We start from the raw sequence: 114,582 nt of genomic DNA, 5'->3' as shown, positions 1-114,582 counted from the left end.
TCCAGGGCCTGCTGGGGCTCACCGGCCGATGTGTCAAGGGTGGCCGGGGGGGAGGAGGTGTGCTGGGGGCCCAGGATGGCCCTGAGCTCCCTGTAAAAGGGGCAAGTGGTGGGGGAGGCCCCAGATCGGCTGGCCATGTCCCAGGCCCAGGCGTAACCCTGCCGCAACTCCTTTATCTTACTCCTGACGTGGTCAGGCGTGCAGGCAGGGTGACCCCGGGCAGCCAGGCCCTCGGCCAGCCGAGCGAACGCATCCGCATTCCGCCTCTTGCTCCCCATTACCTGGAGCACCTCCTCCTCACCCCAGAGCCCCAGCAGGTCCCGGATCTCGGCCTCCGCCCAGGAGGGGCCCTGCTGCCTCTTCCCCCGCTGGCTGGCAGGCTGGGAGCCCTGGGTCCCCTTGGGGGGTGTGCCCTGTGGGCGCTTGGGGGGCTGGCTGGATGCCATGGGGTGCAGGGTGGTGGATTGGGGCTACTGAGGACGTGCAGGCTGTGCACATGGCTGTGCTGTTGCCTGCACAAGCTCTCAGCTTCCTGCACAGGAAATAAGGGGATGGGGAGCTTTAGGGGGCTGCTGCACGCCGCAATCATAGAGCTCAGGGGCTGGAGAGAGCATCTCTCAACCCCTCAGCTGATGGCCGCCATGGAGGATCCCACTATTTCGATGTTGCGGGGCGTGGATTGTCTACATGTGCCCTACTTCGACGTTCAATGTCGAAGTAGAGCGCTATTCCCATCTCCTGATGAGGATAGCGACTTCGACGTCTCGCTGCCTTACGTCGATTTCAACTTCAAAATAGCACTCGGCACATGTAGACGCGGCGGGTGCTATTTCGAAGTTGGCACGGCTACTTCGAAATAGCCAGCTAGTGTAGACGCGGCTATTGTGACAGTTTTGAGGTTTTTGGAGAATTTTCTTGCTCTTGAGGATACTAGCAGGGTTTAATAATTGAAAGGTGGAGCTGTCATTTGAGATCCCCTCAAGCATACTTGCTGCTGTCCTTTCAAGCCCCAGAAGGCCCTGTCCCATCCGGCCCTCCAGCTAGAAGGACATTCTTTTTCAGGAGCTCAGTGACACAAGTCCAGGTATTGGCCAGAGAATGCTGCTCAGAGAAGAGATGAAATGTTCTCCCCTACATAGGATATTGAGAATATGCTCCAGGCTCCTCCTCTTATTTGTCAGCATGATCTAAAGTCAATGGACCGGCAATCTGCCATCCAATTTATGTTAAAAGTATGGTCCTGCTTAAAGAGTGACTGTACAATGCTACACCGTGCTGCCTCTCTGCTCTTTGCCTTTCAAAGCTTTGTTTACAAGCAACAAGGGGTTTTGGGGTGTTTTATTTTCCTTTTCTTTTAATGTGCCAACATCACAGGCTCAATCTAGCATCCTGGAAGCAATGGGGTTCGTTCTTTCTCATGAGTCACAGCCATCTGAAAAAGTGGGGCTATATGCAGAGTTGTTGTAGCCACGTTGGTTCCAGGAGATTAGCAAGAGAAAGCGGCTAAGGTAATATCTTTAAGGGATCAACTGCTGCTGGTGAGGAACACCAGCTTTCGAGCCACGTGGAGCTCTTTTTCAGGTCTGGGAAACTAACACACTTTGACAATACTACCTCGCCAAGAAGGTTATAAAGTTAATGGAAGGTAAATAATTCTGGTGCAGATGCAGAAGAAGGAATGGACTATAGCCCTCTCACTCATGAGTGTCTGCTCTGCATGGCTCACAGGAACAAGAAGTAGTAAACGTTCACTTCAGTTACTAACATTTGCAAGTCTGTTTGAATACATGTTGGAAGTTGTGTAAGGAGGGGATCCTTTCCCACCGGTACTATTCAGAGTGGAACCCCACTTTAAAACAAGACCTTCCCTTCCAGCTCCTCAGATTAACAGAGCAGGTCAAAAATAGTTTTTAAATGCAAATACCCTGGCATGTTTCACCATGCTTACCAGAGTGCACACCAAAATGTCTTAAGAAGCTTTCATGATGGGACAAGCAAGCTGTCAGACCTCTGAATACACTCTTTCTTTTTAAAATAATTTTTTTTCCTCAGTATTCCTTGAAAATAGCAGTTAAAAGTACCAAGTGAATTAACGCAATATAATATCTAGGTGTTGTAACCAGGCAATCACTAGTAATGCCCAGGTTGACCTATTTTCGTGTATACATTTTTTGTGTTACCAGGGAACATTTTCTCTCTAGCACAGGGAATAGGAAGACTTACTTTTGTATTATCCCTTCTCTGCTTAAAGAAAACAAATGAATTAGAATATGATGCTTTGTATTATGGTAGGCAGACAGTCAAGTCCAGAAATTCCCAGGGTTTTTCTTACTTCCCTTTCTTGGAAGTACTAAAAGTAAATTATAAACAAATCAGGTTTATTTATAGCTATGGGGAAATCATCTAAAATTGCCACATATCCCAGAAAAGTGTAGCCATGCATGCTTAAAGGAATAAATTATTTGCCCATATACTTGGGGTTATTTTAAGTGAGCCACCCCTTTAAGCAAGCATGTATTTCATGCCACCATAGACATTTTAAAGACTTGGTATTGAACCCAAACTCTTTTAAGCATATTAGGAACAGGTTACCTTAACATCTTGTCAAACATTTGAATTATCAGATATGAAGAGAGCCAGAGAACATCATTGAGAAATACCAATCTTAACTTTACTAAGAGCAAAACAGGAAAGAAGAACCCAATACATCTACAAAGTTATCAATGGGATAGATAGTATAGACAGAATGGTAACACTCACCCACAGGACAATACACCAAATACTCAGTCTTAAGGATATGTACGTACATGCTCTTAGTTCTACAAATCACAATACAGTTCACCCATTACAGCCTTACAATTGCTGGACAGGAAGTCATGGCCTCATTCTTTGCCCATGTGTTGAGGCACCCTAAATGCATCCACCAGAATGAACAGTTCCACTTCTAGTTGCAGAGAGCAAAGTACGTGGGTCTAGCTTGCCCAACTCCTCCTAATGATTAGACCATCTATTCCTATATTTATATTCAACTTAGTCATTCTAAAAATAACTACAAGTGATTACATAAAGGCTTGCAGCATATGGTATATTCCAAGCAAGCTCATATTTGGGGGACATCCTGCTACCCAGGATGTTGCAAAACTATATGCCTGGTCAATGGTTTTATGGCTGCATCTGCTCTTTGCTTATCAGTAGAAATGTACCAGTTTACTCCTGGTGCACAAAGCATGATCATACTGGACTATGCTGAATATGCATAATTGTGCAAGTACGCTCCTTTCTTGAAGCCCCAAGCCTTGCCTGTATGCCTAGGCTGCATCAGGCTTGAAACAGGCCTGCGTCTTGCTCTGCTACAGAGCTCTACTTTGGTCAAGGCGCAGGGCTATTCAAAGCAGACATTACTATTTTGGTCAAGGCAAGGCTGTACACACTCCTCTGCACATCTAATAATAATAACCATTTTGTTATTTTGTTTTTAATGGCTGCCAGAAGAGAACACTGCATAGCATTTTGTTCATTCTTTGGGGTTTCATAATAAAATTTAGTCTCCTTTGGTGACAGAAGTAAGGGACGGGAGACGACTGACGACAATGCCTTGAGGATGTGTGACCATACACTCTCAAAGAAGGAGGCAGGAATTTACACAGGAAATAGAGAATGAACAGGTGTGGAGACAGAAAGGGCAAAGTAACTGTCCTCTTGGATTAGAACATTCTCCTTGTGTGCACATCAGTAGTTCCCTCCTAACAGAAAACTGATACTGGCAAATTGCCAGCATAAAACATTTTTTCACTTTAAACTAGATTTTCAGTAATCTAAGTCCTTGTCTTTAGTGAGATTTTCACTGGTTTAAGTAAGAGAATTAGCCCTCATGATTTCCTCATTTGAAGGGGTTTACCTAGAATTAGTTTTTGCTTTTGCAGAATCCTGCCTTTTAGCTCGTTAAACAATGCTTCATCCCTTTTGCTGAGGTGATATCATCACAATGTAAGCCTGTCAAACCTGTTGTCTGCCCTAAACCAGCCTTGCAGAAACTACATCCAGATGAACAAAAACAGCAAAGGAAATGCAAATTATACCTGTCCTTTTATTATGTCCTAACTTCAAAGCTAGTTGAGGTAATTCAAGTACTTCTATAATGAAGTCTAGTACAGCAGTGTAAAAAACAAATACGAAAGTGGAGCCCTGATGTGGCCTTGTACCTCTCCTCCCACTAGTATGTTTGCAGAATGAGTTTTGTCCCACCAGTTTCCCAGGACTTTCCTGTCACACTTTATGCTGGGAGGAGATTAGAATTTTCCATGCTGTAGTATCTGTTATTTAATTACTCTTACGTCCCTAGATTCTTATAATCTCTTGTAGCATTGGACCTTCCACCTATTCCATATGGCTGCAAATGGTCCCTTTGTTTAACTGTTGAGTAAATTGTTTGGCATGAGGTGCTGGTGTAAGTCTTGCATCTTCTTGTTAGAAAGTCACCAGATTCCTTTATCACACCCAGCCTCTTCAATGCCTGGACAATAGGAACTTCCAGATGTAAGACAGAGACGCTGTTCTAGCAAAGCATTTAAGTGTCTGAGTAGTACTGCCGCAGTCAGTGAGGTTAATGGAATCTCACACGTGTATGAAGTTAAGCTTAGATTTTGCTGGGGGAAAGTCTAAAGCTAAACTAGATCTCCCCATCTTCTAGCTTGTGTTGCAATTATTTAATGGAGAAATACTTGCACAATACGGGTCTGAACCTGGTTCATTTTATTCCTTTGGGAGCTTTAGGCAGTAAGGGTAGTCTCAGATTCTGCAAAAATGGTCTCCAGTTTTTCCACCTTAAAACTAGTCTACAGCTCCCATAGTTTTCATCATGGACTTCCCTGTCACCCCATATCACTTTCCAGTTCCTTGTGTATGAACCGCATAGTACATAAACCTAGGTGGAGCTGTCAACACTCACCCAGATGCTCTGCTAGTCATGTGGCTATGGGATGTCATCTTTCAGGTATGCATTTTTTTTGTAAAAGGCCTCTGCATTACTTATTTGTACTTTGTCATTCATCAAACAGCAAATGAGCATTATATGAGGTGTTGTTCTGTTCCGTTGCCATTACTCTGCATTTCTTCTCCTCTACAATGAATAAAATAAACAATTTATCGATAGAGAATTGACAGAAGACCTCAGTAAGGCCTTCGAGGTCTGTGTTCCTCCAAACACCTTACCTCACTGATTCCCACCACAGTTCTTCAACAGGAGATTTTCACTTAGTCATCTCTGCCAGCAGCCTGGACTGTACCTTTCCCTGGATGAAAGATTTCTTGACCATGGTATGAGGGTTTCTATGTCCACAAGCCTTCCCATCCTGCATGGAGAGCTTGGATTGCCCAATCCTTCCTACCTCAGCATTTTGGTCTGTAGCACCATCTCCTCCTACACTCAGACTGCTGTTCCTGAGCCCACCTCATGGACTTCCCATGAAGGTAATGAGAAATGAGAAAGTTGGGCAGCAAAGAGTATTTTTGCTTAAAGAGAACTCTGTTCCACTGTGTAAATGTTGGGCTGTGACCAAGGGTTGGGAGTTGTGGGGGGGGGAGCTTTTGCACTTTAGAACTGTTAGGCACCATTTTTGGCAACTCCCAACTTAAAGCACCTCATGGTTACTGTGAACCTCTAACCTTAGTTGCCTCGGTATCCCAATTGGAGAAGAAACCTCTGTTCATTTTCTCATGAGCACGATATTCCTCAACAACACAGAGAAAAAACTTGTGGAGCAAACATGGGTACTGAGGCAATCCAACGGAAAGCTGCCAACTTCTTCATCTTACCCAGAAGAGGGTATGGGACGCCTGGAGTATAAACAAAGTCTGGCAAATAGGACTTAGGAGTAGAAGACCAGAATGGATGCCGTTTTCTCCTGCAGCAAGTGGTCTGTAAGCTCTGTCTCTTTTATGATCAGTGTGCAAACAGCCAACTGTAGCATGCAGTCAAGGCAAACAGAGAAAGTCTTAATGAAAGCTATGGGCTTCTGAGACCTTAGATCTTATGGATCAAAAAAGGGGGCACATCTAAAATTATGGTTACCCAAAAAACAGACAAAAATTATTCTGTCTAGCAAGCCGAGTGGTTCTCTTCTGTGACAAGACCTACTGCAGGACATTAACAGGCCTTGTCCCTCATTCCAGAGCATTAGAACTTTTAAGCCTGGGTTTGCATGGTACAAGGATTTTGCCACCTCAAATCTGTTGGAACAGCTACTCTGCAGTCTCTTAGGTTATCCTCAGAACATCAGTTCCTGGCAACCATGAGGCTGTTTATACATTGCAACCAACCCTAAGAAAGAGACTTCCCTCTGCCCATCTCAGGGGCTGACATTGTACTTCAGTTCAAACCCAGTCCCCATGAAACTTAGAGGAGATATCTCCTGGGCACTTTCTGAAGATCTCCTGCCTCTAGCCCTGGATTGATGACTATTAATTAAGCTTTCCCAATATGTTAACAACATATGGAAAGGACACAAAATTTGATGTGTCCCAAAGAGCTTTCAATTGAAGAATAGTACTAGAGAATACACTAAGAAGCTCAGAGGGTCAAGGAACAAGTTCGAGTTAATATGTCTTTTCATTGAATAGAAGATGATGTTCTTGAGATAGAAGAGGGTGGTAAGCTAGGATGGAAAAGGAATTTGGTGTGTAGGGGTCAACATGGAAACAGAGGGAGAAGATGAACAGAGTGGTAGAGATTGAACTAGGGGTCGGTAAGCTCATTTCTACAGTCCCTGAGTCCATAAGGGTCACAACCCCACTTTGCACCTAAAGTTGATAAACTAGTTTATAATTACAATGATATTTTGTGTGGACATAAATTTCACCATATTCCAAGGGAACATGCAGGTAAAACTGGACCCAGACAAAGCTCAGTACCCCTATGCTCTCAAATTATAAAAGGTCTCCATCTGAGAACTGGAGAAACGTGGCAGTAGCAGACCGTGATGGTATTCAATCTGTTACCTCAGGGGGCTTTCACTAAAGCAATGAAACCACTTGTTCAACTCCTCGTGTTGTAGGGGGTGAGAATGCTCACTTAGTTAGGCAATAACTTGATTGCAACAGCATGTCCGAAACTGTGCAGTGGTAAATGCAAAAAACCCCCGAGACCAAACAACCAAACCCTCCCCTACTCCCTCAGATTCCTCTTCACCTAGTCCTGGGACGAGGATGCTAACTGAGCCAGGGGTCCTGGACACAGTGGATGAAACGAGAGCCCAGGGCAGTGGGCCTGCTGACGAAACTGGCAGCACAGCTACTGGAATGTTCAGCCAGAGCAGCCTGGAGAGGACAGCTAAGGTTATGGATGACTGTGACCAGGCATGTATTTGACAGGAAGAGTCTTTTGGATACAGGAGGCTAGAAAAAATGTGATTTTTAGCTGTTATTGCTCTTTCAAGGTCAGCCTGTGAGTCTCTTACCTACGTTTAAGTCACATGTGTGAACAAATGCTCACCTGTGGGAGTAACTGTTGAGAAGTTCATACCAGTTATCAGAAAATGGGCTGGATTATACAAGTGCTGTTTTCTGCATCAGAAACAGAAGTGTTTGCCAAATATCACTGCAGAGCTGAATTTTGCTGCAGCCAGTGAAAGCAGTGGATTTTTAAAGGTATCACTGAAGGCAGAAATTGTCCTAGAGAATCTAAATGATTGGCGATGAGACCTGAAGAGGGACAAACCAGTGATGAGTCTCAGAAATTAGGATTAGTATGTTAAACTAGCAAACACAAAAACATCTGATAATCTGAGTCCAGAGCTTATGAGCCACCACAATACAAAGCCCCCTGTGACCCTGTGGTACCATTTTTAGAATCACTTCTCAGAGTAGATCCACATTTATATGTTTGTAAAGACACTTGGCCCAAAGGCATTAAATAAATGTGATTAGCAACTAGTAACCCTAGATAATACTGCATGATGTGACATGCTCTTAGTAACCTGGGTCTCTTCCCTCCTGGGCCTCCTGCTTGTCCCACTGAAATCAATGAAAGAATCCCCATTGACTCCACGGGGAGCGAGAACAGCTCTCTTCTCAGTCCATACTTACCGGGTGACAGAGGAATGAGGCCATATTTTCAGCACTGGTGTGTGTTTTGTGTACATTATTGTGATATCAGAATACAGTAGAACCTCACAGCCATGAATGCTTCAGGAATTGAGGGGTTTTTTTTTTACAACTTTGAACAAAAGGTGTTTTTTACAACAGTTTACAATTGCCCATTGACTTAACACAACTTTGAGATTTTACAATGCAGAAGAAAAGTACTGCTTTTAATCATTTTGTTTCAATTAAACTAGTTTCTTTACCCTCTCAATTTTTTTCAGTTTCCTTTTTGCAGGGGTCTCTATTGCTGCCTGTTTACATATTTCTTGTTCCAAACAAGGTGTGTGGTTGATGGGTTAGCTTAGAACTGATGTTAAGCTGTGTTAAATAGTGTTAAATCAAGTGTTTGGTCCAAACCAAGATGTTTAGCAACAGAGGAAAATTCTACTGTAAGTGACTTACAAAATTCTACCCGATTAGCGTTGATCCTACTGGAAAAAATCTTTGGTGGCTTGCATTGACACCACTTCCCTATAAAAGAGGGAAGAAAGGACAGGGTGCCGGTTGAGCAGTCCAATGAACTCCTAGGAGTGGGTATTTCTGGGAAGAAGCTTTTGAGCTTCTTATTCCTATCTTATTGTTTTCTTTAATAATAAAGGCATGTTGTACTCTGGTCAATTGTCTTGTGGGAATGATACCTGCGCAGTGTTGTCTATAGAAAGAAGCTGTGATGGTTGGAAGAAATGTGTTCAGTGCAGACATTATCTTCAGAAAACTTAGTAGCTAGGCCTTAACAAGTGTCTATTGAGCATGTTGCAGGTTCTGAGTTTTGTTTTTGTGGGTGGGTACTCCTCTCCACCTCTCCCCAACATGTGAGTGGTGGGCAAGGTTTCAGGAAGGGGTTCAGCAGAGGTGGGGCCTTGGGAGGAAGAGGTCAAGTGCGGAGGGAGGGCATCGTTCAGTGGCCAGGACCTTGGGGAAAAGAGGCTGAGTAATGGGAGGGCCTCAGGGCAGAGCAGCAGGTTGAGCTTCAGGGGTCTGGGCACCAGGTTCCATGGTCTGGGTGCCAGGGCCCACAAAAGAAGAATCCATCCCCGGAGTGCTGGGTACACCCTATTTTTTGAGTGGGTGCTCGAGCCCTAGACCACCCATCGAGTCAGTGTCTATGAAGCATATGCAAACAGAGAGCATCCAGAGGCTTATCATTTGGCCTTCTGTCTCATTCCTGAAGACAGCGATAGCACTACCTCCCCCACCCACACTGTCCTGCACCTGCAGAAAAGTTCTTGAAACAATGTGTTGCAGGCACCACTCTTCTCCTGCAACTGTAGCCATTCAGAAATCACTGCAGCTGACAGAGCACCCTTCTACAGGCTCAGGATATTCCACACTCCAGTTACCTTCAACAGGGGTCTTTGCTGAGATATATGTGAACGCTGAGTAAGAGCCTCTCACAAGTGTCTGTGTGGCATGATTCTGAGGTCTATCACCTCCATGCTTTGGTCCCCTGTTTAGGATGAAGGCTATATCCACCTAGTGATGACTATCTTCTCAGCTTTGACAACATTGGACTACAGTATGTTATTAGCCACAAACTCACCCATTCTCATGTAGCTATGCCTTCCCCTCCGAGGGCCTGCCATGGAGCAAACTCAGCATATGGCACTTCCTGGTGGTTGGTCAGCAAATTAGCTGTATCTTCAACAGGGCACCTTTGCCAGGCACGTGTGTCATTGATTGCTGCTCCCTGCTCTATTCACTCCCGTCTCTGGACCCACTTCATCCCTTGGATTGCAGTATCCCTCCAGCAGTGCCCACTCTAGTCTAGTCTCGATCTCTGCAATCCTGTCCCTGTGCACCCTCCATTGCAGTCAACTGCAGCCTCCATCTCACCCCTCCTCTCAGGAGCAAGCCACAATTCATATACGTCACCCCTAGTGTGGCTAGGTGCAGTACAAGGGGGTTGGTGTAGGTGAGGGAAGAGAGGGGACTCAGAGAAGCGGGCAGGCCTGAGTCCCAGCCCAGGGAACCTCTGGCAGCAGCCTTGTCCTGCCCTCCTCCTCTTTCCTTCAACTGCATCTCAATCCCTTGGCCACTTCCCCATGACACCTTGCACTTTTCAGGGCTCTGCATCAGGACCAGCAGTCTGGCAGGAGTCAGGCTGGAACGTCTCCCTGCCTCCCCAGCACTGAGATCGTGGCTGGTACTGGGAGCTGATCCTGCACCTCCCCTGAGCAACTAGTTATACCCAAGGCTGTTCCAGCAAGCTGCCATTGGATTGGCTCCTCCAGGAACTCTTTCCTCATTGGCTGGGGTGTTGTATGGGCTCTCTCCAGTCTGCATTAACCCCTTCCCTGCAGGGCCCCATTTTTTTTCTATGTTTTGTGTATGGGTCTGCTCTGGTGAAGCACTCAGCACCTGCAGCTTCTCTTGAAACAGCTGGAGAGGTGTGTAAGAATACTCATCCCTTTTCAGCATCAGATCATATGAATTCTCCTACAGTCATTCTTTAGTACCTTAATTCTGATCCCTGTATAAATTCCAGCATTTACTGCAGGACTGGAATTCAGTCTGGGTGAATCAAAGATGATAATGTAATGAACTGGCTGGAGCATATGTGTCACACTGCTCTTTGCTGCATGGAATCTGCACTGACGATCTTCATGTCATTGGACGTCTATTACTAACACATGAACAAGCCAAAGTATCCAGGTTTTGTCCCTTCTGCTGCCGACAAGTTGGTATCAATGGTGGAAAGAATATTGAGAAACACAAAGTTCTAGAAGGCCAGAGATCTGTAACAATTTGTGCACTAATACAATCTAGTTACTAGCTGCTGTTTGTTTTACCACAATCTAAATAAAATAATTTTTAAATTTTAGTGGGCTCCATCTCAGGGTGGTGTGCTGTTGCTGTGTCACAAAAGCTCACGCAAGGCAGTGACAACTGATATTTTTTTTCATCATGGCTCTTTAGGTCTTGGAAAGACTTCTCTGGAACAGGTGGTATATGGGTATACATGCTTATAATCAGACTTTTGGAGCTCTGAATGTGACCTCAAACACTGCATATAGCAACACTGCATATAGCAATAAAAATGTGACATCTTATGTGATTGGGATCCTTATTTAAACTGTGAAATCTTTATTTCAGGCTACATTCTGCATGCCTGATCCATAATTTGTAGTGCTAAGTGGTCTCTTTGATGTCAGTCTGTTGTGAGGAAGTATTATTCAACATGAGTAAGTACTGAAGAATATGGCTTTTGGACTGTAAGCTCTACAGGATGTCTCTCTCTTGTATCTTGTACAACACCAAGCATCCAGTAACTCAGCATCTTGTTCTGGACAGTAAATATATCATTCCATAAATGTGTCATCATCATCATGCCATTACAGTTAATAGCAGGAAATCAGTAAGTTAGGTCAGGTGTTCATTTATTATTGTCACACGGAGAGGATATCTTTTGGAAGGCTATTTAGTCTCATGGGGTAGCCATGTTAGTCTGTAGCTTCACAAAAAACAAGCAGTTCTATAGACTTTAAAGACTAACAAATTTATTTATTTGGTAGTGAAGAAGTGGGTCTTACTCATGAAAGTTCATTACCTAATAAATGTGTTAGTCTTTAAGGTGTTACAGGACTGAATGTTTTTTGTGAAAGACATTTGTACATGATCGTGGCTTTATTTTGGTAAAGCTCTCATTGACTTGAATGTGAGGATCAGATTCCTCAGAAATACTTTTTCCTGACTTCTATGGGTCCTGTTCAGATTTCTCTAAATGCAAAGCTTGACCAGATTACATCAAATAATTCCTGAAATACTAGAGTCCAAATGGTAGAAATACTTAGTGAGGCAGCCAGAACTTTTGCATCTCTGAAATTATTATGAAGTACAATTTATATAGCACTATACATGTAAAATTTGCTTTATACAATGAATAATTAGAAATAATAGTTAGTCTTATCTCATGGTTTTTGTCTGTATGGCTGAACTGCCTTACAAATGTGGGTGAGCACTATAGAGCATGGGTGATTGAAGCATGGAGAAATAGAGACTTGCCTAACGGTACCCGCAACTTAGGATAAATCCCACTTTTCTTGACTAAAAGTCTTCAGACTCTTGGCGCTGGATAACATTACTCCAGAAAACAACTTCTCTCCTCCAGAAGATGTTGTAGTCTAATACCAGTGTAAACAAAAGATAGGGGAAAATTCAAGTCCAAGTAAAAAAAAAAACAATTCAGTAGCACTTTAAAGACTAACAAAATACTTTATTAGGTGGTGAGCTTTTGTGGATAGACCCACTTCTTCAGACCATAGCCATACCAGAACAGACTCTTGTAGTCTGTTCTGGTATGGCTATGGTCTGAAGAAGTGGGTCTATCCCAGGAAAGTTCACCACCTAACAAATTATTTAGTTAGTCTTCAAAGGGCTACTGGACTGCTTTTTTGTTTGGATAGAATATAGACTAACATGGCTATCTCTGTTACAAGTTCAAGTAGAATGAGTACTGAGGAGTAGTTCAACCAAGGGAGGCTGAGAAAGTTTTAAGGGGGAATTTGAAGCTAAAGTGCTTGAAGGAAAGCTACTTAAAAATGGGGATGAAGATAGTAGGTTGTTCCAGCCTAAAGAGCAGAATGAAGACATGATGCCAAGGATGAGAAAATAAGATAAAAATCTGTGAAAAGAGGAGTGGGGAAAACTTCTCTCTATCTCTGAGTGAGGCTATTGTATTTATGTGCCTTATATGAGGGCATAGCTCAGGGGTCAGCAATCCCCAGCAGAGGTGCCAAGAGTGGCATGCGAGGTGCATGCGAGTGGCATGCCCCTCCTCCCTCATGCAGCTGGGAGCTTGCTCAGAGCCATATCACCTGTGGATTCACAAAAGAACAGCTAATGCTACCAACCGCTACCTAAATGGTAAAGCTCCGTATCTTAATTTATTAGTGACTTGAAAAAGTATCACTGGCACTTGGACTGTACATAGAGGTCAAAAAGTCAAATTTCTGCACTCTGCCTGGGAAAGGTTGCTGGCCCCTGCCATAGCTGATGAGGAAGAGATAGTTATGTGGCCTGATATGGCCTTCATATTCATGTTTTAATATAAACAAGAGCCCATACCTGAAAGAAGAAAGGAGAACTACACAAACAGGTGATTAAACTGAGCAGCCAGTCAGCTTACATAAACTCGCATAGCTCGGCTTTGAATCATTGGGAATCCTTCCATTAGTTTTCATATGAATGGAATCTGGCCATTAATGAGGGTGTTTCCAGTAATAAGAATGCAGTCAAATCTCTGACACATTATTTCTCTTGACTGCATTCCAAGGAAGGGTTCTCAAACAAGTTCAAAGTACACGGGTGTGAGAGTTCAAGCTACTTTTATGTGTGGCTCAAAACTTTACATGTAAGAGATCTAAGTTTTCAAGTCTGCAGGTTGGAACATGGGGAAGGATCATACCACAAAATCACGATACCTTGGGTAAAATAGTAATTTCTTTCTAAATGAGATCGCTTTTATTCCAGAGACTAAAGACAGTTCCTCAGTGGAGCTACGACAGTTAATATCAGCTAAGGATCTGATTCCTGCAGAATTGTTCTGGAACTAGATTAGGAGAAGTGTTGGTTTCAAAAAAATAGTTTTTTCCCTCAAATAGCAGAAACAGCAACAAAGCAGCACAGATGCAAATAAATCCATTACAGAACAAACAAGAATCCCTAATATTTAGATAGCCCATTCATTGGCAGATCTCAAAGCACTTCACAAAGGAGGTTAGTATCCTTATCCCCATTTTAGAGATGGGAAATTGAAACACTGAAGTAATATATAAATCAACACATAGAGACCTGGCCTTTCCTTGCATATAACAACAACAAATAAATTAAAGACCTAGTTCTGCAGCTTTTGCTTGTGAATATTTCTATTATCTTCATTGGAACTACTTATGTGAATCAGATTGACACTTTTACCTCAGGACCTGAAAGATATGTAGTAATCACAAGTAACCAAGGAGCTTTTGTAACACCTATTATGAAGTGGAAACCAGGGGTCAGTTAATTTCACTGATAAAGATTTTTGAATGTGTAAAGTGCTATAAGCTAAGGCCCAGTATTGGTTGTCTTCTGGCAATCCTAACTGAAAGAAAAAACAAAACAGAAAAAAAAATTAAATTCAACATCTAAATCTACAGGGTAAAGCAGAAGTAGTAATAATAAATGATATTTCAATAAAAATATAAAACTGTAGATGGAGTAGCCATTTTTTCCCTCAATGTAATTACCATATGAACTGGAGACAAACCTCCAGATGTCTACTGATCATAGTTTTTGGTGTTTAAGAAATTATATTGATTTCTGAAATAATACCTTCCTGTTGGAGGGTGGGGCATGGCTGTTGGGCAAGGCAGTTGCTTTGGGACCTGTTGTTTCAGGGCTCCGCTGTCTGTATGCTGCCTTGGACCACACCCACAAGCCAGGCTTCACTGGGCTGGCTCTGTTTGGAAGATGTGAGCTCTGTTGCAGATATTGGTGCTGTGTGCCAAGCAGTTTGACTTGCCACCGGGCAAGTTCAGAGCCTGCGCTTGTTTTGTTGTGAGGCAAGTTCATTCTTAGGTGAACCGTTCCCTGGAGTTAGGGCTGACCTTTCTCATGATTAAATGAAAAGGTGGTAGGTAGCCATCTCGTACTTTTACACCAACAGTTAGCATACTGACCCAGGCTGTGGGTGATTCAAGTTCAACCCCACCATCTTTTCATTAATGGCTCATGTGTGGGTGGTGCTGTGCACAGGGGCATGCGCGGAGATGCTCCACCAATAGAAACAGACGCTGCCCCCACGGGTTGAGATTGTTTCGGCCCCCTGCCCCTTGGGGGTGGCTGTGAGTGTTCTGCTAATCAGTTGGGGGGTACCTGAATCTCTCCTAGGTGGGGCCTAAGTGCTCAGCTGACAGGGAAAGCTGAGGTGCTGGGAGGAGTTTGCAGGTTTGAACCCTGGGGTCTGGCCTCTGTTGGGCCAAGCGTGGGAAGGTTAATTGCCTCCTGTCCCTTCTGACCTCCATGTCTACACCCAGCACCTTCCCACTGCCATGGTGTTGTTCTGCCTGGGCTCCCCCACACACCCTGTGCCCACTGTGGGTGCAAGGGAGTAGACCTGCAGGGCTCTTGGCCCACTGGCGGCCAACCTAGGTGCATTTACTGTCCACCCTGCACTCCTTGGAAGACACAGACTGGTAGAACCCGCTTAAGTGAGGCTACCCACAAGGCACATGGAGGCTCCTGGCTGAGGCTGCACTGGACAGCTCTGGGCAGCGTCTCACCTCCAGGGGATCCCCAGCAGCTGCGTGGGAGGCCAGGCCACTCTAGATTGCCTGATTTTCTGAATGTTTATGAGGGACAATGCCCTCCCCTTCCCCCGGAGCCAAGCACCCCCAGGTCCCCACTCTAACCCAATCCCCCTCTCCTCCTCCAGAGCCAAGTGCGCCTGGCCCCTGCTCTTTCCTCATACCCTTCCACTCCCCCAGAGCCAGGCACCCCCAGCCCCTCACCCCAACTGTACGTTCCGGTGACTCACCGATGAAGTCACTGATGGAGCTGGGGACGAAGATGTTGTGCTGGGCCTCTGGGGCTATGCCACAGGCGCCCAGGCAGTATCGGGCCAAAGAAGTCATGTGGCTGCTGGCTAGCGCTACAGGAGCCACGCTGGGGAAACAACAGCAACAGGGGCTGACACCTCTGCTACCACCATGGGCTTGTCCCACAAGTGGTAGGATGCATGTGTGGAGGGGCAAGAAGGGGGCCCCCATGAGCAGCTCTCCCGTGCACTGTGCCTGGTGGCAGTGGCTGGCACACAGCTGGGTGGCACATAGCTGCCTGGCACAGGCTCCAAGTGAGCGCAGGGCCCAGGCTGCACCATGTCCGCTGCCTGCCCCCTGGCCCAGCACTGTTCCCTCCTCCCTGCCGGGACCCACTGTGCAGCCCCATGACCCAGAGCAGCCTTGCTGGCAGGGTCCTGGAGCAGGCAGCAGTGGGAGCATGGACTAGGGTGCCAGGAACTGCAACCTCAGCCTGAGGTGAGTCTCTCACTCGTCTCACCCTTGTTACAGCCCTGGGCATACCACAGAGGGCCAGTAGTCACTTTTGATGTTTATATTAATTATTTATTTGTAGGCTCTTATTTTCCATCTAGCTGTGCACATACCTCACATCTGTAAACATCTGCTGCTCATTTCCTCATTTTTCCTCCCCTTTTTCTTCCAACTAGTAGTACACCCGCTTATGGAGCCGTAGACTGTGAACTCTTTGGGGCAGAGTCCATCCTTTCCAGGGTTTCCAGAGCATGCAGCCCAATGGTGTCTGCGACTGTGTCTTAGAGCAGAGGTAAGCAAACTTTTTACACTGAGCCGCTCTTTTTGTCCCTGCAGTTAGCAGATTTGCCTCCCACCCTCAACCTGTCTCAGGTAATCCAAACTAATGGAAAATTTGGTTATGCTCATATGAAAAATAAAAATCCTTTCTTCATGGATCAGGAAATAAGTACATAGAATGTAAAACCATTATTAATCGGTATATAAATGTGAATACACATGCATAAAAACAGTCACCTAGTTCAACATTTGTAATGAGATGGATGAGCCTGAGACCCAGCAGCCAACGGTGCTGTGCCCCCTTACAAAATTTCACTAATCCCCCAGGGAGCCCACCCCCCACTTTGCGCACCCCTGCCTTCCGGCTGCCCTGTGGTCTCCTAATACAAAGACACGGCTGACGATGGAAAGTTGGATGTATCAGATGTCACCGTGGCTCTCACCTGCTGCGAGTTTGGACATAGGGCCCCAGGTTAACGCTTTAGCAAGCCCCCAGCAATCGCCACTTGAAAGCAGGGCTCTGTGCCACCAGCCCCGCCCCTTTCAGTAAGGGAGGGCTGCAGGCCCACTGCCGCGACCATCCCACAGCCCTGGCAGATTAACTGCGACTCCCCAGCTGCGTCTCGCAGGGTCGGGCAGCCAGCTCATGCCCGGGCAGCGCTCTCCCCTAGCGCGCGCCAGCAGCTGTCCGCCCGCTCTGCGCCCCTGCAGCCCGGACCCGAGCGGCGGTGCAGCCACTTCGGGCAGCAGCCCGCTGCGATCCGCTCGGCGTGGCCCTGGCAGAGCTCCCCGGGCCCTGCTGAGTGTCCCCTCCGGCAGCCTGCGGCGGCCCAGGGGCGCCCATCGGCCACCCCTCCCGCCCCCGGCACAGACACCTGCCGCTCCCCCCACCCCGCTGCCGCCACTCGGTCGGTGCCTCTGGCGGGCGGGCAGAAGAACCCACGTGACCAGCCCGGGAGGAGACCGGCGCAGCTGGCACCTCCTCCCCTGCGGAGGGAGGCGAGCGCCCGTGCGGGGCTACTTCGGGGCGAGCCAGGCAGGAAAGCGGCTCCCGCGGGCGGCAGCGGGGTTACAGCGGCCTCCGCTCTGCGGCAATCGTGGGGAGCGGGAGCCGGAGCGTTGGGACGCGTGTGCAGGGCTGCTGGAGCCCGCGGCGGCGGGGGACTCCTTCCCCTGCCTGGCTCCGCGCAGCCAGCCCGGGGCGGGGAGCAAGTCGGCGGGCGGGGCGGGCTGTGCAAGGGGGAGGGCGGCTGCTCCGCTCTCCTCTGCCGTGACCCCTCACCCGCTGCTCCTTTTGCTGGCCGGGAGCAGCGCGGCGGCAGGCCCCTCCCCCGGGCCATGCGGGGCTGGGCCACTGGCCGGCCGCTGCAGGGGCGCCCCGCACTGCCTTGAGCCCGGCAGCTGGTCCCCGCACCGCCGGCCATGGGGGGCAACCTGGGCTGCCACCGCTCCATCCCGCGGGACCCCTCGGACCTGTGCCACAGCCGCAAGTTCAGCGCGGCGTGCAACTTCAGCCACATCCTGGTCAACCAGGAGCGGCTCAACATCAACAGCGCCACGGAGGAGGAGCTCATGACCCTGCCCGGCATCAGCCGCCCGGTGGCCCAGAGCATCGTGGAGTACCGCGAGTACATCGGCGGCTTCAAGAAGGTGGAGGACCTGGCGCTGGTGAGCGGGGTCGGGGCCGCCCGGCTGGAGCAGGTCAAGTTCGAGATCTGCGTGAGCGGCAAGGGCGGCTCGGCCCAGCACTCGCCCAGCTCCCTGCGGCGGGACCCCGGCGCCGAGCTGCCGCCTGCCCCCGCCAGGCTCAACCTCAACACGGCCACACTGGCCCAGCTTCTGGGCGTGCGCGGCGTCACGGAGCCCATCGCCCAAGGCATCGTGCGCCACCGCCAGGAGCACGGCCCCTTCCGGAGCCCCGAGGAGCTGCTGAAGTTGGAGGGTGTCAGCGCCGCCCTGCTGGAGCAACTGCGGCCCCACATTTGCACCGCCAGGTCCCGGCCGCCCTCCGCCAACACCAACGGGGGGCTCCCCTGCACCGCCCGGCCGCACCCCAGCCCGACCTCCCTGAGCCTCCAGAGCGAGGACTTGGACTTCCCCCCCGGCGGCCCGCCCCAGCTCCTGGCCGCTCGCCCCCCGGTGGAGCTCTTCGGCGGGCTGAGAGACGGCAAGCCCGCGCTGAGGGTGGCCACCTGGAACCTGCAGAGCTGCTCGGTGGAGAAGGCCAACAACCCCGGCGTGCGGGAGGTGGTGTGCATGACGCTGCTGGAGCACGGGTGAGCTGCTCCCGGCCGGGCCTTGGGGGCCTGCCTTTTGAGCCTCCTGCGGCCATCACGAGGGTTTGGAGGGTTGTCCCCATTTTCCTTTGCTCGTCCTTAGCTACGGGGTGTGCTGGGGGGCCTTGGTGGTGCCACCATACATGCTTTGGACATAGCCTGTCAGAGCATCATTTGGGACTGTGCATGGTGGAAAGAGCAGGGGGTAAATTCTCATGGCAATCCAAGGCCAGGCCGCTGCAGTTCTTCAGAAAGCGGAGTATGACTGTATAACAGAGGAGGTATTTTAACCTCACTACCCAGGCCTACGTTCCACCTTCCCGCCCTTCAAACATGACCAAATGCATCAAGCACTCCTTTAGAAATGCTTGGGTGGCAGGGTGGCCATTGTAGGTTGCTTATGCTGCTGCTGACTTAGTACAGTGTGGCAAGCCATTCGTGATGACACTGTTCTGTGGTTTGCGGTAGTCATTTAGTCACGGGTGCAATTCAAGATATAAATGTTATGGATCACTGGCATGGTAACAGTGTTTGCAGTCTTCCACCTCTCTCTCTGCCTGGTGCTGAATGCCCAGTGACTGATAGCAGGGCACTCCCAGAGAAGAGTAGTACCTTTCCAGCTTGCTGTCTGACACAATCTGCCAACGTGTTCTGGTGAGCTTAAGGGCACAGTTCAAGACCTGTTTGTCTGGTCAAAGATTGGACTGACCTTTAATATCATGATATCATGAAATGGTTCTATTCTTAGTAAGAAGTTGTGCCCTATTTTGTAACTGACTTTCATTAATGTAATACATACACTTGGGTGGTGAGGATCTTTTACATTTCTCTGACAAATAGTTGCTTTCTATGTTCTCTGTTTTAAAATGATGCAATTTTCCATCATACCATTGCAAAAGAACTCTGAAAACAACTTTTCCTCCCCTCTCCATCCACTCTTAAAAGAGCTGATCTGATTCTATTGCCCAGTGTTGTGAAACCAAACTCTGTTCCCCCACAAGTTTTAATCAGATACAAATTGCTATGGATGACCCACAAACCTCTGAAAAGGGGATAGTTAGAGAGGTGAAAGTGCTGGTAAGCCACTATCTATTGCAGTATCAGTTGCAATATTTTATTTTCAAAATTGTACAGTTAAGTTGAATAATTAATGGTAATTGGGTGATTGCAGAGGTTAGGCTAGCTAGACATACATTACAGTTTATCACACTATGTTGTGGTTCTTATTTTGTTTTAAAAAAAAAAAAGCCATGACAATAGCCAGAAGAAGTAATACGCACATTGTATGACAAAGCTGTGCTGCAATTTTCCTCTATTGCAACGTATCATTTACGAGCCAAGTGTTTTGACACAGGAGACTTATTTCCTTGCACAGATGTCATGGTTTGAGAGCAAGAAAGCAAGAAATTATATAAACCTCTTGGTGTTCAGATGTCCTTCTGTCCATTTCCGCCTGACACTTCTTGGTCTGGGCTTAGTATTCCTTGATCACTCCGCTATTTCATATTTTCTGTGCTTTTCTTTGACCAAGGTCAGTCTCCTCTTATGAACTAAAGTGACTAGCAAATGTTTTTAGCCGTAGGAGAGTGTGATATTAATTTATTTGCTGGTTTTATTTATTTTTTTTAAAAGCCACCATTATGAGCTGAGTATGGCATTCCATCATTTTCAACTCCATTAGAGTTTTTTTTTCCCCCTCTACCTTCAGATTGGAAACAGCTAGGAATGGAGTGAAAAGGAAGGACTGTTGGAAAATCTCACTAAATAGGACAAAAGGAAGGCCAGAGAGAACACAAATAGCTGAGGAAACAAATGTTACCAAATAATTTTCACTAATCTCAGGATGGTTAAACAGCAGTACTGGAAGGAAAGTGAGTTGATTTACAGAGGACCCAGTCTTGTGAAGTACTGCATGCTCTCCGCTTCTGTGCCTGCAGGTGGCTCAGAGAACCAGTGGGGAATTCAGTGGAAGTCGTGAGTGCTTGGAAATTCTGAAAATCGGGTCACAAATTTTTAAAAACAGGCAGTTAAGTTGGATTTGCAGAAAGTACGTGTAATTTATGCATGCAGAATAGAAAATTACATATGTGTATATTTGGCTCACAAAAGTTACTTGTACAAACACCCTTGTACATATACTCACTTCATGAGTTTGATTTAGGTGCCCATCTATTGGAATCTGTTCCCCAGAGTGTTGATTGAGGCTATTTCTAATTAATTTTTAGTTTTCCATTTTGTTGTCCAGTTTAGGCATTTACATTGAACATGTGCTCAAAACCATGCACATGCATGGTTACCCTGGCCTATGGTCTGAGTGGTGTCTAATCAGGAGCATATAGGTGAATAATGAAAGACTACAGCCATGGTGCTCATCACGCTAGCCACATGTGGCTAGTTGGCTTGAACAATAAACATATTTTTCAGAATAATGTGGCTAGTTCATTATAGCCACTCTCATGACTACTGCTTCAGAACTGTTTGGACACCACAGTACTAGAGTGTATAGACTATAGACAAGCCTACATTTCCCTGGAGGCTGAAGTAAACCTGGGTTAACAAAAAGGAAAAAAAACAACCCCATCATCCTAGCAATAGGCTCATTCAGCACATGGGTGAGCAAGTGGAAAAGAATCTCCTCTCTCATACTAGTGCTATTGAAGTCAGTTTTACAGCAACATAACTCCACTGAGCTCAGAATCAGGCCCTACTGTAGGCTTTAATGGAAAGGTTTAAATTCCCATCTCCGGTAATGTATGTGTTGGAAAGTGATAAAAGTGCCTAGCACACTAATCCTTGCCCAGCTAGGTTAGCCTCGGATGATAATCAACTGTGGAAATTCAGTTCTTGCTTGCTCTGTCAAGAATGCAAGACAAGAGGGCTTATCAGCACTTGTTGAGTCCAGTGGCCTTAATCAGACCCGAAGGTGAATTCTTCAGTAGCTCAGTATGTACAGTGAGCAGATCACATTTGTCACTTACATTTCCAAGCACCGATTTCATCTGTTGTCTGGTGGATTTACAGTCTATTTAGCCCTATCACTTGGCTTGCAGGAGTGCATGCTGTGAATGACAAGTTACTAAGATATTTTGTGCATAGCTCTATTAGGATAAACCCTCTTGTACACATTTCCCTTGGCACAGTTTGTCTAAGGTGTTAAGAGTACTTTGTGCACTCACAGAACTACTAATGTTTATTGAGGGCCTGCTCTAGCAGTGCTTGGCACCTTGTGTAGTCTTTGTACAATCTTTGCAGTGCAAAGTTAGTATACAACACTGCTACATCAGGAGGACAGGTTGCAAAGCTGTTTCCTAAGGCTGCCTCTGGCTGTAGTGCTGGTTTTCTGATGGCCAGCTCACAGGGAGTGGCTTTGAGGCCACCAGATTGTTTTACACAAGCCATCACACAGTTCTGTTAACAGCTCATTTCAGTAACTGTCACCCCTGGCCAAATTACTGTCCATATCCACTTAGCGTATAAGCCATCCAAGTTGCCTTAACAGGCGATGACAGAAGTTAATATAAATAACGTTCTGGACCCGCATAGTGCATACATGAAGAATGGTAATACAGTGTAGGAGGAGGGAATACTGTGCCGTTTGTTCAGAGAGAGAGCAAGAAGGGGTCAAACTCCATACTAAATTAGAGTAATTTCCTTAAGAATGAGAAAAAAAAAACTGTCCAGCTCAGGACCAGAGGTGCTGAGGTTCTTTAAGGAGAGCAGCAAAAGGAATGAACTTCGATTGCTCTAGCATCAGCTGTGCTAAGTCCGTAGGCATGACCAGTAACCAGTAAATCAAGTTAAAACCTATTACTATGATACAAAAATAAAGAAGCACAGTAACTCTGTCCCCCCACAAAACTTCAAAAGGGATCCATTGTTAGCTTTGAATGCGGCATTTGAGAGGCAGATTATTTTATTCATGAATTAGATAGAATACAGTAATTTTAAAAGAGACTAACATGACTCGTGCTGGAGAACAAGTAGTGTAATTGGATTAAAGTATCAAATGTGGAGAAGTTAACATAACCTGCAACATTTCCGCAGACCTAGTTAACAAGTCTGGGATTTATTTAAAGCTGGTTAGTGTTGTTCTTCGTATCAGAATGCAGATCTCCATTCACTAGTCAGGCCCACCATTCTGGGGGCCTGCAAAGAGGGGGATTGCCCTGCGGTCTGGTAATGCAAATGGGCCCAGAGCTTTCGGCTGCTGCTGCTGCAGCACCCGCACTCCAGGCCCTCTAAATCACTGCTGGAGCACCATGCTGCGTGCTCCAGACAGCACTGAGGGTTTAGGGGGGTGATCAGCCACAGTCTGGATGGCATTGAGGGCTGGCTGCCCTGCCCCCTCTGCCTGAGGCACCACCCCACCCCACCGCACCGCACCTTGCTCTTAATGTAGATGTTGGGACTCTAGAGTAATGGTTCTCAATGTATGGTCCATATCTATGGGGTCTGCAAAATACTTAGATTGAAAACTGACTGAATAGAATTCAACTGTCTGTAGAGATGGTTGATTTCTTGCAGTGTCTGGCCCTCCATTTACAAATTTGTAGGGTTCTGCAAGTGAAAAAATGTTGAGAACCATTGGTCTAGAGCAGTTTGTATCCCCTCTGAAAGATTTAAAGTGTCAGAGTGATTTGCAGAAGTAATATAATAGTTGATGAACATGCTGATGGGAAGGGTAGGATAGTGTAACAGTTTTATGAAACATTGACCCAAATGTTAGCTGTAAGTCAGGAGAGGCTTTTTTTTTTTTCACTTGATGAGTGCTTTTCGTAGGGATTTCCTGTGTAAGTTTGGTGATTTACCCTCTTCACTCTGTAACTGGGAAATGTGCTAACAGCTGTTGGTGCTTACGCCATTGGTTGTTTTTTTCTTTTTAATGCACTTTATATGAAGTTCTGCTTGTGGGAGTGAATGGTAAGGATATTCTGTATGGTCCTGACAAGGGAAGCCAGGCAGAAGCTGCAGCAACACAGCTGTCTGTCCGCCCGGCTTCCCCCAGCTGGGGGAGCCAGGCGGCAGGCAGCTGCAGAGCAGCTTCAAGTTATGCTTACCTTGCATGAAGGCAAGTTAAGCACAACTCGAAGTCGTGCATTTCAAGGGTTTACTATATGTTGAAAAATGGAGCAAAGAAGTCCCAAAACTGAGGCTCAAATCCCATGGAGCAGAAGTCCAATTCAGGATAGAAGAATTGTATTTGGAGCTCAGATTACTGTGTTTGATCTGCTTTGATGCTTCACTCTAATTAATGTTTTGGAACTGTCACCTATTAGTCATAGATAATCAACATTAACTCAAGTAGTATAATCACAGAAATATGTACAACTACAGTATCTCTTCAATTAGACCATATGGGTTTCAGAAGCACCAAAGTTTGTCACATGTTTCTTGTTTTAGAAAACAATCCACTGACCTCCCAGACTCTCAATCTGTCTTTCTTGTGGAACAATTTGTAACATGGTTTTATTGTATGTGAAAAACTGGCGACACATTGGGTAGGTGGTGTTTTGTTCTCTCCATTACGTCCCCCATCCAACGGATGCACCTTGTCTAATGGGTATGGGAGGCAGTGTAAGTATATCAGAGGCAAATGTTTTATTCCTTTTCTTTGAATTGTTTTGCAGAGAGAGCTGGGAGAGATGGAAGGAAAAGCCTGACTGTTTGCATTCCCTTTCCACCTCCTTGGCCCCTGTAAGCTGGAAAGATGAGAGAGGAGAGCATGTAGCTGAAGGGTTTAAATATTTATTTTTCTTAATATCTTTATATATTTTCTGATAGTAGTAACAGGTACCAGCTGGTCAGCAAAGAGAGACCTTTCAAAGCTCATCAAACACCATGTGCTTGTGTTGATTATTTTTGCTTTGTTGCGAAAACAGCTGGTGACCCTGCCAATTACAAGGTGTGTCTTTAGCTTTCTGTTTTCCTTCCTTCATGCTGATAATATGCTGGAACACAGCCAAAAATAATTACACAGCAGTAAAAGAGCAGAAGAGAATCAGGGCCCAAATAATTTGACCAAACTAGTAGAATGTAGGATGTGAAAGAATAATCTGGGACCCCTTTTGAAATATTTTAGCAAGTTCTGCCTTCTGTAGCTTCACGACCAATTTAAGAAAGAAGAATATTGTTTTTACTTTCTCTTTTAATACAATTCATAAATGAGCTATTTTTCATGAACCGTATAAATATTTACATGTCAGTTAGCTTTGCAAGTTTGCTGTGGAAATTTAACACAGTAACTTACAGGTAAAAATGAACATTTTAACATGATGAGGGAAGATAAATACCATTTTACTCATCCCAGCAAGCAAAGTGGATGTAAATGCACACTGGATGCCATCTTAGTGGGAATGCTGCAGGAAGTCACTGGCCAGATCCTTGGACTATGTTTTCTTAGGTGCTGTGCTGACTGGCGCTAGCAGAGGCTGTAGAATTATAGGGAGAATATAGAGTGTAGTGCTGCAAAGTTCTGGGTGTTTCTGTGAGGGCCATCAACTCCCACTGTCCTCAACTCTGTCAAATCAATCAGCCTCTTGTAGGACTGTGCCCATGAAGAGTGGTTACAGTTAAGTAATTTAGGTCCTGATCATGCTCCCAAGACCCCTCTGTGGAGACTACCTTCTACTGGAAAATCGCTGACTTATTGATTGGAAGGGAAAATCCGTACTTGCCTCCATGAATTTTGGCTCACCCGTAGGCCACAGATGCTCCATAGATCCTTGCAGAGGGAAGGATACAAATCAGCAATAGGATGGGGGTGGTATCATGGAAGTGAGTATTATCCAACACTGCGGTCTTGCAGAAATTTCCTGGGGTGTCCTATGGGCAGCAATAAGCAAAAGAGACCCTGACCATGCACCGTGAGTCGTAATACCAGGGCCCCTGAAACAGAGGAGAAACTGGGGACTAGAACTGTCCTCTGCCAATGTGGCCTTAGCTTCCTCTGCATCCATAGGAATCTTTCAGGCTTGGGCCAGGTCCCACAGCTTTCTCCATTTGAGAGCAGGACAAACCCAGCACTATGGAATTACTGATATGGGAGTGAAGAACCTCACAGAAATTTCTTCTCCCAGGGACTCATTGCATTGGTTTTACTGCAGAAGAGAATGATTTGAGCTTCTTGTTTACTTTTATTCGCTGCTGTTTTCCCTTTAAGGCCTACAGTCTGTTATCAAGCCAAAACATCTTTGCCTCTGCAACAGCATTTAAGATGATAGGGCAACTAGAGAAATAGCGTTGGTGAGAGGTTGGTTTTTTTTTAACCTAGTGCATTATTGTTATAGTGGCACCTAAAATGACAAGAACTGAAAATGATTAGAGAGAGAAAAATGTCCTTATTTTTTCCAGTTTCTGAATTTTGTGCATCAGGCAAGCTAGGATATCTAGTCAGTTTCACTCTCTCCTCTTTAAGAATAGATGTATTTATGTAATTTGGTGGAATTCACTGGTTTTATAAATTGTATGTATCTTGGTAAACTAGAGGTGAGTGATTTCTGCAAAGCCTGGCAGATTCCAGCAGTGGACATGGAACAAATTTATATCTGACCTGCTGTAAAACTATACCCTCTGATCAGCAAATTGCTCCCTGATGTTTCACAAGGCATGTCTCTGGAATGTGAACAGACTCCAAGAGGCTATCATTTTTACCTCTCGTGAACATTGGGACACAAAACTATTTCAGAGCATATACCATGTCTGTATGTGCAGATTGTTTCCTGTAAGAAGACTCCCTGGTGCTCCTGGGCAGTTCTTGCAGCTTTTGATGATAACAGAATAGCAATAGGAATGATACATTGACACCTTTTAACAAGGGCGTTTAGAAGTCTTCCAAAAGTAAAAGCAGTCTTGTGCTCAGGAAGCAGAGGGAGAGCTTGCCATGAGGAAAGGCTAGGTACTAATGACTAGAGGGTTAAATATCTAGAGTTATATGAGCCTGTGTGTATGTATGTATGTATTTATATGGGTAAAAACATCAATGAGTTTGAGCAGAATATCCTCTTTCCATCTGAGTGCAAATCTGGTGTAAAGTTGCCATCTGCTCTTTTGTCCATTTAAAAGAGGAAATATAAGAGAATATGTTTACATATGTTGCTTCCCCTTATCGACTTATTTGCATTTAGAATCTGCTTCTTATATCTCTGTCATTTTGGACCATGTTCTCCAGTCCTCCTTTAGTCATAATTCCTGTTAGTCAGTGGGACTAGAGCTCTGTGTGAATAAGATATTCAAGATTTGGCCAGATGGTCAGGGTGAATTGGAAATATCCATGAGAAGAGTGAAATGTGTTTAGACCTGGTTTAATTGAATTGTTTTTATCCGAATGAGGTTTTCCGTTGTGATGTCTGTGTTAGCTTACACAGGGAGCCACAATACCCTTTGTACAGTATGCTGCAGTAGCTTCCCAAAATTAAAATAATCTGTAGCTTTTGAAACTATAAGATTAGTGTGTTATGGAAGTGACAAAGGTAGGACTTATAGTAGGTTCTTCATTTGAAGTTCTAAGTGTGTTGGAAACTAGCCAACTTCTGGAATGCAGGGTTGACCTATAGATCTCATCACATTTACTCACACGAGTAAAGTTAAACCCCGTGACTGTGTTTTCAGCATCAGAGCCATAATGTTACTCAAGTAACATTGCCTTTCTCCATCTTTGCCTCAGGCTTTGGAGATGAACGTTATGGAACACCACATAACATCTTGAAAACACGTTGGGCATGGTGTTAGCAGCAAGATGACTGTAAATACAACACATACTCATGGAAAGTATGATTTCTCATTCAAATCTGCTTTACTGTTTTGTTTCAGACTGTAGCAGATGCAATGTGTCTGAACTTGAAAGTTGTTTATTTTCTAAGTTTAAAGTACTTGCACAATCGACAGCAACAAAAAGTTGGTTTTTGAGGATCACATTTATATTCTTACAGCTGGGAGGTTTTGGGTTGTACATATTTGTTTGGTGTTTAATGTTCCAGTCAGGATCCAGTTTTGGACTGTTGTTCACGGTCCGTGGGATTCCAAACCTAGATCCTAGTCCAGCAGACACTTCTGCATGTGTTAAACTTTATGCACTAAGTAGTTCCACTGAAGGCAGGGGGATCCAGTAATAAGAAGAGCCCTGCCTGGAAAACATTTGGATCCTCAGTGAGCCTCCAAATACATGAACTGGTCAGAAAGTCTTACTTAGATTCTTAGGGGGAAAAAAAACCAAAGTTAATGATTGCCATTTGTGAATGTAATACTGAAAGCTATATGAATGGAATGCTATAGCTAACTAACAGTCCAAACGCTGCAATTTCTCAGCAATTTCGTGTGCAGTAATCTCAGAATTACCATCTGTGTTGACGTACTATTCTGGAAATTTTTGGTTTGTAAATTTCTTATATATATCTTTTTCCAGTTTAAAAGCCCTATGTTTTCATGGTCAAACTGTACAGGTTACCAGTCCTTACAATGTGTGTGACGATGACTCCATTACTGTGCGTTCTGACTTGTCTCTCTGTGGGGCTGTGAGTCTATTACTTGAGAAGAAATTCAATAAAATTTTCTTCCTGCTGTTTCCAAGGGATACCCTTCAAGGCAAAACTGCCTATGGGAGTAAGCAATGATTTAGGCCCATGAGGCTAGAGATGGGGAGAATGAATAGGGTAGAGATTGGAATGACAGATCTTCTGTTCCTTGTGCCCACATCTTGGCTGTCAGTCAGATAAAGTCATCCCACTCAGTTTCAAGCCCAGCTAGGCTATTTGTCCAACATTACTTTCTGTGAACAGTTTGTGGTTGGAGTTTCTTGGTGAAGGGAAGTAAGTAAAGAAGGTTAGTGCCAACTCTCAGCAGAATATTGACTTTGTTTTGTCTGAACAGCAAACAAAAAATCATCTGACAAAATGGATTTCCAATTGTAAAACATAATATGAAGTATAATCCAAGGAGTATACACATTAGTTTAATGGGCTAATGAATAGCCAGTTGACAGATGCGGGCTTTCCTGTATGATGTGGTAGGCTGTGGCATGTTTGTGCTTTTATACATCCCTGGCTTCTTTGACATCTAATTACAGATTTACACAAAAATAATACTGATCCCTCCTATGGTTACCAATGCACTTTCCCTCCCATACAAAAAACCTTGAGTCTAGTCAGTCCTCAGTTTAGCTGAATAGTGTTTTCATATTTTTATTGCAATGCTGCTGACTCTGAAGAGTTTGAGTTTATTTTCCCCTTTCCTTTTTGCTTGTCTATGCATCACATGCCTGTGGTTGCAGAACACACACACATTCTCTCTTTCTAACTTGTTGGATTTGTTCCAGCATTACCCACAGTAATTGCTGGTCAGTCACCTCTGTGACACTTGGCTCATGTGGGGTTTAGTGTAAATCTGCTGAACTTGAAGTGGCTTGTAGTGTTCTGTGCTGTAATTGCTGACTTAGAACAACTTGTCTGGTTTCCTTTATTTTAAAACAGACAGAGCCAAATGTATCCCTGTTGTAACACCACTGAATTTGTGTGTCTGTACCAGTATGAAAGATCAGCTGTACAATACAGGTTGAAACTCTCTAATCCAGTACCGTTGGTGCTGTATGAGAAAATTTGCTGGACCACAGGAGGTCAATATTGTCTAACAGCATTACCAACACTTCCACTGCTTACTGGGCTGTTAGAAGACATTTAGGGGTAAATTACAGCTGAATAACAGCACGGAATACTGAGAGCCAGGACTGATGGCTGGAAGCAAACTTTATGGGCTGATGGGAAACCTGGTCACACCCATGATAAGTGGTCATCTGACTAATTAAAATCATGCCAGAGCATGGATGTTGCCAGATGAGGTATCTGGATTAGAGAGGTTCAGCCGATACTGAGGCTTGCTGTTAATAAATTCAACCAAATGTATATCAGAACAGTCGGGTTATTGTACAAAATAATTATCCTTTATTTTCATCCTCTCGTTGAGTGAAATGAAAATGTAGAATGGAGTTTAAATTCATGCAAGGCCAAGAACCTTCACAGAACAGATGCACATCAATTGGCTTATTTCTCTTAGTATTTTGAACATAATTTTTCTATGGTAACATTCTTAAAGTTTTAACATAGGTGTGAAAATGTGCACTGTGGAAACAGTAAAATACTGAAATAGCAGCTAAATAACCTTTCAAATCATTTGAGATGATACACTTTTCTCTAGATATCTATATCATCAGGCTTACTCATCATTTTTAACTGTGACTGTAAGACAGTTTTGGCTAAATGCTTTTTTCTTGCTATTCTTTATGTGCACTGATCCCATATCTCTGCACATGCTTACATACCAGTATCATAATCAATCCAAACTGCTATTCTAGTACTGTCAAAGTGAGACAACTGCATTTTCTTTTTTAAAAAAAAGATCCCTGCACTTCCCCTCTCCCCCTTAAAAATATGTTACTTCACACTGTATGTGAGAACAAGAACAGAGACTTTGAATCGTGTGGGTTGGCTTGATGCTATGGGCGGGCCTAAGGTAGGACACCTGTTGATTGTAAGTCTAGGGTGGGATTAGAACCATAAACAGGGCTGTAAAACATTTGTCTGTTCTACTAAAAGACAGCTCATTCCTATTTTTAGTATGTTTAAAAGGGATCTCTCTGCCGTCAGTCATATAAAATTATTTTATTTTAGTCTGCTTCAGTCCAAAGAACCTTTAGAGGAGAGGAAGTTCATTTAATCAAATAAGATTAAAGAGAATAATCAGTTTAAATATGCATTTAGATAGTTTTCTTAGTGTGAAGTTGGTAGTAAACATCTTTTTGAAAATTGTGCATATGGACTGCAAAATACATGTTTAGACCACAGAGTATTACAATTTTCTTTTAAAACAAAAAACTGAGGCCCCATTTTAACTCAGGAGGCCCCATGATTTATGTAAATAGCATTGGCCATGGGTTCTGGCATCTTAGAAAAACATAAAAGAAATGCCCCATACTTCACTGGTTTTGTACTTGAAGCTTCACAAGCTGATCGATACCCTTGGAAGTTTATGTTAAGTTTCAGTTTTACTGTTGTTTTTCAGCAATGTGTGTTTTACTGCGTGTGTGGTATTGACGTATGCTGGAGTAAGTTTGTTCAACTGCTGTCCCACAGGGCCCTCATAAAAATAAGATGTGGATCCCAGACGGGTATCTATCACTGTGAGCAAAACTGTTCAATGAATACAAGAGAACGTCTTGTTTTGACTGGTAATTCTTAGGCTTAGAGTCCTAGAGAGGAAGCATCTAAAACACAGAGAAATATGAAAGAGTTGTCATGGTGAGTGGTCTTATCTTTAATAAGTAGGTCTAATTTGATGCTGATGAAATTCCTCACTGCTGGAAGAAAGTCTGAATGTTGCTTTTAGGAATGGGTGAGTAGAAGGTCCACACAACACTTGGGTGTCACTTATATCCTTTTAGGGCTTAAATGAGACCTAGTTGGTGTCTAGGTATTGGCTGGGCTACTTCACCAGGGTGTGTGTTGATCTCTGGAAGACAGATTGTAAAAAGATCTGCCATAAAGGCCCATCTTATGCAGTAAAGTTCTGCCTCACTTCCAAAAAAAAAAATCATGCATTTGTCCTAAATCTAGAAAACCTTGTCAAGTATATTTGTATAAAAAATGTTTGTGTGTCATACAGGCAATTGAGAAAATTCATAGAGTAGAGCCCTGAGATATGCAAAACTCTTGAGTGGCTTGGCACCAGCTCCCCTCCTCCCAAGGAGTGGAGAAACTGACCTGCACTGCTGCATTGGTCAGTTTCCCAGCTTCTATCAGAGGTGGCAGCTGATTCAGCTGCTGCCACTGACAGGTTTCCTGGCTCCCCTCATAAGACGCATGAGTCAGGTTGCTGTCCCTGACAAGAGTGGTTTCTCCGCTCCTCTCGGGTGGCAGCCTGCCTGCTCCCGTTGGGGCAGTGAGAGTCAGGCTGTTGCCTCTGACAGGAATGGTTTCCAGCATTGCTGCTCTGGTCAGTTTGCTGGCTCCAGTGAAGTGAGGAACCAGGGGGCAGCCTGGCTCCTGGCTTTCTTTGCTGGAGGCAGGAAACTGACCAGGGCTGTTGCCCTGGTCAGTTTACCCTCTCCTGTCAGTGGTGGCAGCTGAGACCCTGACTCTTGGCTGCCAGCATTGACAGGAGCAGCTGTCGCTCCTGTCAGGGGTGGCAGGCTCCCCAATCCTGTCAGGAGCTGTGGAGTCTGGCTGCTGCCCCTGAGAGGAGTAGGGAAACTGACCAGCGTATCAGCCTTAGTCATTTTGCCTGTCCTGTGAGTGGCGGGCAGCCCAGAGCCTGGCTCTCAGCTGCTGGCCACTGCCAGAAAACAGGAAACTGACCAGAGCTGGTTTTCTGATCAGCTTCCTGGCTCCTCTGAGTTCCATGAATGTTGACTTACACAAATGCATCCCATCGGGGGTCTACTGTGTATTGTATTTAATTTAAATTTAATTTAATAGTATTTAATTTCTGATATTGGGCTTTTGTAACCTTCCTTTCCTAGATACCTGTTTTTTCCCCTCTCTGACTTTTCTTCTTTCTTTAGAATTGCCAACCATCACAGGATCATCTTTTTTTCAGTGGGACAAATTCTGCATGAGGTGTTGAGTGCTTTCTCCATATTGCAGAATTTGCCCAACTGACAGTTGAATTTTGCACGGTCTTTTGGTTTGCAGTTCATCTGGTGCATCAGCAAAGTGTCATATCAAATCCTTTATGCTAGAGTACTTGATTACCAGCCAACAGTTGTGTTACATTATTAATTTTGGGGAAAAATAATCTTATTGTTTCTGAAGCTTGTCCTTTCTTCTGTCAGTATATCTCTTTCTGCCTCCAGCCCCAGACTTACATAGTAGAGTAGTTCTGCTGACAGTTGTGATGGGACAAGAAAATTAGACACTTAAGGTTGTACCTTGAGGCCTAAGGGCATTGCTGAATTTATGACCCCAGATTTTTTTGAACTGGACTTTTAGGGAAGGGAACGCATTTTGCTTTTGTGTAGAAATGAAAGTAGCAGTCAGTGGGAGTGAAGTAACATGGTGAATTAGCTAACCAGTAAACACAACAGAGTGATAATGCATTATGTTATTACTCAGAGTGGTTCTATAGCAGTGTTTGTTAAACTTTTTTGAGACCACAGAACACCAAACAATAGTATTTTTAAGTGGAACACTTATGAAAATTTTCTTCAGAATTTTTTTGTCATACCAAAGACAGACAAACAGCATCATATACAGCGAAAAGAAAATGAAGTAATGTAATCAGGTATCATAACAATGACGAAGTAACATTATATCTGGTTTTAATAACAGAAAATATATACTGTCAGTGTATTTTTCCTAATGCTTATGGCATACCAGTGCTCTGTGGAACATAGTTTAAGAAACACTGTCCTAAAGTATATTAGGTGACAACTCCCAGTAGCTGCATCCATGTTCCCTGTGCTGGTTTGCAGTCCAGTGCTCAGTGTTCAGACATTTATCTACTTTCTGACCAACCGTCACCAACATTCAGCACTGTTGGATTTTAAGCATTCAGCCTGAAGAAATTACATTCCCCCTCCCCCGCGCCCTCCTGCAGTCTGTTATGGAGAAATTGAAGCTAGTTAGGTATTTTCATGTGTTTGCAAGTAGCTAGAGGAAATAAAAGTAGCTCAGTGGGACAGGGTATATTAGCTTAAACCAGCTATTTTTCTCTTGTTTTCTAGGAACTTTGGGGAGTGGAGGCAGGGAGAGAGAGTTTAAAAAAAAATGTATCTGTGTATATGTGGTCAGTAAGTGCCTTTTCCTCCATGGTCTTGATGCTGAGTCTTAAAAGTTTGGATTGTTATTATTTTGAATACAATGGCATTAAGATACGTCCAGGATGTTTCGTGCTGTGGGTTGTACAAACCCTGCCTGTCCTCAGAAATGCACAAGATAGACAAAGGAAGAGGGGGAAACCAGAGGCATAGATTGATGCAAAAATTTGCAGTTCAGGTCAGTGGCAGAGGCAGGATTTGAGCCCAGCTACTTCCTTTCGGCAATCCCAGTTGCCCTCCTGTGGATCCCCTTTCCCAAAGTTTGCTGCCCCATACTTATTGGCTGTGGATATTTGGTGTGTTTGGAGTAAGGTACTGGAAAAGAGGTGATGATGGAAAATAGGAATCCCTCTGGGAGAAGAGAAGGGCAGTGGCGTGTTGTCTGTGGCATATATTAATGCACTAGTGGGTAGTGGAGAATAGGATAATGCACTGTTTAGCTGTCTTAACTTTTCATCAGAACATTATCTTGTGAGTCTTCCAGCCTACTTATCTGATCCTGCAAACACCTTGGGGCTGTAAGTGTGATTAATGCCATGCAAAAACCCTTTGACTTTAGCAGGATTCCTAAACAGATTAAATATACTTGTGTAAGCAATGTTTTATGGGCTCTGGTCATAATTTTCAGTATTTCCAACTCTTAAAATTCAAAAATCGGGAGATTAGCTCATAAATCATTGAGGTTTGTATTGTGGTTTTGGTTTGTCTTATGATTTCAGAACCTGCCTCTGTCACCCCAAGTGTGTGTGTGAGAATGAGAGAGAGAGAGCGAGCAAGAGAGGGCATGTGTGTGTTCTGTTCTGATACTCGCAGTTCACGTGAAGTTTGGGCCCTTGACACTTGACTCCCTTGTTGGCCTACCCACCCTATCAATCTCATTGATTTGGAGCACTGGCTTCTCCCTTGTAGCCCTGGGGATTTGAGCATCCCAGGATCCTGTTTCCTCTCCAGTTCTTCCTCTTTGTTCTGGCATTGGGAGAAGGCCAATCAAAACAAAATTGTTTCACTAAGCTTCTTTTCAACAGCCCATTTTTGTTTCCATTGACCCTAATGGCAGTGTGCTCTCTGTTTTTGCTGTGCATGGGCAGAATGAATTTTGTTACATGCACCAAGGCATGTGTGGATGTGCACCACCAATAGACACACATACTTCCCCCAATGGGTGGCTGTGGGTGCTCTGCTAATCGGCTGGTCAGCACCTGAATCTCTCTGGGTAGCTGCTCAAGCGATCTGCTTACAGGGAACACTACCTAATGGGCTTTGGGGGGACATTGATATATTTTCAAGGGTATGCTAGCTTATGGCTTCAAATTGACCTCCTCCCCAGTATAGACAGTCTGGGCATTTTCCTTCCTGAAGGAGCAGCTCAGAAGGTTTGATTGTCTGAAAAAATCTAGCTTTTCTGGTGAAGGATCACATGATTTGAATGCCATGTGAGAGATTTTTGTCAAGGCAGAGATGGCATGTCTCTTGTCTGTTGATGTTTTTTTGTTTTCAGTAACCCGTCAGCTCTGCTGCTGAAATCTTTGCATCAGCATTTACTGTGATGGTTCAGGTTGAGGTTTTGACACCAGTGAAGTGCGTGTTCATCCACCGCCATTACCACGCCCAGCTTGCAAACCACATGTGGGCACATGTGCAAACTCTTATTGCCCTCCACTTACTCATAGTTAGAAACAGCCTATGTTAACAACAGTTTCCCTTCTCCTTTTACATAATAACATAAATGCAGCTCCCTAACTGTTCTGTGTGTAAAAAAAAAACAAAACTTCCTTTGGCTCAGTGTGTATCCCTGGTTAACGGCTTCTTAAAAGGTTGACTTTTTTGTTTCTTTTTTATAAATAGGAATAAAACAGTCTCTCTTACACCAAATAATTTGACTCTTCTCTTTGTGTAGTCAGAGTTCAGAGATAATTGTGTAATGGAGAAATGGGTTTTCCTGTGTCTCTTCTGTTCTTCCATGAATTCTTCAAGTTCTTAACTGATGGAAGGGTGGATGTCTTTATAGCAATTCGTGGCTTGAGAGTGTGAGCATGAGAGAGACTTGCTAGCTAGTATTGGAGGCAGCATCTGTACTGACTGTACGTCTTACTTAACCAAAGTACCATGTACCATTGTACCTGTCCTGCCTGGTAACATTTCATCCTCCCTGCTAGCAAGTAAAGACTACTCTGCCCTCTTTTTCTCATGCATTTCACGTTATTAGTTGCTTGCTGTTTCCCCCACAGCGTGAAATAATACATCAGGAAATTTTGAAAGGCCCCTGCCAGTGACTTTTATTTTTCTCTTTCAGGCAGGGCTGGCCTCGGTATTTTTCAGTGTTTGGGCTGATAAATATTTTTCCACTAAGCCTGCTGTTTGCCCCCATCCCCCAAATGAAAATGGGCTCTGGCCCCAGTTTTTCTTATACAGCCCTTGGCCTAAAGCCCCAAAGTAAAACGCTCGTCTCTGCCATGTATATTCTGCCCTGTATATTGACGTGAATGAGCAGCACATCTCAGGGCAACACTATGAGTCCCGCGAGGCTGGAGCATGCACTGTGTGCTTACCTGCACAACTTAGCTTTTCATGACTGCCCTCTGCACTATGAGCAGAAGGGCGGGGAATAGGCAGCAATTTGGCTCTGTCCGCAGGAGATTAGTCAGTAGCCTACCGTGTCCCTCCGTCAGGGTTCCTGCCCTGGACCACTCCTGCGATAGCAAAGCCACGCACGGACCTTACTCGGACTGTGATATAAAGTCGTTATCTTGCCTTCGAATTTATATAGGTAGATAATGTAACCATGTGTTCTGACCATCCCTGGAGTGTTGGTAGTTCTAGTGTTTATGAACTGCAGCAGAAAATCTGCCTAAATGAACTGCTGGTCCCCTGACCTGGTGAACCTGACAACAAGCTGAGGCAGTACTGCAGAAGCCGGCTCCTGGTCCTGCGGCACATTAATGTTGCCACCATATTCTTCCTGAAGCATGCCAGCCAGCCCTCCCCACATGCAGAGCCAGATCCATGTAGACTATGTGAGACTTGGGGTGTCACGCCAAGTGGTGAGTCCGTGAGCAGCTCTGCTGTGTTGTCATCAGTGTGTAGGCAGCTACCGACACAGATGGGGGGCGGGGGGGGGTGTCAATCCCCTCCCCCAACCATCCCCCATAAATCTGTTCCCACAGGGTGTGTGTATTTTCACCTGGAAAATCTTAACTACGCTTTTTAAAAAACACATGTCTCTAGTGTAGACCAGTCTGTTGGCTCCCAGCATTTTACTATCCTTGGGCCGTACTGCCACAGCTGTAGTCAGCAGGGGTGCCCAAGCAGATCCCTCTCATTATAAAAGAGGGAGCAGTGGGCCGTGTTCTCTTTGGATGCGTTTTCAGATTCTGGAGCTTGGTCTCCCTCTTGATCTGAAATAGCCTAGATGTGGTGACCTGTTGGACACCCTGCCAAAGACCTCCCGTTCCACAGGGTTAATGGGGAGGGCTGGGTGTGTGCTCCCCCCAATGATGAAACGGTGGAAAGTTATTTCTGTAGGTGGCTGGCTGAATTCCTGTTGGATTGATTACTTTAATGTTTTTGGGATTTCACTGTATTGTATAATTCAAGGCTTAGTATGTCAAGAGCCTGGGCTAGGCATCCTGAGCCTTCTAAATGTAAATAAATAACATGGAAAAGCAGGCTTGTAATTGACATGCCTGTTTTAAAAAAAAAAAAAAAAAAAATGGCCTGGAGTTGAGAGCCTGGTTACTTCAGGGCGCCTGCTGCTGACACCAGTTCATCTGACCCAGTGCTAGCACTGATGGGAATTATTTTTGATCGGCTTTATCTAAGGAGATTAGGAAACTCCCCTGATAACTCATGTAGCAATGCAATCCTAACCTCATAATATCACAAACTTCTTCCAAGAATGTCCAGATACATCTGCCCTCAGCAGTTGTTATTTTGGTTAGAGAGAAACCATGTTCCTCCTCCTTAAATGTGAATCCCAGTAACCCCTATGCTGTCTGCTTGGCTCTTTGCCTGTAGAGGGTTACTTGCGTTCAACAAGTTCACTGTGCACAGAATTTGTGGTGACTGAATCCACTCGAAAGTCAAAGCAGCTTGGAGCCTTGTGAAATACAGACTGAGCTCAAGGGGGAAAAAGAGGGCATAGTTGACAAAAGTCACACATTCTGGGAGTTTGGTAAAATTCCATCGTTTTTCTTATGGCTCTTTTGGGGGATTTTAATTGATTATTTATTTTGAGCAACTTTACACAGGTGGGTATACCTAAAGCATACCCTGCTGGAACATTTTCAGCTAAAAGGAAGAGATTTGCATTCTTGCTGCTTTTCTGCATTTATAAAGTTCTTTTTATGCCAATGCCATATTCTCTCCATCAAAAGAACCAATACAGTGAAATAAATCAATTGCCATGGCTTTACTGGAATTCTTTTCCTAGGTGATTCATATTGGGGGCTTGATTTTTAAAGGAGCCTTAACTTTGCCACCTTTTTAAATAGTTTTTATTTTCATTTTTGCACCTTTAAAGAATTTGTGGCCCCATTTGTGGGCACAGATGAAGATACAGGAGACATGTCTGGTTTTTCAGGGAGTGAATCATTTACATGCCCTCATTTGTATATCCAAAGTTGTTTTTAAGAACAGACTAGCCGTGCTTAGAAAGAGGCAGTTTTAAAAATCAGAGTCTTACAATCCAAACAGTGAAGGGTAGCTACTAAACAAAATAATAAATAAGACTCTAAGATTCTTCTTAAAGCTAAACCTATGGTCAGTAATGGTATACTGATTATCAGATGTTTATACTTTCATAGTGCTTTAAAAAATGTTGAAAGGAGACATTGAAAGGCAGTGGGGCATAGGAATCTGGCTGGACTGAAAATCAAGAGACTGGGGTTATACCCCTAGCTTCACCAGTGCCGTGACCTTGGACAAAGAAATGTGAACATTTTTTTGTCTCAATTTCCCTATGTCTAAAATGGAATAATACTTGCCTCCGTTGAAGCACTTGGAGGTCTATAAATGAAGACTGAGACAGTGGTATCAGACTGCACAAAATAGTAGGAAATATATTGAAGGGAACTGTCCTGTAGTGGTCAGAGAACAGTTTAGAAAAGGACCTGTTATAACATCTTCTCTAAGGCACTTCAAACTTGATCGAAGTCTTATAAGCCTTTTGTGAGGTTGGTGTTGTGTAAATGTGGTTAGGCCACAGGTGCGACAACCATGAAACAGTATTGTTAAGATGTGGACTTTCAAAATTAGATATGCAGCATCACGCTTCTAATCGGCATGCATAATTATCACAAATAAATGTTTAAATAGGCAAATTGAGTGTAAAAAGGCCTGTTAGCTGTTAGTGGTCATTTGCAAGGCAGCTACCTGATTTGTGTGCAGTCATGGCAAGGTATGCAAGTTAGGAACTCATTTTTTGTAGTCGGTGTACTTAATTCTGCACTTCATTCTAAAGGCCTGATTTTTTTTTCCAAGGGGCTGGGCACCTACAGATCCTCTTGATGTGAATAGGAGCTGAGCTCCGCTGAAAACTAGGCCCTTTAGCTCAGCCTTGAACTTTAGATTAGAACTGAAATGTTCCTGGCTTCCACTGTTGTTTGACTCACTAACCCACACTGCCTCTTGGCCTTGTGTGTTGCTTCCTGATCTGGGTAATGTTGGGTTGTGTTCGATATAGGGTTCAGTTCTGATAGCTTATCAGATCAGAGACTTTGGAGATTGTCACCACAGGGTGTTTCTTTTTGTTACCATGACAAATGCAGTGTTTTTATTTATAAAATGAGTGAGTCATGACTGACACCTCAAGAGCCCAGCATTTAGATTAATCCTCAGTCCAGGTTCAGTGCCAGATTCCACTCTGATCTGCCTGTACACTGTGGGTAGTTCTACACTAGCTGCAGAAGATCAAACATTTAGATTCATTTCTCTGGGGTGCAGTTTCGTGCATGTGTGAAATGGCCTGTTCCAGGATCAGTGTTGAACCCGGACTCCTTGTGAGCTGCATGGATTAAGGAATGTCGGCGGGAGGAGTGCGCCCATCGACATTCTGCAGTGAAGACAGGAACCAATGTCGATGGCTTCAAAATCAATTTCAGGTGCACAATTGGCGTACCTAAAATTGTGTAGCATCCATCGACATTCCCACTACGTATAGACGTAGCCACAGTCCTGGGATGCTTCAATATGATAGCTTATTTAAATAGCCACATTGTCACTTTTAGTTTAGTTTAACCATTTATGTGCCACTGATCCGCAAAGATCTGGCTGTTTGCAGCTGAGAAGTCATTTTCCTTAAAGAAACACAACATGCTGTTCTGTAATAACTGACCAACAGATTCAGTATCATTACTATTGGACACTTGTCAGTAGATCTCAAAGCACTTTTATAAAGCACCTTTTTGCAGATGGGGAGACTAAGGCCAGTGAAGTAAAGTGATTTGCATAAGGCCACTCAGTGGACTTCTGACCACTCCAGAAATAGCATCTAGATCTCTGGAGTGCCAGTTCACTAAGTCCCGTAGAGAATGTCGAGGCTGATCCCCACTCCGACACTCCTAGTGCAGAAGGTGGGGGCCCACATGAGACCTTCAAAATACATTCCCTCTATAGGATTCTGTTTAAAAGCTTTCCAAGGTCATAGATTCTCTGACTCTGGGAGGTAGTTGTCACCACCCAAATGAGAAAACCCCCTTGAAACCCAGAAAGACACATTTTGGATGTCTCCTTGTGGGGATAACCCCGCTGTCTTAACTCTCCCTTAGGAGAGAGTTTAAAGACAAAGAGAAAGAAATTAAGCTGCAGTCTGATAGCTGACCTTTCAGTCTTAGGCATATACTCAGACACTCCTCTAGGACACAGGAAAATCATCATCATCGCCTTAAAAAGGTGATTTTTTTTTCTTTTAACAAAATAAAAGATATGCGATAAATCATACTTGGTTGCTAGGTGTTACAGAGCAGCAGCAACAACAATACCGACAGATCAAAACGCAAAGTTGTGCCTTTCATGGGCCTCATTGCAGCTGTAATAATGTGTGGTCTTAATCCTACATGTAAAATTACAATAAGTTTAGGGAACAAAAATCATGGGGCTGGTTATGAAAAATGGGAAGAGGGGAGGGAAAGAATCAAGAAAAACCCTTTGTGAATTTTCATTTTTGACTACTTGGGCTGCCAGCTCTAGTGTTCCATAACAACTAAAATCTGAAGTTAGCATAATACATCTGTTGAAACGATAAATATGCCTTTTTGGGCCTTTCAGTAAATCTAAGCATGTGAGGGAGCGGAAGGGAGAAAGAGTGAGCAGGGAATGGAGGAGGGGAAGAAGTAAGGCAGAGGGGAGGGTATGGGGTAGTTAGCAGAGCAAGGGTGTTTGGTTTTCTGGAATAATAATGTTGGCAACCTTAAAGATGCATAATTAAACAAGTTTCAAAGTATCCTGGTGAATAAGAGCTCAGGGAAATTCAAATAAAGGATTAGAAATTTCTGTAGGTCAGCGTTTCTTAAACTTTTTGAGACCACAGAACACCAAACAATAATATTTTTATGTGGAATGCCTATGAAAATTTTCTTGAAAAAAATTGTCAGACCAAAAACAAACAAACAGCAACATATACAGCAAAACCCAAAAGAAGCCATCTAATCAGGTATCACAGCAATGAAGAAGTAACATTGTATCTGGTTTTAATAGCAGAAGATATACACCCTCAGTGTGCTTTTCCAAACGCTCACAGCGCACCTGCAGGTGGTTCGCAGAACTCCAGTGTTTCACAGAACATAGTTTAAGAAATGCTGCTGTAGGTAGTGGTAACAGTCACAGTTACAGTTTTCTCTTTATCTAATATGTGTAAAGGTGTTGTTGGGCCCCTTACTGAAATTTAGTGGTTTTTTTGTTTGTTTGTTTTTTTGCAGGGTGGGAGGGGTGGTATCTGGCCCTGTACCAATACCAAAGAATGGGGCAGAACCCAGGAGGAGCCAGGATGCTGGGATGGGCAAGGCCTCTGGAGAGAAGCGGCTCTCCAAGACAGTCAGATTGGCAGAGTGGGCAGGCCAGAGGGGGCACTGAGCACCCAGAACCCAGGGCCCATCATCTGCGTGAGCTGGAGCAGCCAAGGTAGAGCTAGGGAGAGTGCAGCAGCCGCAACAGAACTGGAGAAACAGAGTTGCAGCCCAGCCCAAGACCCAGAGAAACATCAAAGCAATAGTGGTGAGAGGAGCCTACCACTCTCCCAGCAGGGTTGTGTATATTGGGCTGGAGAGAAGAAGAGATGGGTCTGTTTTTCCCAAGGGCTGTTGAGAGGGTATTGGGCCAGCCTCAGAGGACGATGCGGCATGAGAGATGTGAGAGACGAAGATGGAGAATGAAAATCCAAATCCACGCAGGGGCAGTACCACACTGGCAGCCTCGCAGGAGCACACCCTGCTACGGGAGAAAGACACAAGACTCAGAGATTTCCAGTAAATGTAAAATGTATTGCACATTTGAGACTGCATTACTGAAACTTATCCAAGCCATTTCCTCCCCATGCTTACAATTAAGTAGTGTTTAATGCTATACAAACCAGTTTTAGGTGTAAATAAATGTGAATTGCAGCAATCACGGGTTAAAAAGGGAAACAAAAGGGTTAGACTCTTCTGGAGGGGGGGAACTCGTCACTGTGTATGGACTGTGGTAAGTACTCGGGGCTCAGTCCTCCCTGTGGGATGCAAGTCCTGTTCATGCAGGCTGGGAAGGAACATCCTGGTGAGCAGGTTGCTGGGGTGAAGTGAATTGGGGCAGGGACTGAAATGCTTTTGTAACCCACACACCTAGCGGTGTGCATCACTGTCCCATGTACTGGCACCTCAACCACTTGTGCAGTGTGTGAATGAGTTTCCTCTATAGCCTTCGCTGAGAGCCAGCTTTTGGCTCATACTGTAAAGGCTCATGCACTAAGCTCCAGAGGTCTGAGGTTTGAGTCTGCCTGTGGGCAGTTAAACTTTCATCCCTTGGTGCAGCCTGGGTACTGGGTACACAGAGAAATCCCCTGCGACAATGGACCAGATCTCCCAGCACATAGAGGTGTCATGTATTTCCACTCTGAGACCTTGCACCATCCTCTGATGCAGGGGTGAACAGACTTTTTATATCAAGCCCGATTTTTCATCCCCGCAATTAGAAGTCCCACCACCTCTCTAATGTGATCCAACCCAGTGGAAAATTACGTTACGTTCATATAGAAAAAAGCCTTTTGGCACGTGTAAGAAAATAACTCTGCAGCATGTAAAATCTTCATGAATTGGGATATAAATGTGAATACACATACATAAAAACTGTCATATATTTCAACATTTTTAATGAGATGGATGAGCCTGAGACCCAGCAGCTGATTGTGCTGCACCCTCCCTTAGGAAATTTCACCCCCCCCAAGGGGGCCAGACCCCTTCCCCTTTGTGCACCCCTGCTCTGAAGGATCTGGCACATTCCACTGTCAGACAGGGTAATCTGCTCGTGTATGGTGATTCTTGTGTTCTGTAGAATCCATCACTATAGTATCTGAGTGCTGCACAGGTTAAAGGGCCTATGGGTTGATGTTCATAGTGTATTTCATAGAAGATTCTATTCTTCACCTTATCTAAACTCAAGGAAGCTCCATCCTGTGTTTTGTTTTTGCATCAGTTAGGGTGGGGAGTGTTAACAAACTGTTGGTTCTTGCACCATACATTTAAATAGGCCAGAACCTCTTAACCCCCTGTATCTATATCTATATCTATAGATACAGCTTGCAAACTCTTTGTTTTGTTCCTAGCTTCCACTCCATCCACTGTTTTTAGAAAATTCTGTCATACTAAGCAGAGCCTGCCTCTGGGATAGCACTTGGCTCAGAGAGTGTGGATTCAGCCAGTGTGCACACGGAATTGGGGAAAGATTAAATTCTCCCCTGGGTTAGAATTACAGAACCACATCATGCAGCCCCAGAAGGTTTAATTCAAACCTTTTGGACATTATTCAGGTTCAGTGAGCAACGTTTATATGAGGCTGTGGCTTCTCACTAACCTGAGGTTCCAGTCTCATGGACTCCTGTTGTGCTTTAAATAAATCAATTAGAGCAAAAGCAGCTGGATCCTGGTTGAAAACGCTCTGATTTGCTTTGTGGTCCTGACGTTATACATGGCGTGGAGAATGCTCCACAAGCTAGATTCCCCATTGCGAATCATGCAGTTTCACACGTGAGGTTACAACTGGACTTTGGAAATTAACTGTTGGAAAGAAGTCTCTCAAGTCCCCACACGGAAATTGTCACTCTACTCCCTTAGCTTCTCAGAAACTCCTGCAACTGAGCTCTCGGTAGCAGCAGCCAGCACATCCTGAAGGGAGAATTGATTGATGTTGATGCTGACTTCTGAAGTGCAGTGTTCTATTTCTAATGGACTTAACACTGCAGTCAGAAGGCACAGGGAAAACTCCCATTAACTTTAATGTCAGCTCTAGCTGTGGATCCCTTTGTCTGATTATTTACAGCGTATATAGGCTTAAAAAAGTTTACCCTGTTAATGTTGTTGTACATTGTGATACATTCTGATTTTAATATATTAAACTGATTATTTTATAAATGTGGATCCTCTGTATTCTTAGGGCAGATCTACACTAGTGTGGCAATGCAGTGCTGCCCACCAAAATAAACTTATGACCCCTCCTGCAATTCCTTTTTGGGTTAGGACCCCAATTTGAGGAATGCTGGCCTCCCCTGTGAAATACATATAGGATAAAAGCACATGAAAGGCCAGGTGTTATAGGTGGAGGGGAGACCAGATTGCGTGGTCTGTGAATTTGGCAAGGTTGTGCTGATAGACCTTATTTCATGGAGAAGATTGGTGTAAGCTATCCCAGGAAAAAAGCTGTCTTCTGCCAGTACAAACTGTACTTGCACTAGGAGGGTTTGCTAGTATGTTTATTCTGGTAGACCCTTTCCTAGCGAGGACTAGGCGTCAGCCTGGCTGACAAGGTCTGATCTTTGGCTGTACACGTGTATGGCAAGTCCTCACAGTTGATCGAGGTGAATAAGTGTCAAGATGGTTTATGCAATGCGTGGAAGGTGAGGTGTATGCAATGTGTTCTGCACACCTTCCTTCATTTAACTGAAGCTGCTCTGCTCTGTATGTTAGGCAGATTCAGGCTTCATAAAGCTGAATGCTTAGATCAACTCCCATGGTCTGTGATGTGTAATAAAGATAATGATGGGACTTAGCTAGTGTGACTGACTGTGATGATTTTTCTGAAAACGGGCACAATCTAGCTAATGAGGTGTGAGAAGTATTTTGATACTTGCTTCTATTCTTTTTTTTTTCCCCTCTCTATCTACCTGCCGGACACAATCATTAATGAGCTGCAGCAATTATCTTACATGAAAGGCAGTGAGTCGTGCAGCCAATTTCCCACATGCTGCAGTGAATGCTAATATTTGTCTTATTGGCTTTTCATTACAGGTAACTAAATCAGCTCAAAAATGACAAACTAACTTTAAATGTAATAATCCAACATGGGGGAGGAGAGAAAAGTCACTAACATTCACATAGTACCAACTCAGGTTTCTCTTTTTAGTCCGTAAGGCCTGGATGCTCAAAATTATCTAGGCCCCTAATGCCTATTGATTTCAGTGGGACTTCACCATCCAATTGTCTTTGAGGATTTTGGCTCAGTTCCTCTTACAATGAATGCACTTTTTAATTCTTTTTGTATAAATGTCTTCATTGAATTTTGAAAACAATAACAACTGTGCATGAAAGTAAAACAAATACTCTGTAGGACCTGTCTGCTTACCAAAACACAGTCCTGGATTTCTCCACTGTTCCACCCCATTGCTGCTCTCCCAGCAATGCCTCCATTGCAGTGTTGCAGCACCTTTTCATTTGCAAGCTACCTAGTAACTCTCATTTGTGTTTTCCTTTACATTCAGCAAAGAGTCACTTCCCCTGTTTAATTTCTTCAGTTTTGCCACTTAGCTGTGCTGCTATAGTACAGACACGACCTATGGCCCTGCAGTTGTGCCACTGTAGCACCCCAGTCTCTTAAAACTAGGACCCATCTTCTGAGGGTCAGTCTCTTCCTCACAACCCAAGAGAATAGTGTTCCATTTTATAAAAGACTTTGAGGTCCTGTATGTTGTTTTAGTCAGTAGCCAGTGACTCTATTCTTATCTGTGTAACACTAGACCAATATTTGTCAGCCAAATAATGTGTCACCGCCACCAGAACGCATGATTGCTCTGTGGAGTGCTATTTGAACAAGGGTGCTAAAGTCCAGTGTAGGCTCTGAAGGATTTTAAACCCACATTCCTATCTGTCTTTGAGAGAATGAAATGTGCAAATAGGACAAGGGAGGCCAAGTAATACTGTTTAACATGTGAGAGTAGGTGGGACAAGAACGTGCATTTTAACGTTGGAGGAGTTGTAGCCTGTGGTTCAGGTATTCTTATATTGCAAATTGAAAGCCATTTTGCAGGGGTGCAGAACTATGTTCTCTAGCCAGAATCCAAGTGAATTCCCAAAACTGCTTTAATATTAATTGCATTAATACTAATCATTACGAATGGAGGAATGATGGTGGAACATTGATCACATCTAGGTGCCCTTCGCAAGGCATTCTTAGTATCATTTCATTAAGAGTTAGTCTTTCCTTTGGTGTAGGAAGGCATGATTGGATTGGAGAAGGTCATTTCTGGAGCTACTAAATATAATCCAGGAGGGAAGTGATTCAGAGGATCCAAGAAAGGGAGCCAAATGTGAAAGGCCAACGTGCAATTTAATGTAGCTCTGTATTTGGAAGCACACAGTTACCTTTGATTTTATGAGTTTCTAATCTTTATTTTAAATCTTGGCCTTTTCTCTTCCCCTAGTCAGACTTTGGTCATCCAGTATCTGCTAAATGACTTTCCCAAACACAATTTAAAGGACTTGGTAAAAATCAGATGGATCGTATGCATAATACTCTTCCTGCTCTATACTCGATGACAAAGTCCGAGAAGATTGATGCATTGTGCCCTGAGGATTAAAAATACAAATATAAATATCACACAGTATGTTTTCCCTGATTATAAAACTATACTTAATACTAGTTCTGAGTAGGAATAAATGTTGCTAGTTATATGCAATAGGAAGCTATTATGTACTACACTAGAGACAATTAAGAGGGGCTTTTTATTTTTTATTAGGATTTAATATTTCTCCTGAGTGAATTCTGTGCCAAAAATATTTTAAAATTTTGCATATTTTATTGGCCAAAGTAACACCACATAATCACTCCAGTTTCCATTATTTTGGCCATTTATTTTAAAATACCCGTCAACAATAGAGATAATAGCAAAAAAGATCTCCTTCCCCCCGCCCCCCGCCTCCCCTGCAGCAGAGGGCTGAAGAACACCTACAATAACTTATTTCCAGTTTGGCAATGCTGGAGGGGGGCTGTGTGGGACCCTCAGAGCCCAGAAATCTATTCTTCAGTCTCATCAGAGCCCAGCTGTGGGGCACCCCATGCTCCAGATGCCATCACCCACTTCCCCCACAGTTGAGTTATGGGGCATCTTCCAGACACCAGACCCCACTCCCCACAGATCCCAGCCATGGGAAGACACCAGCCACCTCCAAGCCAGCTGAAGGACTGCTTAACTGTCTCATTGGGGAACATGGCGTGGTTCAACCCCTACCCTTCCTTACCCTTTGCCAGGCCTGGCTGGATCTCCTAGGCCTGCTTCCACCCTTGAGAGAATAAAGATCAAAGAGCTGCAATGTTGGATGGGATCACTGCAAGCTGGGCTCTGCAAAGTCCAGTGGCCCTAGTGATAGCCAGGAATTTTGCAGGGGAACAGGGAATTCTGGGAAACTCTGCATTGCACAGCAGCAGAGAATTCCCCTTCAGTAGAATATGAATAGACTTGGTGGCATTGTTTTGTATTGGTATCTGGTAACGGAAAACAAAGATATTGAGAGTGAGTTTTATGTAAGTCAGTCAGAAAAGGGAATAGGTATCAGCATTTCCCTTTACTGACCTGCAATATGATGGTGCTGCCGCCTGCATCAAATAGGGAGAAAGTTTTGTTACCACACAGCACAAGGCCCTTATGTCCACAAATCTGCTGATAGCCTTCTGTCATAGTTGAAATAGAATTACATCAGAGAGGAGGCTAATCAGTTTTGGTAGGTATCGTCACAGGTGTCAGTACCATGGCTTTGCATCAGTGTGTAGAGAGAAGATGTGGGAAGGAGAAAAAGAGTGAGGACAAAAGAAGAAATGTCCCCAGAAGACCAGGGCCCAGGGAGCAAAAAAGTCTGCAGCGTGTGGTGCAGCTGGCTCTGGCTGCTCCCTGCTTCAGTCTTGACCAGGTGGAGAAATCTGTATTGATATTAAAATGAATGAAATCCAGGTTTTTCCAAAGAAGCTGTAGAAATTCCCAATAGAACTTTCTATGTTTTAAAAGCTAGAAAAGACCTTTTGGAAAGGGAGGTATTATATAAAGGGGAATCGAGTGACGTGACGTCTGCTCTTCCTCTTGGGGGATGGGAGAGCTGGCTGAGAGTTAGCCCTGCCCTGAGAAGCAAAGAACATAGCATGATTTTTTTCTCAAGTACCACTGCTGCTAGAGTCCCTGACAGAAAAGGCAGAAGCTGTAGAAACTCCCCAGCCAGGCATCTGCTTCCTCCACTTCACTCTCCCCTGCCCGGTGAGTTTTCCTTTGGGCAGAGTGGAAGAGAGCTTGTCAGAAGCAGAGAGGTGGGGATGCTCACCTGCCTTTAAGCAGAGAAAGGGGAACAGTGTCCCTTCTTATTTTAATCCCTGGTCCTCAGCTGCTGTAGTGGTCCCTAAATGAGTGTTTCCTTACTGCTTTTTGGATGTGGAGTCCTGCATTATTTGCTTTAGGAGGTGAGTAATGTGCATGCTTGTCAATAAATCAATTAGCTGAGAAGCATGAATATCACCTGCCTTGGAAAGTGCTTGGGGAGTTTGCAGTCCCAAATGGGCTTAATGGGAAATCTCTTTTCCCAAAGTCTCATGAAGCTTATGTCCTGTCAGTGGCTAGCTTTAGCTTTCCAGTAATGTTTTGAGACATTTTTTGGAGCATATCTCACTTTTTGAAAATCTGGAAGAAGTTTTCTGTTTTTAGTCTTGAGATCTCTCTCTGTTCATGAATGCACGTGTGTACCTTGTGCTTGATTTGCTCATGTTATTCCAGTTAGTGGCACTGCAACTCCATTGAAATAAGTGTCATTAATCCAGTATACATCAGGCCCACAATATGATGTCCCCGACTTTGCTGACTTAAACCCTTGTACTCCCAGTGAAGCTTAGGTCACCTACAAGTCTCCTCTACTTCACTTGAGACAAAACTTCTAGCTGACTCCAGGATTACCCCAGTTGTTCTCCTTCAATCTCAGTAGATCTTCACATTGTCTTCCCCTTGTGCCTTGTCTTTGTGGATTCCATGTGAGAGCATGACAGTCCATGCTGGATAATGTTTTTCTGAGCATGTGGCCTAGCCATCCCCACTTTCTTCTCTTGATTTGAACGTCAAGTGGTTCTTGTCCTGCTCTGTTCCAATGCTCCTCATTTGTGACCAAGTCTTGCCATTTGATGTGAAGGATGTACCTCAGGCATCTGCTTATGAATGTATGTCGCTTGTGATTTGAAGACTTTTTAGCACACCAGTATGCTATTTAGAAGCATCCATACAAGAGCAGAGTCTTCACATTTGTTTTGAAGATCTGCAATTTCATGTTCACAGATATTATTTGTGAACTCCATATGGGAAGAAGACTCTTGAATTCAGCTATTTCTTTCCCTATCGAGGCACCAATATCCATGTCTATTCCTCTGTCACTGCTCATAATACTCCCCAAGTAGGTGAGCTGCTCCACATCTTCCAGGTCGTCCCTTCCCAGTATGATGGTGGTGGTATTGGACTGGTTGGTCCTCATTGCCTTGGTCTTTCCCTTGTTAATACTTAGTCCAGCCATTGAGGCAGTTTTGTCTCATGCTGTTACCTTTTCTTCCTTCCTTTCATGTTGGTGTGAAAAGGGGGCGACATTGTCAGCAAAATCAGTGTCCGCTACCTGTTTGAAAAGTGTCCACCGAATGCCCTATTGATGCCAATCTGTTGTGCTGTTCATAATCCAATCCATTGTGATCAAAAATGGGAAAGGTGACAATAGGCACCCTTCTCACAGCACTGAGAGTAGGCTGAAAGATTCTGTGAAGACACCACTGTGAACAGCGTGGCATGTCAAGGGTTTGTACATGGAACGGATCAGGTTCATAATTTTGGATGGCATGCCAAGGTGTTAACAGCAGTTTCCACAAAGTGTCTCTTCCGACATTGTCAAAGGCTTTTTCAAAGTCTATGAAGGTTGTGTACATGGGGGAGTTCCACTCAAGCGGCAGTTCTGTGATCACTCTGAGAGTTGCTATTTGATCACTACAAGATCTCCTGTTTTGGAAGCCAGCCTGTTCTTCCCTAAGCTGTCTGTTGATTTCTGTCTTCATTGTCTCCAAGAAAATCCTATTGAACACTTGACCTGGAATAGACAGTAGTGTGATGCTCCTCCAGTTCTTGCATTCCTTCAGGTTGTGTTTCTTTGGAAGCTTGATAAGGTAGCCATGTTTCCAGTCTGGTGGGATTTTCTCAGTTTACCAGATTTTCCCAGATAGATGATACATCAAGTTGACTGATATCTCACTACCTGCCTTGATTGCTTCTGCCGGGATGTTGTCTGAACCAGGTCCTTTTCCACTTTTCAGATGAGTAATGGCTTTTCTGAGTTCTTTCTTTGTTGGTCTGCTGCTGTTAATGTGCAGCGGTATATTTGCAGGTGGTAACTCCAAGGTTCCATGTGCGCAAGGCGGTTCAGTGGCTCTTCAAAGCGTCCCTTCCATCTACTGAGCTACTTACTTGGATTCATTAGCACATGCCCCTCCTTATCCTTTACTGACTGATCCACTGTATGCAGTGAACCATCTAGCTTCCATTTTGGGCTTGTGTGAGACAAGATGGATGCAGTCTGGGCTGCGGTGCCTGGCAACAGGTGATGTACCTAAATCCTACATAATTAAATCTCCTTGACTGTTGTAGCATAAAAATTGTGGAGGGAGCAGGAGAAAGAGACCTACAGTCCACAAATCTGTTGACTTCAACCCAGAAGTAACGGTTGGGAAGGTAGGGACCTGGGAGGGCAGCACAGGACACCAAAGAACCAATTAATAATTTTAAATGGAAAAAATTAAAATGTTTCAGTCACTTCCTCTGGGCTTGTATAAACCATGGGTGAATGAGCATTCCAGATGCCTTGTTGTGCTGCAGTACATGGTTACAGCCCCCAGTAGCAGAACTGTAGCTCTTTTGCTCAAATTGAAGGACTTTATCTCTGGTTCAGTGCTTGGTGGGTCACAATAATGTGTGCAGTTGCTGCTTTCCACTCCCATGACATTGGACCCTGGGATGAAACATCGTTACAGGATCTCACCACAAGAGTGGACTCTTTTTGTGTGTGAAGAGAAGTTTAGGGGTTTAAACTTACTACTCAGTGTGGCTTCTTTGTGGTTGAATGGCTTTATATTATGTTCATGATGCTTAGATAAGGGTTACTGAGTACAGCTGGTGACATGAATGGATCTTTATATTGGATATGGATCTCATTGTATGTGTCCATTGTAGCTGTTGGGCCCCAAATATTGTGCCATGGGGGGCCATGTGAGGTGTCTATTAAAAGCTGAAGGTGCCCTGAATCTATCTATGTCTGTGATGTTTGTAGGTAGAGTTATAGTTTTTAGCTCTGTAGCCGTATTAGAAATGTTTTAGTGCTAATCTTCACCCCAGCCAGGATGATGGACTGAACAAAGGCTTGGATAGCTAATACATCTCAGGAATGTGGGACTTCTCTCCTGGGATGCATCCACTGGTGACTTTGGGCTAAGCAATGGGATGGAAATCAGACTCCCAGACACCCATTCCACATATTATGTATATGGACTGGAGTGTGCTGGCAAGCTCAACAACCAATGGCAGTTTGCCACAGCAGCTCACCTGGATCAGATGACCCCGACCATCCAGGTGCCTATAGAAAGAAGAAGGGACTTTTGCCCTCCACAGGAGAAAACTGTAAAATGGGCCTAGCATCTTGGGTCCTGTTCCTTTTCCAAGGTTCCATGTTCCTACATGCTGGCTCCAGCTTGCCAGATCTTCAGTTCTCCAGTAACTAAGACTTTGTAACCTGGAATCATACCCCTTAATGGGATGGAATTCCAGAAACTTTCAAGAATCAGCATGGAACATGGCTGTCCTGCCTCAGTAACTGTAATTGATGTATGTAAAGTTTTGCTTTCACGATTTTTCTCTCTAACACTCTTCTTTCTTTATTAATAAACCTTTAGATTTCTAGATTTGGAGGATTGGCACATGAGGTGAAGTGGGTAAGATCCAGTACATATTGAGCTGGGGCTGGAACCTTTGGGGCCCAGCAGAATCTGTGTGGTGTTGCTAAAATAGGTTTTAAGCACCTCTCACCTGAGTAGGGAGCTGATGGTCTGGGCTGGTGTAGCAGCTGGGAAGTGGTGGAGTTGCTTGTGCGGCATCTGGGGCTGGCAGAGGTACTTTAGTGGCTGATTGGTTTTTGCCTTAGAGAGAAGGAAGTCCCAGCTTGGGGCTGTAAGTGGCCCAGTTCTAAGCAAAGATACCCTGAATTGATTTCCTTAGTTGTGCCCAGAAACCTCATCATATCACACAGCTGTATACTGCAAAATGAGCCGGACAGCAGAGAAATCAAGAGGCATTTCTGTTTGTTGTTAACTCTAGTCAGGCTTGAGTGCTAACTAGTGGAAAAGCATGAGGTATCTGGAGAAGCTTAATCACTGAACTAGGATTTATAGCACGTAAGAGTGAATTCAGATGAACTTATCTAGCTGCTGGATAGCAAACTGGGACCAATAAATAGCCTGATATAGAGAGCAGAAATGACTGGACCTCTTTGCTCTTTACTGGACTAGCAAGCAGCCCAGTAGCAAGAGGTGGTCATTGTTGGCTGTCCAGTACGTTACGCTGTACGAAGGTTACACTGAGGTTGGATGCTTTCATAGGGGGAAAAAAGTGTGATGTGTTTAATGATGGCTAGTTAGACATCCCTGGGTATTGGTTATTCTCAGTGTAGTCAGAGAATATGTGTAGTGCAAATAGCTACGGCGTGGGGAGCAGAACACAAACTTCTTCCTGCTGCCTTAACCATGTTCTGTGACTCAAACCTGACCTCCCAGAACCAGGTGTCTGCATTCATACTTCCCAGTTCTACCCCTGAGTCCCAAGAGGCTACATTACCTTTCCTGGATTGGGCCCCAGTCAATAGCTTTACACGAGTCAAGTTGTGAAGGCATCAGCGTATTTGCTGGATTGGTGCTTTAGGGCAAGAATTTTAAAATTGTGTCTAAAATTGGTCTCCTAATAAATAACTGACTGAATAAATGACTAATTTCCAAAAAGCACAAGGAGCCACACACACAATGTGGCTTGGAATCCCTTTTTAACTTAGGGGGAATAGAAGGAAACAGCCTATTAAATAGCTTCCCAGCTAATGGGCTGTAGCCCAACCAGTGAAAAATGCGGCACAGTGAGAAGGAGCAAAGGCAGTATGTTTTGACAGCATGTCCAAGAAAGGATATGTGATATGGTGAGGGTACATGTTTTGGCTTTACCAGCCCTCAATGCCCTAGAAGAATCCCCAGTGCGACCTTGAGGTACTTCTATACTATAGTTCAGGTGTGTCCAACCTGCGGCCCATGGGCCGCATGCGGCCCTGGACAGCTAGTAATGCGGCCCCACAAGATCGTAAACTTTTAACATTATTATGTGATTTATATACATTAACTATATTATATATTTTATATGCAGCCCAAGACAATTCCTCTTCACTCAATGCGGCCCAGGCAAGCCACAAGTTTGGACACCCATGCTGTAGTTAAAACCTTTTGGCACAGAGCCTCAGAGTCCAGGTCAGTTGACTCTGGCTCAGGCTATGGGGCCAAAAATTGCAGCGTAGATGTTTGAACTTGGGTTGCAGCCTGGGTTCTGAGACTTGCCCCTCTCTTGGGGTGTCAGGGCTTATGTCTACACTTCAGTTTTTAGCCCCACAGCCCAAGCTCAGATCGGCTGATCTGGGTCAGATGGAATCATAGTGCTGGTCTTTTAATGCTGCGTAGACATAGCCTTAGTGGACAACAGCAAGATGCTGTGGAAAAGGCTGAAAAAGTGTGGTCTGTTTTAATTCTGTAATAAAGAAGCTTTGTGTAAGTCCTGGGCTGCTGAATAGAGCACTTGCAGCCCTATAAATCAGTGGGATGAAGGAAACTGATCCCTCTTCTCATATGAACACCTCTTTTGGTCTGACTGAGTACATTCCATTTTCAATAAGAACGCATAAAAGGTCAGAGGAATTCTAATGGACTCTAGCAAGGAACCAGCGTAGCATTGTAGGAGAGTATAGCTGTGTCTACACGTGCACGCTACTTCGAAGTAGCGGCACTAACTTCGAAATAGCGCCCGTTACATGCGTCGGGCGCTATTTCGAAGTTAACTTCGACGTTAGGTGGAGAGACGTCGAAGTCGCTAACCTCATGAGGGGATCGGAATAGCGCCCTACTTCAACGTTCAACGTCGAAGTAGGGACCGTGTAGACGATCCGCGTCCCGCAACGTCGAAATTGCCGGGTCCTCCATGGCAGCCATCAGCTGGGGGGTTGAGAGATGCTCTCTCTCCAGCCCCTGCGGGGCTCTATGGTCACCGTGGGCAGCAGCCCTTAGCCCAGGGCTTCTGGCTGCTGCTGCGGCAGCTGGGGATCCATGCTGCAGGCACAGGGTCTGCAACCAGTTGTCAGCTCTGTGTGTCTTGTGTTGTTTAGTGCAACTGTGTCTGGGAGGGGCCCTTTAAGGGAGCGGCTTGCTGTTGAGTCCGCCCTGTGACCCTGTCTGCAGCTGTGCCTGGCACCCTTATTTCGATGTGTGCTACTTTGGCGTGTAGACGTACCCTCGCAGCGCCTATTTCGATGTGGTGCCGTGCAACGTCGAAGTTGAACATCGACGTTGCCAGCCCTGGAGGACATGTAGACGTTATTCATCGAAATAGCCTATTTCGATGTTGGCTTCACGTGTAGACGTAGCCTATGTGTTAACAGAAGGACCCGTAGCTGTTGTAATGACAGTTTGGCTCATCATCTTGCACTTTCAGCCATGGAAGTCAAATTATCTCCTGAACTCTTGGAATAGTGTTATTACAAAGGAACCAGTAAACAGATTGAATCAGCAGTGCCCTTAAATATTAGCGTTGCTTCTGATCAGAAATTAAATGCTTTATGAAGGTTGCAAGGAACGAGCAACTTTAAAAGAGAAATAATGAAAGTAATTTGCATATTAAGTATTTTGTAATGCAGTAAATGTCAGGGAAAGGGAAAATCCCAATTTGCATTATTTACAGCATGGACTTGAGTCGGACCTTTTTAGTGAGCCTCTGTGTTTGTCTGCCTGGTCATACTGAACTTCTAATGCACTTAGGTACAGAAATTTCTCCATATGAAATGTCTCTTGTAAGCTTAGAATGTTAGTGATTGGTCAGTCAGTGGTGTGGAGGGTGAGGGGAGAAACGGTGTTAATGGATAGCTGGTTAGGGCACTAGCCACTAAGCATGGAGTTCAAATCTGGCTCACATATATAGTAGTGACACACTGTTGATTACCGTACAAAAGCATACAAGAATCTCAGCCTCACACTGAATGTCAAAAGAGCCAAAGTGCTCCACCAGCATTCACTGATGGGACAATCTCATGTACCTTCTATTGAAGTCAACAGCGAACTGTTGGAAAATGTGGAGCATTTCCCATCCCTTGAAATTCATCTTTCAGTAAATCAGTATTGACACAGAAATCCAGTATCATTTGCTATTGCTCACCTGAGAAAAAGGGTCTTCGAAAACTGGGACAGCTATGCTAAGACGAACCTCCTTGTATACTGTGCAGTAGTTATTTTAGTGCTCCTGTACACATGTGAAACCTGGACAGCAAACAAGGGTAATTTCTAAAGCACTTGAACAATATCATCAATGCTGACTCAGGAGAATCCTAAATAACTCATGGAAGGATAGGCGCGCAAACACTAGTGTCCTGGCAGAGTCCAACACGACCAGCATTGAAGTCATTATCGTTCATCAACAACTTCAGTGGACTGGTCACTTGGTTCAGATGTCTGATTAGTGCCTCCCAAAACCGATTTTGTTTTCCGAACTGGAGGAAGGACAGAGGAACGTTGGGACCCAGAGGAAGGGATATAAGAACACGCTGAAGGCACACATGAAAAGGTGCAGCATTGGTGTTGACACCTGGGAGAACCTTGCCCAGGACCATCCCCAGTGGGGAGTGGTAATCCGTGAGGGGGTGGCACAATTTGAGAGGTCCTGTTGCAGAGCAGATGGCAGGTAGAGAAGGAGAAAAGAGTGGCAAAAACTGCCCCGCTCCAACAGCTGCCAGTGCCTACCTGTTCTGTGATAAGATCTGCAGCTTCGGAACTTGGCTGATTAGCCCTCAATGGACTCATAAATGGGAGGGTGAAGTGAAGACGTCATACTCGTTATCGTGTGACCACCAAGAGAAAGAGAACTACTGTGCAGTGATGTAATGGCCTATATACAAGTTGGTGAATCTCAATTCATCACCCAGTGGATGAAGATGCGCATAACTGGTTAAAAATAATCATTCTAATTGTTGACTTTGTTGATAGTCACATCTCAGTGACCGAGAGTTCAGAGGATATGGAGTTTAGATTGGCTGTCCAGAAAGATGGCTTCTCCAATACCGAGTTGTATTTATGGTGCTGGCGGGGAGGAGGGATGTACTGCCATTTTCAGTGCTGTACTTTTCCTGTGAGTAACTAAAGGACCAGGGTCTGCGTCCAGCTTCTTTAACAACGTTGGAATTCATGAGCACAATTTAAAAATAATTAAATAAAACTGGTGACAGAAACGAAGAAAAAAATCAAGGGGTTTGCACTGGTTTAGTAACTCTTTTTTTTTATTGAAATGAATCCTTTCCTCAATGCTTATTTACTCAATTATGAGCTTTCCGGTAAGTGGATAGGCTCTCTAATTTCAGCGTTACGTTTTTCTTAAGTGCCTCTGTCTGCTGTACTAAAATATTATTGCACATCATACACCGTAAATCAAAATAGAGATCCATATTTCTTCTTTTCTTACAGCAGCAGTGCATTAGAGCTGTATGGTTTCTCTGATGTAGTTCTCTGGTGGAAAGCATATTTAGTGTCTGAACTGTCTTTATCAGGATGTTAGCCCACTCTGTAGTAATAGGAATAGATGTGGCAGCGTTTTAGGCAGACCTAAAAAGCATTGTCTGGAACTTCACAGTACATGGTCATGAAATGTAGAGAGGTATGAAAGCTATAAATGCACGAAGGCGAAGGCACAGTTGTATTTAGGGTTTAGAATATGACAGTTCTTAGTGAAAGGCATGGAAATATAGGTGACCCCCTCAGGTCCCTTCCAGTTCTAGGAGAGTGTACCTCTAAAAAAAGGGCTTGATTTAACCTTGTATTATGCCAGCTTCTGTTACCGAAGGGCTTTATATTTGGACATAAAGACTTACCTGGCATTGCCCAGGTCCAGAGCCAAGGGCGTGGGAGCCTGTTGCCTGCCTGCTGGCTTCTCCCCGGGGCTAGGGGTGGGGAGGGCTGTGCAATCTGCCCAATGGCTTCTCTCCAGAACCGGCGCTGGGTAGCATACCAAATGTGGTGTTCTAGCTCTTACTATTTAGGAGGAGTACTTAAACAAATGGATACACAGACACACACAAACTGTCTACAATGTGTAGTGGTTTAGTTTATAAGTAAGATGCCAATCAAAGAACATGCAACATAATTCCAGGATTTTGTAGGACTAGCTTGTATACTGCAAGTGGCTTCCTCTGGCAGGCTTGTGCATCATGTCCTAACATGGACTCAGCAGTAAATCAGTTTTTATTCCTTAAGTATGCTGTTGTGGCTGTCCAGAAGCAGTAAGTCATTTCAGCAGGGGCTGTGAGCAACGTTTCCTGCTGTGATGCAAATACGTGAAGCCGGGGGAAAGTGGAGGATTCTCAGGGGCACATGGACAACTCTGTTAAGTGCCTGGCTGCACATCTGGAAGAAAAGCATCGTAATCGGAGCAGCAGTATTAGCATAACGCAGAACACTAGTGATGGAGAATGTCCCTCTTCTGCCAGAAGACCTGTAGTCAGTTATTGCAATCCTTAAAGTGGACACACATTTTTGCTGGGTAGCATGGCTGAGACTGCTCATTTCTTGCATACTCTGGTTAGCATTCAGTCCACATTATAACTGGTATCAGAGAGGTAGCCGAGTTAGTCTGTATTTTCAAAAACAACAAAAAGACCCGTGGCACTTTATAGACTGACAGGTATTTTGGAGCATAAGCTTTCATCAAAGACCCGCCTCGTCTATAGATCCCATTAGTCTATAAGGGGCCACAGGACTTCTTGCTGATTATAATTGATGTCTGCTGGTGAAGCCTGAGGGTCAAATAAAATGTGCAGACAGTGGTTTTGGCTTCTCCACTCACCCTGCTGGTAGCGTGGAGGTGAATTTTGCAGCTGCTACCCAAACAGGTTTGAATCAAGTCCAAAATATGAAGTGGCCTATATGCTTTATAAGTAACGTATGTAAAAGAGTACTTAAGGTTCCTTTGTAGGCAAGCGTGTTATAAAATTGGTTTGAAGTTTGCATTAAGGGAGGAGGAAATGATACCAGACTCCTCGTTGTTATGCTCATTTTTTTCACTTGCAAAGGCACTGGAAACCACAGACTTATTTGCTCCAGAGCTTCTGCCAGTTTAGAAGCTGATTAGAAATGCGACTGACCTGAGGGTACTATGAGTGGGATTTTTTTCCCCCTGAAATTCCTTAGTATAGACAGGGCCCTGCAATGGCCAAGACGTGCACCTCCCTGCAAGGTAGGATAATGCTCTGTCCTCAGTACATTGAAACCTGCATTTTTAACACACTGTCTCAGTCCCCTTTCCTGCTAGATTGACATTGAGCTAACTTGGACCTTACCGTGGATGAGTCCAAATGAATGTGCTATGTTTATTTTCAAAATCACAGCCAAGACTACAAAACTGACATACGCACAGTGGAGGCAGGGAGCCCTTCTGGAGTTGAAAATGCACTCAGTAGCTCATGGGGTGTGACCTTAAAGTTGCTTCCTCTTAGTGTCAACTGCAGTGGTTTTTAATGCTGTTAAATGTTGTTTAACCCTTCCCTCCCCTCTGACCTGCCAACTTCATTTATAACCAGTTTAAAGGCAATAGTGGTAAACTGACCTAAAAAGCACTTGTTTATAATCTCTTCTCTCCTGAAGATGAAACAGGGCAATATCCTCTTGTGGTGTAAATCTGTATAGCTTCCTTGCGATCAAGGTCCATTTACACTAAAGCTTGACCCATAGCTTTTGCTTAATTGTCTGGATGAAGAATTAGTGTTGCATGTGAACCTTGAGTTAACCCCTGGATTGTGTCCATATTGGGTTTAGTGCAAACAACCCAGTAAACATACAATATATTGGAATTAGAATGGGATAGGAATTCAGGTAAAGGTACATGTACAAAGCACTGGGACAGTGGTATGATCGCTGAATGCAGCAAACGATCAATGAATTCCTGACTAAGATGATGATGCCAGTATAGATATGGGACCTCAGTGCATACCTTCACCTAGTGATAACATTACAGCTTTTATTTTTCTTACAGGGCAAATACTACTTGTCATACGCACGGTCCCATTGAAGTCATAGGCATAAGGCAGCGGTTCTCAAACTTCATTGCAGTGCGACCTCCTCCTAAGCATACAACTTATTACATGATCCCTGGGGGAGGCAGAACATGAGCCCACCTGTGCCTCACTGCCCCTTATGGGAGGGTCAAAGCTCAAGGACTTTAGACCTAGGCAGGGGGCCTGTACCTTGTGCCTTGCCATCAAGGGCTGAAGTGGTTGGGCATGGGCTTTGGGCCTGAGCAGCAGAGCTTGGACTTTGGCCTCAAGCCCCAGCAAGTCTAATACTAGCCCTGCTAACCCCATTAAAATATGCTTTCAACCACTTATGGGTCCCCACCCACAGTGTGAGAACCGCTGGCATAGAATGTGCAAGAAGTAGCCCTTAGGTAGGTTAAATAAAGAAGAGGTTTGTGGAACGGTGAAGGAATAAGGCTTAAAAGAGAAAAGGTGTAAAGCAAATTCTTCTTTCCAGGCAGTGATGGGGTAAATATTTGGATGAAAAAAATGTCCATTCTAGCAACTGCTTCTTCAGTGTTTATTTTCAAGGGATCTTTGGGTTGCTTTGAACTACGTAAATAGGATGATCAGTGTGACTATTCTGAAATGGTGAATTTGGATCTGCTTAATAATTTAGGAACCAAAAAGTCTATGTATGACAACTGTATCAGAGCAAGCAATGCACATAACACTGCCTGTCCCATGATTTGTTTTAGACTTCTGCATCCTTCATCATGCAACAGGCTTTATAAATGTTCTGTAAGAAAAAAATGTGATGAAGATTTCCATCCTGGGTAGAACTGGTGCTTTGGAAATGTTCGCCATTAAATTTTTCATTTTTTTTATGTTTCTCTCTTACAGCATCAAGCTCTTGGCAGTGCAGGAGCTGGTTGATAGAGATGCTTTGGAAAAGGTAATTCTTTTTTAGCTTTTCATGCAACAGCAATAAAATGTATTCAGGCTCAAACCTTTTAATGTCCGCGGTGGGCGGGGGGGGTCCAAACTTCATGTGAAATTGAACCAAGGCTTTTTTTCAGCTTCGCAACACATTGTGTCAGAGGGACAGCATTTGTTCCAGACTGACGGTAGACTCTTGAGGCTTTTGTACTATGTAGCAGGGTTTGAAAAGCAATCTGTCTTTCACAAGACATGTTTTTAGGAGCATTTCCAAATCAACTTTCCTAGTCGCTAGATGAGTACGTAGTTTGCAAAAAGAGAGAGGAACATGCAAAGAGTTCTGGAAAGCCCTAAGTCTGTGCTGCATCCCTTAGGAGCCTGAGGGGTATGGCCAGGCCAAAAGTGGCTGTATGCAATGATAGGAGCACAGACATAGAGAGGGAGCTCCAGCCGTTTGGCTAGTTGGAACAAGTCTATACAACATGGTGTTTAAGACAGTGGCAGTTGGTGGCATCCAGTCTGTACTCGTGATCCCAGTAGTGAAGTGCAACGGACAATTTTTAGCATACATTTTCTAGTGAGACCAGGCCAAGAATGTACCGCAAACAGGCCATTTGGGATCTGAGTAAGCAGATTTAGGAAACCATAAACACCAGAGCCAGGCTTTTCATGTAAATTATAAAAATTGTGTATAATCACTGCAGCCCCATGTCTGTCAAAAATCTATTCCATGGAGAACCAGACATCCTATTTGTTGTCCACTCAATTTGCAGCTGCTATAGCCTGCAGTGCATTCGTGTCATATGATCAATATTCTAGAAACACTATGAGCTGAGAGATGAACGTGTAGCAAATAACCTCTGTCCTGAACAACTGTGACAACCCTGGGTATTGCGTGCACAGGGCCAGCACAAGTGTGGCTGTGTCTTATACTGTGTTTCTGCATAGGGTGAGTTTCACAAAGGGCCTTATCTGCCACTGTTCAAGTCAGTGGGCATAATTTCACTGGCTTTAGTCGACTAAGAGCAAGACTTTCGATTAATGGCATCAGATATCTGCTCCCCCTTTCTTTTTATACACCCTCCCACTCATTACATTGAACCTCTGTAATCTGTGGTTCCCTCATCTGGCAACATCTCTGGTCTGGCACTGTCAGCAACCTTATGGGTGCTCCAGGGCTGGAGCACCCATAGGGATAAACTGTCACCAAGCTCCTCCCTTACCTCCCATGCAGCCCCACATACAGCAACTCTTCCACCACCCTCCCAGAGCTTCCAAAGAGCCACAAATAGCAGCCTTTAGTTTCAGGGAGGGAGGGGAAGCAGAGACAGTGCATGCTTCAGGGAAGAGGCAGGGCAGCTGCAGAGCCTCGCAGCCAGGAACAGAGTCCCATGGTTGGCAATGGGAGCCAGGAGTTGAGCCCTGTGGTCAGGAATCCAGGCGGCAGAAGAGGGACCACTATTAACTTCCCCTGGTCAGGCAAAGTCCCTGGTTGAGGACCAGTCAGATCTGGAGGATGCTGGACCAGGGAGGTTCACACTGTGTGACAAGCAAACATATGTTGTTGTTTGTTTCTAGTGGTGGATCTAGTAGGGTCCCTCTTTGATGATCAGTAGACTTTTAATCCCACATGCCTTTGATAGACCTCTGTTTACCTTTTGGCAAAATGCCCCCTTAAACAAGACCCTCCAAGAAAGGGTAAACTCAGTGTACTGTGACTGCTGGCCTGACCATTGTTTGTAGCTTTATAGGAAGTTCTGCACACAAGCAAGCTAAATATAAGAAAAATGATATTTCTAAATTGAGCTGTATGACTGTTTTGTGTCTGCTTTGATACTATGCCAGGCATAAAGAATTAAAAAGGCCATTTGATTTCCCTAGAAAATAAATGTGTTATTTACACACAGGAAACTTTTGCAACACCCCCTCTCCTCCCCACCCCTTTTTTTTTTTTTTTAAAGTATGAGGAACTTAGTGTTCTCCATGCTGTCTACTTAGAGTTCATCTCTGGACTATGCAACTCATGTTGCCCTTGTAAACTGCTATTTAATCCTATGTTGTTGTAGAAATAAAACAAAATACTTAACATCTTTTAGTAACCTGTAACCTTAGATTTCTTGTGCTTTGATTTTTCTTTTATAAAGTTAGATGAATTTTTAAGACCAAATGTGGAGGGTTTTTTTTTTCCTTTAAGTTTTCTGGTTCTTGTCACATCATCTTACTGGGTATTCATTAATATTATAATTTCTTTAACTCTAGTAACCTAATTTTTCATTTCTTGATACAGATTTTTAAAGGTTTTCCTAAAACGGTGAGAGATACTTACAGAGGTTTTAGGTGAACATCCGTGGAAGAGGAGGAGAAGGAAGAGATCCCTTTCAGTCCTACAAGGACCTGTGCACATGTTTAAGGCTGCACACTGTAGAGTAGCACCACAGAAGGCAAAGTCCCACCATGGTAGCGTGTAAAGTTAAACACATTCATGGGTCCTTGCAGAATCAGGGCCAAGAGATGAGAAGGCAACTAATTAGGCAAAAAACTATGAACAGATTTCTGTGTCTTTGTAAAAAAGTGTATCTGGATTTTAGAGAGGTGCTCATGAAAATCAGGGACCAACAGCACCTCCTTGATCCTCAGGGCAGGGCAGGAGTTAGCAGTTTCTCTTAAGCTATGAATATGGCACCTTCTTCGTGGTGATGGTGAAATCATAACAACCTGTGATAATCTCATTCAGTATGTCAGCTTTTGACACACACTCCTATAGATAATGGCAGAGGGAAGATGCTTATAAAGTTTGCAGAGGGGTTGCAAGTGCTTTGGAGGATAACGTTATAATTCAAAAATTACTTGGACAAACTGGAGAAATGGTCTGAGGTAAATAGGATGAAGTTCAATAGGGACCTATGCAAAGTACTCCACTTTGGAATGAACAATCAGTTTCACACATACAAAATGGGAGGTAGCTGTCCAGGAAGGAGTACTGCAGAAAAGAATCTAGGGGACATAGTGGACCACAAGCTAAATGTGAGTCAGCAGTGAGACACTGTTGCATAAAAGCAAACAATCTGGGATGCCTTAACAGGAGTGTTGTAAGAAAGACACGGGAAGTAATTCTTTTGTTCTACTCTGCACTGTTCAGGCCTCAGCTGGAGTACTGTGTCCAGCTCTGGGCACCACATTTCAGAAGAAATGTGGAGAAATTGGAGAAGGTCTAGAGAAGAGCAACAAAAATGATTAAAAGTCTAGAAAACGTGATCTCAGAGGGGTGACTGAAATAACTGGGTTTGTTTAGTTTGGAAAAGAGGAGAGTGAGAGGGAGCATTACATTAGTTTTCAAGTACCTAAAAGGGTCTTACAAGGAGGAGGGAGAAATTTGTTTCCCTTGACCTTCGATGATAGGACAGGAAGCAATGGGCTTAAATTGCAGCAAGGCAGAGTTTGGTCAGACATTAGGAAAAACTTCCTCACTGTCAGGATGGTTAAATACTGGAACAAATGCCTAAGGAGGTTGTGGAAACTCCTTCGTTGGAGATATTTAAGAGCAAGTTAGACAAACATCTATCAGGGATGGTCTAGACCTTGGGTGTCCAACCTTTTGGCTTGCCTGGGCCGCACTGGGTGAAGAGGAACTGTCTTGGGCCGCATATAAAATATATAATATAGTTAATGTATATAAATCACATAATAACGTTAAAAGTTTACGATCTTGTGGGGCTGCATTGCTAGCTGTCCAGGGCCGCATGCGGCCCGCGGGTTGGACACACCTGGTCTAGACAGTGCTTGGTCCTGCTGTGAGGGCAGGACCTCTCAAGTTCCCTTCCAGGTTTAGTGTTCTATGATTCTGTAACTCTATGATACTTTGATTTTTTTTGAAAGCAAAAGTTGTTTTTTTTTGTTTTGTTTTTTAAATCTACTCTGCATATGTTTGTTTACTTTTTGCATTTTTCCAAGCTTGAGCAATAGATTGGTCCGTTTAAACTTAAGGTACTCATAGGCTAGGACAATGCTGCGGCTTATGGGGCTTCATACCAGGTAAAGAAATATTTGTTAGGGTTTTTTTTGTTTTGTTTTTTGTTTTTGTTTCTGTATGTGTGTGAAAACCAAACTCTTTTCAGTAGAATTAAATAATAGTGGAAATATTTATACTGTGCTGAGGTTTTGTAGAAATATAATTTTATAAAAAAATTAACTTTTTTGGCCAGATTTGACTTGACAGTGCCCTTTTAAGTGAAAAAATCTGCCACAAGGCCTGCCCTTATTTGAGGGATTACTTGGGAATCTAGCCAGGAGGTGTAATGCTCTGGGTTTAGCTAGCGAATGTTGCTGTGGGCTAGGTATTGCAACCTTTACTCACACTAAATAGTTATCCCACTTCCCTTCAGTGGGACTGAAGTGCTACTGAATGTGAGAATTGTCAAACTGGACTCAAGGAGGACTACGGGCCATGTAGCCTGCTCCCACTGAAGTAGTTAGAAGAATTCTTGTTGTTTTCAGTGCAGTAGGATTGGGCCATGTAACAAGAGTTGGTCCTTCAGAGTCTCTCTGTGTAGATTAGAGTTGTAGAAGGGACTCATTGGGGAAAATTCTTGGTTCAGGTAAGTCCATTTGTTTTCCTTTTAGCTCCAGTCCATCAGAACACATAGGGTCATGCCAAACTTCAAGCATGGAAGTAGTCTCATTGACTTAAGAAGAATTCACATGCTTCACATGCATTTTGCTAAAGCGCTTCACTGGATCCATAGTAAGTTCTGGATTTAAGAAGCATTTTGTTACATCTTAAACCTCCAAATCTGTCTGTTTCTCCCTTACTTAACTCAGCCTCAGCTAGTCTTATCTATCACAGTAGTGCTGCTTATTTTGGTAGTTTATATGGTAAATTTTACAGTCCTTGATTTGGAAATCACTGTGGTCTTTTGTCATGCACAGCGACATAAAGGGGAAAAGTGGGCTGTGGTAGAAAGGATTTAACATCGTGAATTTATGATGGCTCCATTGCTCATGATGGGTGAAGATGCTCAGAGGATTTGAACTTTGGCATCAACCCGGGAGTAGATTGGTTAGCTCACAGAGCATATATGAACTTTCTAAAGGTACGTGATAAGTCCACTGTATCACCTAGGTCTGCAATATATCACATGTATCACACACAATGTATCGCCACCACATAGGCATGGTGTGGGGCTGTGTACTGGCTACTATACGTTTTAAATATTACAAAAGTAACTGTATTTAATTAAATCTAATTAAAGATGAGAAGTGCAAGATTCTTGGCCAGTTCACATTAAATAATGAGAGAGGAAAAAATACCCCTTTGAGGAAAATTCTCTCCTTGTAGTTTAAGAAGAAATCACTGCAGGCAGTCAGAAGATGGACCTGCACAGTCGGCCAGGTGACATTCCAGCCCAGCCCCTGTTTCTACATTCAAACCAAGAGTGCTTTGCTGTGCACAGCAAATATGCCAGAATTACTGTGTTCTGCTTGTTGGTGCTGTGACGCCAACAGAATATGCAAGAAGGAGCTTCCACAGAACTTTTCTACTTCGGTTTATGAAGTAGACAGACTTAACACACACATTCTCATGATGGAGAAAAGACTAGCCTACCTCTCCAAAAAGAAAGATGCTACTGGTAAAATAAACACCTCTTGTCTAAATTAGCCTAATTCTACTCATCCGCTGACATCTTAGCCATCAGCTGTGTGTTAACAATGACTTACTGATGCACTCTGTGCATTTTAAGATGCTTAAGAACTCCATTGCTGAGACATGTTTTGGTATAGTCTCTGGCCACAGAGTCATTTCATGCAGTTGACTAGAATGTTCAAATCCTGCAGTAGCAGACCTGGTCAAGTGGATTGTAGGGTAGTTTCATGGCCAAACAGAGATGCTTGCATAATTATTTATTTTTCCCCAGGAGGAAAATAATTTAGCCCCTATGTACAGTATGGGATTGATCCGAATCCAACTGAAGTCAGTGGAATTTCCATTGGACTTCAGATCATGTCTTAAATGAAATGATACGGGCATGTGGTTGTCATCTTCTCTGGTAACTGCTGCGTTTGTTTTTTCACATCTCCATAGACAGCCTGTCTGGAATCCAGAAATATCAATTTTGATCCTTTTTTGTTGGTAAAATCTTAAGGTTATTTTCAGTTCTTTATTCTTGGTAGTCTGTCTAGTGTTTTTCCAGTTGGGTCTGAGATGTTGATGATGTTGGGGCCTTAATCCTGTTTGTCTGTGAGCTTTTGTAATTCAGCACTGGAGAATATTATACTTACTCGAGGCCATTTCTTCCCTATCTGTATATTAGTGAGCTTGCTGGTACACTGGATTGTGTGATAAAGGGCTCTGATAGTCACACTGCAGATATGACTCAGGGTGCCAGTTTCTTGTCAATTTATCAGATGTTTTACTTCTTAAGACAATGTTTTCTGTTCGGTAGTCTTTGAAAGTGTTGCGGTCAACTGCAATGTATAGATTGTTCCATGGGTGAGGTAGAAGTGTATTGTCCAGGCTGGAATGAGTGAAGTTCTGGAGGAGCTGACCCAGCCTGGGGTGCAAACAGGGAAGTTCTTTCTGAATTAATATTCAGTGGACTTGGTAGCTGGGATAAGTATGTCAGTGACTGTTGCTCTCTAAATGTCACCATCCTTTTCACGCTGGCATTTTGGGAGGGGATGTGTATGGAAAGCTGAATGATAGAGATATAAATCTGATAGATCCTTTCCTTCCAGCAGCCATGTCTTGCACCCCTCCTCCCCACGAAATCAAATGGCAATAGGGCTGTATTTTCGCCATGAGAAGAATGTACTTATAGGCTTATTTTGTTTTAAAACAAGTAGCGTTTATCTCCATTGGTCATAATCCCAAAATTCAAGTACTGCATAGGATATATGTCCAATTTTAGCAATGTTCACCCTATTCACCTGGGAGAAGGGTAGTTCAGGTAACCTTGGTGCACCTCTATTTGTTTGCATTGTGATGTGATTCAAATTTAAGTGAACCAGTTTGAAAAATAGAACATGAATGTTTTATGCTCACCTCTTTGTCCGCTAAAACAGTAGGTGTTGGGTTCGATATATTGTATGTGCACCGTAGGTGTGACCATTCCTGTTGATGAGAAATCCTGGCATTGATCTACAGAGGAATCTGAGAAATACAGTGGGTATGGCATTGAATAGGTTGGTTTATTTACTATAAGACTAATGCCAAGTGCGTAACAACTGATATTAAATTCTGTCTGCTTGGTACAGATGCCTTTAAATAAAGTGTACCGCATTATTGGCATCGACAGGCATTCCACAGAAAGATACAGAGGATGGGAGAAAAGAAGCAGTGCTATTGTATTCCCCTTTCTCGCTGTACAATTATAATTGCACTTTGCAGTGGATTGCAGGCGCTTCTAGTGGATTTTTAAAATGCTGAGTTGTGCAGTGCTTTCTCTGCAGTAGTGTTCTGTGGTCTGCAAAGTGCATTGACAGAGATGTTTAACGAGAAACTATTTTCAGTTTTCTTGATTCAATGCAATATTTTCTCCTGACGTTATCTGCACTTACATTGACAGCCTCTGAGTTATTAGAATGTCAGCTGGATTCTTTTGGGTCTACCTTTGAGTAGATTGAGTCAGATCAGTGTTTAATCATGATTAAACACATTGTAATCACTGTGCATTCTAAATCCCTTTCAGAGCAAAGTGCTTTGTGTGCGTGTGAAAGGACTGTTAAGCAGAGAAGAGTTGTTCAGTGTTTGAAATACAGCTCATGTTTCCTATTTGCACAGGGTTACCATATTTGAACTTTCAAAAAAGAGGACACTCCTGAGAAGGAGTGTACCAGTATCAGTATCTACCAACTCACGTCTTAATGTGCCAGAGGATGCCAGCTCTCAAGCTCCACATGGGGCTGCTGGGGGACGCTGGCACCCTTTGGGACTGCCAGGGGATGGAGTTTCTGGCCCGGGTCCCACTGCCCCCGGTGGGGCTGCTAGGAGGCCAGTTTGGGTCCTCTCTTGCCCTGGCCAAGGGAAGTACAACCTGTACCAGTTTTTCCCTCATGGATGTATGTTTTGTTTACTCCAGCAACAGGTGCCTCTGTTTAGACTAGGACTGAATTTATTCCAGTATGGCATCTTCATGTGCGTGTTTGTGTGAACTGTAAGCTAAGCGTACATTCAGCATCCAGTGATGAAACCTTTGCTCCAGCGGTGTCCAATATGCTCCCTGTTCACCACATGCAGCAAATGGAGCAGCACAATGTGGAGAAGTGAGGCGCTACCCGGCTGCTCCTCCGGCCCTGGCAGGTTCCAGCCGTGTGCTGGGGCCGCTGATGCAGTGCGGCTGCCGCTGCATTCTAGGTGGCTGGTGCAGCTGCATCCCTGTTCTGGGGGCAGTCGGGGGGCTGGTGCCTGGCTGGGAGGGGGCAGTGCCTGGCTGTTGGGGCCAGGTGCCTGGTGGCGGGGGTAGTGCCCAGCAGGGGAGGAGGGAGCCCTGTGGCGATTGCTTACCTCCCTTCAGGATAGCACTGCTTTACCCATTCAAAACTCTCACTGACCGTAATGGAAGTCCTGACTGATAAGGGCGAAAAGGCTGATGTATTTGGTGCCCATACGAGAATAACTCTATAACTGTTAAATAATATTTCAGTTAATACAAATCAGGGGTGGAGCCCCAGGTTAGCTAAGGTGGTGGTGTAATATTGACTGTGCTTAAACCTTGGGTTTTTTTTTTAAATCTGTTTTAACACTGAATATATATTTGTGCTCTCTATAGTGATGTAAGTAGGCAGCATGGTCTGATAGTTTCAAAATAGAAGGAGGTGCCAATAAGCTCTGGAGGTCTAATTCTGATTTTGGCACTGACTTAAAAATCTAACCTTTAAGGGATCATTTTTCCTCTCTCTGCTTCCCATTTTGTAGTGGAGGGAGAATAAAACTGAGTGTGCCTATTTCACCAGGGTATTGGGGCATAATCATTTAGTATTGCTGAAATGCTTTTAGATTTTTAGCTGGAGGCACTGAGGGGTATTATTTATATATACTCGCACATTTATACCCATTGCCCTTTATACCACAGTTAGAAAGTATTGAAGAAATGATTGCTAGATAAAGCGTTCTACTACTTTTTGTCAAGGACCTGAGGTGGGATTTTACTCACGAAGAATTCAAGGTGACCTCCAACAATACATTTCCCACACACCAGGAGGAGAACATATCTTATTGAATGCTATTAAAATTTAGCAAAAATTCTTACATATGTATAGTTTTAAAAGGTTTAAACAACAATTCCACAGGAAATTGTATAATAATATGCTATAAAAGATTAAAACCCTCAACACACATGTTGAATTTATACTTGAATCATTTGTTCTCATGGAGTAAGATGCTAGTCAGCGTGAGTAAAGGAATCATAATCTGACCCTTAACCATCTATAGTTTCACATTTTACTTTCCCATTGTCATTTGAGGCATGGGGACAAGAACATAAGACACTAGGATCTACATTATCAACAAGATTACAGACAATTTCCTGTGAGTTTCATACTTAGACACTTCTTATATAAATAAAATGTAACTGCAGTAAACCAATTCAGGAGAGATGTGTAAATCCAAAGTGCCAGAGAATGCTGAAGGCATTTCTGAATGGTGCCTTACTGGGGAGGTCTTGCCAGCCTTTACTGAGAAACAGTTTGCTGTGGAAAAACCGTGTTGCCCAAGCAGACAGCAGTTCCAGTGTTTGCCAGAAGCAATTGTCAAAGCTCACCTTGCCCAAAATTGACTTATCTGTACATTTGTGTGAACATCTCTTGACAGTGGAGAAGGAATGGGCAAGGAGAGAATGGGTAGCTCCTCAGTATTAGCCCAGGGTCATAGGGCAGAAGATGCACGAAGAAATGTTAAGGAATGGAAATGCAAAACTAACATGTTGCTTGTTTTAAGATCAAACTGAGCTGGGGGAAGGAAGTGGGTTGTTTTATCCTGCCTCAGTAGGTACAAGCGCTCAAACTTCCTATCTTTTTTAATGGAGTGAATTTGATGCCCTTTTAGCACTGTGGAGAAACAGGCAGGGGCCTTACAAGCATCAACACAAAGCTCTTCTCACTTATTCGTATTTGGTTTCACAGGAGCAGACAGTCGCTTCTGTCGAGAATGGTGTAGTGTTTCTGCAAGACGTTCACAGTTAGAACACTTTTTAAAACTGAAAGGTCTGGGAAACTTGTCAAAGTGGGTAGTAGTGATGGGTTGTTTACTACAGTGTTTTGGTAGAGCGGAGGGGAACTGGGTCCAGTCCTTGCCCCTTTCTGCCCAGGCCAGAGTTCAGAGCTGCTGCTCCTAGCAGAGGTCCTTAATCTACTTCATTTGTTTCAGGGCTTCTTAGTGGGAGAGTTTCTCTTTCATCCCCACTGAGCACAGCTAAAATGTGGTTAGTGAGAGGGCGGAGTGATGCTGTGCATCAAGAAGAGGCAGCTCTGTGCTATGTTGGGCAAGTCAGGTAAAGAGACCAGCAGTGCCCTGACATTCAAGCATAATCACTCCCTTTAAAAAGCTGTTGCAAGTTTACCCTCTCCCACAAAACAGCTGAGCTGTGCCAAGAGGAACTGTTTGTATTGGTGCTCCCCATAGGGTGGTACAGCTCCATGTCACAGCTGTCTTTGGCACTAAGTGTGTGACCACGCCTATTGTGACTGTAGTCAGGATATAAGGCAGGCACACCGTAGGTAAAATAAGCACAAAAAATTCCAGGTCAAGGAAGAACAAGAGACAGTGGACACACACTTGTTGCTGTCCATACAGTCTTTCTTCATAGATGGTATGTGTAGTCCTTATTCTGTTCTTTTTGGCTGACTTCACTGGAGAAGATAGTGGGGAAGAGAGATGAAGGCCAACAGCTCTAAGTTTTATTTTAGATAGTTGTGGTTTTTTTTAATTACATAGCAGCAGGAGCAGCATAATAGCAAGCTAAATTAGCTTTTAGCTGTCTAAATGGATTCGTAATGCATTCACTCTATACAGGGAGCCCAGTGATCATTAGGACTGTTCAAATGACATTTTGTGTGATTTAAGTACAGAAGGTTGCTTCTTAAATATAAACAGTTGGAAAGGAGGAGTGAGAAAACACTGGCCTTTTTTTCCCCCCTCATAAAAATATGCAAGCAACAGAGTCTTCTGTTCCAGCTAAGAAATCGCTGTCAAATTAAGACTCTGCTAAGGATTGAAGATATGAAAAATATTACAATCTAAACGGCAGGAATAATTATAAGAAATTTGTGAGGCAACAGGTTTTCTTTGTGTCTAGTGAAGTATTTTGAAACTAGAAAATTAGAATATATTCACCTAATAATAAGCACCCCCAAAGCGATAATGACTTATGAAATATGTTTCTATGAAATGCACAACTGTGCACTGTAAAATGAAAAAAAGTATGTAAATCAATGGCTGATGGAGGAATGCGGAAAACTGTTGGTTTGTATATTTTTCCATTTGAGAGCACCTTTCCTGAACTTGCTAAAAACAGATCAAAATGGTTCTTCTTCTTCCCTGTAACCCTTTTTCTTCCCCTTTGGCTATTGTTGCATATTATGAAACAATAAAATTTTATCCCAGTTCTGGAAACACATCAGTAAATTTTTAAAATATCATTCTTCAGATAAGTTTCTTTTTACAGCTTCTGTTTTCCTTTCAGCTTGGTGCATGCCATGCTTATGGCAGTAGGAAGGCAAACAGACTCAGGGGAGATCAAATAATGGTAAATTGATACAGCTTTATTATTTTTTCTTCCCCATTGAACAGAAAACTACTTCTCTTTTGTTTTTTAACCTTCAGAAAGCATTTCTCCATTTGGCTTGCAAATCAGGGGTCAGATTATGATAACCTGGCTCATCTAGGAATAGTCTCATTGGTTCTTCTGCGATTTACGTACTACTAGAAGTGCATAAGAGCATCAGAATCTAATGTTTAGGTCTTGATCCATCTCCACTGAAGTCTATGGGAGTTTTGCAGTTCACTTCAGCGACGGCAGGAATACGCTCTAAAATGCATAAGGCTAGGTCTACACAGGCCGCAGAAAATCAAATGCTTAAGTTTGATCTTCTGGGGTGCTGTTTCGCACATGCACGAAACGGCACGTTCCAAGGTCAAGATTGACCCCGGAACTCCCTGAGAGCCACAAGGATTAAGGAATATTGGTGGGAGGAGCTGAGGACAGGGGCCAATGTCAACATCTGCAATTGCGTCACAGCCATTGACATTCCCAGAAAGTGTTAGGTGTAGCCTAAGTTTGAGAGGTTGTGTATCTTCCACTCCTGCTGACTTGAGTTGCTCATCCCATTGTAGAGATAAGCATCAAATGAATTTCCTTGAACATTAAGATCCCTCTAAGATCTATTGCATATTGCATGATTTCACTGAGTGCCTTCACAGTAATAGTGTAAAATGGAGCATTTATACACATTTTGTAAACATACAGAAATTTGCTTTGTAGTAGCTTTGAATTTCTTCTTTATAGTTGAAGCTGTGTACAGGCTGGCACATTTCTAATGGGTTTTCTGAATATTCTGTTGTTGTTTTATTACTCTAATAGGACCTGGTAAGCATTCGTTTATTCTCTGGAAGAAAGTGAACAAAGAAATTCAAAAAGACGTTGTACTACAGTTTCTTTGATGGCTGAAATGGTAGCAAAGCAACCTTTTCCTCCCTTTCCAGAAACTACAAATTGAAAACAAAGTGAATAGCTAAGCAATAATATAGCAATAAGCCAATAATTTAATTTTGCGGTTTTCATGTTCTTGCTGCAGTTGGTTAAATAAGTCGACCATTTTATAACTATGTGGAACAGATGTCTTAGTTCAAGGAGTCATTTCTTATAAAAATTCTTTGATGAAAAGATCCAATCATGGCTGTATTTAGATATTTAAGTAATCTTGTTATTTATGATTACATTGATTCTTTTATACATAAATCAGATTAAAACATTGTTTTGTTTGAAAGTACTTCAAAAATAACTTACAGTATTAACTAACTTATCTTCAAAACCTCTGAGCCAACAAAATTTTCTGCATGCATTAGAAATACATGAAATTATGAATATTTTAGGCAAGCATTTTGTTTGGTGTTTTTCTTATAATTCCTGAGGTCATGGAGTTACATGGATATCTCAGCTTTCATTTTAAAAAAAAGTAATATTTTGGCTCTCATGGTTGTGGAAGAAAGCTTGAAAACGTGAGCCTTGCAGGCCCCCAAAGGAGAAGGCAGCAAATAAAACAACACATTTTGCTCAGGATTTGTGGGGGCAGGAGGAACGAGGGGTGGGATTCATGGTTCGTGGGGTTTGTTTTTTTTTTGAATGCTTGCATCTGGCAGTGTTGTAACAGAACAGTGAACTATGTTGTTCCACTTCTCCCACCTCCTTTTAAAGCCCCAGAATTCTCTGTGATTTTTCTTCTGCTGCGGAGACAAAGCTTTCACTGCAGCTCCCCCAGAACAGTGGTAGATGGATGGCTTCCCTCTGGCAGTAATCTTACATTTTTGTCATTTTACAGCTGATTACTGTCCTACCCTTGAATTCTAAAGGAATTTGTTCAGACTTTATTCCTCATTATGCTGCAGAGTCTGATTGGACCTGATCCTGCATAATTTAAATAAATGAGAGCTTCACCAGAGACTTCAGTGGGTGCCGACTCAAGTTAATTTAGAGCAAACTTCTCATATTCTCCCTCTCTGTGTGTGTGCGCGCGTGCGCACACACACTGGGACAATATGAGAAGTTTGCTCTAAATTGTATGGCTCTCCCATCAGGGAGCAGAACAGCAGTGTACATCTCCATCATGCACATAGGAAAGAATTTTGCACCAAATCAAACTGATTCAGAAATGTTGTGCAGTCCATTTTGACAGCAGACGGTTGATAGTTCTGTAGTTCCTTTGGCACTGGCACATAATGCTTACAGGGCATGATTGTATTCTGTTTTCTCTTCATTGTTGTATATCACTGCCCTGCACGAAAGGCATTACACATTTATCCTTTTTTTTTTAAGATCTATAAAAAGATATTCTTGATATGAATAGTAACTTTGTTTTAGAATGAAGCCAGGAAAACACAAATGAAAGCTCTGAACTGCTATCTTAAGACGGCACCTGTGTTTAAAGGATAGACATAGGACTATTTTTGTGGACTGTAATCTTTTTTAATCAAATCTTCAAAGATAAAATGTGTAATTTCCTGTCAGATATGACAAAGGAGGCTTCTGTGAGGTAATTACGGAGCATTTCTGTTCTGTGTTCCCATACCAATTAAAACTCGATATTCCAAAATATCCTCTGGAGAAGAAAGGCAGATAATTTAGGATTTAAGAATATCCAAATCTTTTTGTAAACTGATCAAGTACTTTCAGCTTATAAATGTAAATAGGTTACTGTGCAGTAAATGAAGATTGTCCGGTAAAAGAACAAAGGTGTATATGTTGCTTCAACCATGAACATGATTATATTTATAATTCATGCAAGTGCCATAAACTGATATCATAGCAGCTGCAAGAGTGTGCCATGTTCTAATCTGGTTCATTGTAATCACTTATTCAGCACCTAGACAATTTTTAGAACAATACTTGTTTAGGCTGCAAATGCAACAAATTGGAGGAGATAGATGCCAAAGGCTGTGATCCACAAAACCCAGCACACTGGGTGGGGAAACCACCTCAGCTAGCTGGAGATGCCAACGTGAGTGTGTTTTAAGCCTCACCCTACTCACAGAGATAATCACATTTCTTGGGTAGTCGTCCACAGCTGGAAATCCTGCTCCTGGAGTCCAGTGGTTTAGGTAACCAAGTCGTCTTTTTTTTTTTTTTTGGAGAAAAAATTGGGCATCTTCCTCATGCCACACCACAGGGCAGAGCAGAAGGAGGTGGTGAACCCTGTAATTAAACTAAAATCCCTGGAAGCTGCATGGAAACTGTTTAAAGACACCATACTAGAGGCCCAACTTAAATGTATACCCCAAATAAAAAAACACAGTAAGAGACCTAACAAAGAACCACCATGGCTAAACAGCCATGTTAAAAAGGCAGTGAGAGAGAAAAGGGCAGCTTTTAAAAAGTGGAAGTCAAATCCTAGTGAGGAAAATAGAAAGGAACATAAACACTCCCAAATTAACTGTCATAATGTAGTAAGAAAAGCCAAAAAAGAGTTTGAGGAACAGCTAGCCAAAAATTCAGAAAACAATAGTAAAATGTTTTTTAAATACATTAGAAGCAGGAAGCCTGCTAAAAAAGCAGTGGGGCCCTTGGATGATAAAGATATAAAAGGAGCGATCAAGGAAGACAGTGCCATTGCGGAGCGATTAAATGATTTCTTTGCTTCAGTCTTCACGGCTGAAGATGTTACAGAGGTTCCTAAATCTGAGCCAGCCTTTTTAGGCGACAAATCTGAGGAACTCACTCAGACTGAAGTGACATTAGAGGAGGTTTTGGAATTAATTGATAAGCTGAATAGTAACAAGTCTCCAGGACCAGACGGCATTCACCCAAGGTTTCTGAAAGAACTCAAATGTGAAATTGCGGAGTTATTAACAGTGGTTTGTAACCTATCCTTTAAATCCACTTTGGTACCAAATGACTGGAAGACGGCCAATATAACACCAATATTTAAAAAAGGCTCTAGAGGAGATCCTGGCAATTATAGACCGATAAGTTTAACATCAGTACCAGGCAAATTAGTAGAAACACTAGTAAAGAGTAAAATTGCAAGGCACATAGAAGAGCATGAATTGTTGGGCAAAAGTCAGCATGGTTTCTGCAGAGGGAAGTCGTGTCTGTCTGTCTAATCTATTAGAATTCTTTGAAGGGGTTAATAAACATGCGGACAAGGGGCACCCAGTGGACATAATATACCTAGATTTCCAGAAAGCCTTTGACACGGTCCCACACCAAAGGCTTTTATGTAAATTAGGTGGTCATGGGATAGGAGGAAAGGTCCTTTCATGGATCGGGAATTGGTTAAAAGACAGAAAACAAAGGGTTGGAATAAATGGTAAATTTTCACAATGGAGGGGGGTAACTAGTGGTGTTCCCCAGGGGTCAGTCCTGGGACCGATCCTGTTCAACTTGTTCATCAATGATCTAGAAAATGAGGTAAGCAGTGAGGTGGCAAAGTTTGCAGATGACACCAAGTTGTTCAGGACAGTCAAAAGCAAAAGGGATTGTGAAGAACTACAAAAAGATCTCAGCAAACTGAGTGATTGGGCAGCAAAATGGCAAATGAAATTTAATGTGGGTAAGTGTAAGGTAATGCATGTTGGAAAAAATAACCCAAATTACACGTACTACATGATGGGGTCAAATTTAGCTACGACAGATCAGGAAAGGGATCTTGGAGTTATAGTGGATAGTTCTCTGAAGACATCCGCGCAGTGTGCAGCGGCAGTTAGTAAGGCAAATAGGATGTTAGGAATTATTAAAAAAGGGATCGATAATAAGACAAAAGATATCATACTTCCCCTATATAAAACTATGGTACGCCCACATCCCGAGTACTGCGTGCAGATGTGGTCTCCTCACCTCAAAAAAGATATATTGGCATTAGAAAAGGGCGACTAAGATGATTAGGGGCTTGGAAAGGGTCCCATATGGGGAGAGGCTAGAGAGACTGGGACTTTTCAGTTTGGAAAAAAGGCGATTGAGGGGCGATATGATAGAGGTATATAAAATCATGAATGGTGTGGAGAAAGTGAATATAGAAAAATTATTTACCTTTTCCCATAATACAAGAACTAGGGGACACCAAATGAAATTGATGGGTAGTAGGTTCAGAACTAATAAAAGGACATTTTTCTTCACACAGCGCACAGTCAACCTGTGGAACTCCTTGCCCGAGGAGGCTGTGAAGGCCAGGACTCTATTAGGGTTTAAAAAAGAGCTTGATAAATTTTTGCAGGTTAGGTCCATAAATGTCTATTAGCCAGGGATAAAGTATGGTGCCCTAGCCTTCATAACAAGGGCAGGAGATAAATCACTTGATCATTGTCTTCTGTTCTCCTTCTCTGGGGCACCTGGCATTGGCCACCGTCGGCAGATGGGATGCTGGGCTTGATGGACTTTGGTCTGACCCAGTATGGCCATTCTTATGTTCTTATGTTCTTATGTAATATTTAATCTAGTGCCTGGGTCAGCAATCTGTCTGGTTGACCTTTCAGCCTTAATGTACGCTCTGAGTGCCAGTGATACTTTCTGAAGTCACTAATAGTTGTACTTTCAACAGCTTCATTAATAAATTCGGATGCAGAGCTTTACCCTTTAGGTGGTGGTTGATAGCATTTGCTGGTCTTCTGTTAAACCACAAGTGGCCTGGCTTTGAGAAAGCTCCCAGCTGCATGGAAAAGGAGGGGCGGGGGCTGAGCTCTCTCCTTGCATGCTGATGGAAATTGGCTCATGTGCACCCAAGCCACAGGTTGCTGACCCCTGACCTAGTGGTTAGAGAACTCAGTTGGGATCTGAGAGAGTCATGTTCCATTTCTTCCCTCTAGCAGGCAGGCAAGGAGAAAGAAACCCCTTGTTCAAATCCTCAGTAGAGCCCTCAAGGCAGATAGAAGGGTTGGTGATGAGAGTCATGGGGCCAAGGAGAAAGAGAGTGAGACTAACATTGCAGGCCAGTGGTGAGGGATCCTCCAGGAAGATGGGAGTCCCAGGGTCCAGTCCTCCAGTGCCAGTAACTCATTATTTATCCATAGTGGAGCAGCTGTTGTAGGAAGAGACTGAGGGAGCCTCATATAAGAACATCTCATAGTTCAGAGATTGGTGCATCCTCCAGAGCAATGGGGGAGCCGTATTCTTGGTTCGTGGATCACCTTGCTGCTTAGGCAGGAGGTGTGGCTTCCAGACATGTAGGCCACATCTACACTAGCAAGTTCTTTTGAATATTTTTTGAAAGAAGGGACTTTTTGAAATATCCAGCAGACCATCTATACACAAAAAGCGTTCTTTCAAAATTAAATCAAAAGAACTTAGTGCTCCTTTTGAAAGCACTCTTCCACTTCAGTTTCAGAAAGAGGGCCTTCTTTTGAACGCTTCTTTCAAAAGAAAACATGTAGATGCTCCATGGGCCCCTTTTTTCCCAAAAGAGCAGTCCTTGTGGCATCTCATGTTTTTTTTTTCCCCCCAGTCCCTGACCAGCTCTTTTGAAAGAGCAGGGGCTGTGTGGAGGCTGTGTGAACTCTCTCTTTCGAAAGAGCAGATTACTCTTTTGATCTGCTTTTTTGTGTGTGGATGCATTCTTTCGAGAGAAGTTCTTTCAGAAAATATCTTCTGGAAGGAATTATTTCAAAAGATTGCTGTAGTGTAGACGTAGCCCTAGAGAAAGGCATCTGTGTGCATGCCCGGAAACAGAGACTTCATCACTTGGAGAGCTATTACTATAAAAAACTTAGGCCCCAAGTGAGTTAGGCGCCGACAGGGTTAGGCAGGAGCCAAGTGGGAATTTTGGGAATTGTAATGTGCTTCGTATGGGGGTGAAGCACTTTATGCATTTTTGTGGAGCAACATCTCAAGACCTAATTACCCGCCCCCCCCGGCTTCCACTTCTCCCCAAACACTTACACACAGTTTAAAAAGCTGCATGTGTACTAATGTTACAGTTTGGTCCAGGACAAATGAGTTTTCTGTGGACACAGTTGTGAGAGTTTTTAAAGTGAAATTTGGATTCACGAGCACAAAGGGAGGCTTGGTGTGTGAGCCTGGGTGAAATCTGGACATTCACAAGATGAGACTGGTTAAAAAACCAGTTGAATGTCTGATGCTGAACTACCGCATCACCATTTTCTTTCACAAAGGATTCTTTTGTGGATGACTGTTATTGTTTATCAAGTACATTGAAGATAGGAGCCATTTAAGAATTAAATACGTTTCATTATTTAGTACAAATAAAACCTTTGTAGTCTGGCACTCTCTCTTCCAGCAACATTCATCATCCAGAGTGATTTTAGTTAGCCAGCCAACCTCTTATCGTGGGTGTGGCCAGATTTCACATAGTCCCATAAAGTTTTTTTACCGCCACTTGGTCTGGCTCTCTGTTCTGTGCTGTTTAGCTGTAATTTATCCCAAATGTCTTCTAAGAACCCAGTAAGCAGTGGAAGTGTTGGTAATGCTGCTAGAACAGGGGTGTCCAAGAGTAATTAAAGGATCACCACGCTTGTGGTCGTCATCCTTCTGTATTCACCACACCCAGCCTCCAAATAACTGCCCTCCCCCATCCCCAGAGCCAGGCTCCCTGAGCCCCTCCAGCTCCAAATAAATGCCTTCCTCCTCCCGCAGAGCCAGGCTCCCCTTATCCCCATCTCCAAATAAATGCCCTCCCTCAGGACTAGGCACCTCAGCACCCCCCGCCCCACTCCCCACCCAACTGAATGCCCTCCCTCTCCCACGGAGTCAGGCACATACACACAGCCCCACGCATGACAACTCACCAGAGCCGCGGCTGTAAGAGCTGCACTGGAGCCAAGTTGAGGCCCGAGCTGTGGCAGCGGGAGACCCAAGGCAGGAGCTGCAGCAGGGTCCAAGCCACAGGAGCCGCCGTTGCTGCTGCCGCACACTGGAGCATTTGCATGGAGCAGGAGGAGGGCACTCGTGAGGCTCTGAGGAGCCACATTTAAAGGCTTCAAGAGTTGCATGTGGCTCCGGAGCCCAGTTTCGCCTCATGTGCTGACTGGCCAACGTATTGGACACCATGGTGATAGACAATATTGACCTCCTACAGTCCAGCAAATGCTCTCTTTTGGCGCCAGTCAGAACTTGAAGGTGCTAGACCAGAGAGATTTAACCTGTCATAGCATTCAGGGAAACAAATAAAGAAACAGGCCTCGGAACCTTTCCAAAGCTACAAAATTCAGACTGTCTTTCCTGTACTCTACTTTTCAAACTGATGATAGATAGATATAGATATATGGAAATACACATCTCAGAGAACTGGAAGGGACCTTGGGAGGTCATCTAGTCCAGTCCCTTGCCCTCTTGGCAGGACCAAGCACCATCCCCTCCCCCCCTTTTTTTTTTCAAATCTATTTTTGCCCCAGACCCCTAAATGGCCCCCTCAAGGGTTGAATTCACAACCCTGGATTTAGTAGGCCAATATTCAAACCACTGAGAAAGGTAGAAAGGCAAAATGAGGCTCAGGCAAAATTCACAGAAGTGTTGTATTTGTTTTATTGGTTGTCTCACTTTCATCATATTTGTTATTTATACATACTTTCATTTTCGCTGAAGTTGTGTAACTAGGGACCTGTAAAATCAAGGCTGCCATGATTTAGCACATTATATAACTAAACCAAGAATGACAGATAGAAGCCATTCGTCCAAAACATACCTATTGCCATGTCTGTGATTGTAAACTGATTTCATGTGGTTTTCTGCTCTATTCTGTAAATAGCTAACAATTAGTTTTTCATCAGGCCCAAAGAACATCTCCAGGCTTTATCATCTTTTGTGCAAAATCAGTATTGGTGAAAACCCATTAGAAAACCATTAATAAAGTTTCCCTGGAAAGGGCTAATTGGATAGCCACAAGGAAAACACTGTACTTCAGTAAATGAATCCTGATTCTGTACATGTGTCTGTGGTTTCCATCAGTGCAGTGTGTGAGCACCTTCCAACCATTAATGATCCTACCCAAATGCTGTGGGTTTGAAAAGTATTGTTAATTCCCAGTTTACAGATGGGGAACTGAGACATATAGAGGAAGCCAAGTAAATTATTTCCCGCCTATATCAGTGGGAAATTTAATCCAACTGTTCTAAGTCCCCATCAGTCATGAGGTCCATTCCTTACATCCAGCTGTTGCAGAATAAGCAAGATGACATTAAATGGTCTGATGCTTCTGTGCTTGCAGCTTGTACAGTGTCTTGTAACCAGACAAAAGTTTTGTAAAATACTACCAGTCTGCATAAAGGGATGGAGAATTCTGATTTGATTGCATTTTACATCCGATTTATACTCACTTTGCACTAGTGTAAATGATGCCACAAGGTGCAGGGCAGTGAAGGCTCCTTACAGTTGGCTATTTATCTAGCCAGCTAGTTGGACAAAAAGGCAAAAGAAAGTCCTACTTCTTTTCACCTCATCAAAATGTTTTCTAGCAGCAGCATGTGCTTTTCCCCTGGAAAATCAATTTCAAATCAGAATCTTGTAACAGAAAGTGTGAAAATATATATTCATGAAAGAGAGAACCTTAGACCACCTTCTTGCCTTCCAGTTGTCTAGGATGGTCAGGGCATAAGTTGTGTCACACTAGATCTACCTATCTCCTCTGCATTGCTTTTTTTTCTTTGGTCTTCACAGTATGCCAGATGAGAACTACAAGTATCTCGGTGTGGTGAGAGATTCTTGTTGGAGGTAGAATTAAATGTCGCTCCTCGACAAGAACAGCTACAAAGAGAATAGAACTTGAACACAAAGTTCAAGGAGCATTTCTTTAGCTAGACGCTAGCAACAGGGGCAATAGGAAATGTATCAACAAAGAGAGAGGCAGGACAGAGAGGAAGAGACCTGGGGAAGGGTAAATTAAAGACTGGATGAGGGGAGAGTTATCGCTGGGTGGCCATGTGCAGTTTTGTTTATCCTTCATTCTTCTTGTATCTTTTAATCCTCTAAAGCCTATCTGAAATAAAAATTTCATGTTTCAGGATGGAAGCTGATTGCCAGATGCATCAGGAAGAGAATTATTTTCCATAGACAGAATTGCACAATTAACAAAGCTCATTTTAGGTCTCTTATCTTTACCTTTCTCAAAAGCACATAGCACGGTACTGGCTGCTGCAGGAGGCAGGATGTAGAATTTGATGGTTGGTTTGTATACATCACATCCTATGTCCTTGCCTAACATGGTAAAACATTTCATCCATTGGCCAAGCTCTTCTTTTCAGATACCAAAGGCCTTCATAGCCCTTGAACTTCAGCTGCGTCATCTTGCATAACTCTGCCTCTGCTAATGTTGTGCCTCTGAAAATATCTGAAATCCATTAGCAACTGGTCACATAGATTTAATCTGTATATCCAAAGTGATTGATTTGATACTATTTACTCCTTATCTCTACACTTAAGAAAACACATCTCTCGGGTTTAGCAGCCTGCTTCCCCTCACTGCCCTGCTTTCCTCAAATTAAATAAATAAAAATGCAAAGCTGCTCCATCAAGCAACATTTGAAAAAAAATCTATTGAAAAATTTGTATGCAAGACCTTCTTTTTTAAAACATATAATTCCCTACAATTTTTAAGTGGAAGCAGGGTTAGCATTGCTTTAATGAAATATCTTACTATTTACATTTATAGTAGTGCTTTTTGATACAAAATCTCTCTGGTAATTTAAGAACCTGGACAGCTAATTGCTTTGAGCGCCTCTTTAAAGTTGACTGAGTACTACATGGAAGCCTGCACTGAATTAATGGGCTTGCAGCAGAAGTCTCTGGAAATAGTGTGATTCCTCATCCCACCCCCTGACCCTCTTCCCTTTTCAGCCTGCGTTACCCTTTTGTGTGAAATGTAAAGACCCTCCAAAATAGAATCATGTGCTACTAACAAACAACATATCAACACACTGTAAAACCCCAAAGCTTTGTTTCCTGGTGTCATTTGTAGTTGCCACATGGCATGGTAGGTAGCACACCATTTTCTGAGACAGAAAAACATCGGACAAGCCACAAGCTCAGCCTCATCCCCAGATATGGTATTGCAGAGCACATTGTACAGCATTAGAGATGTTGTCCTTAGGAAAAGATAAAGCCAAGTATCTGTGTTTGTTTCTGATAAGAATAGAAGCTAATGCTAGCATCCTGTGAAACAGCTTCTTACGTCTGGATATCAGTCACCAAAGTATGCATAATGATGCTTTATTAGTATGCACAGTTACTCAGTTTTCTCTTTACATGGAGTGGTTATCTTGTTGTTCAGCAGCAACAAAAATTATGATTTGCATCTGAGGTTAAATATGAGGAAATCTTGCAAAGGAGCAAGTTGCTAAAAGTAGTTGTACAAACACTGTTATTGGATACATCCAAGGCTACACTCTGTATGAATCCGTGGGTACAGAAAACAAAACACATCTTTATATAGCGTGGTGGGTGGCATTGCTGAACCCTTGTCTTACTTTCCAAATTTAATAATCTTGGTTGGGTACAGACTTTGGAAAGTCTGGAGCTCAGTAGAGAGAAACGAAACCTGTTTGGTTCTCTGAAACTACGTGTACACGTGAACGCTACATCGAAGTAGCTTATTTCGATGTAGCGACATCGAAATAGGCTATTTCAATGAATAAAGTCTACACATCCTCCAGGGCTGGCAACGTCGACGTTCAACGTCGACGTTGCGCAGCACCACATCGAGATAGGCGCTGCGAGGGAACATCTACACGCCAAAGTAGCACACATTGAAATAAGGGTGCCAGGAACAGCTGCAGACAGGGTCACAGGGCGGACTAGCGCTTCCGGGGCAACAGCTAGCCGCTCCCTTAAAGGGCCCCTCCCAAACACAAGCAGCCTGCACAGCACGCGGTCTGCAGAGCCATAGGCACGCACACCTCGAGTGACGCAGTCATGGACCCCCAGCAGCAGCAGCCAGAGGTCCACCCAGCCGCCCCTGCAGGAGCAGTGCTCGCCCTGCTCGATGCCATGCAGGAGGCAGCTGAGCACCTCCTTGCCACAGAGGAGGAGCTGCCCGCAGGGGAGGAGGGCTCAACCCCCAACCCTGCAGCACCCCGCCGCCCCCCCGCCGCACACGCCGCCGGCTGTGGAGCTACCCCACCAGCACCGACTGGTGGGAGCGGCTGGTGCTCGGAGAGTGGGACGACGACCCCTGGCTCCAGAACTTTCGGATGAGCCGGCAGACATTTCTGGAGCTCTGCCAGTGGCTCACCCCCACACTGAGGCACCAGGACACCACCATGTGGCGTGCCCTCAGTGTGGAGAAACGGGTCGGCATCGCTGTCTGGAAGCTGGCCACTCCAGACAGCTACCGATCCGTGGGCCAGCAGCTTGGTGTCGGCAAGGCCACCGTCAGGGCTGTCCTCATGGAGGTAAGAGGACCCACAGAGGGAGGGGGAGGCAGCCCTGGCAGGGGAGGGGAGGGGGGCCCTGGTAGGGGAGGGCCACACACACCCTGCACACCCCTCATTGGTGCTCTCCCATGTGCTTCCCCTGCAGGTCGTCCACACAATCAACGCCCTGCTCCTCCACAGGCTCGTGAGGCTTAGGGACCCGGATGCCGCCATCGTGGGCTTTGCCACCCTGGGCTTCCCCAATGCTTCGTGGCTCTGGATGGGACTCTCATCCCCATCCGCACCCCGGAACACAGTGGAGGACGCTACATAAACCGGAAGGGCTACCACTCAGTGGTCCTCCAGGCCTTGGTGGACAGCCGGGGCCGTTTCCTGGACATTTATGTGGGCTGGCCTGGCAGCACCCACGATGCCCGGGTATTCAGGAACTCGGGCCTGTGCCACCAGCTGGAGGCGGGGACCTACATCCCTCAGTGGGAGATCACTGTGGGGGACACCACCATGCCCCTCTGCGTCATCGCAGATGCGGCATACCCCCTCCGGCCCTGGCTCATGCACCCGTACACGGGCCATCTCAGAGCCAGCCAGGAGCGCTTCAACCAGCGCCTGAACGACGCGCGCCAGGTGGTGGAGCACACATTTGGCCGCCTCAGTGGGCGCTAGAGGTGTCTCCTCATCCGCCTTGATGCGGGCCCCACCAACATCCCCCAGATTGTGGGCGCGTGCAGCGCCCTACACAACCTGGTGGAGAGTAAGGGGGAGGCCTTCTTTCAGGGCTGGGCTGTGGAGGCTGGCAGGGCCGATGGGCAGCCACCCGCTGCCCCCAGTCGCCAGGTGGACCCCGAAGGGACCCGGGTCCGGGAGGCCCTGCGGGCCCAGTTCGATGAGGCCGCGGGGTGAACGCTGGCAGGCCCCCCACTGCACCCCCCCCATCCTCCACAACACTCCCTGCCCCTACGCCCACACCATAGAGCACGCAAGAGCACACCCCCCCAATTCTCTTGTAAAAATAAAAGCAGACAGTTGTTTGTCAACTCAAACATCTTTACTGGAACTCTTATTATTATAATTATTATTTTATTATTAATATTATGAACAAGACAAACTATGTACAGGGGAAATCTAACTGATAAATATATATACATTATAAAAATCGGGATAACATGAAAGTGGAAGACAAGGAAGGGGAGAACTATTTACATGGGGGGGTAAGGATCAGCATAGTAATGGGTCACAAATACAAACTATTTACAACAAAATAACAATAAACTGGGGGGAATATATACAAAGGGGGAGAGGCGGGCCACGTCCTGGGCCCCACGCCCCTACAGTCCAGCCCTGGCGGTGGGCGGTCGGGATCCCCGCCTCGGCCGCAGCCCTGGCTGGGGCTGGCTGGGGGCTGGGCGGACCGGGAGATATGGCTGGCGAGTGTCAGGTGGCCCCAGGTCCCCCTCGGCGGAATGGCCCTCGGTGGTGGGTGGTGGTGCGATGGCGGACGGCGCAGCGGCTGGAGCAGCAGGTGGAGCAGCAGGTGGAGCAGGCAGGGCGGGCGCTGCGGCGGACGGCGCGGCCTGGGGGGCCAGGGAGTCCGCGATGTGTTTGAGGGTCCGCATGTAGGCCCCCCATGCCGCCTGGCGCCAGGCCAGCGCCCGCTCCTGCAGGTGGAGGTGGTGTTCCTCCACCCGCAGCCGCTGCTCGGCGACCTCCAGCTGCCAACGGTGGAGGGCCAGCAGCTGGGGGTCCATCGCCGTCGGCTGGTGGTGCTGCATCCGCTGTCTTCCCCGCCGTGGGGCCAGTCGGTGGTCCGCCGAGGGGCTGGCCTGGAGTGATGGCCCCGGAGGGCTTTCCGGGACCACTGATGCCTCGCCGGCGCTCTCCGGTCCTTCCGATGGTGCAGCTGCGGAACACAGGAGGGGGGGAAGAAGAGTGGAGACAGCTGTTAGTGTGGGCCCCGAGCCGTGGCCCTTGTCCCCCCACCCCTCTGCTGCAGGTTCCCCATCCCCGTCCCCAGGAGATGCTGCTGTGATGGGGTTCTGGGGTCCCCCTGCACTGCACCCCGTCCGCTGGCAGCAGTGACTCTCACTCAGCAGGTACAACAGGAGGTTTATTAGGCAACAGATGCCCAGCTTCTCACAGAAGCGACAGTACAGCAGTCAGAGACAGTCCTTCCAACCCGTCCTGGGGAGAAGACCCCGAGGGGTGCCCCTCTGGGGTGTAGCTTTCCCCCTCCTCAGGCTGGCTGCCTTCTAGCTCTCCCTTCCCCTAGCCTCTAACTGCCGCCCCCGATTCAAACCCAGCTCGGCTCCTCCCTCCTGTTTGTTCAGGGCAGAGGTGTAACCTGCCAGTTGTAGCCCCAGGATCATCCTTAGCCACTGGGAGCTATTCAGCTTGTTTCTCATATCTAGCCTGAGTCTCGCATTTGCACTCCCCCCACTCCATCACATGCTGCTGCTGCTGCTGCTGCTGGGTGTCCCACCCCCTCCCCCCGGGGGACCCTAGAGGTTCCGCTCCCCTCGGCCCCGGGGATGGGGCATGGCACTGTCGTGCTGTGGGGGGCAGGGGCTGATGCACTCTTCTGAGGGACATGTCACTGCTGTCCATGGGGCCCTGGCCATATCTATTACCCCCGCCCCTCAACCCCGGGGGTGTACACCGGGGGCGGTACGTACCTGACAGTCCACTCCCACGGTTGGGGGACACCCGGGGGGCGGACGCCCGGCTGGAGCTCCTGGATGGGAGGATGATGTGGAGGCCGGCATCACTGGAGGAGGAGTCCCTCTCCTCCTCCTCCGGTGCCCCGGGGGTGGGCTCCTGGGGGGGCCCCGGGGTGCGGGGCTTGCCTCCGGGGCGGACTTCACCTCCGGGGCCTGCTGGGGCTCCTTGGCCGAGGTATCAAGAGTGGCCGGAGGGGAGTAGGTGTGCCGGGGGCCCAGGATGGCACTGAGCTCCCTGTAAAAGAGGCAAGTGACGGGGGCAGCCCCAGATCGGCCGGCCGCATCCCGGGCCTGGGCGTAACCCTGCCGCAGCTCCTTCACTTTACTCCGGACATGATGCGGAGTGCGGGCAGGGTGACCCCGGGCGGCCAGGTCCTCGGCCAGCCGAGCGAACGCATCCGCATTGCACCTCTTGCTCCCCATTACCTGGAGCACCTCCACCTTGCTCCAGAGCCCCAGCAGGTCCCGAAGCTCGGCTTCCATCCAGGAGGGGCCCCGCTGCCGCTTCCCCGCCTGGCTGCTGGGCTGTGAGCCCTGGCTCCCCTTGGGGGGGGTCCCCTGGGGGGGCTGGTGGGCGGCCATCACGGCGGGTGGGGGGGTGTGTGGCTGCGGAGGAGCGTGCAGGCTAGCCGCGTGTTAGTGCTGCTGCCTGCACGCTCTCTCAGCTTCCTGCACAGGAAGGCAGGGGGCGGGGAGCTTTAAGGGGCCGCTCCACGCGGCCACCATCGAGCTCAGGGGCTGGAGAGAGCGTCTCTCAACCCCTCAGCTGATGGCCGCCATGGAGGACCCCGCAGTTTCGATGTTGCGGGACGCGCAACGGCTACACGTTCCCTACTTCGACGATGAACGTCGAAGTAGGGCGCTATTCCCATCCCCTCATGGCGTTAGCGACTTCGACGTCTCGCCGCCTAACGTCGATGTTAACTTTGAAATAGCGCCCGACGCGTGTAGCCGTGACGGGCGCTATTTCAAAGTTGTTGCCGCTACTTCAAAGTAGCGTGCACATGTAGATGCGGCTTATAAGGGATATATTTTTATGAAGGTTTGCAACACCCATGGCATGCTTTTGATCAAGAGTTTTATGTTAGTGTTTCTTGTCCATCAAAGGACTTACTAAATATGGATGAATCAAAGAACTAATTTAGAGAGTGAGTAAGGGATGGGCTTGTTTTTCATGTAGACCAAGCACGTGTCTTTATAGTCATATTGTAAAAAGTGAAGCCCAGCGTGCTTTGAGCTTGAGTTTTATGGGAAGGATTGCATGAATTGAGAAGTGCCCTTCTCATGTGAGTTCAAAGATGACTTCTAGCAAGCTGAGAGACTGTCAGTTTGTGTATCTCCTCCACTGGAAAAGGGGCCCAAGTCAAGATAGCTGGTTCAGAGCAAATTCTCAAATCCCTGTGATTACATCCCACATATATCGGTCCTTTTGAGAAAGAACTGTGTAATCTTCTGCTCCATACACTTTGAGCGCACTTAAATCCTAGCTTTGTCAGATAGATTTGCTGGAACTAGTTGAATGTCATACTATATGTCATACTAGTCAAATTCTGGTGCTTATTTGAATAATGAATGTTTTATTTTTATTTAATATGGGTGGATTCTGGCCTGCTGTTCCAGCCACCTGCAGCATAAAGTCCGTAGTTAACACTACAGCACTCTGTCAACAGAAGTCACTGGCAGAAGAGATTTCCCAGCAAAGCTTCTGTTGACAGAGTGTGACCATACGCTAAAAGCGGATTGAAAAAGCTCTGAGCTCTGCTGACAGAGTGGCTGGACTTCCCTGCTGCTCTGTCAACAAAGCAAGCACCTGGAAGCACAGCAAGCAGAACTGCCCATTGTTTTGGATGCCCTGTTTGTCAAGAGAGAGCCTCCCAGAGCATCCATACAGTTTTTTTGTAGATGGAATCTGTCAGCAGCAGCATTATGCCGTATGACTGAGAGGCAGAACGCTGCTGGCGAAAGTGCTGAGTGTTGTCAGCCAACTGTCAACAAAACGCATTTTGTGTGTGCACACACCATGAGTTTTGGTGACAAAACAAAGGTTTTGTCAGCAGAACTCACTAGTGTAACTGTAGCCCAAAAGAGCTGAATTCCTTGTTTAGATTATGATAGTGCTTATCTCCAACCCTGGCTTTGCTTGATGATTTTAATTATTACTTTGCATACTTTGTTTCACTGATAAGCCCAAACATACAGTGTAGTGTCATGTGTAGTCAGTGTAAGTATAATTAGTGTAGTGCTGCTTCAAGTAATTATAAAGTAATACTTACAATGCATGGTTCATAAAAAAACCCACACAATTAAAAGGATATATCAAATACTTTAACTGTGATTCAGAGACTAAAGCTGACTCAGCCTTCTGTTGAATAGAATATTTCTGAGACATGAAGACTTGAGCTTCAAATGTACCCAAATTATACACAAGGCAGTCCATCAAGTCTGCAGTTCTGACCTTCTTTAAAAAAAGAAAAATAAGAATACCAAAAAATACTAAATTAAAAAGATGTTCAGCCCCAGGGGCATTACGTGGAATCACAGCTCCAACCCAGAACTGAGCTCCAGGCAGGAGGTTTGTATTCCCACGCAGAGGCCCAGTAAAGCCTGTAAAATCCAGCCTGGGCAGTTTTGTCTGTACTGCTCAGTTTGCAGAATTGGAGCTCCGGTTATCGTTTTCGCTATAAACCCCTTTTTGTTGCTTTTAACTTAGCCCTTTGTTTTGGAGTGACGGGATGAAATCTTGCACCCTGAAAGAGCACTCTATTCTCCAAGGAAAATATTTGTGGTGGGTTTTCTGCCACACCCCCCAGAACAATACACCAGAACAGTGCAGAGGGCCTGGAACAGGATATGGAGCTGTCTCTGTGATTATAGCCTAGACAAAGTTAATCATTAGAAGCAGGCACAAAGGGCATTCTTTCCTCATATACCAAGCTTGGCTATCACATTTTACTAAGCACGTTGTTAGAGACTTTCAAATACTCTGATACCTTATATCTACACAAAAGGATCAGTGCTTTGAATAAATTAACTTGGGGATCAAACACTTTAAATAAGAAGTTATCATTATAGTATCTGCAATAAATTGTGGTAGAAGTTCTAAAAATGTGTAAGTTGGTACATAATTTAGCTTAGTCTTCCTCTTATGCAAACACTAGTAGATGTTAGTGTTTCACAGTTTCTGCTATGTGTCGGTGATGTGTGCATGTTCTCTCTATGTTTACAAGCCTTCATTTCCACAGCCTGGTCAAACTGTTGCTGTATCAACACCCAGGATCCAGAGCCAGAGCTGGTATAAATTGACATCACTCCTTTTAAGTCGAGAGATGTGCCACACCAGCTGAGGAGCTGGCCTCACATCTGTAGGCAGCACGTGTTTCTTATTTCAGTAGAGGTTATAGTGTATCTCCAATATGCCTATTATTAATACTGCTTTCAAAGCTACTTTATTCTGGTTTGAGGAAAAAAACAAACTCTACAAAGTTTTTTTTTTCCTTTTCCTTTACAGTTTTGTATGGAATTGAACCAGCCGACTCTGCCAAACATCCGCAAGTGGAAAGGCCCTAGAGGATGCTGGAAGGGTGTTGTTTCCGAGAAACCCTCAGGCCAGCTACATAAGGTACATTAATCCCCAAAGCTTGACCTTTTACTTCATTTTGTTTTGCTCAAACCAAGGACATATTTTTAATTTGGGCCAAAGCATTATGCAGTTTGCAAGGGGGTGTGGAGTGGTTTGCAATTCTCTTCTATTTTGAGCAGACTCTTCTTGTGGTGTTTGAAAAAATCATTAACAAAAAAATTAAATCAAAGAGTGATTTTTCTTTTTGTGTAGCCAGGAAGCAAGGAAGAATGGATTTTAAAAAAAGAAGTGTGTATGGCAAAGCCCACACAACAAGATAAAAAAGATAGTCCAGCATTCTGCATGCTGATACATTGAAGTACTTCCCCAGTACTACTCTGCTAGTCAGCTAACCTTGGTCCAGAATAAAATGTTGCCAGGAAATTGCTAATGTTTCCAAGTTTCTTAGAGTGCAGATTAAGACCTCACAGGGTGTCTATTTAGAGCTTTTTTTGTCATCTGGAAAAGTAGCTCACATTATGTATTCCATAAAATGTATCTTGCACATGTACAAAGTACAATGGCACTATTAAAAAAAATAAGCAGTTACTTTTACTGCAGCACTTCCAATATTTAGAGTGTATACTGCAGCAAAGTATTTATCCTGTAATGTAATAACCGTTATTTATTGGCATCCTCATTGTTAAAAATATACAAAATATATTTATACTCAGCTAGATTCTGCCAGCCTTCCTGAGGATGAGTGGTGCTTTACTTTTTGAGCAGATGTCTCATTTATGTCTACCTGAGGACTAAGGTGCTGACTCTCTTCAGCATGCCTGGGACTGGTTTGTTGTTGTTAAGTAGAGTAATTTACAGGACACTTAAAATTGGGTGGTTGGGTATTCTGCACGCCTCATGTCATGAAGATGAGACATGGTCCCATGAAAGGAAATGAATTGTTTGTGATTGTACAAGGGATTATTTTCAGTCTGTTCTGGGTATTATTTTTATGAAGTAGGAGGTAGTGGTTGTATCCCCTTAAGTACCTAATCACAGTACTGAAAAAAGCACCCACAGCTTCATTTTTCTCCTCCACATATGAATCATGTTGCTATTCGAGTTGGAGCATGGCTTGTTGTGACAGTTGTTGGGGGCTGTGATGGTTTTGAAGTGGAAGCTAAATTAAAAAAGGAAGTGTTTCTTTTACAAATTAGACATAACTGCTAGGTCTAATCAGAAAGCTGCACAAGCATCATCAGAACTGTATTGCAGCCATTGTTGGAAACGCATTGATTATTTGAATGCTTTTTAGTAGAGCTGTGAAGCACTTAAACAAGTTATTCCTGATTAATCATACTGTTAAATGGTAATAGAATAATAGTTATATAAATATTTCAAGTGGTTTTTTTTTTATACTTCCAAACATATTGATTTTAGTTATAACACAGATTCCACCAGCAGAAGGTTGATTTTTTTGGTCATTTGGGTTCTGTAGTTTCTTTATTGGTGTGTTGTTGCTTTAAGATTTCTGAAAGTGTGCTTCACTCCTGATCCATTTCCGATTTTGGAAGACATATCAGATTCTTAATCCTTGAGTCAAGTGCTATAACTATCTTTAGAAATCTCCCTTTGGTACTTTCCTTGTATTTTGTCAAATCTTAGGTTAAAGTGTTCTTAAAATGAACAACATGTACTGGGCCATCATCTGAGGTGATGTACCTGGCAGAATGCTTGTAAAACACAAAGCAGGAGACATACATTTCTCCCCTCAAGGAGTTTAGTCACAAATGTAATTAATGCATTATACTTTAGTAAGTATCGTTAGCATAAAAGTGTGTCCCCTGGAATGGTGTCCAAAATAAGAAGGGGCATATGAATGTTTAGCATATCTGGCCTGTGAATACTTTGCAATGCTGGCTACAAAAGTTCTATGTGACCAACTGTTGTCACTTTCAGGTGATGTAAATAAGAAGCAGGCAGCATTATCTCCCGTAAATGTAAACAAACTCGGTCATCTCAATGATAGTCTGAGACAGGAGGACCGAGTGGGCTTATAGGATCTAAAGTTTACCATTGATTTGCTCTTGAGTGAAATTAGGTAACAGATATATGTAAGTGGTTTTCACAATAAAGAGATTGCACTACAATACTTTTATGAGGCATGTTGAAAATACTATTTTTTATCATTTTTATGGTGAAATATTTAATCAAAATAATAAAAAACTGAGCATGATGTAACTTGTGTTCGCATTTTTCGTACACTGTGGTGTATCTTTAGCACAGACTGTATCCCAAGACATTTTACAGTGTTAAGTAACGCAAAACAGTGGATAGGGAAACTCATGTTCCTACACAGCTCTTTCATTTGACAGAGGTGCTTTCCATTGTGTCTGGTTTCTCAGCCTCTCCCGGTATTGATTTCCGGCTGTCAATGTAGTGAGGTAGCCTGGAGCCAGAAAATGGAGAGGACAGTGGAGAGCTGTTTTTTTCCTTCTTCCACTTACCTATAGCTATGGAATGATAGTCAGATGAAATAATTGTGGTACTGTTTTAAAGCATTAAGCAATCTTCAACTGAGCAAAGAATTTTAGCTAACCCCTAATGTCTTCCTAAAAACCCTGTGAAGATGCAGCACAGTAGATGCTGCTTTTTTGTTGCAGCTGGTAATGGAAAGCTATTTCTAGGACTGTCTTTAATTCTGAATCATTTGGAGGGAGGTGTTTGAAAAAACTCAGGTAGTGGGTAAGCGAGAGAGAAACACACATGCGTGCGCGCACACATGAAGGCAGAATATCTAAATCAGAATAATCTCCTAGAATTCCCAGGGAACCAATCTCACAGCTGCCTATACTATGTCCTTTGAAAGGCTGCAACTTACGCAGTACCGGACCATGCTGTGTGCACTCACATCACCAGTGGAATAGTTGGTGGCACATTAAATTCAGAGACTGTTGACTAAATTTAGCAGTGCTATGAGTTAAAGGGGCTTCAGCTGGCCAGAAGCAGGCCCACCAACGAGTGGGCAAAGGGAGCAAGTGTCCCTGAGCCTGGCTTTTCAAAGGTAGCAATGGCTGGAGCTCTGGGCCCCTTTGAATTGCTGTGGCAGCGTTGCTGTGCACAGCTGGGATGCAGGGGGGGAGGGAGGGGGCCGCACTGTGCTCCCTCAGGCCCTGAAGGCTGAATGCCCTAGGTCCTTCCCCTTCCACCATTGGCTCCACACCTTCTGGGGCAAAGAGCCAGCTCCCCGACTCCCCCAGTCTCACCCTGGTACCCTCGACAGCTGCCGGAATACATGTATAAGTGCCTATTAGTAATGCAAAGTTACGTAAATTCAACCCTTGATGTAATCAGTTTTCATTAAGGTCAGTGGAAGTTGCGGCTGACGGGTCTTGCCACATCTGGGCTGTTTGGCCATGGAGTTGTTTTAGGTGTAGTGGGCTTAAATTGAAGTGATTGCGTGCAGGAGCTGTGTTACTCTCATGCTGTGCTGTTTATAGCTTCGCTCTTCCCCCTTCTTCCCTGGCGCGTGTGCTAAGTTAAACTTACTCTGTGCCTCCGCTGCATGCTCAATCCACACAAGTCATCCCACATCACGTGTTTTCTGAATGTCTTATGCCACCACTGATGACACTACTGAATTTCGGACCACAGAGCTTGGTGGAATTGACAGGTTCTGGGACCCATCAGGCTGCGTGAAGCTGAGGTGCGAGGTGTGGAATGATCACAGGAAGCATGTCACCACGCTTCCTCCTTTGTTACCAGCTTTTCCCCTTTTTAATTGTAGGGTGTTGAATATTCCGGCTTCCTCTGGGACATGACAGCTGGCATTGAGCTGAGAGATGCATCCTCACAGGAGAACTTGCACACTAATGGCAATGGGAAGCTTGCCTATCCTCACCCTTACCTTGCGCGTTTCAAGGTAGTGGCTTTGTGTTGTGTTGACCTTGTTGACTTGTGCTTCTGGAAGAACCTTTTAGGTAGAAAATTCAAAGCAGCAACGTTTCAGTTCTTGTGACTGAAAGTTCCCTGGCCTTTAATGGAGGCCAATGCATTGGCCTGTTGCAGCATTAGCAAAGCCTCTTGGCTATACTGTGACTGTGATAAGCATTAGCTGACCTTATCCCTCTATATTGAAGAACTGAGAGTGAAGGCCTTTCTGTTCCCATGGACGGAGGTTAGCAATGATCAGCAGATCTGAGCAGCATGGATGGAGGTGTTTAATAGGTCGTGCTGACTTTACTATACTCCGTCTTTTTTATCAACCTGGGGGAAGCACCGCTATCCCGTACTTCACAGATTATGCATGGTAGGATGCGTGGGAGGGTGGGGTTTTTTTTCTGTGGCAATGTCCCCCTTTCAACTCCCATGGCAAATGTCACTCTAAGTCATGTTCCCCCTCCACCAAGTGAGCCCCTTGAAGGTGGGCAAGATTCCAGTAAAAACAACCACAGGACCTTTTGCTAGTCTTTAAAGTGCTACTTGACTGCTTTTTGTTTAGGACCATGTCAGTGTGCTGTAAACTTTAGAGGGATGTTGGGAAGCAGTGCAGAAACACAGGGGCTCCAGTTGTCCTGAAATCTGCAGGCAGAGCTCTCTGAGGCCTGCTGGAGGTGTGGGAAGAGTGTCAGGCTCTGCTCTTCCCTTGATGAAGCAATGTAAAGTCAATTCCACCAGTGAGAGCTCACGTCAAAGACTATTTTATGTAGGTCTCTGGGATATTTGACTTCTGGCCACAATATTGGATGTTCAGTAATAGCTGAACAAAGGTGGCATGATTTGTGTTTTCAGCAGGAATATAGGTTGCATTGGTGTACAATGTAAAAAACTATTTCTCAGGGAAAGCTGCTTCCCCAGGCCTGAAAGCATAGAACTGTATTGCAGCCTGCACGGCATTAGTGTTTGCCTGGTATTTTTAAAAGAAAAGAAAAAATAAATAACGCCCTCCTCCACATGACCAATCCCAAACACATGTACCCTCAATGTACCTGACAGCGTGAAAAGTTTATGCCTCTGTGACCATCCTGATCCTTTCTTTGTTACATTGTTTGCTCCTGTTTAGGTTGGAATGAATGATCTAACACTGGTTAACCTTCATCTGGCTCTGTCATCCTCAGCAGGAGAGAATATAGGGAAGAATCACGATAGCCACAAATTAGCAACCTTTGCACAGACTCTGCAGGAAACACTGAAAGGTATGACATTATTTTTATCCAAGGGCACACACACAAGGTCAGCTCATCTAATTAGAAATGAAATACAACTAATCTAAAACTAAGATCCAAAAAGCCTCACATTGATTTTATAGTATCAGAGGGGTAGCCGTGTTAGACTGGATCTGTAGCAGCAACGAAGGGTCCTGTGGCACCTTATAGACTAACAGAAAAGTTTAGAGCATGAGCTTTCGTGAGTTAACTCACTTCTTCAGCATCTGAAGAAGTGAGTTAACTCACGAAAGCTCATGCTCTAAACTTTTCTGTTAGTCTATAAGGTGCCACAGGACCATTGATTTTATATTCTCACCATTCCCTTTCCCATTTAAATGTTCCATCCCATGAGTTTCTCCATAGGTTTTTCTCTGTTGTTTGTCTAACTTTTCAGCATAAAATCTTTGGCACTAAAACTATCTTATTGTGCTGGGCACATAGTTAACCCTTAAAAATTAACATTAATTAACATAGGGACTGATGCACTTTGCCTTGGCTTGCCATTGGTTTATGTGGAATTGTTCCTGATTGTATACCAATGTAAAACAGCTGTTCAGAAAGCATTACTCATGTCAACAGGATACTCACATGCTTAAAGTTAAATACATGCTAAACTGCTAGGCTGCAATATAGCTTATGTTAGAGCAGAATTCGGACTAGTGGTTTCTTTCTTTCTTGCAGAAATTGATTTTATACATTTACCTCCAAGTATTTTTGTAACTGCTTTGGGGGTGCAGGGGGAAGCGTATCTCTCAAATCATTTGATGCTCTTAAAAAAAAAAAGAGAGAGAGAGGAAGAAAGACAAATCCTATTTTGTTATAATTGTTGTAAATTTGAGTAATTCTGCTGACTTGACTGGAGTTACTCTGGATTTACACCGTGTAAATCAGAGTAGATTTTGGCAGCGAATATGTAATTTAATTAAGAGAAGCTTGACTCTGTTCTCTGAAACCTGCTTCCTGTTCGGGTACTTGTAGGTTAGGCTCAAACAATTTCTTGTGAGGCTATGCAGCGATTGTCCTATTCTTATTGTTAGGATTCTTCATAGGAATAGGAAAAGTGAGCATGTTGTTTGCTATTTCACAAAGGCTAGAGAGTCAGAGAGCTAGAAGGTTATGTGTGTGGAGGTTTTGAACTTGGCCCAGTTTTGCCATATTGGTCACTTGAAAAATTAAGAATCAACATCATTCTCCTATTACAGGAGAGGGATGGGAGACCCTTCTTTTCCTTTGAGCTGCAAAGGTCAGTCAAGGCTGTTTTTAACTGTGGCAAATATTGTTTCTCTTGACTTGAAATTTGAAAGCATTCTTAAAAACCCATATGGGCCAAGTTCAGACCTGGCATAATGAGATGCTGTTTTATTAAAGCCAATAGAGCTGCACCCACTTATTCTGCACCTTAATTTAGATCTACTTCTTTAGGGTTTTGTTTCAGTCCTCTGTTCACTTAGTTTAAACATGGTTTAATATAAGAATGTCCATGCTGTGTCAGACCAGTCATCTTTCTAATTTGGAGCATTATAGAGGCATGGTACAGTTGGGTTGTGTTCAGTTTTTCACCTAAGGTAGGAATTCATACTCTTCGTCTTGAATGAAGACTACCATGTATCTTCTCAAACCATATAACACACAGGTCCTCCTTCAAGAAGGAATTTAAGTAGATGCATGACTTTGAGCCTCATATTGGCTAAATTCGGTCCCACTTAAAAGACAGAATTTCACAGGGATACTCAAGACTTTTCCATCTGTTTAAATAAGATCACTTTGATCCTGGATGATTCTGGCCAGAATAACATGAGAACCCACGGTCCGAGCAAGAGGGGACGAGCATGCCATCATCTCAAAGCTGAGTGCCACTTGACCTTGCCAGCTGAGATTTTGCAAACACAAGGCTGTGATTAGTGAGAGGAACATTTGTTACTCACAGACAGTGAAAAATGGGCTGGTGAACAGCTGTTTAGGGGCCATTTTAATGAAGATTACTACTACCTTCTTCTTGGGGCTCTCTCAGCTGAGTAGCTATCAGCTTTTGGCTCAGGAAGCCATCACTTGATATTAGCAGTTTTGTAATTATGGCTTAGTCTCAAGACTTCTTGTCTTGAAGAGAGTGATTAGGAAAGTTGCAGCAAAATGCTTCTGGGATCCTTATGCCCCATTTTAGTCTCATTTCCAGCAGAGGGATATTATGATTGCATTAGTGTTCTTAGCCAGTGGCCTTTGGCAAAGGCTGCATTGCTGTGTGGATTCTTTCAGGTAGTTCAGCATTTTTTTATGTCCTTGTCCAAGAGCAATTATAAGCCTAATATGCCATGGTGGCCTCAGCTCTTCCTTTCTAAAAGAGGAAGGGCAGTGTCGTGATTTCAGGTAATTAGCATGTCTTGCCACCTGCAACATTGTACCATCATGACTGTGATCTGAGTCATTTCTTTGCTCTTACCCAGACTGGGATCTTTGTTAGTTGTGGGACAGAATGCAAAACTCAGAACTGATGGGTACCATCCAATGTACCTCAGGCTTGGTCTACTATAGGCAGGTAAGAAGTTTGCAGATAGGTAATTCTAGCTATGGCAGTTGTGTAGCTGGAATTGACTTATCTGCAATTGACTTAGGTGGGCATCTTCACAGAGGGTGGTCAACGGGCAAAACTCTCCTGTTGACCTCCCTTACTCCTTGCAATATCGAGGTGTACAGGGGTCGACTGCCAACCCCGGATAGTTCGATTTTGTGTGTTTCTACCAGGTGCACAAAACTGAACTCAGGAAAATAGACCTTAACTGGGTCAGTCTTCCATGTAGTCTAGACGTACCCTCAGGGCATGAAAGACAGTACCCATAAAAGGATGCCTTCAAGCGTTTTTTAAAATGGTGTTTTCTATTTGTAGCAATAAATTAGAAGCATGAAAGTAAACCACTTATTTCCAGAGTGATTCTGACGTTATCGGTCAGGCACGCATTGATTTTCCTCTTTATTCTAATGGAGCTGAAAGTAACATGATTTTTTTTCTTTTAAAACAGGGAGCCATTGTCACAGTACTCTGCAGTGTAGCTGCTACTTATTGTGATATTTGTGATACCCTTAGCTTGAGAATAATGTGGTTTCTCTACTTCATTATTTTTAATCAGGTAAAGGTTGATCTTGCCACCCGCTGTTCCTTATGCAGGAACTTGTTTTATCCTTTCTAAAAGATAGGCAAAAGGATGAACGCTGTATTGTTGCAGCCATGGGCAGTCCCAGGATATTAGAGAAAAAAGGTGGGTGAGGTAATATCTACCGGACCAGCGTTTGTTGGTGAGAGAGATTGTCCAATGTTTTTCTCTTTCACCAGCAGAAATTGGTCCAGTAATCAGGGAAGGGATGAAGAGGGTTTGTTGTTTAACTTAAGCTCCCTCTGCTGGCTGGCTCCCCCTACAGCATCTCAGAAGGTAGATGTAGCTGACTGGACTGGGGGCAGTCAAACCTAGTGGAGAGTTCAGCCTATGGTTAAGGCTGGGTCCGTGGTGGGCGGGATCCAGGAAACAAGCTGAGAGTCCGTTCTGGAGGGACAGGAGCCAAATGCCAGAGCCCAAGACTAAGCTAGAGTTGGAGGCAAGGATCCCTATCATATTGTCTGAAGCCAGATCTAGAACTGGAGGGTCAGTCAGCACAGTGAGCCTGAAATGGAAAATTGAGCGAGAACTGGGGCTGGAAGAAGGGCAAGCTCAGCTGCAGACATGGTGCACAGTGAGCAGGTGTTGATCTGTTTTGGGGGCCAGGCTTAAGCAAGGATGCCAGTCAGCCCACTCTGCTCATTTCAAAGCAATACAAGGGCTCCCTAGTTACCTAGCAGTGAAGTTAATCAGGGAACAGGCCAACAGCTGGTCAGGGATGATCTGGTCCAAAACAATGATTGTAGCATGATTTATCAAAAGTAGACATTTGAAATAAATTCCTTCTCAAAGAATGGAATTTATTTTAAAAAAACACCCGGGGGTTTTTAGTCCATAGGATATTCTCCATCAGATTTTCTGAGGTCAAATTTTGGCTCTTTCAGCATACATCTGTCCTATTTTAGTAGTTTCCTCCTAGTCATTTATCAAGTCATCCTGCAATAACTTCTTTGGGTGAATACCATTAGCATCACCTGTGGTCATCAACAGAGCCCAGGGAGTGGTTTGAGTTAGGTAACAGCAGAGTCTTTTATGGAGGGATGGAAAAGACAAAGATACCTACAGTCTCACTGTCCTCTCACACTAGCATTCACCAGGGATATTTTCATGACAGCATTGGAGCTACACGGGTGTCAGAGCAGCAGGATATTTCAGGAACGGGGATGAGGTTTAAAAACAAAATATTTAGCATCTTGACAGTTACCCACATATATTGAAGTGAGACTTTTAAAGGAGCCTAAAGAAACTGAGCACATAACATTCTCAGTTCCTTTCAAAATCTCAACCTGAGACAAATTCTGAGGCACCTCAGAGTTCCATAAAATTCATTAAATCACATAGGCAAGCATACGCAAGTTTCATTTCTTCTATAGGTATACAGGTCCTAGATAGTTAAGTACCAAAGAGCATTATTTCTGCTTCTGTCACCATGCTGCCAGGCTGCTAGTCTTGGTTGTTTTTTTAAAATGTCTTAATTCTACACTTTTAGAATGGGTGTATTGCACTGTCATGTTTTCTGGCAGTGATCCATCTTTGAAAAAATTAAGTGAGTCTGTCCCATGAAAGCTCATCACCTAACAAATTATTTTGTTAGTCTTTAAAGTGCTACATGACTGCTTTTTTGTTTTGATAGAATACACACTAACATGACTATCTGTCAGTCTCCCCCTTGTTAGATGCATGAATGGGAGGTTCCTGAGGAGGGTTTAAATATATGGGCTAATGAAAAGGAGGGAGTCCTAGTCAAGAGGAGAGCCAGGGTTGACAAGGTCAGTACAGTCACTGAAGATGTGGCCCATTATTAGCAGTTAATGAGGAGCTGTGAACATCCAGGGAGGAGAAATCAGGTCAATTCAGTCAGGGAGGATGTGGCCCATTATCACTCGCTAATGTGAAGGTGTAAACATCCGGAGGAAGAAACTGCTTTTGTAGTTGACAAGACACTCCCATTCTCTGTTCAACACCTCCACATTAGCTTCTGATAATGAGGCACATCCTGCGTGACTGAACAGACCTTGTCAACTCTGGCCCTCCTCTTGACTGGTACTCCCTCCTTTTCATAAACCCATATATTTAAACCCTCCTCTGGAATCCCACCACTCACGCATCTGACGAAGGGGGTCTTTTGTCCACGAAAGTTTGTGCTCCAAAATATCTGCAAGTCTATAAGGTGCCATACGACTTCTTGTTGTTTTTGAAGATACAGAGACTAACTCAGGTACCTCTCTGATACTTACCCTCTTCTTAGTATTTTCACAAAAAATGTCTCAGTTGCAAAACTGTAAAAGGACATCGTTGGGTCATATTTGGCCCAAAATACAAGTCTCGTTTAAAATAAATCAACAAGCAAGAAAGCAAAATCCTTGTACCTTTTACAATACCTAAGATTCCTAAAACCTATAAAATCAGACTTACCAGACTTGGTGGTAGGGTGGGTCAGTCTCTCATTGTGTGGAAGTAGACATGGTTGTGGGAGAAGGAGAGAGGATAGTCCACCAGACATAGATGTTGTGAGGAAAATTCAAAAAGGAAACAAGCAGCATAAATTGTGCAGGGTAGATGGGACTTACAGATTCTTTTTATGAAGTGTAATAAAGCCAGTGGCTATTAATGGGATAGGTGAACTCATGTGTTTGTTCACAACAGATGATTTTTAACTATAACATGACAAGTTAAAGAAGCAAATGGCTCAGTGAGTGGTAAATTCAGCATCACTATTTAGTGGTGGTATTTCTTCTCCTACATCCCACATTGAATCACTGATTTTTTTCCCTCTCTTCTTTTCTTGTCCTGTTTAATTTTTCTAGGAGAAAAAGATGTGATCATCTTAGGTGATTTTAACCAGCCTCCAGACAGCAGTGACCACGATATTTTGAGAAAGGAAAAATTCCATCACCTAGTCCCGGCCAACACATTTACAAACATCAGCACAAAGAATCCTCAGGGATCAAAGTCGCTGGATAACATCTGGATCAGTCGAAGCTTGAAAAAGGTTTTTACAGGTAAAATGTCTCTACCAACAGAAACAATGTTTGCAAACAGATTCTTGAGGTCAGTGGTGTTCAGTAGGAATTCAGAGATCGCCACACACGTGTTTGTTGTCTTTCCATGTATGCCACATTATTTGCACTCCCAGCCCCTCTCCTCCAGCACTGGATACTCCCAGACCCCCTGTAAATAAATGCCCTCCCCACTCCCCCAGAACCAGGGACCCCCAGGCCTCCCATTCTTATTCAATGCCACAGACTCACCAGAGCTGCCACTGGAGCCACTGTCAGGGCCACAACATGCTTCTCCCACCAAGCAGAGCTGTGTGTTGGCCACCCCTGTATTCACCACAATGCAGTGTCCTATTCACCACATGTGGCAAGTGGCAAACATATTGGATGCCGTGGCTTTAGATAATCCACTCTGGGCTGGCATCTTGACTCGCCCCTGTTTAATACTACCTCAGGAGCAGTCCCATTGATGTCAGTTGGAGTGAGATTCCTCATGTGCATAAGTGTTTGTAGAATTGGTCCCTTGGTCTTATATGGAGTAAGTCTCGTGCCTTCTGGCCTCTTTCTGGACTAACCTTTTGTTCTTTGTGCAGGTTACTGGGCTGTTGTGAGAGAAGGTCTTACAAATCCATGGATCCCTGACAACTGGTCCTGGGGAGGAGTGGCTTCAGAACACTGCCCTGTATTAGCTGAATTTTATATGGAAAAGGACTGGAACAGAAAAGAGGTGACCCGAAATGGCAATGGAGTGACCATGGAACACAGTGACTCAAACATCAAACACGAACGGTGATGGGCTAAGGCATGACAGAGGACAGTCAGAAGATCCCATTGCTTGAGGCTCAACTGTGAAGCAGAACTGCCTTTCCCCCCAGCTCCTTCTCATTTAGAAAGCATCAGCCTATGCTTTTGATGAAGTCTTTCCCCTACCCACGGTGCTCCTCCTGGATGTTTTAGGGTGTCTCATTACAGCTGAGCGATTTGTATCTTTTTATGAACACAATGGGCACTTCCAGGCCTAGAGACTTGGATGAGAATCATACAGAAAATGAAATGCACTTTTACTACTGCACATTATCTCTGTTAAAACCCAACAGAATGGGGCTTTTTTTTTTTTTGGTTAATGTTTTTAATTGATTTCTTGTAAAGTGAAGCAATAATGGAGACCATAAAAAGAGAAAAGAGACATGCCTGGGAAACTGTCGCTGATTTGTGGAGCATTGTCTAACACTTGCAAGAACTGACATGACTTAACCAGGGAATACATTTGTTTCTCTGAGCTCAAAGGACTCAAACTAGCTCTATATAACCCTTAGTTCAGATCACGTGTTGGTCACAAAGAAATCTTCTCCCTTTGCTCTTCAGGGTGGAGAGTAATTTACTTCATCCTTTTTCAGAGTCTAGCTTGTTCCCCCCACATGCACCCAGCCAGCTACTCAACCTGGCAGTGACTCTTTAGTACCCAGGAGATAGTGTTGCTCACAAAGACCTGTCTGCACGGTGCCATCGCGCACATCCGTGGGATGTGAAGTCTAAGGCTAACCAACATCCCCAACCAAGACTAACGTGTGCGATTGAACTTTTAATGTGCAGCTGCTGGGCCTACATGGTACACGGCACTGTGGGGCACGTTCGAATTCACACCCCACTGATGTGTGCTATTGCACAAGTCAGGCAAGCCCTACTGTGCGCTTTCCTGCAAACAGAGGGAATACAGTTCTCGAGTCACAGAATGTAAATCCAAAAGGGGCCGTTAGCTCATCTAGTCTGACCTCCAGTATGTCATAAGCCACCAGCCCCCACTCACCAAACCCAACAACTGAAATGAAATCTATCACAGCCCACTGTGAACTGGTTTGTTATGGGCCAAAAGCAGAGAATAGGAGAAGCTGAGATGCACCAGCATTCAAGGTCACCACAGTGTCAGGGAACTGATTAAAAGAGATATACCCAGATAATCCTGGCATGCAACTTGCACCCACACACTGCAGGGGAAGGCAAAACACCCACGGTCACTGCCAAGCTGACTTGGGGAAAAATTCCTTTGTGACCCCTCATATTAAGGTCAGTTAGATCCTGAGCACGTGAGTCAGAACACACCAGCCAAACTCCTGAGCCAGAGATAGTTCATTGCCCCCTCAGAGCCCTGGACCCACCCATCCAATGTCCAATCTCCTGCCATGGCCATCTCTGATCCTTCAGAGGAAAGGGATCAACAACAACAAAACAACCAATGCATTGGAAGAGGTGGGAGGAGTCCCTTTCTGAGACCTGTAGACGCTTGCTGAAACCCTCAAACATGAGCATTTAGGAACATAAGACATCAACCAGAAATGATTCCCAGGGCTGCTGCGCCCTGCCCTCCATCGCAATCAACCAGTGTTCCCTGTATGTGCTTAGCCGGCCACCCAGGAGCCTTGCTGATTAGCAGAGTGTCCACCGCATTCATAACCAGCAGCATGTGTTTCTGGTGACGGTGTACAGGCACACATGCCTCAGTGCACATAGCAACATTTATTCTGCACGTGCATGGAAAAAACGACAGGGAATGGCACAGGCAATCCCATCAGGCAATCACGCTACAAAAATTTGACTAACTCCCTCAAAACTAACCGCAAAACTCCCATTGAGAGGCTGTTCCAGAGTATCTCCTCCTCTGATGGTTAGAAACTTTGTTCTAGTTTCCAGCCCGAACTTGTTCGTGGCTGGTTTATAGCCACTTGTTCTTGTGTCACCATTGTCTTTTAGCTTAAATATCTCTTCCCCCTCTCTGGTACTTACTACCATTATGTATTTAGAGAGAACAGTCATATCCAGCCTCAGCCTTAATATAATATAATTGGAGATACACATCTTCTAGAGCTGGAACACACCTTGGGAGGCCATCTAGTCCAGTCCCCTGCCCTCTTGGCAGAGCCAACCACCATCCCTGGCATCTATTTGCCCCAATCCCTCCTGAAGGATTGAGCTCACAACCTGGGGTTTAGCAGGCTGGTGCTCAAACCAGTGAGCTATGCCTGCCTCTTGTCATTTTTCTTGACTAAACAAGCCAAGCTCTTCCAGTAAGATACACCTGCCAAACCCTTGAACATCTCTGTAATTCTTCTCACTACCTTTCCTTTCTGAATTGATCTTTCCTGCACATGGTGTGTCTGTGTGATACCTGGTGCATGTTGGGGAAGTTTGTTTCATGTGCCATGCCTGTCTGCAGGCTGCATGCGGACCTCTGGGGCTCCACTTGCAACCGTGGACCCCTTCACTGTACCCCTCTCCAAGCACCTCTCGCACACTGGGTCATTGGAGGCCCTCACTTCCTACATCTCCCTTTACCTCCCGGCACTTTTTTCAGTGTCTGAATCACTCCCCCATTTTGGAAATAATACCTAAACTCCAATAGTAGTAACTAAGTGGTATCACTCACACTACCCATCATTGTTTTGCAGAAGCAATTATTTTGAACAGATTTTCTTTTTGAAAAAAGGGACTGGAAAATATGAGCCTATTTGGACTTGATTCTGAACTCCTGCTGCTATAAATTCTGGGCTAACTCCTCTGAAGACTCTGTGATGTACATCAGGGTAAGTGAAGCCAAAAGCAAGCCCTTTGTCTAAAGAGAATTTGCAACAGGCTGACAAGGTTCTTAGAAGAAATTTGTTCTTTTTCCATCCTTTTGTGGTTTTAGCTAATGGATACCACTCACACCCACCCAACTCAGTTATGCTGTTGGTTTAAGATTGGGGAGAACATAAACCCAACTCAGCAAAATGAACTTTGAATAGGAAATACAAGATTACTTCCTGAAGTAGTCTTAATGTTTGTAACAGACTTTTCCTCTGTTCACTTCCAAGTTGAAGGGGAAATGTATTGTAAAACATGAAACATACTGTAACCCTTTCCTAAATGTTTCAGAGGGCAAAAGATTTAGTACCTTGTTTGCATTTATATCATACCTTCCCTCCATAGATACCCTGGTTCAGGAAACCCAGAGTAAACTTTCTGCATAGGGATAATCCCATTGACTTCTCATGTGCTTAAGTGCGTACATAAATGTTAGCAGGATCGGGGCCAGACAGTGCAAAAAATCCCATTCTCTCTCTCTCTTTCTCACACACACACACACACACACACACACACACAGACTCACTGAGGCATGGTGACTTGCTCAAAATCATTGATTGACCACCACAGCTTGGTATAGTATCCACTTTGCTACACACAGTGCTGCATGGACCTCATTCTGCCGACTTTACTCATGGTGAGTGGCACCTAATTCCTCAGGTAATCCCACTGAAATGAGCTGATCACTTGCCAAGACAGGTACCACTCAGTAGGACAAGGATGGCAGAATACAGTCCTCTGTGAACAACCTATTATCAGGAAAACATTAATACTGTTTTTCCTGCCTTTTTTTTTTTTTTTTTTGCTGTTCTTAATATTTTCTTCCTATAAAATGTCCGGAGACTGAATTTATCTCTTAGCTAATGCAATAAAGGGTTAAATAGGCCAGCACCTCTTCTGGTATGAATTCATGAACTGTAATGTAGGTCAGTGACCTTTAGTTGTACCAGCTGAGGATCTGGTCCAGCCTGTTGACAGCAGCCTTTAAGCAGAGGTAGGTGCAATTAGAAGAGTGGCTATAAAATGGCACTAGGGGCAGGAGGCAGGATCTCAAGTGTTGCAGTGGACAGAGATTAATAACAGATCAGATTAGCTCAAAGTTAGTCTTCAGGCTGCACAGGTGCTCAGGGAAGGTTAATGCGACATGGCTGAGGGCTGCAGGCCAGGGAGATGCTATTGAAAAAAGGCAGGAAACTCCATGTAGAGTGACTGTTTAGCAAGCAGAAAGAGGAGATGTCTTGGAGCAAAGAGGGAGTCTACAGGGTGGAGGTAATGTCCCAGATGCTTTTGATTCCTAGTTATGTACAGAAAGTTAATGTTGCCTTTGTGTGAGGGGGAATGTGAGGCATAGGTCACTATTGTGTCCCACTGGAATTTCTGGAGATACAGATAGTGCACAGGTGTTTTGCTGGCCCTCTAACCAAAGGATCATAGGAACGAGCCATTAAGAGGAGTTTGCTTGGTTTGTTGTAGGTGTACTTTGAACAGGCAGAAGGAGATGGTGTGTTGGGGGGTGAGGCTTGGGATGTTTTGCTTTCCAGCGCTCCCCCTGTCCCCTCCCTTCATCACTCAGTTATCCTCTCCAGAGCATCTCGGTCATGTTTGCTCCACTTCCAAGCCAACCCGAAAGAGCAGTCCTGGAAATGCAACCAGCTCTGTACAGCTCAAACTGTGTTCTTCGTGCTGCATTCATCTTCACCAGCAGCTAAGATTAGAGAAGCAAAATGTAGCAGACAATTTGTGGCGGACTGGGCAGGTGTGAGAATGCACGCATGCCTCAAGCAGAAGTTTCAACTCCGGTACTCCATCAGGATGTGAGGAGTAATGGAGTGGATGGGAGTTTCTTCTGTCCACCCATTGCAGCATAGACCCTGCGGTAGGTAAATCTAAAGTACAACCGTTTGAGTCGTGCTACTAGCCCAACTCAGACTGAATGGTTTAGGTGGACCTGTCCACATAGTGTAGACCTGTCCTCGGAGTATGACCTGCATGATGGCAGGTTCATTATGAGCAGCCCAGGTTGGGAGTTACAAGAGCAAAGCATTGTGAAGCCCCTAGGGTTGCAGGGCAAGCAGTGACACAACCCCCACCTGTGAGCTGAAACGTGAAAGGGCTGAACTGGTTTTGCTGAAATTTACATTTAGCCTGAAGCCTGTGCGGTCATTCCAGAGGGCAGCTAATGGCCTAGTTGTGCAAGGCACCGCACACAACGGAAAAGCAATGCTTGCCCCTGAATTGCTGTCAGTCTAAGACCTGCCAATAGGTGGGTGCGACCTGAGCTGAACTTGAACACTTGAGCTGAGAAGGCTCCACTGCAATGGTGTAAAACCAAAGGAACCCAGGGGGTTTGGGCAGAATGACAGCGAGCAGTGACAGGGCCCTCCTTGCTCTTCTCAAGAGGTCTGAAAGCATGTGGGGTCATGAAAGTGATGCCGCATCCCCAGACTTGACTTGCAATAGCATGGGAACATAATCTGAAGAGTCAGCATCAAATCCTGCAAGAAAGTCCATGCCATGCCCCTCGAACCTGCATTGCCCTCCCATGTGCTGCGAATGTCCAGGAGCTTCCCTAACAGCAAAGGATTTTCTGCTGAGCATCCATGCCCTGACATGGGCTTACTTTGGAGCACCTATTTGCCCCTCTTTACTGAAGAGGTCTAATTTATTTCCCTCCTTGTTCCTCTTTTCTTTTCCCTTGCCCTGCAGTGGTCCCATTGCATCACTTCTGTCATCTGCCTGGAGGCTTCTTTCAGCTTCAAGCATTCTTGACTTCAGCACCCTTGCTCTGAGAAATGCTCCCCAGAGCAGCTGCCAGCAAGGCGCTGGAGCAGGAATGCTGCTTCTGGGCAAAGACTGGCTCTTACATGTTCACTTGCTTGGCTCTGCAGCCCTGTGTGTATCCTGGGAGTGTGAAGTGTGTAAAGAGAGACTCCTGGAGGCAAGTTTTACTCAGGATGCTAGACCCCAATTATTTTTTCTGTGCCAAAGGAATCCATACTGATGACAACAGATCTGCTTTCAGTCATGCTCTGTCTCGTGCCTCGGAAGCACGCCTGAGAACCAACACAGGGAGGTTCACACTGTGGCAGGGTGGGGCCAGGAGAGGAGAGGCCGGAGTAGAAACAGAGCAGAGACAGAGCTGGCAAAGGGGGAGCAGCTGAGGAGTAGGCTGCCCTAAACCAATTAGGGCCAGCTGATCCCGCCCAGGGCTGCCTTTATAAGCCCTTCTCCACGCAGGGTAAGAGAACGGTGGTTAAGGAGAGTTTGGGAGGTGAGTGAGGAGTAGGAAGGAGACTTAGAGGGACACCAGAGACCACAAAAGAGGAGAGGAGCCTCAGCAACCTGGGGCGGGGGGCTGGACTGCCCCAGTCCAGGGGGGTTCTGGAGCCTCACTAGAGACTCTGAGGAACTGGTAGGTCAGAGGAGCCAAACAAAGGAGAGGACTTGCTGCCATGGCTACCACTAAAGGAAGGAGGTACCAAGGGGAATTGTCTGGGGGAAGTGGACCAGAGAGAGGAGCTGCAGGGGCAAGGGCGAAGGGAGTCAGCCCTCACTGATAGCGGTCATCCAGGGTCCCTGGGCTGGAACCTGGAATGAGTGGGTGGGGACTAGGTTCCCCCCCAGACTACCCTGTGCCCCAGCAAGGGTAACAGGGTTCATATGATGGGGCCAGTGGACTAAACAGAGGACCTGGGGCCCAGGAACAAGACTGACTCTGCCACAATACCCTTTTAGGCCTTCTTTTTAAGAGCTGTCCATGGCATCTCGGTGAGCCAACACTACTTCTTTGTGTGGGTCTCCTTCAGCCAGCCTTCTCCTCATGGCATGGCAGGCCATGTCCACAATGCAGTCAGAGGCGCACTTGTCAGTTTTCAACAACATTGTGTCCATGTGCAGGCAGCTACTGATACAGCCCGGCATGACAGTCACACATCTCCTCATGTGTCCATACCTGAGGCAACCACTAAACAAACTAGCTGTGCCAGGCCTGCCAGCTCTCAAAGATAGATTTTGTTTTCTACCATCTCTTAAAAGCAGGTGTGTGAATTTTCGGTGCCCTTCTCCCATTCTCTTCAGTGAGAAATTCTCCAGCTGAGGCAGGAGACACTGAAGGAATAGGGGCATATGGGGTGGGTGTGAGAATGTGTGCTAGGTCTTTAAATCCATAGCAGCAAGGCAAGCCAGAGAGGCCAAAGATTCTAGGCTGAAGATCTGCAGTGAGTGATATGAATGTAACTTCAGGGGTAAGGCTATTTTCCACCTTCTAACGAAGCTGCTTGATCAGAACAGTAGTATCTCGATTTACACGAGGATTCCATTCCCATGCACCCTGGTGCAACCCAAATTTTGCACAAGTCGGGTTGGATTTTTTTCCCCAGTGGAGTGCACGTTGTGCAGCCAGGGAAACAGCAGGAGCACCTGAAGTTCCTTTTGAAAGGTAAATCCTGGGGTTGGCGGGGTAGTTGGGGAGGGTTAAGCCTGGGGTGGGTTGGGGCTGCAGGGGCGTGAGATGTGGGGGTGGAGATGAGCCAGAGCTGGGCTGTGGAAGGTTGAGCTGGAGCCGTGTGAGAGGGATGAGCCAGAGCTGGGCCATGGGGCAGGATGAGCTGGAGCTGCATGTGGGGGGTTGAGCCAGAGCCATCGGGGAGGTGGGGTGAACCGGAGCCAGAGCCATGCACAGGGATTGAGCCGGAGCTGCATGGGTGGGGGTTGAACTGGAGCTGGGGTGGGAGGTTGAGCCAGGCCAAGGGGGTTGAGCCAGGGAGGGGGGAGGGGGTTTTGAGTTAAGCAGGATGTGAGTTAAGCGCAACTAGAAATCACGCATTTTGGGGGTTTACTGTATTAGAAGAAAGTGACCCTGTGAGTCTCATTCAGATGAGAGTTGGCAGCAGAAATGGAAACTAGTGTTAAGGGGCAGTAAAAGAAGACTGGAACTGCAGGGAGGGCAGAGAGAGAGACTGGGAGCAGGACAAATTAGACACAGCATGGGAGTGGGATGCCTGAGGACGGAAGGGTGTGGAAATGAGGGCGGGTGGATGAGGGTTGGGGTTAGCATGTAGATGCAAGGGAATAAGGATTATAGAGTAGTGGGCGGGTGTGTGGGCAGCAGCCGAGCATACCAGAATGCTGCTTGCTCTTCTGCCCATTTCCCTATCAGGTAGCGAGGGGAAGGTACACAGATCGTGTGGATTACTCCCCTGCCCTAGCCCCTCACCAGCCACGAGTGAGAGGCAGGCACACACCATGTACTGCCTGATAGTCAGGGGAATGGGAAGAAGAGCTGCCCCCCTCTGCCCTCCTGAAATGGCATCCTTGGTGGGAGGATGGAAAGAAATGAGATTATGGAGGCAGAGAGATGGATTTAGCAGATGACTGCCGGAAGAAAGAATGCGAGAATAGCCAAAAAAGGCCAGTGGGGGCAGGAACAGAGCCAGGGGAAGAAGAGGAATGGAAAGGGGGAAGTGGACAGGAGAATGGGAAGGGACTTGGCTGGAGTGAGGCAGAATGACAGCTTCCCCCATTGCCGTGGGTTAGGGCAGAGAACGTGGCATGTCTCTGGGTGCGCTCATGGTAGAACTCCATTGTTTGCCATTGAAGAATCAGAGACGTAGTGGGGTTGGAATAGCTGCCTTTCTAAAGGCTCCAAAATCAGAAGGCTGGGTAAAAAACCAAGGTGATTTAAAAACAGACAAAACCTAAATGTGATTTTAAGCCATTCTTATGATGATTGAGATCTGGCTCATAATACTGGGGTACTAGGGGTGAGCAATCCTGCAGGGGCATGGAAGTCGATGTATTTCTGGGTGCAAGGGAAACGAAAGGTTGGGAATGAACAGGTACAGCGCCTGGTGTGAGGGACAAGTGGGGAATGGGTGGAGGGAAGAGAAGAGCGAACAGCTTGAAGCACAGGAAATGAGAGAAGCAGTATCCTGATTATTCGCCCTGAAAATCTAAGTGCTCTAACAGCCGGAGAAACTTGGCTGCAGCAGGTGGCATGAAATTACCTGGACTGGAATTAGGCCGGCCTATTGAAGCCAGCATACCTACCCTTGTTACAAGGATCTCAAATGACCCCCACTGACAGACTTGAGTTACATGTCTCTTCAGACAGATGGCACCTCATGCCAACACCACAGTGCCCCAGTGTCATGCTGGGGAAACTGATACAGTGCTGACCTGGAGAACAGCGCCATCTGCTTGCATCAACTGTCTTTTCCTATTCAGGCAGAACCTTATCCAGCATGAGCCTGTTTCATTTGTGAACTCCGACACTACTCTCTTGATTTGGACTTCTTCTCATTTCATACCATCTGCCCTTGACTTGGTTTCCTTCCTGTGAAGGCTTGTCTCGCTGTAACATCACGATGGTACCAAGGACCTCCGTATTTCCACCCAAAATGCTTTGAAGAGTCTGCATGTCCTCTGGGCACTTGGAACAAGTTATTTAAAGGGGAGAGAATCCCATAGACACTGTGCAGTTGTTAAAATGTTTGACCTTTTTCTAAGTCCTCATTATTATGCCTGCTGTCTTCATTCCCCCATTGTTTTTAGGTCTGTTTAATTAAAAATGGGGAATGTTGTTAAAATAATTGTCTATAAGTATCAGAGAGGTAGCTGTGTTAGTCTGTATCTTCGAGAACAAGAAGTCCTGTGGCACGTTATAGACTAACAGATATTTTGGAGCATAAGCTTTTGTGGACAAAAACCCGCTTCATCATCATCTTCTCTGATGATGAAGCAGGTCTTTGCCCACAAAAGCTTATGCTCCAAAACATCTGTTAGTCTATATGTCTATAAGAAATTAGTATAGATAACATTACTGGAAAGCACTTGGTCATGCCACCAGCTTTAATCCTATCTCTCTTGATGTAAATAGTATGTATTAAATACAAACGCCATTCAAATTCAGTAGTCAGTCACATGCTGGCCTTAATTTAATATGGACTGATCTGAATAATGAGGAGTCTAATTATATCAGCATAGGTAGTACACAGAATTGCCTAATGAATCCAAAACACTAACAGATGTTTTTGTAATTGCATTTGTTCTTTGTATTTTATTTTAAAGCTACACCATCTGGTTAGAATGAATAGATTGAAAAGACCCTTTAATTTGATATTAATGTTTTAAAGAAAGTTAAAAATTTTTAAGCTGCAACTTACTTTGCAGCTCTTTATGCTACTTACACACTCCTTTTGCATTTCTTTCTGTTTCAGTAGTGAATATGTCTTTCATATATGTTGAGTTTTGTTTCTAGTCAGTCTTTCATTATGGTTTTTCTCCAATACTATAACACGCCATCTGGGACTATTTAAATCTAAGCCAAGTTTGGTGCAATTAACTCTCATATTTATTTCCTAAAAATACTCCTTCTCATCTCACTCCTCCCCACCCCAAGCCTAATCTCTTGATACATCTTTTGCAAGAGATGAACTGTGATTTGACCCACTTAAATCCGGTGTCAAGCCAAATATATAAAAGCAACGAGGGGTCCTGTGGCACCTTGCAGACTAACAGAAATGTGTGAGCATAAGCTTTTGTAGGCAAAGACCCATTTTGTCAGATGCAGGTAGTGGAAATGTGCAGAGGAAGGTATAAATAGGCCAGAGCAAGGCTGGAGATAACGAGGTTAACTCAGTCAGGGAGGGTGAGGCCTACTACCAGCAGTTGATCTGGAGGTGTGAACACCGAGAGGAGAAACTGCTTTTGTATTTAGCTAGCCATTCACAGTCTTTGTTTAATCCTGCGCTGAGGGTGTCAAATTCACAGATGAAATGCAGCTCAGCAGTTTCTCTTTGGAGTCTGGTTTTAAAATTTTTTTGCTGCAGGATAGCTACTTTTAAATCTGTTACTGTGTGTCCTGGGAGATTGAAGTGCTCTCCTACAGGCTTTTGTACATTACCATTTCTGATATCCAACTTGTGTGCGTTTATTCTTTTCTGTAGGGACTGTCTAGTTTGTCCAATGTATATAGCAGAGGGGCATTGCTGGCACACGTTACATTGGTTGATGTGCAGCTGAATGAACCTGTGATGGTGTGACTGACCTGATTAGGTCCTGTGATGGTGTTGCTGGTGTAGATATGTGGGCAGAGCTGGCTCCAAGGTTTGTTGCATAGGTAGGTTCCTGAGTTAGAGTTGCTGTGGTGTGGTGTATAGTTGCTGGTGAGAATTTGCTTCAGGTTGGCAGGTTGTCTGTGGGCAAGGACTGGCCTGACTCCCAAGGCCTGTGAAAGTTGGGGATCATTGTCCAGGATGGGTTGTAAATCACTGATGATCCGCTGGAAGGGTTATATTGCCAAATATATGGCAGTGAAGATTTGCTGTGTTTACATTACAATACAAGATGTCTATATATTCAGCAATTTTTCCCATTCCATTATTTTGGTGTGTCTACATTTGTTTTGCCTCTAAAGGCCTTAAAACTGATGTAAATTAGGCAAGAGTGACTTCACAGAGAGAACTCAGGCTCTGTGCGTGAAGGTGGGGGATGAGGAAGGGAAGTGGAAGGGTAATGTGGGACACTGAGGACTTGTCTTCACTTACCAGTAGATTGATGCTCCGGAGCATCAATCTCCCAGGGTTTGATTTAACAGGTCTAGTATGGACATGCTAAATTAGCTGCTGATGGCACCGCAGTTGACCCCAGTATACCACTAGGTTGCAAGGAGTAAGGGAAGTCGACAAGAACATTTTCTTCCATTAACCTCTGCAGAAAATTGATCAAAAGTAGGTTATTCTCATAGCTGGAGTTGCATATCTTAAGTTGACTTTCTCCAGTAGTGTAGACGTGGCCCTAGGATAGTGACGTTCTTGACTTTTCACTTAGAACAATTATTAGAGCTCAGAAGTCTGTTATACTAGAGACAGTGTGAGACTTTCTGGTTATGTGAGTTGATGTGTAGTATCATCCCCATGCTTTATTTCACAACCTCAATACCATGACAATAACAAGGTCCATCACAATAAAATTTTCAAAAGATTTACAAAACTACCATTACAAATCTGAAGCACTGTTACAAAGGAGGCAGGACACATCTGGTATGGTTACAGTACTATTGTTATGC

General features: G+C 44.5%; 1 protein-coding gene and 1 long non-coding RNA gene across 3 annotated transcripts; one reads left to right on the top strand and one right to left on the bottom strand.

The window, feature by feature from the left end:
* Window positions 1-13,344: 13,344 nt before the first annotated feature.
* Window positions 13,345-17,243, bottom strand: LOC142008762 (uncharacterized). The gene is made up of 4 exons (XR_012644223.1): window positions 16,889-17,243; window positions 16,280-16,446; window positions 15,653-15,780; window positions 13,345-14,218 (listed from the first exon to the last, which is right to left on the bottom strand). It is a non-coding gene; the product is annotated as an uncharacterized LOC142008762 (long non-coding RNA).
* A 195-nt stretch (window positions 17,244-17,438) lies between these two features.
* Window positions 17,439-103,083, top strand: EEPD1 (endonuclease/exonuclease/phosphatase family domain containing 1). Of its 2 annotated transcripts, XM_074986054.1 has the most exons (7): window positions 17,440-18,721; window positions 60,218-60,269; window positions 90,495-90,605; window positions 94,333-94,467; window positions 95,608-95,740; window positions 101,706-101,900; window positions 102,491-103,083. In XM_074986054.1, the coding sequence occupies exons 1-7, from the start codon at window positions 17,868-17,870 to the stop codon at window positions 102,688-102,690; spliced, it is 1,680 nt and encodes a 559-aa protein (XP_074842155.1). In that variant the 5' UTR covers window positions 17,440-17,867; the 3' UTR covers window positions 102,691-103,083. The 2 variants fall into 2 exon arrangements, with proteins under 2 accessions (XP_074842156.1, XP_074842155.1); XM_074986055.1 differs by lacking the exon at window positions 94,333-94,467 and having other exon boundaries at window positions 17,439-18,721.
* The last annotated feature ends 11,499 nt before the right edge of the window (window positions 103,084-114,582 follow it).

The sequence above is a fragment of the Carettochelys insculpta genome, chromosome 2 (assembly GCF_033958435.1).
Source record: "Carettochelys insculpta isolate YL-2023 chromosome 2, ASM3395843v1, whole genome shotgun sequence".
NCBI lineage: Eukaryota > Metazoa > Chordata > Testudines > Carettochelyidae > Carettochelys > Carettochelys insculpta.
The sequence above is the reverse complement of the archived record's forward strand: the minus strand, read 5'-3'. Positions and strand labels throughout refer to the sequence as shown.

Bases quoted from the DNA above. Each gene is read 5' to 3' on its own strand.
- EEPD1 (XM_074986054.1), top strand. From the start codon at position 17,868: ATGGGGGGCAACCTGGGCTGCCACCGCTCCATCCCGCGGGACCCCTCG. The intron at 60,270-90,494 runs GTAATTCTTTTT...TTTCCTTTACAG, and splicing joins ATAGAGATGCTTTGGAAAAG to TTTTGTATGGAATTGAACCA. The intron at 95,741-101,705 runs GTATGACATTAT...TAATTTTTCTAG, and splicing joins TCTGCAGGAAACACTGAAAG to GAGAAAAAGATGTGATCATC.